The sequence below is a fragment of the Rattus norvegicus genome, chromosome 5 (assembly GCF_021556685.1).
Source record: "Rattus norvegicus strain SHRSP/BbbUtx chromosome 5, alternate assembly SHRSP_T2T, whole genome shotgun sequence".
NCBI classification, from domain to species: domain Eukaryota; kingdom Metazoa; phylum Chordata; class Mammalia; order Rodentia; family Muridae; genus Rattus; species Rattus norvegicus.
The window spans coordinates 128,425,773-128,547,668 of NC_141538.1; the positions used below are offsets into that span (position 1 = coordinate 128,425,773).

The window sequence follows — 121,896 nt, forward strand, 5'->3', positions numbered from 1 at the left end:
CAACAAACAACAATAACAAAAATTTCTACAAATGATATCTGAGACCTGATCAGGGATGGAAGCAACTTTTGTGCAGTTAAACATACTTTTTTTTGGAAAGTTTATGCACTAGCTATTCCAAAAATCTAAAAGCATATTTTGAAAAGAAGCTCTTAGTGATGATGGAGCCATTCTGTGTCCTTATTACCATGATAGCAACACAGATGTAATTTTTTATTCGTGTGTGTGTGTGTGTGTGTGTACTTGTATGCATGTGGACACATGGAAGTGAGGATGCATATGTGTACACATGCACATGGAGGTCAGAGGTCCCTGCCACCCTTGCCCAGCATTTGCATGGGTTTCAGAGCAGCCTTAGGACAAGGAGACCAGGGGGGAGGTGGCTGCACAAAGAAAAGGAGGTATCAGAGTGACTGCAGGGATGGAAGGGGGGCTGTGTGGGACACAGGAGGGAGGACCGAGTGAGGCATGGGGGTGTGGGAGGGAGGACTAAACACAGCAGGAGTGGTGACCTAGAACAGCGTGGGGTGTGTGAGGGAGGACCTGGCATGGGTAGGAATACAGGAAGGAGGACAGCAAGGAATGGAGGATGGATGCACTGATTTCTTTGTCAAGGCATGTGGTGACAGTGTACACTGTTGCCTGGCCCTGTCCAGCCACTCTCCTCACAGCCACTGAGGCAGATAGCATCACTGTAAATTTCCAAGAGAAGTTAAAATGACTTGCCCAGGTTGCACTTGGCAGGGTCTTTGAACTATGCCAGACTAGAGCTTGTGTCCTTCTCAGCACAGAAGACTCCTTTCCACTAATAAATTAGGTCCAGGGGAGTCAAGAAGGGCTACAGAGAGAGGGTGACACTTGGCCAAGTGCCTTGGACAGTTTGAATGGGCTTCTGTCCCACACAGCTCCGAGCAGTGTCGTTTATAACATGGGGCCTGTGTCTGCTGCTCCTGCAGTCACTCAGGGCACAGTCTGCACAGACACAGATAGCAATTCTGACTTCTTTGCTGTTGATAGAATCCTTTCCCAGGGGAGATAAGGTCCTGATGACAAACCATGGCACAATTCCACCAAAGGTCACTCTGGGAACCAATGAGTTTAGTAGAGTTCCTCACAGAACGCAGGTGAGGGGTTACTGCTCCCCAACCAGCTACACCTGGAAAGCCATACCCAGAAGGAGTGAGGGCTCCCCTGTGGCCACATAGACAAATCCCCTCTTTATTCTTCTCTGTCTTACATATATTCTAGCCCCTCCAGAATTGCCTCTTTGCAAGAAGAGGTGGGGGAAGGGGTTAGACCATCAGCCAGTACAGTTGGGATAGTCTTTCGTAAAGTGGGGGGCACAGCTGAATGCACCAAGATGGCAGTTTCTTGGCTCAGAGGACAGCCACTAACAGCACTCACAGAGAGATGGGAAGATGTGTGGGTGAAAGTCTTGATATGTAACACCATTCTAAAACACTGAAGTTGGTTTAACATGGCACTTACGGGCCAGCAAGGCAGTTCTGATCCCAGTGGGGTTTCCTCCTGCGCTGGAGTCAGCTGTAGAGAGAGCAGCCATCTTAGCTTACCTGGGACCGCATCAGTTATTGTTGAAAGGCCAGCGTCCCAGAAAAGCCTTCCATCTTCGGCAGGTGCAGAGCTGACTGCCTTGGCTGTCAGGGACAGCTGGGCCCCGCTCTACAGGGCTTTCAGCCTCCAGCAGCCTGGCCCAGGTCATTTCCAGCAGCTACACAGTGCCCCAGACTGCAAGCAGCTGCAAGCAAGGTCTCTGGAGCGGGGCCTTATTCTGCATGGCCAGCCCAGATGAACGGTAGAAACTGCCCCCTCCTGAGGGAAGCTACACTGTGAGGGACAGGCTGGGGTTGGGGCTGAAGTCAGTTTCATAAGTCATCTGTCACAGAAGGGAAGTCTTGACGGCTGCAACAGGCCCAGTGAGATCAGAATGAACGCTGGCTTGTAAATGTTTACTGTCTTAAACCGACTGCCTTTACCACACAGCAAAAGCTAATGGCGACAGTGCCCCCATCCTGTTATAGTACATTCTGGGAGTGACAGGAGGTTTCATGTAGCTGGAGCCTGCTGGGGAAGATCCTCTCTCTCTCTCTCTCTCTCTCTCTCTCTCTCTCTCTCTCTCTCTGTCTGTCTCTCTCTCTCTCTCTCTCTCTCTCTCTCTGTCTCTCTCTGTCTCTCTCTGTCTCTCTCTGTCTCTCTCTCTCTCTCTCTTTAGGCAGGCACTCACGGCCATACAGCTGGCCCACATAAACTACGGCTGGTGCCAGGCATTCCCTCTTGGGCTGAGGAAGCCTTAGGGGGAAGGAGGTACGGAGGTGCTTTTGAAGTCTCTTTATTTAAGAGCAAGTAGTATCAACTATCTGGTTGGGAAGAGGCAAATGGGAGCTGAAATTATAGGACATTGAAATTATTGACCTGCACTCCTTCAGGGCTGTTTATTTCTTGGATTTGAATGGTTGTTTTTTCCCCATCCAATGCTCCCTGAGGACTCCTCCTGTATCTGAGGTAGCAAATAGTTTTGCAGGTGTTTAATTAGGCTAGAAAATTAGACAAACAGAGGCCTTGACCAGGATCCTCCTGCTTCCCAGGAGGCTCCTCAGACCTGGAAAACAGGCTGGTTCCAGAGAAAAGGCCTCCTGCTCCACATCCTGGCCAATTAGGCCCTGTCATACCTGCCACTAACTAGTGTGGCCTTAGACTAGTTGCTCCCTCCCCAGACCTCAGTCTCCTGTCTATGCCTTCTAGCAGAGGTGGGATAGAATGGCATATTTGAATGACCCAGCATACCAGACAGGACACCTGCTTTTAGTAAACAACTTGTGGCAGGACCAAAAGTGACCTGTGCTGGGGACATCACTGCCCTCATGGTGGCTGATCTGGGAACAGTGGAGTGAGGCACCCACCCTTGGGAGTGGCTTTGCCTTCTCTTAGAAAGGGCAGAAGTTACAGTTTGCCCAGAAAGCCAAGGTGCTGGTTAACACTGCTTGCTCTCTTCCCCTTCTCTTGAATGGTGGCAGAGAACGGATGAGGAAACTGAGGGGAAGGAGAAGTAGACACTGTGGGGGGATGGGGTCAGGAAGGCATGTGGTTGTGTATATGTGTGCAGGAGCCAGGTTCTTCCCACCTATCTGCTTAGAATCTACTGCATCAGTTCTCAACCTGTGGGTCAGACTCCTCTGGCAAACCTCCATTTCCAAAAATATTTACGGTATGCTTTGTAACAGTAGCAAGATTATAATTATAAAGTAGCAACAAAAATAGTTTTACAATTGGGGCCACCACGCACGTCAAAGGGTTGCAGCATCAGGGAGGTTGAGGACCGCTGTTCGATGGCTATCACTGCGGGACCAGACATCCTTTCACTTTCTGCATCCTCAGGAGGGATGCAGCCAGTGGGAAGCTCAGAGGCTGGAGGAGGCTGGAAAAGCTGAGGGTGGGTGTGCGGCTGGTGTGTGTGTGGGTTGTTAGGTGAAGGTTGTAGAAGGCTAGTGCTAGTCTAGGGGAGGCTGTGGGGGAGGCTGTGGAGGCTGCGGAGGCTGCGGGGGAGGCTGGAAGAGGCTTCAGAGGTTGGAACAGGCTGCAAAGAACACTCTGTGCCTGTCACCTGTAATTCCTCCTTCCCTCCTGCCTACTGAGTTATCTGTGAACCCCCTGGTCAGGGTTGGGAGGAAACAAACCCAGCAAAGCAGAGTTCCTGCTTATCTGTATCAAGGCCCAGCCTCGGCTAGGTCAGGGATTTGGGAGCTTCACACATGGGTTACAAGGTGGCAGCCTATGTTCTGCTCAAGATGACGCTCTAGACAGCTCTCTGTAGACAGCACTTGGCTCTGTAATCCGCTGGAGACAGCTTTCCAGGCTGATTTCTCTCTGCGTTCTGCTCTGCTCTAGAGAGCTTTTCTTGCTATTCTATAAAGCTTTCTGCTCGAGATAGCTCTCTCAGTTAGTAAAAAAAAATTCTAAAGGTTCTCTGGATAGCTCATGGGTTTTCTGACCAGAGTCAGAAAAGCTGCTATGAAAAAAAATTATTGAACTTTCCAACCAAGTCAGAAATCCTGCTTTTAAAAAAAAAAAAAAATTCTAAAAGTAATTCTTGGGTTTCTCGATCAAAATCAGAAAACCGGAAAAAGTTCTAAAAGAGCTGTGTTGGTCCTCAAAGGTATTCTTGGGATTTCCGACCAAGGTCAGAAATCCTATTAGAAAAAAATTCTAAAAAAAGAACTGCTATCACTTTCTGCGAGCTCTTCTCATGCAGCCGGAACACACAGCTCGTTACATATATAGCAGTTCTTTATTTACTCCAGGTTCCCTCTTGACTTATTGCACAGACAATAAGATAGCTGGGTGGGACCCTGCCCTTAGAATTAGCATTTGACCATGACTGGACCTAAACTCCTCTGCACCAGGCTGATCTTGAACTCAGGAATCTGTCTGTCTTTGTATCTTTCTGACAAGCTGGCTCAGTGCGGCTGCCTCTGTTCCTTTAGATCATATTTTTGCAAGGATGAGAAGTTTATTTTCTTTTTTAAAAAAAGATTTATTTATTTATTTATTTATTTATTTATTTATTTATTTATTTAATGTATGTGAGTACACTGTCACTGTCTCCAGACACACCAGAAGAGGGCATCGGATCCCATTACAGATGGTTGTGAGCCACCATGTGGTTGCTGGGAATTGAACTCAGGACCTCTGGAAGAGCAGCCAGTGCTCTTAACTGCTAAGCCATCTCTCTGAGAAATTATTTATTTTCAAATTCATGCTTTTAGAATTCTTTCCCACAGCCTGAAGGGCTATCCTGAAGGTCCCAGCATTTACCATTTTGACACAGTCACACCTTCACTTCCTGGACTCATCTAGTCTTTAATGTTAACAGGGGGACATTCCTTGAAGGAATGTGAAAATAATGGGCATTATTATGCAAACAAACCTTATGCCCACAGCAGCAATTGCCACTTGTGGAGGCCCACGCCTGCTGGCCCCATTCCAGGGGCAGGAACCATGTCATTCCACCCTACCAAGGCCATGTCAGACTCTGCATTGCCTGCTAATCTCCAGCCCTGACATGAGGCGAATACTGTCCCTTAATCAACTTGCTATTTTGTAAAAGCTCCTTAAAAAACAAGCAAACAGGACTGGTGAGATGGCTCAGTGGTTAAGAGCACTGATTGCTCTTCCAGACGTCCTGAGTTCAAATCCCAGCAACCACATGGTGGCTCACAACCATCTGTAATTGGGTCTGATGCCCTCTTCTGGTGTGTCTGAAGACAGCTACAATGTACTCATATAAATAAAATAAATAAATCTTTTAAAAAAAAACAAGCAAATAAACAAAAAAACCCCAAGACTGCATTTTAAAAATAAACTTTCTTCTTTTAAATAGTTTGAAGTTTAAAGAGATATGACAATTCTTTTTAATATACTATTTTTATTAAGTCTTTGAGGATTTTATAGAATGTATTCCGATCATATTTATCTGCCCAACAGCTTCTCATTTGGACTTGCTTCTTGAATTTTATTCTAAAAGGATGCTTCATTATTTTTGCACAGGAGAACCCAGCGTGAGTCGCCTCGAGTAGACTTTAATCTTAAAAATGAGCACAAAACAAAGTGATGCTATTACATTTTTTACGTTGAAATAAAAAATTAACAGCTCAAAGCCCACAGTGATAAACCTGATCCACCAAAATGTATTCAGCACCACGTAGAGTAGGCCAGAATGTGGGGAGGGGAGCATGTGCATATATGTGTGTGTGTGTGTGTGTGTGTGTGTGTGTGTGTGTGTGTGCGCTCACATAAGTATATATGTATAGGCAAAGGGGAGTGGAAGGGGCTGAGGAGAAAGCTCGGTAGGTAAAATGCTTTCCATGCAAGCATGAAGACCTTGTTTCAGATCTTCAGCACCTATGTTAAAAAGCTGGGCACAGCCGTGCAGTGGGGGTGCATTCCTTGAATCTCAGCACTTAGGAAGCAGAAGCAACTGGATCTCTGTGAGTTCAAGGCCGGCCTGGTCTACAGAACTAGTTCTAAAACACCCAGGGTTACACAAAGAAACCCTGTTTCTAAACAAACAAACAAACAAACAAACAAATGAATGAACAAATGAACAAAGCTGGGCACAGAGCTAGGATTGGTGGCTCACACCTTTAAGCCCAGCCCTGGGAGGCACAGGCAGGCAGATCTCTATGAGTTTGAAGCCAGCCTAGTCTGTAGAGTGAGTCACAGGCCAGTCAAGGTACTCAGTGAAACCCTGTCTCAAACAATAACAAGCTACACGAATCTGCAGTGAGTGAACACCTGATTCAGCAAGACCCTGTCTCAGAAGATAAGGTGGAGGTTGATAGAGGAAGGCATCCTGTTTGCACATCTGGCCTCTATGTGCACATAGGTACATACATGTGAACACACGAACACACATGAACATACACTGATACAGGTACACATACACTATACACGACAGTAATAAACACAGCTACATATGTAAAAGAGAAGGCAGTACATGGACCCCTTCACAATTCAGGGTTTCATGCACTGCCCTGTGAGCTCTCTAAGAACGTGTCAACCCTGGCACAGCTGTAGTTTACTCAGTATCTGAGGACTCCCTGTGATTAGCCCATCACAGCCTCTGGGAGGTAAGATACTGAGTACTGTCCTTGTCTTCTGGTCAGAGGCAGAATTTAAGGCCGGTTGAAGAAGTGGTTCAAGGCCACAGGCAGAAGCCTTACCAAAGCAGAGGGCCCCAAAGTCTACGATTCTAACTGCTATGTCCTGCCACCGAGAAGAGAACAAAGGACGGACTGTTTTTAAAGAGAGTTAGGACTGTGGTGTGGCTTAGCACAGGGTGCTTGCCCAACATGCAAGAGGCTGGCCCTGGCTCCCTTCCCCCACACCAGACAATTTTATCTCCCCCAACCATGCTATGCTCTAAGTATTTGGATTATATGGAGACGCTAAAAACAAGAAAGACGAACCCCTTATGGACAGCCTCCTCCAATTACTGACATCGCCTGGGTGCGAGCACATTCAATTTCGAATTGAGGTAAACAAAGCCTTTCCCCCAAGAGTCCTTGGCAGTAATACATGGGTTGGTGTGCTAATAAATTCATTTTAAAATGAATATATCACCATGAGGGTAAGAGGCTCATCTGCAAACTTCCCCAATCTCCGGACGCCCCTGGTAGTTACCGGCACCACCCAGTGTGAAAGTCAGGCTGTAAGTGGTTCCTGACCTTCCTAATGCTGCGACCCCTTCATACAGTTCCTCATGTTGTTGTGACCCCCAGCCATAAAACTGTGTCGTTGCTACTTCATAACTGTAATTTTGCTACTTCTCCGAATGTAATCTAAGTATTTGATATGCAGAACATCTGAGGGGTCCTGACCCACAGGTTGAGAATGCCGCGTTGAAGTCAGTGTAGGGTTGCAGCTGCTTTCAACAAGGCTTCGAGCCACCCAAACCTACCTCACTGACAGGGCTGGGGCCTCCTGGGTGGGGCCGGAAACTGTGGGGGCTGCTGCAGATACAAGCCCTTGCATCGGACAGTCCCTGAGCCTGGGCATCTTTCCTAGGAGTTCGAAGCCCTACCTCACCCCACTTTTCCTTCTCACCCCTCTGGCCTCTGTTGATGTCCCCTCTCAGAGGATCATTAGCGTCCCCAGAGGATCAGATGCTGCTTCATCTTTATCCGAAGTTCTACAGTCTACATCAGTCAGTGTCTCTTGACGTCATCCATAGAGGGCCCAGAACCTGAAACCAGGGTGAACTACGTAAATGGTCGTGAAACAAGCAGGCAGCTGGCTCTGCATCCAGGCCGAGGGCCTGGCACTACCACAGGAGTTCTTCTAGCCTTTGCTTAGAGGCCCCTGCCATAGGGAACTCCATCTCCTGAGAGGTGACCATGTAGGATTTTTTTCTTTTAATGCACATACATGATTTTTTAAAAAGAAGTCTCTGTCCAAAACTAGATGAGCATTTATTTCACAGAAACTGAGAGGTTTGTGTCCCACCAGAGACCCGAAGCTGACAAAGACCCTCTCTTCCAGTACACACATTCCTTAGCAGTGGGTTGCTTTGACATCATATTCTGGGGTGCGGTGTCCCCATGTAGGAGCCAGGGAATATGAGGTCTGCTGGTGGTCCTTGGAGGGGTGATGCAGAGGGCTGCAGAAAAGCCCCTAGCAGCTGTGTGACTGTGAGCCTCACCTTTAATACCTGCAAAAGAGGGACAATGGGTTTTCATGGACTCCCAAAGCCAGGGAGCTCTCTGGATCAGATTCCCATCCTGGTGATCGCCTGAGAACCAGCTGAACTGTCCTGTTCTCAGGCCCCTCTGGCAGACCAGCAGCAGAGAAGCCACCTCATTTACCTAGCATGGGTAGAAACATGGTGGGCCAGGTCAGGGGCCCCCGGTGGTCTGACTACAAGCTGTCAGTGTGACAGATGGGACAAATTAAATACAGAAATGAAGTCACCTGGGGAACCGGGTTCCAGACCACAGTCCTTGGCTACTGTAGGGACCACAGGAATGAGCAATAGCTCTCATGGCTCTTGGAAGCCCAGGCCAGGATCCTCACATTTTCCTTCTGCCCCCTAAGTTCTACCCATCAGTCTTTGCTTGGTCACCTGAAATGATCTCTCAAACTGGCTCTAGACTCAGCAGCCTGTAGCCTGTTGCCTCAGAGAGACAATAGTTCCTGCTGGTGCTAGGAGTGATCTTAGCACTTGGGAGACTGAAGCAGAAAAATCAGGAGTTTAAGGTTATCCTCGGCTACATAGCAAATTTGAGGCGAGCCTAGGCTATCAGCAGTTCACCTCTCCCCCATCAAGAGTTCTTGGCAGTGAGGTATGTAGGCCAGGAGTCTGGGTTCAAGGCTCAGCCTGGGTAGGCTGCCTCCTACCCACTGCCACTCTCTGGTATCTAATAGGTCAGAAATGGATGACTTTCCTTGGGGACCCTATTAATGATCTCACACTTTAAACAGTAACCATCCATCAAACTCAGCACTGGATTCAGCCCCCTGACTCCCAGGCACACAAGTTTCCCAGTTTTCCAAAATCCCAGAGCTAGGCAAGGTGTCTGACATTCAGAACTTGAAATACAGAGGCAGGAGAATCCCTTTAAGTTCAAAGCTAATCATGAACTACAACCTTGAACTAGGTAGTAGAAACTATATAATCAGAGGGAAAAAATCCCCTTACAGGGTCCTGAACCTAGGGACTAGTACATTCAAAACAGACATTCTACACTGACCTAGATCCTCAGACTTACAAAGCTTCTTGTCTCCGATCCCTGCTGTGTGTGATGTCCTCCATGCCATCTGACCCACTTTTAACTTACTCACTTGTTTGTTATCTGGTTTCCCCTCTGGAAGCATTGCCCCATGAGGGGAATGTGTGTGTTATGGCTCCTTTCTTATCTTTGCCGGTGGCGCTCTGCCATGTGCAAGTGGCCTCAAGCATTAAACACAGAAAGAATACAAGGAAGACCCCACAGCAGCTGCAAAGGCCTGGGGAGGGAAAGATCATGCAAAGATCAGCTGGAGGCTGGGGGCCCAGTGTGGTTCTCAGGAGATGAGGGGTGGGGGGCGGAACAGAGCAAGGTCCAGGCTGAGAAATGTCTAGAATGCCAGACCAAGGTTTGGAGGACAATGGAGCCATGGCATGCTTTAAAAAGGAGCAGGAAGTGCTTTCTGGGCTTAGGAGACTCTCCTGAGTGGGAAGAACGATTTCAGGGGCCAGAGTATAACCAGAGTATATGGGCAAGCCAGGAGTCAGGGAGGCAGGGATGCAGGCATTCAGCTGCTGTAGGCATGACCCTGGGGCAGCATCAAGGTCGACTCAGCTTCTTCCTGAGAGACCCCAGACTGCTGGCAAAGCTTCACCTGAAAGGATTGCTCTGGGCACATTGAGACTGGACATCTAAGCCTGGCCCTGTCTTACCAAGACCCTGGGGGACAGGGACTTTCTAGTTTATAGCAGGCAATTGGAACCAGTGTGTGCTTGTCACTGTTAGCCACACAAGTGTCAAAATGCATTAATCTTTTTTTTTTTTTTTGGTTCTTTTTTTCGGAGCTGGGGACCGAACCCAGGGCCTTGCGCTTCCTAGGCAAGCGCTCTACCACTGAGCTAAATCTCCAACCCCAAAATGCATTAATCTTATGGAGAAGTTCCCAACACAAAAGCTGGGCCTGGGAGGTTCAGTCCCATGGAAGAGGCAGCTGGCACTACATAGACAATGAACATCTCTCTCTCTACTCTCTCTCTCTCTCTCTCTCTCTCTCTCTCTCTCTCTCTCTGTGTGTGTGTGTGTGTGTGTGTGTGTGTGTGTGTGTGTGTGTAGGCAAGAGGTCAATGTCCAGTGTCATTTTGGTAACTCTCTATCTTGATTTGAAACAATATCTCTCACTAAACCTGGAGCTCACCAGTTTGACCAGAATTACTACCCAGCAGGTTTCAGGGATCCTTCTGACTCCACTTCCCTGGTTCTAAGATTACAGCATGGCTGGTCACGTCTGTCTTTCAGGTGCACATTGGGAATTGAACTAAGGCTTTCATGATAAGGACTTTACTAACCAAGCCATTTTCTCAGCCTCAGAAATAGTTATGTTTTATAGGCAAGTAACAAGGTGATATTTTTATCCCCAATTTACAGGCCAAGCACAAGGAACCAGGCAGCAGAGCCATGGGAACCCAGGGTCAACACAAAGGAAGAAGCAGGTTGTCCTGCTGTCCTTCAGAGACCTGACAATTCCTATGTCATTTTGTAGTAAGGTCCTAACTGAGGGGCCAACTTGGCCCAGGCCCTTAATCACCTTCAGAAGCTGAACCTCCTCTTGGACAGAACCATGGGCTGCCACTTTACTCCTGAAGGTTAGGTAGCAGTGGGGTGACCATCAGCCCTGAAACACAGATGGAAAAGCCAACTAGCTTTGGTTCTCTGTGCAATTGAAGGATGGGGTCAAATCTCTTATGCGGTGACGTCCTTGGGCTTTTGTCACTGAGATCCAGCCGTACCCTTGTGGTTGAGATCAGCAGACTGCTGGGCAGATATCTGGATCAGAACTATTCACAGAAGCAAGAATTCCTGCAGTTCCCCAAGGCTGTCCTCAGCCTGCCCTTGAGGACTCTGCAAGCAAGCATCAGCACAGGTGTTCAGGCAGGAAGTGTGGGCGGGGCATCTCGTTTGTGCCGCTGCTGGAGCTTCCTGATTCCCAGCCTCACTGCCTGAGCTTCCATCTGTAAAGCTCTGTCCCTTTGAGCCTGTGTGTCTAAGGAGACATTCCCAGTCCGCAGGTGTTAAGGTGCCAGCTCTGCTCTTCCTGGCTCCCGCGGCTCTCAGGAACTGTAGCTCTGAATCCAGGCTCAGCCGCTCCACAGCTTTGTGGGTCTGAGCTCCGGTTCCCAGAGGCCTCAAACGTTCCGTTCCTCCGCAGGATGCGGCCAGCACAGGAGTCCGCTGGTTTTTTGTTTTTGTTTTTTTAAAAGACTTATTTATTTATTATATATAAGTACACTCTAGCCGTCTTCAGACACACCAGAAGAGGGCATGAGATCCCATTATAGATGGTTGTGAGCCACCATGTGGTTGCTGGGAATTGAACTCAGGACCTCTGGAAGAGCATTTTAACCGCTGAGCCATCTCTCCAGCTCCAGGAGTCTGTTGGCTGCAGACATTCAAGAGAAATGAGGTCAGATTTCATATGAAGGTCCAGATTGTCAACTTTTCTTCAAAAACTAGAAGATCTAATCTCACTGTTTCCCATTCCAGTCAGGCAACTCACCCTGAGGACTGGGCAGCCCCTGGCATATAATGGGCTCTCTACTGCAGTCATGCTAAGAGCCCCGGCCTCCTATTCCAGGGGCTTTGGTCATTGAAAGGGGCTGGGCCGACAGGTGGATGGATGGTTATGGTAACAAAACAATCATAGTATTGCCCACTCACTGTCCCCCTTTTCCCAATGATCATGAAGGGGTCTTGGTGCCTTGTAAACTTTGAGGTACCACAAAGGTTTAGAGAGTATTTAACAGGCGTCTGGCTCTGGTCTTCCTGTTGCCTCTTTTGTCCCATACTATGACTCTAAAAATGTTTTCCATCCTTACCTGGCCAAGGAAGCAGCTAATTCAAGTTCCAAAGAGTCTGACACAGCTCAGTAAGTGCTAGCCATTCACATACACGGTAGGTACTTTCTCCAGGTCATGAGGTAACCAGATGACACCAGCAAAGCTGGGAGAGATTGAGAGATTGGTGTAGGGTCACAATTAATGTGCAGAGATCAAACATGTGTCACCCTGGGGAAGCTTCAATAAGGGACTGGACTCCAGGAAGAGGTCCTGGTCACGGGAACAAGGGAATGTTGCCTGATTTTTTTTTCCCCTTGAGTCAGGGTTTTCTCTGTGTATCCCTGGCTGTCCTGGAACTCACGTTGTAGACCAGGCTGGCCTTGAACTCTGCCTCCCTAGTGCTGGGATTAAAGGTATACACCACTACTGCCCAGCCTTGTGTGTGTGTGTGTGTGTGTGTGTGTGTGTGTGTGTGTGTGTGTTTCTAATCCTGCTCCCTATAGTACACCTGTCACTCTTCAGGCTGCACGCTGTGTACTCTGCCCTGAGGGCCCACCCAGCAACCTTCTCAGTTCTGTGCTTAACAGATGAGGAAGCCAGGGTCTGGAGAGGCAGCCTAGCAGTACTCCTGAGTTTCAAGTCAGACCCGCTAGTTGGCTCTGAGATCCTGGCCAAACCTTCACTGTCGTGACTCACCAGTAGCGTCCACTGGACTGGGTGAGAGCCTTCCCTACACCATTGTACCAGTTCATGACAACAGCATGAACTCATTCTGCAGACCTGGAGACCAGGCTCAGCAAGGGACAGCAACTCTCCCCAGACCACACAGCTGGGGACCGGTTCACACTCAGCCCATGGATCCAAATGCCAGCTCTTGACATGAAAGCATTAAGTGAGCCTCACAGGGTGGTTGTAGGAATATAATTAGGTAATAAATAACAAAACAGCGGCAGATGCTTTCACGGTTACTCTACCAAGTGCTGGTCTAAGCATTTTGAACATATTAGCTCACTAAATCAACACTATCAGCGGGCACCGGTGTTACTGTTTTTGAACCCTGCTATGAACTGGGGAAACGAGGTACAGAGAAGTAAGGGGTCTTACCTGAAGTCTCAACAAGTGTGTGTGTGTGTGTGTGTGTGTGTGTGTGTGTGTGTGTGTGTGTGTGATAAAGTCAGAGCTTAATCCAAACTTTCTAGATCTCAAGTCCTTGCCTAACCTATGGCCACTGGGGCACAGAACAGACATGCTGGACCCTAAGCCCTACAGCTCTCCTCAGTGCCTCAGGAGTATTAGTCTGAGAGTAGATGAGCCATGAAGATACTGAGCATAGGAATTCCTCTCCCAAGTGGCTCCCCACAAAATCCTCCCAGCTTTAACCCAATGTCTGCTTGGGTCTACCTGGGTGCTCAGGCTGTGACCTCTGACCTCTGGAAAGAGCCAGCAGCATGGAAATGTCACAGGAGTTGAGCCATCTGCCTCCCTAGAAACAGGAAGCCGAGCTGGCCCAGGGCATGCTGGGAGTCCTGTCTACCTCCTGGTCTCCATCCCTGACAAAGCTTCCTTCTTAATTCCTGGAGCCTTGCAGGAGTCATAACCACATTGTGGTGATTTCTTCTTCTCCCTTGTGCTTAAGGCCCCCTCAGTTAGCAAGTCCCTGGTCCTGGCTGTGCCCCCATCATCTTTGCCTTAGATAAGAAGCCCTTCTCTTATTAACAGGAGCCCATAGGCTTCCCATACACTGTTCCTGACAGCGTGGACCTGGGGCTCACAGCACAGATCCTGGGCTCACAGCCATCCCTCTTTACAGCCATTGTCTTAAGGTATCTTCTTGGGGTCATTCTGACAAATGGGGATAATTGCACCCATTTAATGGATGAGGAAATAGAGGTTCAGAGAAATGAAGGAAATTGCCTAGTAACTCAGTCTTCCCAGGGTGGTTCTGATCCCTGGGTCCCCTACGATGGTTAACCCTCCCTGTCTTCTCCCCCTACCAGGTGAAAGGACAGGACCAAGCCAACCCAGGAGGGTGGGGTCTTTCTGTGGTGGGGAAGAAGAAGAGCTGTTGCTGAGGACAGATGGCCTTTGGGGACTGGGACACCACCTCTTCTACTTGCTCCAGATCTGAAAGCACCTTGGAAACCAGTGGCTGTTTCATCAGCACCGACATGCCTTAACAGGCTGCGGCTGTTGTCCCACAAAGGCCTCATCCCCAGAAGGGTTTTGCAGGACCTGAAGCTGCCAGACCTCTGACTTGAGAAAATGGAAGTCTTAGGCTATCGTGGACCCTGAGGGGGACACCAAGGGATTAAGAGATTATGAAAAGTTTAAGACTAGAAAATCTCCATGTGAGGGTTGATTAGCCTATGAACCATCAAGACAACCTAAAGCAGGCAAACTGGAGCTGACCTGAACTGACCTGACCCCAGCTGGTCTGGCTTTCCCCTGGGACCCAAAGAAACTCTCCCCCTGGGGTCTGGGTACCTTGACCTAGTCCCACCTTTGGTGTCACTTGATGTTGGACTCAGAGGAAATGTTCCTCTGCCCCGTGTGACCACGGGCTCGCCAGCCTTGTTTCGTCTTCCCAGGCCATCAGGAAAACAGCATTTCCCAGCCTAAACTCCCAAGGAGCTGAAGTGCTGTGGTTGGCTCCCACCAAAACTCACATCGAAGTCTGGTTGCCGAGGTAATTGTGTTGGTAAGCAAAACCTTTAAGGGGGATAATATTTCCCTGTAAGACTGGATTAGTTCCTACAGAGATGGATTAGTTCTCACAAAAGCTGGCTGTTATAAATTGGGTCAACTCTTTTGTCCCCTTCTTTCCCAGGCACCCACTACCTCTCTCACTTGCCCATCCATCGCTCGTAGTGATGCCATCCAGCACGCCATGACAACTTTACCGAGTCTTGAACTTCTCAGCTTCCAGGACTGTATGATAAATTAACCTACTTTCCTAGTAACTTACCTTGTATGAGTTGGTCTGCTATAGAAGCAGTTATCAACCTGTGGATCATGAACCATTTGGGGGTCAACTGACCCCTCCACGGGGGTCACCTAAGACCATCAGGAAATGCAGAGATATTTACATTATGATTTATAACAGTAGCAAAATTGCAGTTATGAAGTAGCAAAAATAGTTGTAGTGTTGGGGGTCTCCATGACATAAGGAACTGTATTAAAGGGTCACAGCATTAGGAAGGTTGAGAACTGCTGGGTTATAGAATCATAAAATGGACTAACACACCATGCAACTGGGTTCTTACAGAAGATGTGTATATAGAAGTGATGGTTGGTATTCCTAGGCCCAGCCTCCCCCACTACCCCTAGAATGACACTTCTTGCTCTTCTCCCTGCCTCCCACCATGCCCATGAATTGAAGATAAGGGTCTCATAAAACAGAAGGAATTTGCACTGAGCATCTTGGGAAGCTGAGGTAAGAGGATCAGAAGTTCAGCAGCATTCTCTGCTATACCGCTGGTTCAATGCCAGCTTAGACTACACAAGACCCTGAGCCTGTCCCCTGCACCACCACCAACCCCCCACCTCAGGAAAGGAAGGAGATTGGATATGTGAGTGCTGTGCTCAGGAGATTCATTGACCTGTACTGTATTGGTGCAAGCAAGAAATAAACCTTTATTACCACTGCATTGGGATTTCAGAGTCTGTTACCTTAGCAAATTTTCAAGCAACTAATAAACTGCGCTCTCTCTCTCTCTCTCTCTCTCTCTCTCTCTCTCTCTCTCTCTCTCTCTCAGATCTTGCAGTTAGGAATGAAATTACAGTCTTCCAAAGGAGTTGCAGCACCTAGCACTGAATTAGGGATAAACGAGAATGTTTGGAGCTGGAGAGATGGCTCGTCAGTCGACAGCACTTGCTACTCTCTGAGAGGACCCAAGTTTAGTTCCTAGCACCCATGTTGGGTGACTGAAAACCACCTATAACTCCAGCTTCCAAAGAATCTGACATCTTCTGGTCTGCACGGGCACCTGAACGCACACTGCATCCACTTAGATACATTTAAAAGAGGAAGAGGAGGAGGAAGAAAAGGAAGCTTGCTGGCTAGATATAACGTGTACGCCTGCGATTCCCACCTAACTTAGGAGGATGGTAAATTTGAGTCAAGTATGAAGTAGGTAGTAAGATCCTGCCTTAAAAAGAAAAAGGAGGGTTGGGGATTTAGCTCAGTGGTAGAGCGCTTGCCTAGCAAGCGCAAGGCCCTGGGTTCAGTCCCCAGCTCCGGAAAAAAAATAAATAAATAAAAAGAAAAAGGAAACAGCTGCTGTTTAACATACGGACTATACTTCCCACCATTGGGCTCCTTTTTTTGTGGAAAAACCCTGACTCTTTTTTTTTAATTCATTTTTAAGACAGCATCTGTCTATTTACCCTAGCTGCCATGGACCGTGATCTGTAGACCAGGCTGGCCTTGGACTCGGAGATCCTCCTGTGTCTGGGACCACAGGCATTGTGCCCCCGTGCCTGGCTCTCTCTGGCTCTTCATTCGCACTTCCCTGATTTTTATTACGTGTAAGCTGCTTTTGCTCAGATTTACCTTCCGTTTCTATTTCATCGGAGGTGGCGATTGTTCGTCGTCTTTTGCTCTTTTTAAATCGAGTTGTTCTCTTGGTGACTTGTGAGACATCCTTACATGTTCTGGGTGGCGATGCTTTGTTCATTATTTATGCTGTGACACACTCTCCCAGTCTGTGGGTAGCACTGTCAGTAACTGGGGGAGGAGGGCTGTGTTGGAGGAAGCAGAGTCTAGGCATGGTGAGGAACACCTCAGCAGAAGCATCACCAGTGCGTTCCTTCAAAGGAACAGGAGAAAGTATTGCACCCATGAAGGAAGAAGAAGGTTGTGTAAGAAGGGAGCAGTTGGACAGCCACGTGCTCTTGGAAGTTTGATATAAGTGAAAAATTAATTCTGTAGAGGGCTGAAAGTTTTCCAGAATGGAAAACGAAAAGGGATGAAAAGTAGACAAACAAGAGCTAGCAGCACTGGGGTGGGGGTGGGAGTGAGTGGGGGATGGGGTAGAGGAGGGGTGGACAGGGGGTGGGAGGCAGGGCTTGGGGTGGGGAGCAAGGGTGGGGGTGGGAGAAGAGTGGTGGGGGGTGGGGGACAGGGAGTAGTGGTGGGGTGTGGTTGTGGAGTGAGGGATGGGAGTGGGGGGGCAGGAGGAGGTTTAGTAATTATCCCCAGGAAGAACAAAGTCTCTATAGAATTTGTTCTAGAAAAATACCTTCAAAGCAAAGCTGATATGTCTCCAGAACAAGAGGACCTACTATGTGCCCAACACTATGACTAGAAACAAACATGTTCCTAGACACACTGAGTGAGAAAGAACAGGGCTCTTTTGATAGATTGGGAAACAGAATGTTGTTGGTCTTTCTGACAAAAATTGAAGACGAAGGAGCAAGTCTTCATAATTCAGAGAGAAATTTCCAGTTTAAAATTCTGTACCCGGCAAATTGTCAATCAAATATGAAACACTTTTAGAAATGTGAAGCCCTTAAGATTTCACCTTAAGGACCCCAGTTCTAGCCTCTTTGCGGTTGCTAACAACACAGCACTGGGTACATTTTACTGCAGGGAGGTTCATTTTGACTCATGATTCTCATCCAAGGTCAAGGGCTGCTTCTGACGATGGCTTTCCCACGAGCAAAGTCCTCAGGCAAAATAGGGCATCGTGTGGCAAGTGTGTCCCTCTGGTCTTTCTCCTTCTCATAAAGGTTCCGGGATTCAAGCATGTGGGACCTCATCCTAGTTCTCTTCTGAACTGTGTCACTAGCTCCACTCGGATCAAGATGTAGACTCCTTGGTTCCTCCAGCGCCATGTCTGTCTGCACTCTGCCATGCTTCCTGACATGATGATAATGGACTGAACCTCTGAAACTCTAAGCCAGTCTCAATGAAATGGTTTCCTTTAGAAGAGTTACCTTGGCCATGGTGTCTCCTCACAGCAATGAAACCCTAAGACACATGGGAACTAGGAAATGAGGATCCCACCCAGGAGGGAAGTCAGAAAAGCTCCAGGTGACCTCAAAGCCTCATGGGACCTGAGAGCTCATCCCCGAAGACCAACCCAAGAAGAAATAGCTGGAGACTACAGGACTCATGCAGGACAGAGAGCTTCTAGGATACTCCCTGCATGTGGTTGTACTGAGATTTATACAAATGAGGGAGACTGGAGAGGGATAAGACATGAACACACAGAAACTGAGCAATAAATAAATACTAAATGCAGTGGCCATTCCTGGCTGTCAGCCTGACTACATCTGGAATGGACTACAATCCAGATTTGGAGGGCTAACCAGTGATCCAGATCTTGAGGTTGGAAGACACAAGTTTCTGACCTGGAGCTTGGCATGGAGATCTTGAGGCATAGTGGCCATGAAAGGCTTAGGCCCAGACAAGGTAGTGCACACCTTTAATCACAGGAGACTGAGGCAAGGGGATCTCTGAGTTCAAGGTCATCCTGGGACAAAGCAAGTTCCAGATCCAGGGGTGGTGGTACTCACCTTTAATCCCGGTCACACCTTCTGCTGGAGACCTACATAAGGACATTGGAAGAAGAAGACTCGCTCTTCTTCATCTGCTTGCATTTACTCGCCAGCACATCTGTTGGAACCCACTTCTGCAGAAGACCAGCTGGAACAACCAGCCTCACAGGACTGAGCAACTAACTACTGGATTCTTGGACTTCCCATCCACAGCTGCCCATTGTTGGGGTAGTTGGACTGCAGATTGTAAGTCATCACAATAAATTCCCTCAATACGGAGAGACATTCCATACGTTCTGTGACTCTAGAGAACACTGACACACACTAAAGGAAAAAAAATATCAATTATTAATTCCAAGTTAAACACAAAGCCGTGTTAGAAAAATATTCATCACACCACGCTGTGCATGTTTTTTTATTTTTTGTTATCATATAAAAAGCCTCCCGAAAAGCAACAACAAAAGCATCGGCTACAAACAAGGAATAGAAAGATGGGGTCGCAAGGAAACTTAAAAAGAAACGTTTAGCAAAGGAACATCAACAGAGGGAAGAGGTCATCTACAGAATCATGCACAGAATGGGAAATGTGCGTCTGATGAGGGGCTGACAGGGGAAACATAGGGATTGGGGCTGGAGAGGTGTCTCGGGGGGTGACAACATGTACTGACCACACTAGCAAAGAACCTGTGTTAGGCAGCTCCGAACTGCCTGCAACTCCAGTTCCAGGGGACCCAATGCCCTCTTCTGCCTTCCACGGGCATCTGCACTCTCATGCGCGCGCGCACACACACACACACACACACACAGACACACACACGCATGCACACACACACAGATACAATAACTCTTTATAGGAAATCCAGAAAGTCCTATAACTCGATAACAGCAACCACAAAACTGCTCCATCTTGATTTAAAATTGGGCAAAGGACTTGAATAGACATTTATCCAACACGACAAACAAATGGGCAATAAAGCATATGAAAATATGCTCATCATCCCTGATCATTAGCAACGCAAAATCAAACCGCAATTTAAAAGTAACCTCACATTCATTAGGATAGCTATTATAGTCTCCAAGCTCCACAAATCAAATAACAGACTCCGTAAACCAGCAACTTTTGGCTGGTATAGGGAGAATTGGGAAACCTTGTGCATCCTGGATGGAAATGTGAAATGGAGGTGTGGAAATGGCCCAGCGGCTCCTCAAAAGTTAAACCGACAGTCACAACACAGCCCAGCAAGTTCACGTCTGGACATATTCCAAACAACTGAAAGCAGGCATGTGTGCACGTGTGTGCATGTGTGTGCACGCAGCAGCACTGGCGATGGGTACAATAGAAACAGTGCAATTTTCACATGGTTAGAATACATATGGAATGTTATTATCCTTATAATGGATGGAATCCTGGAGCATGCCCTGGTCCAGAAGAACCTCGGAGACATAAGTGAAACACTCAGTGCCCAGAGGAACAATACTCTACTTCCTCGAGCAGTTGAGTTGACTGAGACAGGAAACATGGTGATGGTTGCCAGGGGTTGGGGTGGGAACGCAAGCTACTGTTTGATGGGTGTGGATGACGGTGATGGGTTTCACAACCATGCAGACACAGTCAATGCTATGGCTCTGGTTTCGTTTCTCTTGCTATGGTAAGACACTTTAAGCCAAAGCGACTCAGAGGAGAGGAGGGAGCTTACATTTCACATTACACTCGTCATGGTGGGAAGTCAAGGTGGGAACTCGAAGCCTTGGAACATAATCAAAAACAGAGAGAAATGAACTCAGCCAGGCTGCCTATTTCTTTGCCAGTGATGACTTCGGTAAAGGTTCCCGCTGCTAAGCCTGACAACCTGAGTTAGATTCCTGGGACCCACGTGGTGGAAAGAGAGAACCAACTCCTTGAGTTATCCTGTGACCTCCACATGCATGCCTTGGTACACATGGGCACACACGCTAAATAAATAAAACAACTGGAAGTATAAGCAACAGAATGAGTTGTGCTATTTAGTGATGTAGATATCCCACAAAGAATTCAGTCCCAAGTTAATAGCAGCTGCCTATGGGAGAGGGAAAAGGAAGTGGGGACCCAATGTCTTAAGATTTTCATTAACTGTGTGCCAACACGACTTTGACTAAGGGCTGGAGAGATGGCTCAACAGTTTTGAGTTCTGGCTTCTCTTTCCTGCAACCCCAGTTCCAGGGAATCCAACACTCTCCTCTGGCCTCCACAGGCACACATGCAGGTGAAACACCTGTGCACATTAAAATAAACTAAATTCACTGGACATGGGTATGGACATGGTGGTGCAAGCCTTTAATCCTAACACTCTGGAAACAGAGGCAGGCCAATCTCTGTGAATTTGAGGCTAGCCTGGTCTATAGAGCAAGTACCAGGATGGCCAGAGAGCTACACAGAGAAAACCTGTCTCGAAAATAATAATAAAAAAATCTAAAATTTAAAAATCTTTGTTGAAAAGGTAATGAATTAAACAGTAATCTGAATCAAAAGCAAACAAAAAATTGTGAGTGTGTCCCTCTAGAAGGTTCTGTGTCATAGGTCCTGGGTGTCAAGGACTTGGGACACTTCCAAAACACCTTGAAGAACACCTTCTATTATGGGCTCTGGTATTCTACTCCTTTTCCCAGAACAAATGGGGTGCCTCAAACATCCCTCAGAGAAGCACGCCGAGATGGAGGCTCTGTCTTTACTGTCACACACTCATTTCAATGTGTTCGGAGATGCAACCTGCATGGCAAACCTGTGATTTCATAGAGATTTTTGCTTAGGAGGAAGCCAGGTTTATTAAGTGGGAGGATTTGAGGAAAGCATAGTGGGTGCTTCATATATATGAGTTCCACATCCTCAGATTCAACCGACCTCAAACAGCAGAATACCATACAAAAACAGTGTATCTGCGGAACGTGTGCACACATCCCCCCTTGTTCCTAAACAACACAACAGAACAGCCATCGAGCATTCACCTGTGTTAGGCCTCTTAACGCTGCTGGCGACCTATCCGAGTGTCCAAGATGTTCTTGGGTTACATGCAAATATGCACCCATTTTATAGAAGGGATCTTAGCAGCTAGAAACTTGTCTTTTCTCCTTTTGAGGCAGAGTCTTTGTGTGTATCCTGGGCTGGCCCAGAACTCTGCTCTCTTGCTCAACTTCCCAAGGGCTGGGGCTGTACCACTTTGCCTGGCTATCTATTGGCTTTGGCTTTGGTACCCTAGGGAGAGTGTTCCTGGACCAACCCTCCCCAGATCCTGAGAGATGCCTGTAGGAGAAGGATAGTTGAAGAGACTCATAGAAATGGGAAATGTCATTTAAACGGGACCGATATGGTAGAAGACACAGGAAATGCTGACTTAATCCAGCCCCCAGAAAGAGAGGGAACTAGCTAGCCAGTATTGATAGGAGGCAAGGAAGAGGAGCGGTTTTCCCAGGTCTCTCCTGACAGCACTTGGCTGAGGAACAAGAGAAGGAGGCGGGGGTTTGTCCTCCGAGGTGCCTCTTGAACCACATTCTTCTCTCAGCTGCTGAGTGCCTTCCTCTCTACAAAAGGTCCTGCAGTCAATGGCAATTGTGTCAACGGTGACTGCTCAGAGTCCTTCTGGAGTGCTTAACTCTCCACGTGACAGAAGCAGTGACCAGCGGTAATGAGAACAACCACAGTGTGCTGTGTGTTGAGCCCCTCTGAGGAGCGCCAGCTATGCTAACCTGAGCTCGCACACCCTAGGAGATGATGGCGCAGCCAGCCTGCGAGGCATTCCCCAGAGTCTTCACATCCTAGGGGTCACACACCTGAGTTTCATCCCATATGACCTGTGCAGTCATCAGAGCATTGCAGGAATGACAGTGTGACCTCCACTATTAGGTCAGAAAAGACGCCGGGTATTTCCACGGAGTATCTGTTATCCGCTCACCTGCTGGTGGACGTTTAGGCTGATTCCCCCGTTTTCATTACAAAGCAGCAATAAACGTGGATGTGTGGGTATCTTTGCCATCGGCATAGAGTCCTTGTGCACCAGCATTATAAAGCGAGGCTGCAATATTTCAGTTGTTCACTCTTCAGTGAACCTCTGCACTGATTACCGATTTCCACTCCCACAGGAGTAAGAGTTCCCCTTTGCCGTATCTTCAGCAGCTTTGTTGGAATGTTTTTTCTTTTTTAAGTTTATTTTTATTTTATGTACATGAGTGTTCTGTCTGCATACACATCTGGGTGAGGGTGTCAGATCTTGGAGTTACAAATAGTTATGAGCTGCCATGTGGGTGCTGGGAATTGAACCCAGATCCTTTGAAAGAGCAGTCAGTGCTCTCAACCGCTGAGCCATCTCTCCAGCCCCCAGGATTTGCTTTCTTGATGATAGCCATTCTGACTACAGTGAGTGAGGGAGTCTCAAAGTCTTTTTAGTTTACATTTCCCTGATGGCTAAAAATGTTGAATACACCTTAAAATACTAATTGAATCTTTATACTTCTTCCTTTGAAAAGTACGTGTTCAGTTCAGTGGCCTGTTTGTTGATTGACAGTTTGAAAATATGATTGATGATACACACATGGAATTTTACTCAGCTGCACCGGAAAGTGATATTATGGGTTTGGGGAAACAGTTCAGCTGGTAAAGTGCTTGCCTTACAAACATGAGGCCCGAGTTTGATCTCCAGAACCCATAGATAAACAGCCAGGTCTAGTATTGTGTGCCTGTAATCCCATATGCCTGAATGAGCCGAAATGGGGCATTCCCTAGGGCACACTGGCCTGCCAGTCTAATTAGCAAGTCACTAGCCAGTAAAAGACCCGAGTCAAAGAAACAAAATGGATGGTGTCTGAGATATGTCTGTAAGAGTTCTAGACACACGTGTGCATAGAAATGTGCACACACACACACACACACACACACACACACAAGAAAAATGAAACATGATATCTACAGGAAAATGGATGAGGCTGGAGAGGCATTCAGGTGAACCAGAAAGACAAACACCTCCCACTCTCTCAGATGTGGATCTTAGTACAGAAGGAACCACCAAGACTCCCCAGTTCCCACCTTCCCCGAGGCCTGATAATGGGACTGAGTTTCCCAGGAGAGCAGAGCAGAAGCCATGTGCAGCTGCTTGGGAGAATCTGGGTTGTAGGAGGGGTTCCATCCTAACCTTTGAGGGTGTCACAGTGGGTATCATTGTGCTTGGGACAAAATCCAAACTCCTTGCTGTGGTCTACAAAACCATCCTGTGATTGGGCCTTGCGGACTCCCCAAAGCCTCCCCTGATGCGATAACTTCTCCCACCACTAGTTTGCCACGATGTGATGCATCCCCATCACTCTTCCCTCTGCCAAGAATAGCCTTGCTATTGACCATCATGTGGTCAGGTTCCTCGCTGTCAGTGAAATGTCACCTTCTCTGAAGTGATCGCCTCTCTAAATTACTTCCACGACCTCATATTGTTTATTTTTTCATCACAATTATGATCTGATAGAACTCTTTTTGCTTCTGAATTTCTCTCTTTTAATTAATATGCAAACGTTGGGAGATTAGGGAAGTACCTTAATTACGATGCCTTCAACCAACACACACAGCACATGCTGTATACGTTTTTGTTAAATTTTCTTCTGTTGATGGTCTGTCTTCCCCTCTGCTAGGGACCTCACTGTGGCCAGGACTTCCAGACCCAGCATGGGGCCTTAACGTGACCAAAGGATGAAGCACTTGTGATCTTCCAAGGTCTGCGGTGGCCATAGCCATTGTCATGGGCTACCCTTTGAGGGGAAGAGATTAGGCTGAGGAGGCTGCTGACCCAGCGGGGCATAGGAATCACAGTTCCCACTCTTTTTTCTTCTTTATTTCTTTTTCTTTTTTTCTTTTTGTTTTCTCAAGGGAGAGGGCCGATTTAACACTGTGCCATGGCACTCTCGGCGGGTCTGGTTTACAACCAGTGCCCAGGAATCTCATTTTGTGAAGAAGGTTGTGCTGCTGGGCCAGGCTCACCGGCAGGTGGCTGGAATCTAGTCTAAGGGGTTGCACTATCAAGGAGGGGCTTTCTTTGTGCAGAGGCTAGTGGGGCCCAGAGACACTAGATGTGCGGCCTCTGGCGGCAAGGATGACACATCTGGGCCTCCACAGTCCCAGCCCTTCTCCGCAGCAAGGATTACCTTGTCATGCCTTCAGGCCCTTGATCTGCTCCTCTGCTTGGCCAACAGAGAAGGATGAATATGGATAACAGTCTGTGCGTCAGGCCCCCACCTCTCTCAGGATCACACAGTGTATAATAATCACAGGTGCACATGGTCACAGAAAGCGACTAGTCTAATCTGAAGCTATGTCAGGTCTTGCCCGGCACCCCTAGCTTCTCCCTGGCAATGCTTGCAGCCTTCCCGCGCTCCGCGCGTTCACTGCACCGGCCTGAGCGTCTAGAACATCTTTCTCCGAGCCTGGGCTCTCCTCCATAGCCTGCTTCTCTCATCCGCTTGCTATCTCCGCGGGGAAACCGCGGGGGCGGGAGGGGAGGCAGAGCCTAGCCGGGCTCGTCCTTGTGTATTCGCTCCCAGCACCTGCGCGCACACAGAGCAGGGTCGTGGGGCTCGGACCGAGAGAGGAGGGGACAAGGACAGGCGGGGGAGGAGAAGAGGCGGCGGCGGGAGGAGCGTGGGGCGGAGGCGGCGGCGGGAGGGAGCGCGCGCGCCGGCGGCGGCCGCCCAGGGCCGGGGCCGCGCGCCCAGCCTGAGCCCGCCCCGCCGCCGAGCGTCACCGAACCTGCTTGAAATGCAGCCGGGGAGCCGGGGCGGGCGGCAGCGGTGGTGGTGGCGGCGGCGGCAGCGGCAGCCCCGGCGCCGCGGCAAGGACTTGGCGGGCTGAGGCGCGGCGGCGGCGCGGGGGTCTCGGGGCGCGGCGGCCGGAGCCCCGGGCCCGCCATGGGCCGCCCAGAGCGGGGCGCGCTCCGGCCGCTGGCGTTGTTGCTGTTGCTGCTGCTGCTGCTGCTACAGCTTCAGCATCTTTCCACAGCGGATCCGCTGCCTGGCGGCCAAGGTGCGTACGGCGCTTCCCCGGCCGGCTCGGAGCCGCCAACAAAGCGCGGCCGGGGGGAGGGGGTGCTGTACCGGGAGGCCCCAGGAGAGAGGCTTCGGGGGTTCCAGCTCCCTGGATTCGCCTTGGATCCCCGCTCACGGTTCTGGTTACCGAAGCTATGCCCCGACTCCAGGCACCCTTTTGGGGGATGGGCGCCGGGTCCCCCGGGCCCGTGAACTTTGCAGGGGATAGTCGTTCAGGGTCTGGGGTTTGGTTTAATTTGAGACGCGCGCTCCATCGCGGTGACGAGCGAAGCGGTTCAGCCTTTCCTGACAATGCGTTTCCGAGGACCCCTACGGGCCGAGGAGAGTGACAGGTTGCGAAGAGACTGAGCCCCTGTGCCCGGTGCGTTTGTCGCCAGTGTGCGGGGCTCCCCTCAGGCTAGGTCTCCGTGGACCTGACTTTCCTTGTGTGTGAGGGTGAGTGTGTCTGAAGGCGGGGTATAGCCACGGGCCGTTAAGCGGGTGTCGGGTCTCACTGTACCATCAGTCGGTCCTGCAGTGGAGGAACCCGTGGCATCCTGTCCTCTCCCAGAATTAAGGTGCCTGGAGCTCCGGAGCTCACCGGTATCTCCCCTTTTCCTATACCCGCTGGACTTCTCGGCCGCCAGGGCTGCACGGTGGGGGGCTCCTGTGCAGTCACCCAGCTCACAACCCGTCCCCCATCCCCCGCAGGGCCGGTCAAGGAATGTGAAGAGGACCAGTTTCGGTGTCGGAACGAGCGTTGTATCCCCTCGGTGTGGAGATGCGATGAAGACAACGACTGCTCGGACAACAGCGACGAGGACGACTGCCGTGAGTCGCCGCGGCGACCAGGGGAGGGGGAACCTTGGGGGGCGCCATGCTCCTCTGCGCACGTGGCTGCATCCGTCATGGGGCCACCTGCCCCGGACTGGCCGCCTTGTTCCGGGCTGGGTGGCTCTTAGCTGTCGGCCGGAGCCGGGTGGCAGGCGTGTCCTGTTTAGGGTGGAGCCCAGCCCGGCTTGCTGAGGCTACTAGCCCGAGACTATAGGCGGGGATGCGGCAGCCCCTGCACACCTCTAAGCTCTATGGATCCGGTCCCCACTCTGGACCCCACTGGGCGCGCGCACTTCAAAGTTCCACGCAGCTCGGGCCGCGAGGGGCTCTTTCCTTGCTCGGTTTTATGAATGAATGGGCTCCCCGGGGCCACTGATTGGCTACGTAAGGACCACCCCATAGGCCTGTGGCCGGAGCGGCCAATCGTGGGGCTGGCAGTGTGCTGTAAAGGGCTCTAGGCCCTGCCCTGGCCCGCCCCGGCCGCACCCCCGCGCGCATCCTCCGCGTGGTAGACTCAGGTTCTGGTCACAGCCGCTGCCTTTCTGTCGAGTCACCCTTCAGTGAGCGTTTTCCTCCTGCCAGCCCAGCCTGGGTGTGAGTCATGGGGCCAACAGCAAGGAGGGGCTCAGGAGGAAGAGTGTGTTTCCTGGAAGCCTCCGGAGTAACGGCAGAAAAGGCAAGCCAAATAGGAGCCCCAATGGCTTTGCTGTGCGTGGCCTTTATACACCCTGAGCAACTGATGGAAGTTCCCCCTTGCACAGGCGGGGTTATTCAGGTGGCTTTGGGGCCCTGCTGCAACAGACTTAGCAGGCTTTCTCTGCTGTGAAAGGAATGCATTTCCTGGTACCAAGAACCCACACTCTTCTAGCCACATCTACCTAGGAGACCTTTCAGTTGTCATTATGGAGGCCTGCTGTCTGCCTGCCGGATGTTGGGTGTACAGACCAGGCCAGTCCTGCAGTGTGGGAGCATGGTGTCAGAATGGGGGGAGGGTGTCAACACAGGCTCAGCTTTCAGGAACGGTAGTCTGAACAACACTCTGAAGCAGTCTGTTAAGTCCTTAAGGTTTCCTGGTTTAGCATTATTTGGGGTGGAGAACATGTGTAAAGCATGTATGGGAAGATAAGAGTAAAACTTGTGGGAGTCAACTCTCTCCTACTTTGTTGGTTCTCTGCCTCAAACTCAGCTTGAACTTAGGCATCTTCTACCAGAATTCGTAACCTACTTCTTATTCTATGTGGCTGTGGTTGGGTAAAATATTAGAGGGTATCTCATGCCTGGGAGTTGTAGAGTTGTTCTGGTTTTCTTAGAGGGGCGCACACAGGACAAGATGCAGAAATAGAAACATTGTATCTTATCTCCTTGGCTCTTTGAACACCAGTAAGTGTGGTTGTGATGTTTTCCTTGTTATTTTATAGGTAGAGAGAGGCTGAGAGATAGGGTGTTTTTACACACAGTATAGGCAGGATGGATGGCAGAACTTGGTCAAGATCTCTGCCTGCCTCTTAGCTCAGGCATGAGTTGATGTGGTAGGAGTGTGTTGTGGACAGGAGGGCCTGACGGGCAAGGGTGGTCGGCAATCTGAGGTGGGATTAGGAGAGCTCTGAGGCAGTCTGGCAGCTGCTTTGGTTTGAGATGGGTGAGGCTGGGTTCTAGGCAGTTAGTGGGCAGATGTCCGTGGTGTCAATGGTGTGGAGTAGAAAGTATAGTGGCTGTAGTAGCAGCACACATTAGTCACATGTGGCTTGACTCTACGAGCTTGCTTCTTCTGGTGCCCATCGGGATGCCTGTCTCTCCTTTCTCTATTAGCTCATAGGAAGTCTTCATGGGGCTGGCAAGAAGGGGCGGGAGGCATTTTGAAATTCTTCCCCACAGAGCTGGAGAAATAGCTCTGTACTTTAAATACTTAGTGTTCTTGCAGAGGACCAGAGTTCAGTTTCAAGCATCTACACTCACGGCCGGCATCTCGAAACTTCTTGTAACTCCAGCTCCAGATCTGATCTGACACCCTCCTGTGGCCTCTGTGGGCACACAGATACATACACTGAGGGTACACCATTCCAGGCCACTTGCCCAGACTCACTCCACCCCTGATACTTTACTCTGTTCTGTTCACAAGGGGTCTGGTTGTCAGCTTCTCTTTGTAAAACTGTTCAGTGTAGGTGGGCACAATGAATCCAAGCTTCTGATGCAGCCCAAGTATGAAGGGAAAGAGGGAGCTTTCCCATTGAGGAGGCTGAGACAGGCTTCCTATAGAAGGCTACTGCGGAGCTCGTCCCTGGAAGAGCCACTCGAGACGTGACATCTTAAAATAAGAGACACAGGTGGGCAGTGGTGATGTGTGCCTCTAATCCCATCATTTGGGAGGCAGAGGCAAGAGGATTTTTATGAGTTTGAGGCCATCCTGGTCTACATAGTGAGTTCTAGACTAGCTAATGCTAGGTAGTGTGACCCTGTCTCAACAAACCCAAATGAAAGGTGGCACGGACCCCATGCTGCAGAGGTCACCACCAGTGTTCAGAGAGGTACCCCGACTCTCAAGTCAGACAGTTTGTCCTTGGCTCTGAAACTCATACTGAGGTCTTCTAAGTCTTGATCTTTATCTTCAGGGGCTAGGGAAGGAACGTTTATGGGAGCTTCAGTTCCCAATGTGCCTTCAAAGCAGAGGAAGGGTCTGACGTCCTAGGTCTCCAGCCAGGGGAAGTTGGGTGGGACTTCTGTGGGCTCACGTAGGCCTGGGTTTCCTGTTGCTTCCTGGTGTCTGGAAGCAGAGGTGGGGATTCTGGTCTCTGGCCAGCCCTTTGCTCCTGGACCATTAAACACAGCATCTATTCACACTTGCCAAGCGTTCGGGACCTCCAGGCGGCCAGCCAGGCCACGTGTCTCTGCCGATGCTCCTCAGTCTATAAGATGGTGGAGCCTGAGAGGCTTGAGCTGTTTCCACCTTGTAGAGGCTCAGAGGGGTAAGGAACAGTGTGTTTAAGTAAAATTGCTTCAATGTGCATTCAGGCATGCTACCATGGAGCCTGCATGGGTTCTCTCCATTTCTCATCCTGAGACGTGTGAGGGTCCCCTCCCCTCCCCCAGACTGCCCTAGCTCCTGGAATGCTGGACTGCTTTGTGGGAGATTGGGTCAGGAAGCCCCCTTCCTATACTCACCTGCTTTTCCCTTGCCTTAGCTATCTGCCACCATCCATCTACCCTACTCAGTGACAGCCCAGCCTTCCAGGCTTCAGGCCCACTAGTTGGTCCTGGCTACAGGGATGCCAGAGCTTGCCTGGTGGTGGCCTTACGAATGATGACAGTTTGGCTACAGGTCCTGGCTTGTGATGTAGTGCACGATTGGCTGCAGTTAACCAAGACACCAGGCCCCACTTCATTGTCCCTTTGGATAGATGACATCATTGACAGAGAGCTGTTCTTCTCTGAACCTTGGTTTTCCTGGGTGACCAAGCTGTTCCACCACCCCAGCACCCTGAGGATGGAGCCAGGACTGTGACCTCTTTGTTGGCCTTCCATGTTTGGGCCCTGTGCCCACTGCCCTGCAGACTTTTCCTGCGTCTTCCTCTAAGCCTGGTCACCGCTGCAGCTCTGTCACCTGCCTCCTTCTTCTCACCTCCAGGCCTTTGTGTGTGCCGTTTGCTTTCCCAAGCACTGTTCTCTCCTATGCTCCCTGCTTTCCCAGTCTTTCTCAACCTGTGTGTGGGGGGTCACAGATAAGATATTCTGCATATCAGTTATTTACATTATGATTCATAACAGTAGCAAAATTACAGTTATGAAGCAGCAACAATGTAATTTTAAAATATCATTAATATATAATAAATAATAATATGAGGCACTCTGTTAAGGGTTGCAGCATTGAGAACCACCCTCTGAAACTTAGACAAGGAGGTCCTCCCTGAAGAAGGTTCCACTCTTTCCTCAGGCTGAGATAAGGGACTGGGAATACTGAAATCCTAACTCTGTGCAGCTCTGGATCAGATAACCCCAGCTGTCCCCCCCTGACTGAGTGGGCCTGGTGACAATAGTCCCTCCTTCCCAGAGATGTGGGGTTAACTGAGAGAATATGCTTGGTGAGTAGGAGATGGTTGATGGGTAGCAGTGGGTAGCGTGGTGGGTGAAACTCAGCTGAACATCTCTAAGACTGTTACTACAGCAGCCACCCAAACCCTACTCCAGGACAAGAGTTTCTGAAGGCTCCAGCAGGGGGTGTGGCTTCAGGCAGGGGGTGTGGCTCCAGCGGGGGTGTGGCTTCAGGCAGGGGTTGTGTGGGTATGTGTGTTGGGGGGCTTTAGGCAGGGGATGATGGTACAGCCACAGTGGAGGTGGCTCTAAGATGACCTAGAGGTGCAGAATGTATCAAGGGAGAGACTGGGGAAGAAATGAATCTAACAGATGTGGCGGGTCTCTGAAAGTAATCTGGGGCTGGGAAGGGCAGGTCCTAGTGGGCAGCCTCCTGCTTCTCTCCTACCTGTATCTGCTGTAGGTGGCACTGCAACAGGCCTCAAGCTTGCCTTGCCATCTGTGCCACTGGATTGTTCCAGCAGGCCTTGCGAGTGCTGAAGGCTCTCCCTTGGGCGTTCCAGGGCCCCTCCGGGGTCAGAGTCCCCTCAGTTTCTGAGGCTGCAGCTGGCCAGTGGCTGTGTGGCTTCTTCCTCCCTTGCTGTTGCTATTGCTGCTGCTGCTGCTGCTGACTGACTGACTGACTGACTGGCTGAAAGACAGCTTTCCTCCTTGGGGAATGAGGTAGCAGGTGAATCCGAGGGACCTCAGGGACAGAGGAAGAGCGGGACCTGGAGGGCTAGCGGAACAAGCACACCTTCAGGGTATAGTCAGGTGGCATTCTCTTGGCCCAGGGTGAATGGTCTGTCCCCAGGGACCTCTTGTTCCAGGAAGGTGGCTGGGTCTCTGAAGGTGTAGGTGCCACCTTTCCCAGGGTACCTTTCCTTACCCTGCTATCTATAGTCTCAGGTGCCTTCTCACCTAGGTCTGGGTTAGGCCCCAGGGACTCCAGAATAGTCCCCTTCCTCTGCAGATCTCCACTGACAGGCGCTGCCTACTGGCCTGTGGCTGTGTTGGGTTGCTTATTTTCTTCAGCTTTCTTACCTCTGTTTTCTTCTTATTCCCATTTTAAAGAGGAAACAGAGGCTTAGAGAGACATGGCATGGCTGGTGTGCTGCAGATGGCCTGGCTTCTGGACTGGAGCTCTGCCATAGAAAACCGACTGCCTTAGCTCCTCCTTCTTCTCCCTCTCCCCACTCCCCTCCCGCCCTCCCTCCCTCCCTCCTGCTCGCCCCTACTAGTCCCCCTTTTCATATTTATTCCTTTTGAGACATGGTCTCACTCTGTAGACCAGGCTGATCTTGAATTCACAGTAATCCTCCTGCCTCAGCCAACTGAGTGCTATGAGTACAAACACAAATCAGCTTCTCTCTCAGCTCTGTCCGCTCTCTTGGGGTCAAAGGACACAGTGCCCAGTCCTGTCTCCCTATGGCACACGTTTCCAGCCTGGGGAGTGGGACTGGAAGGGACCTTCCCTGGAGACCCCGTGGAGTCCTAACACAGGCCCCTCTCCTGGCCTCATGGGCTTTTGTTAGCTGTGCTACTGAGAAAGGAGGACGGGACAGTGGCCCCGGAAAGCAGTGTCAACTCGTTCTCCCAGCTTCACCTGCACTCTGCCTCCTGCCTTCCAGACCTCCGGGGCCATCAAGGCCCATTCTGAGAAGTAAGGTGTTCAGCTCCTGAGTGGGACTGGGGAAGAAGATCAGGCATCCCCACTCCCACTCTTGCACATGTGCCTGCCACACCCCAGAGCTTTGGACTCTGGTATTGGTGGGGACTGCATGCATATGCTGTCCTGGCTGGACATTGTCTGGCTTCTTAGGATGTCTGGCAAGCTTGGTAAAGTGACTTGTTCTGTGCCCATGGCTTCCTGAATGTGCTCTCTGCTGGGTCTTACTTATATAAAACCTCTAGGCAAGGCCTGTCGGTATGTGATTGCATGTCATAGAAGAAAAACACTGAGAACCACCTGACTGGTCAGGAGTAGGGCTTGCTTCTGTCTATGGGGTCTGCTGCAGCCGAAAGGAAGAGATCAGTTCACATACACCAGTCAGGACCTCATGTCAGACCCAGAGGCGTGCCACAGCCTCCCTTTCTCTGCCAGCCCTTGTCATAGAGTGTGCTGGCTCCCTCCTGAGCTAGCTCTGGGGTGTGCCCTTGGCCATCAGTCAAAAAGGACCCTTGGTTGCAGATGTTTTCATTACCAGGCCCTAAGCTTTTCCTCCTGCTACAAGCTGCTATGTCACCCAAGCTGGGGCTGGAAAGGCCCAGGAAGAGCTTAGAGGAGAAGAGAAAGGCTCCCATAGGGGAACTCTGCTCAGTACCAACTCTATGCTTCTCCCACCATTCTGGTCTGGCCTCTGTTCACTAGGGGCCAGTCCAGCACCTATAACTAGGAGAGTTGGGCACCTTGGGAGTATAGACTCTGGGATCCTGTCAGGCTTCTTGAATGTCCTGATGACTGAGTCGCCCAGCACCAGCACCCAGCTCCCATGATCCCTCACTGCCTTTACCTACAACCTTCTGGATTTATTAATTTATGTGTATGGCTCTTTTGCCTGTATATATGTATATACCACATGAGTGCCTAGGGCCTGCGGGGTAAGAAGAAGGTGTTACATCTCGGAATTGGAGTTATAAATGGTTGTGAGCCACCATGTGGGTGCTGGGAATCAAACCTGGGCCCTTTGCAAGAGTAATACATGCTCTTAACTGCTGAGCCATCTCTCTAGCCCCAAATGCTGTCTTCTAGAACATGTCAGGACAAGCAGGTGAAAGCCTTTCTGGGAAACTGCACCCACCAAAGCCATGGGAGTGGTCCTGTGGCCCTCGGTGGTACTCCAGACACTGGCCTGGCCATTGGCTTTACAAGGAACTTCTTCCCTGTTACTCTGTCAGTTCCCTGCCACTGGCTTGTCACACTCAGTGCTGCCCCACAGACATGGATCTGGAAGGTCCACAATGGAGTGAGTAGGCCCCACTGCCCTGAAGAGGCATTGCAGGGTAAGGGGCCTCACAGGACTTGCTTGGTTACTGGGAGTTCTGGAGCCATAACTTCAGTGGATCCTGTTTATTTGTTTTTATTTTTCCTTACAGAAATAACCTCTGATTACATGAAAGTAATTCTCTTAATCAAAAGCGAGGTCCTGTCACTTAGATCATTTTCTCATATCATATAGAGTGTCCCAGGCCAGTAACATAGGTGTACACTGTTTAAATGGACTGGATTATACCGCCCTATGAGGGTGGCCCAGTGTGGTGACGTGTTCTCCTGTGGCTAGAGATGTCTGTAACCCCAGCGGCTGGGAGGCTGAGGCAAGCGGATCTGGAATTTTAGGGCAGCCTAAATTCTTTGGTCTTCAGAGCTAGACTCTAACTAAAAAGAAAAAACAAAGCAAAACACATAAAACTGAGACAAACAACAAAATATGAGCAAACCTTAGGGATACCCCTGTATGCCCTCATGGCCCTGGTGTCCCAAAGGACCCTAAGCACAGGGCCATCTTGTCCTAGCCCCATGACACAAAGTAGCCATATCTGGGTCACACAGAGCAGAGATAAAGGACAACTGTGTTCTGGCCCAAGGACACTCATCCACCAAAAACCCACAATGCAAACTATTGCTTGCTTCATCTGTCTCATTGCATTAGTAGAACCCTCTTTCTCTGTGGTGATTACTCTGTTTCTGACCCAAACTGCCCGTATGATTTGGACAAGTGGCTTCCCCACCTGAACTTTATTTTTCCTTTCATTCATTGGTCCTGGTTTTATCTGTACTGCTGGGCCCTCTGAACATCAAACTCCTGCCTGGGTCTGAGCTCGGGGCCGGAGAGAGCCTGGGGGACGGGAGGTTGACTACCCTGAGCTAGATATTGGTCTGGACCTGAGAAGAGAGCAGTTGAGCATTTGGGGATCCAGAGCTCAGCCGCAAGGTGCAGTCTTCTTTGGCTGCCTTCCCTTCTGTGCGCTTAAGCTCCTCTTTGGGTTGGACCAGTACCATCATGGAGGGAAGAGAACAAACAAGCAAGGCTGGGCTGCCCCTCAAGCCATCCTGAAGCAGCCACAGCACGGAGGTGTGAAGACCAGTGGACGATACATTCCCAGCCCCTCCCTGAGCATGCGATTCCTGCATATGTCAGCCGCTGTCCTCCACCAAGGGCGCAGCAAGAGGGCAGCTGCTGAGAGAACAGCGGGAGCGATAGATGTAGGTCAGCGCCCGGAGGGAAGGAGGTGACCAGGCTGCAATAGTGCCTCAGCAGTCACTCCCATCCTGACTGCTGTGGGACCCAGGGCAGCTTCTAGATGGCCCCAGAGCTGGCTCACCCTCGGTTCACAGTGGGCCCAGGAGGACATCAGGGACAAGGAGGCTGAAGAAGCAGGAAGGTCCTACCAGGCCCAGGTTAAGCTGCTTAGCTGAATAGCTGGAGGCAGCATGGGCTTTCCTGATGGCCCGAATTCAAGGACATTCAAGCCAGCCCTCCTCCATGCCCACTTCCTAGACCTCGATCTACCATCTGCTGCCCATCAGCCTTAAAGTCCAGGTCTTGTATTGTCTGTTTTAGAGAGAGAAGGAACATGATGTTGGGTAAGGAGGGAGATAGGGAGGATCTGGGGTTGGGGGGCGGGGGAGAATATGATCAAAATATAGTGTATAAAAATTTTCAATTAAAAAAAGTCCCTTCTTTTGGCTGTGGCATACAGTGTATGTTGGGAAGCAGGTATAACCGGGAGGGAAATGACCATTCTGGACAAACCAAGGTGACACTCTTCCTCCTACCTATGCCAAGGTGGCCCAAATCAAGCAACCCCCCCCCACCTCTGCCTTCCAGGCTGTTGTGGCCAGTATTTATTTGTAACTAGAGAGTCACCAGCAATCTGTTTCCAGTCTGTCCCGTGCCTCTGCAGCCTGGGCCACAGCCTGCGATGTGCTGTCCGGCCCCTCCCTGAGGACTGAGGTAGTTACCCACAGCTGGGGCCAGGCTGCAGGTCCATCTCACCAGGTGGCCATTTGGCATGTCCATGAACCCCTGAGGGGGGTCTACTCTTGGAAGTTGGGTACCTCTAGGCCATACTCAGCACAAATTCTCTAGTATTCTGTTGTTTTCCCCTGAAATTCAGGGTGTTCATAGAAGCTGGAGTTTACCACAGTCAGGGCCTGAGTATGGAAGCGCCAAGGAGCTTCAGAAGGCTCACATCCAGAGACAGACTGGGGAGCTAGGAGAGCCAACCCTATGAACCCCAGGGGCTCTGCCCTAACCTGAGGGGACATGGTCTAAACTATACACAAAAAGTGGAAACCATGTAAACAGGTGTGTGTGTGTGTGTGTGTGTGTGTGTGTGTGTGCGCGTGCGCGTGCGTGCGTGCGTGCGTGCTAAGTGTACATGTGTGTGGTGTGGATATGGTGTGTGTATATATATGTGGGTTTTGGGGGCGGTGGTAAGTGTATATGTGTGTGGTGTGGATATGGTGTGTGTTTACGTGTGTGATATGGTGGTGTGGTACGTGTGTGTGTGTGTGTGTGTGTGTGTGTGTGTGTGTGTGTTCGTTCATGCAAAGGCCAGACATTAATATTGGTTTTGTCTTCCTCTGTTGCTCTTTGTCCCGTGAGACTGAAACTCACTTTGCAGGTAGGCTGGCTGACTAGCAAGCCTCTGGTCTGTCTGTGTGCGCCCCCAATGCTGGGCTTACAGGCTGCTCGCTGTGCTTCCATGGCCAGCTTTCCATGGGTTTTGGGCTTCATCCGGTCAAGTGCTCTTGCCTCCTGAGCCATCTCCTCCATCTCTCCTTGGATCTTTTTATGCCTGTTTACTTTTGCTTAGCTGCCTGGGGTGACTTGTGAGCTAGCCAGAGCAGACTTGGTATTGGCTGCCTGTGAAAAGCTGTTTGTCTCCTCTTGCTGCCAGCCTCACCTGTATACATCCCTGGTTGGGGCTGAACCAACTGGTATTAGTGCCATCGTGGTTTGCACTGTTAAGGAGCTCCAGCCTTGGCCCTGGGTAAGTCCCTTGAACACAAACCCCAGTCTGTCCCGTGTAGGGACTAAGTAATGCCTATCTCATGGAAAGCACCAGAAAGTACCAGAAACACTGTGGTCCCATGAGTATACACCATGGGTTGGAGGTCACACAGTGTGGTCTACAGTCATGAGTTTATGCTCAGCACTTTCTGCCTTTCCTTCTCTCTCGCTGGCCTGGGTCTTTCCTGCCCCTACAGTTCCGTGCTGAGTTCTCTCTCCAGAAACCCTGGCTTGAACCCTTGTTCCTGATAGAGAACTGAACTGTGTTGCAAGCTCCTCAACCCCAGGGTTCTCAGCCCTACCCTCAGACCCAGCAAGCTGCCCTTTGTTGTGACTTAACTGCAGGACTTTGGTAAAGCTATGGCCCTCCCTGGGGAGGGCTTCATAGACCAGTATTTGAGCCACTGGGGGCAGCAATTGAACTGCAGCCCCAGCTCCTTTCTAGGCCTGACTAGCAATCTCAACTTAGCTCATGGCCAGTTGGGAGCACAGATGTGAAAATCCTTCTCAGGGCTTCAACTCACCTTCAACACTGCAGCTGAGCAACTCTGGGCAAGTTGCCTGACCTCTGGGGCGTCCAGCCATCGAGAGTGGAGCCTGTTGCGAACTACCTCTGGGTGACAGTGGGATCCATTACAGAAGCAGAAGCAGCAGGAGCAAGCTTTGACATCCTTTAAACCTGTTTTCAACCTGTCGTGAGAGACTGCCTCCTGTACCACTGTTGAATGGGCTGGGAGGGGCCAGGGAGCCCCCAGAAAGATTCCTTAGTACCCCACATTCCCATGGCCCAGGCTGGAACTTACTGGCCCAGTTTAGAGTGAGTCCTTCCGGGAACCTTGTTAAAGAATGAGCGCAGAGCCTTGGGGACCTGCAGAGGGTGATGTGCAGAGGAGGTTATGTGTCTGGCTCTGCCTCTGGATGTGCCCAGGAAGGGAAGGACACTAGGCCCTTCAGAGAGGACACTGCCTGTGATGCAGACTGTGACAGGCAGGGCTGAAGGGCTGCCTCAGCTCCATCTTCTGTCCCCTGCCCGACTCCAGCATTTCATCTTTGGGAATGGGGAGGGCTTCAAGACAGCGGCCCAAATTGTTCTGTTCTGTGCACTGCTAAAGGCTGTATGCCTGGCCTCAGAGAGATGTCCTTATGAAAGTCTTAAGGCACCGCTTGAGCAAGCTTTGGCCCTTAGAGTGAAGCAGGCTCTGGCTAGCACACACAGGAATCTCTCAGCAGCCAGGGGTAGGGTCTAGCAGCTCGAGACAAGAAACTTGCTGACTGCCCACTACTCTCTGCCAAGGCAGTGTTTTCAGTCAGTCCTCCCTGCCTGCCTTCTGGGTCCAGCTGATTTAGGAGCCTCTGCTTACAGAGGCTGCTCCTACCTCTCTCAAGCCCACTCTGAACCCCCTCCTCTCTACCCTGCCATTGCCCCAGTGCAAGGAAGCACATCCCGCTTGAAGGTCTCCAGCTCTCTGACCTCTGTGGGGCTCACAGACTGCATATCCTCAGACGTCATTGGCAAGCCTGCCTCCTGTAACGTCACTGACTCCCCGAGAACATGTATGCTGTCCCGGGACAAAGGTGACATCCTACAGAAAGTTTAGCTTCCTTGGCAGCAGCGTCGAGGTCTGTGACAGCCATGATACAGTGCATGAGTGTGGGGCTCTGCTGGAAATCTCCACTCCCTGCATCCTTACCCAAAATTCTTCCCCTGCCTGCCACCCACCTGTCAGTCTGTGCCCCACCCCCTACCCACAACACACTCACCCTCCCAGACTCCATGGCAGTACACCCTTGAGTTGGGTCTTCTGCCTCCTGTCTAACCTCTGCTTTTCAGGGGCACTCTGAAAGGGGCAAGGGTGTCTTCCTTGTCTGCCTCAGAGATGGCAGTCTCCTCAGATGATGTTCAGAGCCAGTCGCAGCTTACCTTGCACCTGCCTCCTCCGAGGCCGGCCTCAGGTCTCCACTGTGCCCCAAACCCCTGGACTGTACTCTAGCCATTTCCAAGTGGAAAGCTTTTCCCTCTCCCCCATGCAGGCCAACCCCTCTTAACTGTAGACCCACCATTTCCAGGATGCTTCTCTGACACACTTCTCATCTTGCAGGTTTCTCTCCATTTCTGTCCCGGTCCCTCTGTGATGATCTAATAATAATCTGTGGTTCACAATGTATATGTGACACATGGGAGCAGGGGCTGGGGAATGCCTGTGGTGGAGGGGGGAATCAGGATAAGTGGAGGGTGTCCCTTGCATATGCCCAGTGCACTCTACCTCTTGCAGTATGTCTGTCCCCTTGGCACTTGTGGGGAAGCGTGAAGGAAACTCGAGCCCCGTGTTTTTCCCTCCAATGTTCCCTGAGTTTGGTTATGTGCGATGGGCCCTACCCCAGGGTCGCCGGCTCCAGTTTCTATGTGTTATCTCCTCGGAGCCTCAGCCTCTGCCACTATAAAGGGGTGGCAGACCCACGACCTTTCATGTCTATGTTGTGGAGGACCCATGACCTCCCTATATGTTGTGGTGGAGGACCCATGACCTTCCCCTATATGTTATGGCTGGGGTCAGACCAGAGCTTCCCCTCCTCCTGGACTCTCACAGGTGGGACCAGCAGGCAGCTTGCTTTTCCAATGAAAATTATGTTTGCCTATTTCTTGTCACTTGCCAAGTGCTACCCCACACAAGCGTGACTCATTCATTTTGGTCTGCTTAGAACTGTCTCAGGGTTAAAAATAAAAGTCACAGCTCAGAAAGCCCTCAGTCCCCTGAACACTGGGCCAGCCTTCCTGCACCCCCCACAAGTCCTGATGGCTGCTCCCTACTCCTGGAGCCCTACAGCAGGGGTTACCCTGGTACTTGAAGAGCCAGCTGGGCATGGTTCACTTGAAAACAAAAATGCTGGTCTCTACTCCATGTTTTGGAGAGTGCAGAGAGACTTAGAGCCTGGTGGAAAGTTAGACATGGCTGAGCGTCCTGGGTGCTGTGTAGAGGACCGGGACTCCTGGGCACTGATCCACCGTCTGCCTCTGGCACAGCATAGGATGGCTATTTGGTTTCCTCATCCTCACCCTGCTCACCTCTCAGAATTATGGGGAGATTGTAGCCCCGAAGGGTCCTCTTGTGATCTTCCCTACTGTGAAGGACACTTATCCATTGAGTTCTGCTGTGGCCTCGTGACTCCCAGGGGAAGGCAGCACTGAAACCCTAGACAATGTCAGAGACACTGGCCATCTGTTTCCTGTGAAGCTTCACAGTGGACAAAGCCTTTTCCATGTGTGGTCTTGAAGCTCATGGGTGGCGTGGTAAGAGATTACTATACCCATTATACAGGTGGGAACACTGAGCTCTCAATCTCAGCATCTCTTGATGGCTAGGGAGAAGGGAAGACTTGAGGGTGGCTATGGTCACGGCGGCGTCAGGGTGTTGCTGGGTAGCCTGTCCTCGTCCTTTCTAAGTGCCCACTCTGTCAATGTCCTCATCTGTAGGGACCATGGAGACAGATGGAAGAGGAGGGATGGAGAGGGGAAGGGAGCTCTGGAAGGCAGGGAGAGGGGAGGGGTCCACGCAGCACTGCTACTTCCTCTTTGGTTCTCACAGTTTGTCTGCACCGATTCCTGACAGATGGAGGAGGGGAGAGCTGGTGCCAAGAGGCTGTCACCACAGGCTTGCAGAGCTGGGGGAGGGTGCTTTGTGTCCATGGTTTGTGTAGGGAGGGGAAGCAGCTGGTGGTCTGGCTGCCTGGCCTCCTTAGAGCCCGTTCCCCAGGAACTTGGGGGTGGATTACGTGTAGGTGTTGTGGGGCTGGAGAGTGGGCAAGGGGTGAGCCTGACACCTGCCTCGACTGGCTGTGCTCTTGCCCTACCCACTAAGGACAGATGTGCTCTCCTCACTGGATGTTGGGGGTGGGCAGGGGCTCTGGGGACTGACACTGAGCTGTGGCCAAAGAAGGGCCTGGGACAGGAGGCCTCTGGATCGCAGAGTGCACAGGGTAGGGCTCAAGCAGGATGCCTCCTGGGCCAGCACTCATACCTAACTTTACCAAGCTGCCTTCATGCCCCTTGCTCACTCAAGAGTGGACAGTCCTGGCCTGGTGTTGATCTGGTTCCTTTGGTGTGTCTTGTTTCTTTAGGGTGGTTTCAACAAGCAGGGATGGCTCCCCCTCCAGTGGGCACAGAGAGTCCAGTGGACGCTTGCTGGACGGGTGGATGGGTGGGTGGGTAGGTGGATGGATTCTTTGCATGCATAGCTTCTGAGGCAGAGCCTCGCTCTTTCATAACGCAGTCCTCAGCTCTCAGAATGTTCTGTCTGTCTGCCCTGAGGCCTCAGGCGTCTCAGTCTTCCACAGGGCCACCAGGGCCTCTGGCTGGTCTTTCTGACTCACAGCATCTCTGTGAACACTGAGACTCCCTTGAGTCTGCCTAGTTTCTTAGTGACCCCTCACAGGGTTGGGTCCCCAGGGTGTTGGCTGAGGTCTCCACTAAGCCCTCGGCTTGTGTTGGGTCACGCTGTTCAGTTCATGTGCCTTGTCAGCACAACCTGCCTTTACCCCTTCACAGAGGAGGTAAGTGAGGTAGAGAGTGATGCATCAAGAGGGTGAGAGGCTGGACCTCCTGGAGCAGGGGTTGGGTGTACTTGGGGTGGTTGGGTGCCGCGTCCCAATGCTTTTCTGGAGGTGAACTCTGTGCTCTAGCTCACTACCAGCCAGGTCTCTAGAACCAAGTTCTAGCTGTGTAATTTCACATGAGGGACTGAGGACCTAGGGCCCAGGGCCCCTCCTGTCTCTGAAGCCAATGTGTGATCCCAACGCCCTTAAACTGACAGGCGATTTGCCTAGAGTAACCCAAGATGTATGTAGGGCTAAGGCCCTGGCCTCTTCCTTGAGACAGGCATCTCCTCATTAATATATTTTTAAAGATTTATTTATTTTATGTATGTGAGTACACTGTTGTTATCGTCAGACACACCAGAAGAGGGCATCAGATCCTACTACAGATGGTTGTGAGCCACCATGTGGTTGCTGGGATTTGAACTCAGGCCCTCTGGAAGAGCAGTCAATGCTCTTAACCGCTGAACCATCTCTCCAGCCCCCTCATTATTAATAATAACGAGTCATTAATGATAGATTATGTTGCGTCTGCCTCGCACCAGGCCTCTGCTGGGCAGCTGAGGGGAATGGATGAGGCTTCGGAGGCTTCGGGGCTGTGCTTGTTCCTGGGCTGTGGCCACTGCTCTCTCTTCTCCAGAGCCTGACTGACACTGGCTGAGTTCCCTGAATGTAGAGGCAGCTTAGTTAAGCCTCAGTGGCTGAAAAAACAGGCTCTGGGGCCATTCTGGTGGAGTGCCCACTAACTCTTCTTCCTTCCATGTCATTTACAAGTCATTCCACAGTCTAGCTAGGCCCAACCCGAGACAGCCCCAGGGCCTAACCTTTCCCCCACAAACTTTGGCTCTGTGGATTCTTCAAGGTGCTCTTTTCAGTGAATGCAATGGATGGCACCGGCGCCTCACTCCGCTGTACTGTGACCCACTCTACCACAGTCACACAGCATGAGAGTCGGGTAGGTGAGCTTTCCTCTTAGGGTCAGGGTATCCTGTCTGCACAGGGCCATAGTGGTCCCACCTCAGAGGACTGAGAACTGATGGTCACAGTGGACAGTGGCTACTTAATGGCCTTACTCTGCGAGACACCAAAAGGCAGGGAACCTCACCTACGATCACATGGCATAGGAAGGGATAGAGGATTTGGGGCTAGGGTCTGGCTCTCAAGGGCAGTGTGACAGCCCTATTGGAAATAGGTATTGGAGGCTTCTGGTATCCTGGACTGATCTCTCCCTCCATCCCTCCCCCTCCGTCTCTCCCTCCCCTTCCCTCTCTCCCCCCTCCCTCTCTCACTCCCCCTCCCTCTCTCACTCCCCCTCCCTCTCTCACTCCCCCTCCCTCTCTTACTCCCCCTCCCACTCTCCATCCCTCCCTCTCTCTTTGGCTTCAAGACCCCATTCCCCGCCCTAATCCTGTGTTAGAGACAGTCTTCATTTTGTCTATCAGTATCTCTGAGTCTGAGACCCCTGCCGAGCCTCTCACCTCCCACATGAGCAGGAGAGAGCAGGCAGAGGCTTGGGTATAGGATATGGGGAGTTTCCCCACTCAGGTTGAGATCTGTCACAACATTAACATTAATTAAGCCTTGTTATTCAGCCCTGCTCTTAGGCAGAGCTCCTGACAGCAGATTACTCATAAGTGAGGCGGTAAATTTACTACGTGTTTCCCAAATGCTCAGAAGCAAAGGCCACATTGGGAAAGGCTTGGAGGGCGAATGATGTTCAGTTCTCCCTCTCCTGTACCCTCCTCCATCTGTGTGTGTGTGTGTGTGTGTGTGTGTTTGCATGCGTGTGTGTGCACGTGCAAGTGTGTGTGTGGGTGGATGGGGGCAAGGGGTTGGCTCCCTGGAAGACTTAGGTCAGCTGACTGCTTCCAGCTGACTGCCGCACTAGAGTACAGAAGCGCGGGGCAGGGAGCTTGGCAGCCCCTCTGCCTGGTCCCTCAGCTCTGCCTCACTCCTGTCTTACAGCAGACTCCTCCTGTGGAAGCATGCAGGCTCTGTGCACAGTAGGACTTAGCAAAGACAGCTTTGGATCTTCCTGTAAGTCTGCAGTCCACCTCAGTGTTGGCAAACACATTCACCTTGCCCTGCAGTCTAAGGGACCTATCTTCCATTTCCCACCTCGAGCAGAAACAGAGCTCCCCAGGTGAAAATCCAAGAATGCTACAGTGTAATCTTTTCCCAGCTTGAGTTGTAGGGGCAGATGGCCCTTGCCCACTTCTTAGCAAGGTGAGGGGTAGGACCTTTGTTAGGTGCAGTGTACCCCCTCCTCCTAATCCTGTTGTCTTTCTTGGCCTATGACTAGGGCATGCCGGAGACATTTGGAACAAATCCAGGCCTTGGGTGCCTAGGATTTTTTTTTAATTAATTAGAGCATTAAATGGTAGCCCAGTGGGAGAATCCCACCATCTGGCTGTCACAGGAGAGGCAGGCAAATCTCTGCATATTTTCCTGCAGTGTGTGAGCATCATAGGAAGCCACCTGTGCGTGTGTGTGGGTATGCAGGCCGTGTGCTGCAGTGTGTACACAGTGTGGTTGGTGTGGTTCGGTGGGGGTGGGGCTGAGTGTTTCTCTGTGCATGCGTGCTCGTCTGCATGTGTGCTGTGCCTGAGGGCCTACATGTCCATTTCAACACACTCCCCTGTGTGTGGTCTAGGCCCAGGCCTGGCTCCAGGGCAACATGAGACAGGCTGGGCTAGGTGCCCAGCGGCCTCTTGAGCCTTCCTGGCAGAGGTGGTGATCACAGACTGTCTGTCAGAAGGCAAGATGGAGCTAGGTTTGGCAGGTATACACTGGCATTGGGACGGAGGCAGGAGTCCTTGTGCTGTGTTTGACAGATGGGGAAACCCAGGCCGATCTAAGCACAGAGCCAGGATGGAGGGACAGGACTGGAGCCCGGTCTCTGGACTCCCTGTGGTGGTTTTTTCTGTTCCACTAGGCTATTGCCCTGTCCAGCAATTTGTGCCTTGCGCATCTTTTATGCATGGTGGCTCGGAGAGGTTCCTGAAAGAGTAACCCTCTCTTATTTCACAGGACTGACCGGGATCAGGCTCTGAATTTCCTCTGCAGTTCCTATGTTCTCATTCCTTAGAGGGGGTACCCGGAGCCGCTACAGAGCACTGGACCCAGTAGGCCTACTGGCTCGTGTGTGATGCAGGCCCATTCTGTCCCTCTCTGAACCTCAGGAGAGTTTAAGAACTAAGTAATGACTGGACAGGTTGCTTGTTAGAAGAGTGCTTGCCTAGCATGCACGAGGCCCATGGTTCAGTCCCTAGCACTGCATATCAGGCATGGCAGTGGAGGCAGGAGGATCAGAAGTTCATGATTATCCTTGACTACACAGTGAGTTTAAGGTCAGCCTGAGGAACAAAGTTATCTGCTACCCTGTCTCCAAAATAAATAGACGATGATGATGATGATGATGATGATGATAGATACATAGATAGATGGATGATAGATAGATAATAGATAGATGGTTATATAGATGATAGCTAGATAAGTGTAGATAGATGGATGGATGATAGATGGTTGATAGATGGCAGATAGATAGTTGATAGATAGATAGATAGATAGATAGATAGTTGATAGATAATGTAGTTCAGTGGTAGAGCATGCATGAGGCTCTAGGTTCATTTCTCAGCACCAGATTAAGCGAGGAACTATATGTAATAGGCTCTGTATACCTTAAGGAGTAATGAGGTATCCATCGCTCCATGGTCAGGGCCAAGCCTCTCATTCCTCATCTAAGAGTAAATTATATATACCAGGCCAAGTAACCTGCATGAGGTCACATAGCTGTCAAGGGGCAGAGCCAGGATTTAAGTTCTGGGACCTGTGTAACCTGTTCCTGGCAGGAGGAAGACCACAGCAGGCAGTAGACTAGACTCTCCCAAACAGCTATGCCCACAGGAACTGGCTACTTGAAGGGGAGACCAAGGGGAATGAATTTGTTCTGTAGTGCAGGTAATGCTTGTGTGTTAGGTGGCTTCACCTCCGTGCAAGCCACAGAGGGTTACTGAGGAACAGGCTGGCTCCAGGCAGTTGGTATCTTTCCCTTGCATAAGGAGCGCCAAGGAAAAGTGGAGTAGTGAGGTGTGGGCCAGAGGCCTGTGAGCAGGGAAGCTGCCGGGCTTCTGGCCCTCCTCATTGCCTCTGCTCCCTTCCTCAGCCCATGTCTTGCTCAGCTCTATCTGTGCACCATGGTCGCCAACTCTGCGGGTGCTGCTTGCCCTCTGGCTGGCTTCAGATGAGTGAGTGGGTCGTCTCCCAGGGCCAGTGCTCCGAGATAAGGTCCCTCTGAAGTCTTCCCTTAACTTCACAGTTCACCAGTACCTGACCGGTGCCTGGCACACAGTGAGCACCTCCCCGGCTCCTGATTCTACGGCTTACAGCAGTAGGGACCCGAGACTCCCGTTAAGTAGGATGAAGCTGGTCCTCGTATAGGTTAAACCTAGTTCTTCCTCCCAGCCCCATGCTGTCAGAAATGTAACTGATTCAGATTCAGACTCAAAATGTAAACTGGCCATACAGCTAGGCTCTTCTCTGACTAGATCATAACCTGAAATAATCCGTTTATTGTAACCTACATTCTTCCCAAGTGAATCCCCCGCACCTGGCTCTGTCCCAGAATTCTTTCTGCCTCCCGGATGTCCCACCTTCTACTCTACTCTTTCCTATAGGCCATGGGTTTTTAATTGACAGGTGATGCGTCCATGCAGTACACAAGGTATTCTCCCTGCAGGTCCACCCAGACGCTACACACCCTAGCACCGAAGGTACCCAAGAAGGAAGGACGAGGGGAGGCCTAGCAGCCTCTGCACCCAGCCCTCCCTGAGCGAACCTGGGGATCCCCTACCCTAAGCACTTGCCAAGCAGACCAGTGGCTGCACGTGGGCTTGCCTCCCCCACCCCCATTTTGGCACAGCCGTCTCCCAGGTAACGGGGAATTCTCCCTCACTCCCATCATTAGGGTGCCAGGGCAAACAAACGGCCTAATCCAGATGAGCCTTGGGCCACAATCACGCTCTTCTGGGGTTTTCTTTTTATTTCTAGTAATTTTGAGAAGCTTGAAGTAATTGGTATTCCACACAGGTTAACCGCGGCACTGCCTCCTCGGTATTATGCCTTAATTTTCTTTATCGCATAGCAAGTTGGAATGAATCGCCTGCTCCTGCCTTTTTCCCACCGAAACCTATTACCAGCCTGTCTGCCGGTTAAAGTCATTTCGTGGCAGCTCTTGGCTCCTTGCCACTTCCCTGAGAATCTTTCTGACCAGAGCCAAAGAACAAGGAGGGTGAAGAATCCATTTGTACAAAGTGGGGGTCTCCCGTTGAGAACTTATTTCCCTCCCTGTTCAGGAGGGACAGCTTTCAGCCTCTTGCCTCACAGACTGGCCATATGTCAGTGGTGGGAACGGGATTCCTATGCCTGCGGTGGGGGGAGGGGCGGCCATGCCTGCTGCTTCTGGCACCTGTGTCAGATCCCATGACAAGAGTTTCTGGGGTTCTGCAGCTTGCCTGTTGGGAGTCCCTGATGGCCAAGTTGGAAAGCTTCTGTGACTAGTGCCCACGTTCTGGCCCAGTGGACCTGAGTGGTCTAACTTTGTGTTTCGAGACTCTACAATTTTTATCTTGGAATATGAAGAGCTGGATCTGTGGTTCTATGGCTCCTTTGTGATTCTGAGAGCGATAGAGAGAGATGGGGAGGGATAGAGATAGATAGATGGACAGATGGACGGACGGATGGATAGATGGTAGATAGCTGACTGATAGGTAGATAGATAGATAGATAGATACATACATACATACATACATACATATATACATACATACGTACTGTGCTCACACAGGGCCTCTCACTGAATGTCACTAAATAAAGAGCTCACTGTTTGGCTAGACTGACTGGCCTGTAAGCTCTAGGGTTCTACTTGTCCTCCATTCCTCTCCTAGAGTTATGCGTGGCTTTTTCTTTTTGAAATATGTGTGCCAGGGGCGCAGAATCAGGTCCCCTTGCTTACACAGCAGGCGCGTTACCAGCTGAGCTGCCTCTCCCCCATCTCTTCAGCTCTGTCCTGCTGGGTCTCATGAGAGGGGAGCTGCTTTACTAAGTTTACCTGAGAAATGTCGCCTCAGGTTAGCCACAGCTTCTCTGGCATCATGAAGTTGAGGATTGGGCCAGGCGGCCTCCAAGGCCCAAGCTCCAGGTTTGTCCTGCCTGCCTTTCATGCCCTACACGGCCTGGTCCCCATCTAGCACCTGTCCATCTGAGCCTTCAACCATTCCAGAAGGAAGGCAGCCCAGCTCTCCCTGAAGTCCCAGACGGAAAGCTTTGATGTTGAAGAGCCTTGGTGGAGTGATCCAGTTCACTACACGATTTCAGTATTTATATCTTCTCAAAGTTGCACTGCCCCAAAATGTCAGCCCTGTGTCCTAGGCAAGGAAACCGATGGCCTGAGACATGAACTCGTCTATCATTGTACAGCTTCCTGTGTCACCGTGGGCTGCACAGCTGTGACCAGAGTCTCACTAAACACAAGAGGTCTGGGTTAGCCAATGCATAGGACCTCAGTGAGAGAGAGGAGAGAGACACAGACACAGACACAGACACAGACACACACACACACACACACACACACACACACACACACGAGAGAGAGAGAGAGAGAGAGAGAGAGAGAGAGAGAGAGAGAGAGAGAGACTGGAGAGAGAGAGAGAGAGAGAGAGAGAGAGAGAGAGAGAGAGACTGACTGACTTCAGACTTCAGGCAGCCTTCCCTCCCCTGGCTTGGTATCCATGTCCTAAAGCTGGTCCAGAGAGGGGAAGTGAGTGATCTCTGCTACCTTTGCTCTTTTGGGGATGAGGGGACGGGGCAGAGTTTTACTATGTGTCCCTGGCTGGCCTTGAGACCCACCCACCTCTGACTCCTAAGCACTGTGATTAAAGATGTATGCCATCAGGCCCAGCCAACCACCCTTGCCTCTAACCAAGACCCTTCTGGATTATGGCCATTGCTTTGGGGTCCTTGTAACCTCAGGTTGGCCTGGACTGTATAGGAACGTCTGCCTTGATGTAGTCCTTTGAGCTCAGCTGACTTTCCCCCCCATCTCTGTGTCCCCCAAAACCTCCCCTTTGGCCCCCCCACCTCTGAGCTAAGCTTCTTGGTTGTTCCTGCCTTCAGGGCCCATTGCTCCGTCCCTTGGGCGTCTACCTGGACCCTGGGCTCAGCTGACCTTGCCACCCCAACAAACACCTGCCCTTCCTTCCGGAAGCTGGCGCTGACATGCTGGCCTACAGCTAGAGAGCTCCCCATCTGTCCCCTTCACGTTCACCTATTGGCACCTGCAGCAAGCCCTTCAATTGGGCTCATGGACAAACCGTGCCTTTTCTCTTCTGATGACTGGAGGAGGAGGAGACTGAACTACAGGAGGTAAAGGACTTGTCCAGTGAACCTCCCAGAAGCCAGAGGCAACCTAGAGTAGTGCCCAAGATTGCCTCAGCCCAGGCCTGGCTTTGTGGACTGGAGAGGTTTTCCATTGCACTGGACTGATGCATCTCCCTGGTCCCAGCTGGGGAAGGTGGGTGAGCCTGGATCACCGTGTGCTGAGCCTCTAGGATGATTTACTCAGCATGGTCCTGTCTGGTAGAGGCCTCCTCACAGCTTATCTCCTCCTGGTGCTGATAGTGGATAGTTGTGTGGTACTGCATGACCCGGCCTCCACTGCTCTCCTTGGAGCTGCCCTGTGCACACTGCTGGGGCTGGGGGTGGGGGTGGGAAAATCACCTCCTGAGGGGTAGCACTCTAGGTCAGGGATCCACTGGCTTTTGCTTTGTCAGAGGGGGCACAGTGGTACCCAAGCTTGTCTGGACTTAGGTAGGAAGGTTTCTGGTCAGTAGACACTGAGACAACTCAGGTATCCTCTGCCCCAGTGGCATTTGTGAAGCTGGAGCCAGGTAGAACCCTGGGCTAGAGCCCCTGATCTAAAAGGATTTCCCAGTCTTGCCTCCTGCTGTCTGAAAGCTTTGACTTTGGGGATGCCCTGAGTTTTCTTCTAGCTGTTTCCCTGGGACCTGCAATTCTAGTGCCAGGTGGGCAGCCCACATTCCAGGATGGGGCCGATCTGATCTGTAAAAGATGGTGCTCGTGGGGTGTGCACCTGTGCCTCCAAGCAACGCTGGGTTTGGCAGGCACCAGCCCAGGACCCTTTCGGATCCCATCCTAACCATGTCTCCCTGTGTACCCTCCCCCACCCCCAGCTGTCACTGGCTCAATACTGCCTGCTTCCACAAATCACTTGGACAGGAGGATGCCTTTGTTGTCTCCCTCAGAGCTGCTCATCTTTCCTGTGGCGACTGGGAGTCCCACATACCCCAGTGAGAGCTTGCACTTCCCTTGGTGACAGCCAGACCAGGGTCAGAAGAGTGTCCAACACCAATTGGGACGTGCTGGATCTGAAAGGAGGGGCTTGTGGTGGGAAGCCCTGAGTGACCCTTTTGGTGGGCCTTGGAGCATACCAAAGGTCACAGCCTATGTGTGTCTTAGAGCCACTGGTCTAGAACATCAGCTGGAGGGAATCCTTAGAGGTTGGTTCAGATGAGGAAACTAAGTCCAGAGTGGAAGAGGCCGCTTTGATCCTTAGGGACGTGGGGCTAGAGATGTTCTCTGAGGGAGATCCTAGGTTGAGGACACTGGGGAAGGAGCTGGGCCAGGGAGGTATGGGCTCATGACTTAGCTTAGACACTGTTGGCTGTGATGGTCTGCACACATCTCTCTGGGACTCTCTCCTGTCATCTGGTAATGGTACCTTTCTCTAAGGTCCCCAGCTGAGGATGGCAGGAAATCCCATCTCTTCATGGGGAGAAGTAGTACTGGACGCTCATGGTGTCATGCTGATGACATCTGCCACAGCCAGAGGTCACCAGATGATCCGATGCCCCAGGCCCAGCTCCACCATCCCCACTCGTGATCCTGCAGGTGCCTCCCACATGGCCTCTGGCTGGCCTCCTGGCCCCTCCCTATCAGTGTTTGGGGACCTTTTCTTTGACTCCCGATGTGCCCGAGATAGAATATGTATAACCTGTGGTGCACAGGGCAGGAAACAACAGTGAAAACTCAAGGGAAATTTTTACCAACTTAATAACAAAGAGGACTTTGCTTAAGTGATCTGACCATGAGAGGGCTCCCTTAGCAACCACCAAGAGCCTGGCGTTGTGGAGTGTCAGAGTGTGGCTGCCTGAACCTATGGAAACATCCCCTTGTGGGGCTGCAACTATGTCGTCCACTTCTCACATCTCTGACTGGCAGTGTCTGTCAGAGAGACCTGGACAATACAGGGTGTGAGGCACTGCAACTAGGAGTCCTTAGAGACTTAGTGCCTGAGACGGGGAAGCTGCTTTAAATGTCAGACCCACAGGATCTTTAAACTCAGGGCTTATATAGGAACATCACTGCCTGGAGATGGGTAAGGATTTGAACCCAGAGCTGCTGGACCACAAAGTAGCTCCTGGGGTGGGTGGGTGGGGTGGTTCCAGTTCCTAGAGTGTCATGAAGTTTCCTGCAGGGCTGTTGAAGGGAAACAGCTGATGGGATTCCCTACTTCTTGCCCTGTTTCCACAGCACAGACCCATTTTTATCTGTTTTCTGCATTGTGGAGTTTCACTTGGGAAAAGGTTCCTCTTAAGTGTGAAAAATAACCTTTGTCAGGCCTTGCATCAAGCTGCAGCTCCATGCCAGGACCCGCCACAGCCTGGGAGGTGGGGGTGCCACTGGCAGTGGGTGGACAGGCTTGCAGGCCAGGGCCTCCTGGAAGGGGGTGCAGGCTGCTCCAGGCCACCGTCTCCTCCCTCTCTCACTCCTGCTGTGTTGTTGCTGCAGTCGGAGAACACTCTTAGTCTGTCGTCCTGTTGACTGGGGTGACAGTTTAATAGTAGCTTCCTGGGCTGTCATTTAAATCTGCCTGCCAGGTTAGTAGGCCAGGGGCGGGCTGGCACGCCCCCTGCCCCCACCCCGGATCTTCATTCTGCTGGCAGCAGTTGTCTTGGCAACCTCAGGGCCTGGCGAGCTCTGCAGAAGGGTAGCTGTGTGGGGAGCAGCCCTTTCATCTCCCCGAACAGGGTACAAGTGCCCAGCTGCCTTAGGGCTGGCTGCAGGCAGAGCCAGGCCTCCCGGTGCTGGCCTGGGCCTGAGAGAGGAAGTGGAAGCAGTTGAGTGAGCCCCTCTGGGTAGGTTCTGGGGTGAAGTTTTATGTCTTTGGTTTCCCCTTCCCTCCAAGGGCAGGGACTCACCCCAGGTCACTCGGGTGCAATATTCAGTTGGACTCCACCTTTCTTATTGGTCTCTTGCTCTGCTTCTCTCTGGAGCTCAGGAGACCAGAGGGTAGACAGTTCGCATCCCTGACTTCTCCTACCTCCCTGGCCCAGATGACTGGCCTCAGTCCCCCCTCCTTGTCCTGAACCCTCCCTCAAACAGTCCCTGATGGATGTGAGGACTTGTGCTTCCTCATTGCTGAGTGCTCTTTGAACCCCTGTTACTCATGATCTAGCAGGAGAGGCCCACAGTGAGATGGCTGGGTACCATTCTCTGCTAGGTGCCTGTGGCCAGGCTTTCCTTCCAAGGACCTCGTCTTCCCATAGCATCAAGAGCTTGCATCACATAGCGCTTCCCAGATGTGGCCCACTGGACTTCCTTTCCTTGGAAAATTAATAAACATGGCATCCAAAAGTGGGAATCTCCATTAAACAAGATTGGATGTGCTGGGAGAAACAGCCAGTCAGGTATCTGCTGCAGGCTTTTTGAGGGGGTTTGGGGGTAGAGTGCCTTTGGTTAAGTTGGTGGCATCACGATTCTCTGAGGGCAAAAGTATATCCCAAAGATCTAAGCAGATGGCTGCCCAGACTCTCTGCCTATATGCTGACTGTGTTCCTCTGCTAGGAGCCATTGGTCCTTATTGCATAGCCTTAGCAAATCCCAAAGCAGACAGAGCCGTGGGTCTCACTGCCTGCTGAAGAAGTTGTCCTGGGTTAGCCACACTCTCGGTGGGTCTCTGGGTGAGCTCAAGGACAGCAAGGTCAAACCAGCCTCCAAGAGGCAGTTTGATGCCAGGCAGAGCAAGGTGACTGCTAGCCCAGTAGAGTTCTCAGGCCCCATGATACTCTCCAGTCCCATACAGACTGCTGGTTCCTCCAGTGCAGGGCTGTGCCTTTCCGAGAACACCCTTCATCCCAGGCCCACATCCTCGCCTAGGCACCTCCATTGGGCACGGTGTTCCTCTAGTGGTCTTTATCAGGCTTCCCCGCCACACAGTGGACCCAGATACTTGAGCTCAAGCGCAGCCTCCCCAGGCAGCTGGCAGCTGACTTATTTGAAGCCACATCTCTTCCCAGGAGTGTAGGTGGGATCCTTGGCTGGAGGGTGTGTATTGTTTTGGGAAGGATGCCTCTGGGGGTGGGGGTGGGAGTGATGAGTGAGCACCGTAATTTGCAGGGGCACAGGGGCTGAGAGCTACTGAAGAACCCAGCCAGTCAGCACCACACCTCCGTAGCTGAGGAGCACCACCACCACCCAGATGTGAGGACTGACAACTGTGCACCACACACAACCCTTCAGCTGGGGCCAGGGCTGTGACTTTATACTCAGCCACGTCCCCTTTTGTCTCTCAGCTCACGAATCCCTAGCACAGTCCTTAGCCCATTGGCTCCTCATAGCAGCCCTGTGTGTTTTGTGAGGCTCAGAGAAGTAGTGCATCTTAAATAAGGTCACACAGCCACAGGTGGCAGAGGAGCCCCTTTGACCACGAATTATCTGACTGACGCTCTCCTTGGCTTGAGTTCTTATTATACATAGCAGTGGCTCCCATTCCCTTTGTCCTGGATTTCCCACTGTCCTCTGCTCGTCCCTGGGGTAGGCCCCTCCTCACCACCCTGTGGAATCCCAGGGCCTTTGTGGCAGTCCATCTGTTGCCATGGCACCAGATTATGATGTCGCAGACCCTGGATGACTATGTATCACTCCTGCGGCGTGGAGTACAGGGACTCACAGAGGTGGGCATTGTCCAAGGGCAGACTGGCACAGAGGGACATAAATCCCTGGAAACAGGGAACTACAGCCTGGAGTCCATCTGGGGAATTACTCTGGGAACCAAGGCCAAGGCCAGGAGAGTAGGGTCTGGCTGGGCCTGCAATGACAGCTTGACCGACTGCTTGGCCTCTTCCCGTGGCAGGGCTGAGCTAGCCTGGTTACCCTGGAGGGACCCGGCGACACTGAGCTTAGTCACTGAGCTTTTCTGCCTTTTGTCCTGTGGCAGTGCTACACAGGGAAGCCACATACCTACTGGCTCAGAGACAGAGGGGGCTTGCCCTCGGTCACCTAGTGAAGAGGTGGCCATGCCAGAATTCATCTCAAGCTCCAGTGCCAGATCCTTCCATGTGATCCCAGAGGTCCCACAGAGGGACTTCAGTGGTCATACCCCCTCATTTCCCCAGGGTGGTACAACGCCCAAGCATGGGTTGTCACAGGACAGGTTTCTGCGACACACTCCTGGGCACATGGCAAGGGTATACCTTTGTGCAGGAGCCTCTGTGCTTGATTTTGTGACGAGGTCCCTGAGATTTGAGGGGCCTCTGTCTCAGGAGCCTGTGCTCTTCCCCTGCTAATCAATACCATCAGGGCTGCAGGTCTGTAGACCTCTTGCAGCTGTCACACAGACCCCCGAAGTCCTCCTACCACCTATCTACTCACCTCTTTGGGCCTCAGTTTCCTCTGTAAAACAGCTTGAGAGCAGCGACCAGGATGGCTGTGAGGGTATTGCAGGATTTGGGGTGAGAGGACCGAGTCTAGATCTGGGTGAATATGACCAAACCTGTTCAGACACTGGAGCAGTCAGTCCTGCAGTCTGCTGTGGGTCAGCTAAGTCTGCTAAGTCTGAGCTGCCATTTCTGGCATTTGGCTGCTAAGGCTTCCATGCCCAGTATCTGCCATGGCTTGGCATATCAGAGAGCAAGCTCTCCCCTGCATTCCCAGAATGCCCAGGAACTAAGGATCCTGGGATGTGATCTGGCTGTCTTGTGCTCGGTGATAGCAGTCCTGCATCACCTTAAACGATTCGTCTTGCTCCTTGTTGGAGATCCTTGGACTAGCTGCCCTACTCTCTGCATTCCCAGGGGGCAGAGGCCTATTGGATACTGGGGCTCTCTCAGGCTCCTCCAGGTACTGCTGTCACTTACATGGGACCTTAGGCATATAACTTAAGATCTCTGCCCAGGACTTTGCCTTTGTCAAATGATGATGTATCAGGCTGCTTTTCTGGGGGGTGTCCTGAGTAAAACACCCAGCAACATCAAGAGAGCTAGAAAAATAAGAAATGAAGGCATCTGTCTTAGGAAAACTCAGAATAGCGATGCCCGAAGGACACCATGGAAAATCAAAGCAGACATGGACCGGAGTCAGAGAAAACAGTCAGTGTTCCCAAAACCCCACTAGGAAGCTGGAGGACCGCAAAAAGGGAAAGGTACAGACAAAAACCAACAAACCCTCAGGCCATGGGCTGTGTTTACCAAGGAGGGGGAGCCTTACCCTGGATGTGTAAGAGCAGAGATGCCAGTCAGGGAGTGGTGTCCTCCTGCAGTCTGCCCTGAGTTGGGTTCTGTGAGGAATCTGACGTGGTTCCTTGTGGAAAGACGGGAGAAAAGCAAGCCACACCAGACCACAGGATCAGTGATGACGGGAAGCAAAGGACATCAGATTTAAGGACACAGGCCAAAACTAGCCTATCATTGGTCTTTGCAAACAAGTTTCTGAAACACAGCCCTGTGCTCCCACCACTTTCCTGTCAGGGCTCTGAGTAGAACTGAGGAGCTGGACAGAGCCTATGCAGCTGAAAGCCCCACATATCTACCATCTGTACCAAGTTTGCCAAGCTGTAGAGAGGATCATGGCAACTCAGGGGAGGTCCTCGACAGAGACAGGAGGCGATGGGGACGTACATCCAAGCTTATAGTGGGAAAGCAGTGTAAGGATTTTCTGATGGTAGCCTTGGCTGAGAGGGACGCATTAATACTATGTAGGGACCAGCAGCAGTCGGGTTCCCATTTGGGAAGTTGGAAAGGGGAGGGAAAGGAGGAAGACCTTCAATCTGATAGAGAGGGGCAGTGTCCAGGTGGCCCCAATATCACATTGAGTTCTACTGTCATTCAGGGATAGGACTCCAGGGCCTCTGCCAGTTCTGGGGCCTCTTGGCCTGTGACTATCTACTATGCCCAAAAAATTGTGTCTTACCAAATCCCCTTCCCTTTCCCTACGAAGGCCAAAGGCTTGGAAGGGAAAGTGTCTCACTTGAGAATATGAAGCAAAGCAAAACAGCCAAAAATGCAAATCCAGGCCTGCCCTCTCCCTGTGCAGGGCTCCTCCCTTCCTGCCACCACCCCTGAACCCCCAGTCTAGGTAAGGCTCAGGGGAGCTGAATGCAGGTGATGTTGAGAAGTCCCTGACTCTTGGAGGCCCTGGAGAACATGAAGGGCACAAGGAATCCTCCAACCTCTACTCCACACTTTCCAGGATGGGCAGGCCGCCATGCTCACCCGCAGGTTTCCTGTTGGAACAGCTGCCTTGCTGCACCCTTGCCTGAAGAGAAGATATATGATCAGTGCCAGGCACCAGAACAATACAGAGAAATAATAAGAGGGCAACCTTGGGACAGGACCATCTTCTCCACTCTTTCAGAACTGGACACATAAGGCAGCAAATAGGGTCTGGACATGGTGTTCATGTCCTTACCTCTGCTTTGCTATGGGCCATGAGATCTCAGCTTGCATGGGCACACGGCACCCCATCTTGTTCCCTTCTAACTACTATCCAGACAAACAGCCATAGCTGTACTGACGGCAAGCACCTGCCATGTGCCAGGGTCGATGGCACGTCCTCACACAGTAACTTCCTGCCATCCCTCAGCCTTCCTGTTCTCCCAGTGTATAGTCAACAAGAGGGAATTCACAGGTTAGGAATGGCCTCAAGGGCTGGAGAGATGGCTCAGTGGTTAAGAGCACCGATTGTTCTTCCAGAGGTCCTGAGTTCAAAATTCCTTATTCATCTCGCCACAGAATCGTCACCATCTCCTTTTAGGGTTCATGGTCGTGAGCTCCCTGGGGCTTCCCCACAGGCCCTGGTTGTGCGGTGGGATATAAGCGGGCGGATGCTATGGTGCAGAGCCACGTGCCAGCCTTGCTGGGGTCGAGCTGCTTACAGACCCTTGGGGAGCTTTGCTGGTACACTTCTTAGGCTGAGCATGCCCATTTGCCTCCTGCCTGTCGTAGAAAAGCATTCAGTGCTCACCCTTATGCTCTGTCTTATCTTTGTCCCACAGCCAAGAGGACCTGCACAGACAGCGACTTTACCTGTGATAATGGCCACTGCATCCCGGAGCGGTGGAAGTGTGACGGCGAGGAGGAGTGTCCTGATGGATCTGATGAATCGAAGGCCACGTGTTGTGAGTTTGCCCCGGCCTTTTTCCTCCTCAGCACGTTCAGGCTGGCAGGTTGTTAGGCTCACAGGACGGGGTCAGAGGATGCTCTGTGCCAGACCCTCTGGGGAGTGGCTGGTTCCTGGTAAACGGGCAGTGTCTACTGAGCTGCACTGCCTGCCTGTTCCCGGCTTCCTTCTCAGCCCCCTCGTAGGTTGGACTCTGTCCCTGCAGCTTCAGGAGTTATAATATCACTCAGAAGCAGCCCTGCCTCATCTCTCGGGCTCCGAATTGTAATTCCAGCAGCACTAACGGCAGCTGGTGCGCGTTAATCATTTACCGTGGGCCACACCTCGCTCAGCTCTTTGTATTCCTTTTATCTTCCTAGCAGCCTCTAGAGGCAGGTACCGCCACTTTCTGAATTTTCAAAGAGGGCCGTACAGAAACTCAGAGAGTTGGAGTGATTTGTCCATGGCCACCCAGCCGAGACTTCAAGGCCCCCTTCTTTTCTCCGGCTCAGGCGCAGTGAGTGCAGGAGGCCTGTTCTTTGCGGCTACATAGCGACATAAGGAGCCGGGGTGAGGTGGTGTAGCTGGTGCTCCGGGACTGCCTTCCACACTCAGGGCTTTGTCTCTCCATGATTTCTTTTCTAGGCTCTAATCCTCAAAGCAAACTTAGACCTGGCAGGTCATTCCATGACATTTGATAAATTAAAAAGGAGATGAGAAGGGGGCGGGGGAGGGCCCAGTGGTCCAGAGGCAGAGCTCTAGCAGCGCAGGCCTGAGACAAAAGGCTGTGAGGAGCACGTGGAGGACATGGGACTGAACGGGAGATCCAGAAGCCCCTTTCTGAGGCTAACATTTGCCCCAGAGGTAGAGGCAGGGACAATGGAGGCCAGAGTCCCATTTAAGGCTGCCACTGATGATAACTGGGTTTTCTTGTCTCCTAGCAACAGAGCTACCAGTTTCCAAGAGAGAGAGAGAGAGAGAAAGGGAGAGCAAGAGAGACCCCCGCCCCAGACAAAGGGTCTGATTTCCTAGGCAGCTGCCAAGCCGTGCCCGGTTTTACTGCAGGCCCATCCTTTGCTTACCACACCAAATGCCACTCCATGCCGTCCTGGGAGGCCTGGAGGCAGGAAGGAAGCCCTGCACTCTTTCCTGCCCTTCCAAAAGAAGGGAGCCCCGCCACACTTGCCTGTCACCCCCATCTTCATGCCAGCCTGGGGCACGCAAGGGTGCTGCATATCCTCCAGAGAAAGAAACAGACTGGACCCAGTGTAGCCTCTTGGCTGTGACTTCTGAGCCCAGAAGGGACAGAGTCCTGTGCCTCCTAGAGAGTTTCTGGGGTTGGGTTGGGGCTTCCCGCCCTAGTAGTCAGCCAGTTCTGCACTGGTGTAGGTAGGAGGCTTTGGGTAGACCACTGGGGGAGGGGCAGTCTTGCTGCCTGAGGGCTGTGCTCCCTTCTCCCTACTCTGTTTAGGGGTATTGTTTCCTCCCAGCCCTGTTGGCCCCCTCACTTATCCTCCTCTCCTGGGCTCTCTCCCTTCCACCTCGTGCTCCCTGACCCTCTTACCGCCCCTCTCTCCTATCCTGCCCGTTTCCTTGTGTTTCTCCCTCAGAATGCTCACTGTCTTCTGACCTATGATGGGCCCACATACCCCACTCTGGACTCCAAGGTCCCTTAGAGTTAGCAGCTCGAGGCCTTAAGAACTTGATAGACTTGCCTCGCAGACGCACAGCCTGTTTGTGGCAAGTGTCTCTCCCCGTGACAAAAGACAGGCTTCTCAAGCTCTCTGAGATTCATGGGAGCAGCAACCAGGGCAGCACCCAGGAGTGAAGAGGCCCAACTCCCCATGGATTATCCCAGACAATTCCAGTGAGGTCCTATGTCCACTGCTCCCCCGCCCACTAGAATCCTAAAGATTTCCCCATTTTAAGATTCCTAAATTCTTAGCGGTCCATGACCCTCCTTTTGCCCTTGTCCAGTGGGGTGCAAAGTCTGGCATCCTACTTTGTGAACCATGGCAATGGTCATGGTGTCTTTGACGAGGGAGGGCTACCTGGAAGAAGCATCCAGAGAGGGCCTTGAAGGCCAGGCAGAATTTGGGGCAGCTGGACTGAGTCGCAAGCTTGATCACAGCTTCCCAACTGAATGAAAACCCAGCAGCCAACCCGCTGTCCATTTAATTGGTGTTGCCATAGCAACTTCCATAGCCTACCAGGTTTCTGGGACTGTGCCAGCTCCCCGGATAGCGCCTTACTCCTCACCCCTAACCGAAAGATTATAGGTAGAAGAGGACAGTAGGCTTGGGATCTGGTTCAGTTGGATCAGGTCGTTTGCCTTGAAACCTCATATAAGTTGCCTAGTCTTTCTGGGCCTCAGTTTCTCCATTTGCAGTGAGAAATTACAAGTATCGGAGTGAGTACCGGCGCTGTCTGTGTTTGTATTTGGGCCACAAACTCTCTGCCCCACACTTAACAGTTTATTAGACTATCAGGGTACGAGATCCATACTATTGAAATATTGTAAGGGGGTTGTGAGAAGCAGAGGGGACTGACACTCCTCAAATACAGCCAGAGTCACGATGGAAAAGCCCAGAACATTTGCCTAATGAAAGTGTCATTTGGGCTCTAATTATAGCTCTCTTGATTGGGGACGCCTCTGACCCATCTTCAGGCATCTGCTGGGAGGGGCGCAGGCAGGGAGCCGAGAGACTGGTTCAAGGGAAATGAGTTAGAGATCTGGGTGCTCCTTACAGCAAGTGTGGATTTTTTTTTTTCTTCCTCCGCAGCTAGATGGGGCCCTCCCTCCTTACCTCTGCTCACCGTCCTATAGATCAGGAAGTTCAGGCCTGGAGAGCTGACATCACCCACTTTGCCTGATGCTGTGTGGAGGACCCCGGTGTAACTCTGCTCCTTCAGGGAGACAGGCTGCGAAGGTGGCCCTCCTAAGACCCGCCCTTAGGTTTCCCAGCCACGTGACACTAGTGGTTCCCTATGGCCCAAGTCTCCAGTCTCCTTAGAGCAGGAAATCCCCATTTGGAAGTTGTCTGTCCATGAAACTCAAGTCTCTAAGACTGTAGGCCGGTGAGTAGCCATCAGTTGTACTGGCAACAAACATTTTTCTTTTTTCTTAATTTATTGACTTATGAGTTGGCAAAGGGTTTCTGGAGCAGGGTTCTTGGGAAAGTCATACATACCCTCAGTCACTTCAGGGTTCACAGCGTTATCCAGCAATAGGGACTTTTGCTTCAGCCTCTTAGAAACACTTGACACTGAAACACTTGGACAGGAAGCCAAGGGTGTCCCTTGGGAGCATCTTTTCCTGAGGGAAAGGCTGTGCTGGGATAGGGACCATATCCCGATGAGACATGTGAGTGCCTGTGCATCTCCCAGGGGTGGACTCAGCTCCCCCAGCCACAGTCATTACATTTTCAGTGCGTGGGACGGACAAGAGTAACTGTTTCCTGGGCTGCAAGCGTGTTCCAGGCTTTTGAGGAGAGGGATTTCCATATTGCCTCATGTAAACCACTTTCCAACCCTAGGTAATCATTCAACCCCCTCTTCAGCAGAGGAGACCTAGAGAGCCAGAAGTCAAGTGTCTTGTTTAAGGACCTTAGTAAATGAGATTTGATCCTAGGTCTATCGACTTTAAAATCTGGGCTCCTTGGCCTATACCAACTTACCTATAAGTCTTGACTTCAAGGATCTTTGCTCGACCTACCTGAGCAAAGACTGGGTGGGCACCTCATTAACCTTTCTAGCCATGCCAGGGAAAGCAGCAGTCTCCTCATGTGCACTGGCTAAGCAGGATAGATCCGGAACAAAGTCCAGCTCTGCTCCCTCCATAACTCAGCAAGCGTCTTACCACCCTCCGGGTTTTGCTCTGTGGTCTGGGCAGTACCCACCAGCACTTCTCACAGCTTGGCAGTGGGCAGTGGCGAGGCCTGACCTGGAGCCTGGGGAACCACATCACAAGAGAGGCAGGCATTTGATGTACCTGCCCCTCTCAGGACCCTAGAATACCACTCCTAGAGATGCTTGTCAACTTGTTCTTTTTGGCCTCCTTTCGTCCTGGCCTTCCAAGGCTCTGTAGGGGTGAAGGGACCCGTAGCAAGCACTGCTGGGTCCTTGAGAGCCTGTAATTAGAACTGTCTATTTAGGGACACAGCAAATGCCTTATTAATTATAAAGAAAGGAAGCAGACAGATTGTTTAATCATTGTCCTTGTTGAAAGGTTACGCCGTTAACTGTATAAATATTCATTAAAAGTTCAGTCGGCTGCCTGCTGCACTGCGGGCTGCAGAGCCGGGCCTCCAAGGTGGTGCATCTGGCCAGAGGCTATTTCAGTCACCTCAGCTTTGGGTAAGAGAGTTTGGGACTGACTCTCAGTCCTGTATGGTTTGATGGAAGGACAGGGCTTTGGTCAGACTACAAACTTTTGGTTCAGAGGAACCCAGACTCTGTCTTTCATGTGCTGTGTATATTTGGGGGTTACTAGATGCCTCTGAAGTGGACTGGGTATGTTGTAGATAACAGAAATCTATTGCATACAGTTCTGGTACACACACAGGGCATCACAGATTGGTGTCTGGTGATGGTTCATTCCTCACAGAGGTTGCTTTCTCACCCAGATCTTCATAGCAGAGGGCCACAGAGTCTGCCTCGAACATCTGTATATTGTATGATTGTATCATATTATAATTTCACATCGTACTGTGGTCCACAAGAACATTTTCACACAAATATACATTGTGTTAAGCACGTTCCTTTTCTTCTACCCTCCCCTCTCCTGTTAGCCCCTTTGTTCCTCTAGATAATTTTGCTTCTATTTTAATGTCATATATACACACTTAATTTTATATATCTATATAAAATTAGAACCACAAATGAGAGAAGACATGCAATATTTGTCCTTCGGAGTCTAGTTTAATTGCTTAATATGATTATCTCTGATTGAATTCATTTTCCTGCAAACGACATAACTTTGTTCTTTATGGCTCAAAAAAAAAAAAAAAAAAAAAAAGGCGTTAGCCCCATCGGTGAGGGCGTTGCTCTCAATGGCTTAATTGCCTTCAAGTGAGGTGGACGTGGGAAAGCAAGCATTGAACGGGAGAGGCTGACCCACTTACATGCGTGTTACTATGGCCATGGCCCTTTCTACTGTGAGGCTTCGCTTTACGAGTGGGTAGTACCTCGTGCTCACCTTCTCCACCTACCTGTTGCTTTCTTGGGGGGCTGCAAATATTTGAACCCCTGTTTCCCTAGGGTGCTAACTCAGGGGTTCCCCCATAGAGGTATCCAGGAGCTGCTATGGTTGATACCAAAATGCAGGTTCCAGGGCCTGGAGCAGTGCCTCAGTGGTTAAAAGTGTGTTCTGCTTTTCCAGAGGGCCTGAGTTCGGGTTCCACCACCCAGGGATCTAATATCCTCTTTCCCTCCCACTACCAGCACCCGCACACACATAGCAGACACAAATTCACTGGAAGAAAAATATAAAGCTTTTTTAAAATGCAAATTCCTTGGCCCTCAACATCTCCATTCAGTCACCATGACCTGGAGCCCAGGAACCCCAGGAACTTGAACCTCTAACAGCCCCTCAGCTCCTGCCCCTTGGTTAGTACCTCTTGGTCAGCTGGTCAGCTCCAGCTGCTTCATGTTCTGAAGCATCAAGATGTGCTCGTGGTTCTCCAACACTGACGACAGACGTGCTCTCCCCAAATGCCCATCCCCCTTCATCACCCCACAAGACAGCCCAAAGCGGCTTTTGGGTTTCTCTGTGTAGCCCTGGCTGTCCTGGAACTCATTCTGTTTGGCACTGAACTCAGAGATTCGCCTGTCTCTGCCTCCTGAGTGCTGGGACTAAAGGTATGTGCCACCATCTTCCAGCAAATGTGGCCATTTTAGAAGCTCACTGAGTATCAGTGCTTTCCAGAGCTCTGCCTGACAGTTAATTCTGTAGTGTGAACTCTGTGAACACTACGTTCCCAGCCTGCCCTGTACTCAAGGTATTCCATGGGATAGCTTTGGGATCCGCTCTCCTCACACCGCCATAGTATGTGATCACTGGGGACCTTGACTTAGACACCTGCCACTGCCACTGCCACTGCCCCTGCCCCTGCCCCTCCCCCTGCCCACTGCCCCTCCCCCTGCCCACTGCCCCTGCCCCTCCCCCTGCCCACTGCCCCTCCCCCTGCCCCCTGCCCCTCCCCCTGCCCACTGCCCACTTCTCTGTGCCTTTTCTTGCATCTGCCCACTTTTATTCATCTCTTGCACCTTTCATTCCAGCCATAGACATAAAATGAGAGGAAACAGATCATAGATCAGAGTGAGACATAAATCACCCTTCTTCTAGGGGTATGAAACTGTGGCCAGTCTCTGCTGTCAGACAAAGCTGCCAAATGCTCATGCCATTCTTGTGTGTGCGTGTGCGTCTGGAACTCAGGACGTCATATCTGGTATCCAGCAGTGTTCAGTGTTATTCATTTAATGGATAAACAAGACTCGGAGTCTTATTGGTTATGTGTGGATAATAATACCCGGGTACACGTATTAAGCCTAGGCTGAATGTTCTTCTAAACGTTTTACAGACTTTAATCTGGTCATCAAAGCGATCCTATGCAGCAGGTCATTGTGTCATCTACACTTGGTTGACACAAAGAGAAGTATGTTAGGCCAAGGTCACGTGGCCAGCGAATGACTGAGCTGTGATTCAAGCCCAGGCAGCCTTCAGAGCCCACAACCTTACTTTCCATGCTGGAGGCCGAGACATAATCCTCACCCTGCTGGGTTATTATAAAGATTAAATGGAGGCGTCTAGCACTGTGCCTGGCGTCATCTAGACCTGAGGCCGGGACTCCTGAACACGGTGGAGGGCAGCAGGGAGCCAACCAGAGGTCATAGCTGCATCTGCCTCGGCTGTCATGTGAAGCTTCCCCCAGTCCTGAACGGGGTACTCATTCTTCCAAATTGAGAATCAGCCCAGGGGCTCTAGGCCCCTGATTGAGTCAGCCTCTGATTGCAGCTGCAGTAATTATAGCTGTGCAGTCCCGCTGGGCCCTGCACGTGGAGGCTGCTCGCCACGGTAGAGGCTGCTCACTGCGGTAGGCTCGGCACCATCTTTGGAGAGACTCGGATTGTTACCACTAAGGTTTTGATGAGCCCTCTAAGCCCACAGGTTCAGATCACAGTTGCTGATCTGGAAGGTAAACTGAGGTCCAGTTAGTCATATCTTACCCGGAGGCACACGGTTGGAGCGTATCAAGGGTGGGATTGCTAGATCTTTAAAGGAAGACATCTGGGGGGCCCTCAGGTCAAGAACAACGTGCGTGCCTTGGACTGGGAGACCCTGAGAAGGTGTTAGGCAGGGCTGTGTGGGGCGAGGTCGGATTTGGAAGACAGAGCCTTTAGTACAGACTGGCTTCCGATGAAGACATGGAGCCGGAGGGCCCTATCGGACTGCCGGGCTTTAGGCCAAGTAGCAGGACTGATTGGTGCTATGGCCCGGCCCGTGTCACCCTTAGCTAAGCCGTGCGCGGATGTCTGTCTCCACAGCCAGTGAAGAATGTCCTGCCGAGAAGCTAAGCTGCGGACCCACCAGCCACAAGTGTGTGCCTGCCTCATGGCGCTGTGACGGGGAGAAGGACTGTGAGGGTGGAGCAGACGAGGCCGGCTGTCCTACCTGTGAGTCCAGCGCCACTGGTCAGGCAGCCTCAGGAGCGCTGACCCCTTCTTGGGAGGGCTTCAGGGAGGGAAGAGTAATGATAAGAACATTAGAAACACACGGCTGGGCACTTAGGAGACATGTTCTTCCTTCATGACCACCTCATGACTAGCCATTACCATCCCCATTTAATGGACAAGGAAACTGAGGCTCAGACGAGGGAGGAAATATGCCCAAGGCTGAGGGGGTGGAACTGAGATTCAAATTCAGGTCTACACGCAGCTTTTTACCATGTCTGACATCTGCTCATCCATTCTACAATTCTGCCGTTTCTCCTGATCTCCAAGCAAGAACAGGGGGACCCAAAACTGGGCTGTCTGAAATGTGGTGTCTTGTGCCAGGGCACTGGCAGCACTGGGGATAGGGCTCGTGCTCACAGACTCTCGGGGTGTGAAGGACGACTATGGCCGAAATCTCAGACTGGGGCGCATGTTGCATGCGGCGAAGCAGCCTCAGCAGGGACAGATGGAAGTGGTCACTGGGAAGGTTCCACATGGCTGAACTTCAAACACAGGATTATCTCTTTCTCAGAGAGCAGTCCAGCAGGGTTTGGGCTGAGGGGTGGGGGTAGGGGTGGAGGGACTCTGTGTGGCCCAACTCATTTCACTTTTCTGGGTACCTATGATGTGCCAGGTCTGGAGTGAGGTTCTGAAAGGACAATGAGGTAATCCCACAGTCTTCCCCTGGGGACTACAGACTGGCTGTGCTGCTAGCCTGGGCTGAGATGTACGTGGTCATTTAGTAGGGTATATGCCAGGCACTTGCCGGTCGCTGGCTCTCCCAGGCGCTTGCCCGTCACGTCACCGCCTCTCCAAGCATCTCCCCACTCCCCACTCTCTCCCTATCCACCAATCCTGATCCAGGAGCCAGGCCATCTCCTCTTGAGGCTTCTGAGATTCCAAGTGCAGAGGTTTGATGGCTCTGAAGCAGAGGTGGGGGCATGGGTCCTGGCTAGGCTCTACACTCTAAAGCTTCAGTTGGGATAGTTCTGTGAGAACTCATCCACCCATGACAGCCCCCACCCCAGCCCCAGCCTCGTAGTCACATGATCCTTCCAGTATAAGGCTACTAGCTACATTGCAGGTGGACAGGGCGTTTTTGGGACCGGAGCATTTCCTGTTAATTAAAGAAACCAAAGCTGAGAGAAGGTCCTCTCAGGCTCACTGTGGCCTGGGCAGGGAAGGACACTGTCGTGCTCTAGTTCTCTGAGAGTTCTCCAGCTCTGTTCTGCCTGTGAATGTGGGAGTGGGATCTGCCAGTCACTGTCAGCTTCAGAACCTTGCTGGGAATCCATTGCTATGAAGCACTCCTCTCAGAACTCTCAGAAGACGGAATCTTCTCTTCCTAGGCTTGTTTAAACTGTCTAGACAGGCAGGCGGGTATCAGCAGCAGCAGCAGCACCATCTTGGGGGCTGGGTTACCAGAGAGCAGGTGCTTTCCCCTCTGGTGCCACCACATCCCAAAAGCCCAGAGGGGGAGAAATGCAGCCATCAGGGGCTCTGTAGAACTGTCAGAAGAACATGACATGATCTGCTGACACTGTAACACCGAAGACATTTTATTTTATGTTCAGTAACTGAAAATTGACATCTTGTCACCAGAAAATAGAAACGTGGGCTCCGGGCGCCCCCATGTGGAGAGTTGGGGAACTGCTACCGCCCTGTTGGTGGTGACCATAGCTACAGCATTCCTGACCCCCTGGAGCCTTCAGCGAGGGAGCTCTAAAGTGGGGGAGGAGGCAAGGGATGCCTTGAAAACACCCAAAACCAACCAACCAAACAAACAAACAAAAACAAAAACAAGGAAACAGAGTAGACAGTAATGCGCTGGAACCTGAGTTCCGGTTCTCTTATCACACGTGACGGTGAGTAAGGCGCTCCCCTCTGAGCCTCAGGTTTCCGGCTGGCTGGCCTCTAAGGTCTTTCCTGTGGACTCCAGACTAGCCTATCAGAGAGAGGAAGCCCAGGCTGCAGACAGGACCAGAACCTGTTCTTTAATTCCTTCATTTACACCCTGCAAGGGGCCTCCGTACCTGTCCTTAGAATAAGGGAGTGTGAAGGACCCAGACATGTGGGTGGCTGTGAAAGGCACACAGAAGGCAGGCTGGGGCAGAGGGAGATTTCCCAAGCTGGGAAACAGAAGCACGTGAGGGATGCAGGTGGATTTGGCCCCATGCAGTGGAAGAACTCTAATTTAGAAGCAATGGTAGGCTGCAGTGGGTTCCGGAAGATGAAGCAACTTGAACAAAACCTTAGAGAAGAACTGTGTGCCCCGGGTCTAGCAAATCATCAAGGTGGTCGTAGCTGGGGAATGTTCAGGAGTGAGTGAGGTGTGGGGACCAGGGTAGTAGATGCCAGGCTGGAGAAATAAAATAGCTCTTCAAGCTGTACACACAACTATGCCGCAAACGGACAAACCCCTGCCCTGTCATCTGGTGCCAGTCACGTTACAGATGATTTCCTATCCTTCAAGACAATAGCGCTGTGCAACCTTAGAGCCCCACTCTGCCCCACCATGTTTGCTAGCTGCAGGGCAGAGACTCAGAATGGGCAATTGTGGCCCAAGGTCAGCTCCCCTTTCGAGTCTCCAGCAGGACCTATTCCAGCCTGTAGGTGAGGGTCAGAACTCCCTGTACCCTTGTAGCAGCAGAAACAACGGGCTGGGTCACGAGGGATGGGATCTGGCCGGCCGACCGGCTCTCTGTCCTGCGCAGTGTGCGCCCCGCACGAGTTCCAGTGCAGCAACCGCTCCTGCCTGGCCTCTGTGTTCGTGTGCGATGGTGACGATGACTGCGGCGACGGCAGCGACGAGCGAGGCTGCTCGGACCCGGCCTGCCCGCCCCGCGAGTTCCGCTGTGGAGGAGGCGGCACCTGCATCCCTGAGCGCTGGGTCTGCGACGGCCAGTTCGACTGCGAGGACCGCTCGGATGAGGCCGCTGAGCTCTGCGGGCGAGCGGGCCAGGGGACCACGGCCACGCCAGCAGCCTGCGCCCCTACCACCCAGTTCACCTGCCGCAGCGGCGAGTGCATACACCTGGGCTGGCGCTGCGATGGCGACCGCGACTGCAAGGACAAGTCTGACGAGGCCGACTGCTGTAAGCCCCCTCCGTGTCACTCAGTCCCACCCAGAGCCTGCTGATATGATCTTCCTACTGGGAGTACAAACCCTGCTTTAACAGAGACTGGGAGAATGAAGTGACTTGCGGGAGGTCACATGGCTGCTAAGGAGTGGAGCTCAGTCAGGTCTGACCCCAGAAGCCAGGCTTCTTCACTGGTACCTTTGTCTCTGCTGTGTGGCCATTCCATCACACCCGTTGCTACCCCTTTTCTATTCCAAGGAGTCTGGCACTGGTTCCTACCCTCCCCACCCCCAACCTCCCCTCACCTCTGTCCTAGGAGTGCCTTCATACCGACATTGTCAGATTCTGTTCACCGTCCCAGCTATGTTGGGTCCCTTCCAGGCCTTCCAGATCCCCGCTGCTCTCTTACAGGCACGACTCACACTGTGCTTTCTTCATTTGTGCGTTTCCCATCTCTCTGCACCTGAGCTTCTGGAAATGGGCTCTTAGTCTCCGGGCTCCCCACCAACACCCAGCACAGTGCCAGGTTCAGAAAAGGTTGGCTGAGTGGACTAAATCACTAAGTCATGAGCACCGGGACTCAGTGGAAAACCTCATGTCTGTGCTGAGGTGGTGGACAGGGAAACAGGAAACTGGAGTGCTGTGTGACCTTTGGCAAGGCCTTCCCCCTCTCTGAGCTTCAGTCTCCCCATGTGTACACTAGAGATGTTTTGGGTAGGTGTCCTTTGAGGCCTCCTAAGCTCAGACACTGGTTCACTCTTTCCAGGGGTGGATAGGACATGAGGTGGCGGGGAAAGATGTCCTGGCGCCACGTGGGTCCTGACCTCCTCTTGCCCCTGTCTCAGCAGCACCAGGACCCTGCCGTGAGAATGACTTCCAGTGTGGGGATGGGACTTGCATTCTTGCAATCAAACGGTGCAACCAGGAGCGGGACTGCCTGGACGGGAGTGATGAAGCCGGCTGCCTGCAGGGTGCGTGTGGTTGTGGCAAGGGTCCTCTGTGAGGAAAGGCTCGTGTCCCTCCCAAGCTCAGAGAGAACAGAGCTGGGGGAGCTCTTCCCTTGATCTCTGACCCTTTCAATGTCCCCTGCCCCTCATCCCTGGGGATCTGGGATCCAAGAACTGGACTTTTGATTAAGGATTTTGTAAAAGCTGAAGAGGGGTAAGGGGGCAAGGCTGGGCACTGCAATCTAACTTCCCCGTGTCGTGTCTGTCTACACTCAAGCTTCCTTGTGGCCTTTCTTACTTGTTCCCAGACCAAAGCCTGCCCCCAGTGACAGTCCCTCTCAGTCTCTGGTGGCTCTGTTGGTCACCATCTGCCTGGCAGGGATAAAGACCCTACCACCCTTCTTCTGGGAGAGTTCATTTCAGAGTAGTGAAGGCAACGAGGCAGTGAGGTTGCCTTATCCCAGGTTTGTGGGGCAGACATTCCCCCGCGGGACTCCCAGGGCTCTTAAGTGCCTCCAGGACCGACAAAGGCCCCTGTGTGGACATATGAGTGTCTGTCCTAAGGTCCCTTAAGAGACTGAGACCTGTTGGGGTTAACCTTTGAACTCTGTGCATTTTCTGTGGGCCTTAGTTGGCCCTGCCCAGCCTTGTGCTTCCCACCCAACTGTCTCACCGGCACTGTCCCCTCTCTTGTCTGGCCCGACAGAGTCAACTTGTGAGGGTCCCCGCAGATTTCAGTGTAAGAGTGGCGAGTGCGTGGACGGCGGGAAAGTGTGTGATGATCAGAGGGACTGCCGGGACTGGTCGGATGAGCCTCAGAAAGTGTGTGGTATGCTATCTGTCTACACCTAACGGCTGAACTAATGCTCTCACCTTGCTCCCTCCTGGCATCCAGGCTGGAGCCCTCTTACCCTCTCGACCATGTGCTCTCCCATAGCCTCATAACGGGCCATTTGTCAATGGAATAGCTCGGTCTATATGGCTGCAAAGCCCCGGGGCCCTCTTTTGCAGTCGACATGCTCAGATTAGGCTGCTTCTCACAAAATCAGCCTCCTCATTTCAGCCTCATGCAAACTGAGTGTGTGCCCTCTGCAAGTTTCTCCCTTCCTCTGTGTTCCTGCTCTGCTGATCTAGCCATGGCCTTGGCCCCTGAGCTCTTCCAGTCCATGGCAGGACACCGTACAAAGTCAAAGGCTGGAACAAGCAGCCAGGGAGCCTGCTAGGAGCCTATCCCAGCAGCACAGCACAGGCCAGGCCTGGATGGGAGCAGGCAGTGTCCCCTTTCTAAGAGCTCGGAGTTGCAGTCTAACTAGAGAGAAGTAGGGTGAGTCAGCTCTCCCAGGACTAGTGAGGAGAGCAGAGGCTCTGAGCTGGAGGCGAAGCAGGAGCCCTTGTGTGTGCAGAAGAGTTCGTGAGTCAACTCTGCTCGTCTCAGGCCAGGATTTAGAGAATTGGACAAAGGAATCCCCAGAGAACAGACAGATTGGCCCCTCCTTGTCCTCTCTCCTGGAAGACCACCCGCATCTCCTGGGTACTCAGAGGAACACCCCAGGACCAGCTTTGCTCCCCTACTGAAGATGTAAATGAAGTCAGACTGACTGAAAGGAAAGTAGTTAAGCAAAGCCCACTGAGCCTCTGCCTGGGCTTGCAGGGACGGATACCCGGATACCCCGCTGCCCACAGAAGGGACCCGTGGAGAGGGGGACAGGGAAGCAAGAGCAGCTGAACCTGCTTCCCCACAACACTCAGATCTGCAGTTACCTAGGGACTACTAACCTACCAAGCTCGCTATCCTCATGTTCTGCATGACATGTCAAAGAGAAACATGTGCTTGTCTGTGTCCACCTGTGTTCTTTTTGTCTGTGCTGGCGAGAGACAAGTATCCATACCCACCTCTCTGAATTACTGCATCCATGCATCTCTGCCTGCAATTCTATGTCTGTGAAGCCTGCAGACCTATGCCTCTGCGCATAAGCGTGTGTGTGTACGTGTGTAGGTGTGTGCATGCAGGTGCGTACCGTGCTGGGGACGGTGACACCAGATGCTACTCAGGCCTCCAGCCTCTTCCTTCCTCTCCCGGCTACACAGAATTAGAGAAGCACACAGATTCCCTTCAGGCCTTCCAAAGAAGACGATCATGGATAAACTAACCGGGGGTCTCCTAGCTTTTCTCTCTCAATCCATGTTGGCCTTGAGACACCCCACGCCTTCTTTCATCAGAAGCCGCAGTCATTCTGAGCTCTTCCTGGGCAGCGCCACCCTACACATACCCCGTGGCTGAGTCCAGCAAATAGAACTGCGGGTTGCTGCGACCTGCAAAGAGAGGAAGGAAGTGGGTGGGTGCGGGACTGAGGCAGCGAGTGGACGGGAAAACAAATGGATGGATGGTGCTTGTGGGATAAGAAAACCCAAGACAGGTGACAGAGGGTGTGAGTGACCAAATGGTTCCTTGTGGGAGCTCTCCCAGAAACTCGTCCGAAGCTACCATGACTCACACCATCTCCAGAAGTCTGGGGCTTCCCAGGGATGGACCTGACTGAGCTACTCCCAGTCCCCCAAAGTCATGGGCTCGATGTGCTCTTGTTCTTTCAGTTGCACCAATATTCCAGGGAAACAGGAGGAGGCCCAGGGGTAAAGGGGACATTCCCTAAGCATGGCTCCGGCTGGAGGTGGGATGCCCACAGCTCTGCATGGCCTGGGATGGGCAGCTCCGACCAGCTGGGTGCATGGCCATGGCTGGCCCCGCTCAGCTTTGCTTTGCTTGGCTGGAGTAACAGTGCATGAGCCTGGTGGGAAAGGGCTGGTCGCTGTGGTACTTCCGCTGGCTTGTGGGATTAACTGTCTGTGATTCTAAGCTCAGAAGGTGCTGTGAGAAGTTGGTAAGCCTTGGTCCTGGCCTCCCCTAGGACCCTCCAGAAGGTGGTGAGGGAGCAGAGAATGAGGGACCAGACCCAGATGAGCTCTTGGCATCCCTTCACTCTTTGCAGCACTTGGTAATCCTGGTCTAGGCTTGTGGCATGGTGGTTCAGTGAGACAGGTCAGAGAGGAGTTGAAAAGGCTCCATCGTGTAAATCCCGGTAGGAGAGAATTTTGACTTGGCCACAGGCATATTTAAAAAGTGTAGCCTAGAGACTCAGCTGTAGCAAGTAAGGGCATTCTGCACTGTCTGACGTCTGACAACTGGCAAACCAACTCTGGGCCCTGCCTTAAGGGCGCACACAAATAGTTGGGAACCAGAAGTCAGCAGTTTACAGAGATCCGAGGGAGCCCCTGCACCTTGGCTGGCCCCACAGAGCAGAGCTGGGAAGAGGAGCAAAGCTACAGGAGGCAGTACGTGGAGGAAGAGATGTGTAAGGGCAGCAGCATTCCAAAGTGGTGTCCCCTGCCTCCAGAGCCCCTCGGACCTGGAGAGGGATACATAGAGGCATTTAGAAGGCATCTGGGGGGTGTCCCAGGGGTAAACATTATACTTGCAAGCTTAGGCGTAAGGGTTAGAAGGAAGAAGGAACTGTAAAAACCGTGTTTGTGAAAGACCTCAGAGGTCCTGGTAAGACCTAGTTGCTTCCAGTCTAGTAGCAGATGGAGCCCTGGCCTAGGAGGACCAGGACCTGTGTTTTCTTTGTTCCACTGGTGGTGTCTAATTGGGGAGCCTGCCCTTGGAGGAGCCTCCTTCCCAGTCACCTGGCTATTGGTTCTATGCAGCTTCCTGGTTTCCTGGTGGTGGGTGTCTGCTGCCCTTAGGCTTGGCTTTGCTCTGGGCCACTTCCCTGCCTCTCACGGGGAGGTCAGCAGCCTTTATCCCTCCCCAGGGCTGAACGAGTGTCTGCACAACAATGGTGGCTGCTCCCACATCTGCACTGACCTCAAGATTGGCTTTGAGTGTACATGCCCAGCAGGCTTCCAGCTCTTGGACCAAAAGACCTGTGGTGGTGAGCCCTCCCCCGTCTACCCAAGCACATGCAGAGCCTCCTGCTAGTTCTGACTTCTGGTCTTTTCGACAGACATTGACGAATGCCAGGACCCAGATGCCTGCAGCCAAATCTGTGTGAATTACAAGGGCTACTTTAAGTGTGAATGCCACCCCGGCTATGAGATGGATACGCTGACCAAGAACTGTAAAGCTGTAGGTACGGACTTCCTAAAGGATAGGGAACAGCTCTGGGGCGGGAGGTTGTCTAGAAAACACCAAATCTCCACATATGTGAGGAGTGGCTAAACACACATGTACACACAGAAAGCAAATGGGTCACACGCAGTGCTCAAAGTACAAGTGAACATCCATGCACGATGTGCTGCATGCTGACACCCACGGGCATGGTTAGGCCATCTGTGATACCTGCAGCCCACATTAGCACAGCACAGTGTATAGGCACAAGCTTGCTTAGACCACAGAGCCAGTAGAGCCAGAGAGCCACAAAGAGCAAGACGTGGGCAGTTCTCCGTATTGATCCACTCATCCAGCTGACGTAATTATTTAGTTCTTCATATTAAATGCAGTAGCACTGCTGTAGGTGCTGAGATTCAGTCAGCAAATGGCATGCTGTGCTTGCTGGTGACCGAGGCAGACAAAAGGAATAAGATAGCTAGATAAAATATAGCTCATGGCAGGTGGCAAGTCAGGCAAAATAAAGTAGGGAATGGAGTCTGAGAGAATGGTGGGTTATGGTTTTAAACAGAATAGTCAGGGACGCTCTCCATAAGGTGACATTTGAATGAGAAACTGGTGGAAGTGAAGGGGCGAGCAGGGACAGCATTCCAGGCAGAAGGAACAGAAAGCGGAAAAGCCCCAGGCAGGGAGCATGCTCGGACTTTGAAGGAGTTATGAGGAAGCTGGTGTGGTTGGAACGAGGACACTATGGAGAGGTGAAGTCAGAGGTGTCTGGGGCACTCCCCAAGAGCCTTCTAGACTGCTGTACAGACGGGCTTGGTTTCTCCTGCATCTGAGAGAAGCCCTCAGAGGGTTCCGAGTGGAAGGGAAATGCACTGTCAGGTTTAGGCTCTGCCCGGCTTCACTGCTGAGAACAGACTGCAGAGGGCCAGAGGGAACCATGTGTTGCCATGGTACCCCAGGAGAAAGGTTTGGAGAAGGCTGGTTGCTGTGAGAGTGTTGAGAAGCGAACAGATGTGTGTGTGTGTGTGTGTGTGTGTGTGTGTGTGTGTGTGTGTGTGTGTTTTGAAGGCCAAGCAACAGGATTTGCTTGTACATTTAATGTGGGGTTCTAGAGAAAAATGAATCAGAGTATTCCAAGGACAAATAACTTGGGGTGGGGGTGGGGTGAAAGAGGCCAGTGTAAGAGGAGCGCAGGCTGTGTGTGCCACAGGTTGAGTGTATGGAAACCGTAGCGCTCCACATGGAGGTGCTGAACAAACAGTTTAGTCAAAGTGTGGATTTTCCCACACACACTTGAGAGAACACACAGATACGGTAACACAGTAGGTACAATACTTGATATGAAACCCAGAAATCCTAAAATATCCCGTCTACACTGCACTCTAGCACCTTCACCCACTAACCTGTCTTTACTTCCACCCGGGACAGGAGTGCCATGGCCCGTATGTAGGTGACAACATTCTGAAAAAAGTCATGTGACTATCTAAGGGGCAGTCATACAAAAACTCAAATCATGAACACACAGGTCCCTGTTGTTGACCCAGCCCTCAATAAAATTTATAAGGTGCTCCCTGTCCCAGCTTACCACCTCGGAGAGGCAAAGTCATGGCTGTAATTTGGGGTAAGCAAAGTTCTGGTTTGTAGGTGACCTAGCAGACCTAGAACCCAGCTTTGCATCTGGCGCTTCCTGTACTTTGAGCCCCATTTTCTGGCTGTTTGTATTACCGCTCCCTCTTTCCCCTTACCCCAAAAGTTTCCATCACTACACACACCCTGATTGGTACATGGCTCTGGACTGTGCCCATCCTGTCCCTATTAGCCTGGCACAGATGCACAGAAATGGGGCCAGGTCGCTGACCGAAGTGTGTTCTAGAAAACATGGGAACTGTGCCTAAGAATTGCCTGATATGTCTCAAAACCACCTGTGGGCGGGGCAGTGCAGTGTCCTTAAAGACCTCTGTCTGGGACACTAATCTTCCAGATGGAAGTCAAGAATATCCAGGCCCCCATGTGACCTTCTGAATCTAACTCTGGAGTCTAAAAATGGGTTTTGAATATACATGGTCAGTTGTATGTTCTGTCCAGTGCATGTATGGGATTTGTCAGATGCCACATGTCCTAACCCACTGGGCTATCTTTCTAGGACCTTTATGCGCCTTAGGTAGGCCGTTTTTGCAGGATGGCGAGCGGAGCCCCGAGCAGAACGGATAGTGTTCTCTGGAAAGAAACACACTCTGGGGCAAGGGAAAGACTTAAAAAGCACCAGAGTCAGTGAAGCTGGGCCGGGAAGGGCAGGTAGCTTAGCTGGAATCCCTGAGGACTCAAGATGACTAAGATCTGGCCTCTGCCTGATCCCACACATCACTACTGGTCACCTTTTTGCACTCATGAGTTCTAAGGAGACCTCTGACCCCACTGGGCAGTTGGGAAGACTTCCTGGATGGCAGTACCCTAGTCATCACTGGGTGCTCCAGTGGAATCCAGGATGCTGCCGACGGCCTCAGTGCAGGCACGAGGACGCACTTGGGAGTTTGTACCTGATAGAGAGTACAGTTGTGGTGGTACTCATTCGTCTGCCCTCCAGCCTGTGAAGTAGGGGCCGTCATTCCCTCTTCCTACAAATGAACCTCTCGCCCAGCAAACGAGGGGCAGAGACTTGGTCCCCTGGGCTCCCTGCCTCCTCCATTGACACTGCTTCCCTGCATGGCAGCTGGCAGGAGCCCATCCCTAATCTTCACGAACCGACACGAAGTACGGCGAATAGACCTGGTGAAGCGGGACTACTCACGCCTCATCCCCATGCTCAAGAATGTCGTGGCGCTGGACGTGGAAGTGGATACCAATCGAATATATTGGTGTGACCTTTCCTACCGCAAGATCTACAGGTGAGTGTTTTGCACGCTGCAGCCAAGCATGGGAGGCTTGAGGGAGGGGCAGCTGGCAGGAGGATGGCTGGCCTCTGCCTCTCAGGGCAGAGTTGGGCTTGACAAGGGATATAGAATCAGAGCAGGAGTGGAAGGACCAGGACTCACCAACCTGTGGGAAAACAGCCTTGAGTCCACATCCTAGACTGTGTCTGACCCCTGGTGGCCAAGCCGTGAAGTGCAGGACAGAGGAAATGAGGGAAAGGAGAAACCTCCTTGGGTTCTCCATGGAGAACCTGCGTTCTGGACCCTGGGAACTCAAGATGACTAAGATCTGGCCTCTGTCTGGAGGAGCCCACATATCACTACTGGTCACCTTTTTATAGTCATGAGAGAAAGTTCTAAGGAGACTTCTGACCCAATTTGGTGGTTGGGAAGACTTCCTGGATGGTAGTACCTTGGTCATCACTGGGTGCCCCAGTCATTGGCTGTGAGTTTAGCACTTGGGACCCTCCTCAAACATGTGAGAAAGTCTCTCTCCTGTCTGTCTCAGATGCCATAATATCCGGCTCCCTGCATATCTGGGCCTCCTTGGAGAGTTAATGCTCTTTTTTGCCCTTGAGATCCTCTTGGCAGGACTGCTGATAACCGGGCATTGGGTAGACATTGAGTCACTGTAGAAAGAAAGATGGGATGGGATGGGTGGTTAGACAAGACAAGCAACTGCCAAGTGAGATCGGGTATGGGGGTGTGGGGGCTGGGCAGCCTGTGGTTGAGCGACAGGAACGGGAACTCACGGTTTGCAATGCATTGAGTAAAGCTGCCCGTGTGAAATCTCAGAGTGCTTTGCAGTCTGGACCTTAAGAGAATTCCCGGGATCCGCAGAGTGAGAATTACGGATGGCGGCAGGCAGTATGGAAGTAATAACAGAGACAGAGTGCAGTAGGCGCGGGGACAGCAACCTGATGCCTCCTGTGTGTTTGTGTGGTCCCTCTCTCTGCTGTGCAGCCTCCTGCAGACTGCATTCCTCTCACCTCTGCGTGTTATAACCTCCCCCTCAGCACTTTCCCTTCCTTCCCTTCTTTTTGTGACCATCCTTTCTGCAGCTGCCACGGTGATCTAACATTCCCAGCTATGATCTCGGAACCACTGGGTTCCCACCCTTGTCCCAAGATGATCCAGTTCCTTAGCAGTGCGCTCAGTGCTGTCAGGATGCAGCTCTCGCCTGAACTCATCCCCAGTTTTGCATCCCATAAACCAGTTCTGCCACACCAAACCCCGCATCCTTTCTGAACCTCTGTGTGTCTACACTTGTGTATACTGGTCTCTTTGTGTGTTTGGTTTCATTGTTTGTGCCCCTGGTGATCTAGTCCTTCAAGACTCAACCACAGAGGCTTCTCCCACTCTGCAGGATGGTGCAGTCTCCATTTCCCTGCTGCCGTAGGCTTCCACACTGCATTGTACCTGCCTGCAAGCTTCTTCCCCCACTAATTGAGCTCCTCTAGGCCAGAAACTAGCTGATTCAGCCCGGGTCCCTTACCCTGGTGGCTCAAGGAATGTGTTGAGTGGAGATTAGTCAAGTTCCTCTAAAACCCACTGCCATGGCTCAGAGAGAAGACAAAGTGGGGAGGGTTACAGAGGCAGCCCCACATGGGCCCGTGGGTGGAGCTTCTGCCCATGGCCAGCCCTGCTTTCTCCTAAGCGCCCACATGGACAAGGCCAGTATCCCGGACGAGCAGGTGGTCCTCATTGGTGAGCAGCTGCACTCTCCAGAGGGCCTGGCGGTGGACTGGGTCCATAAGCACATCTACTGGACAGACTCAGGCAATAAGACCGTCTCAGTCGCCACAACCGATGGACGCCGCCGCTGTACTCTCTTCAACCGTGATCTCAGCGAGCCCCGAGCCATTGCTGTCGACCCCCTGCGAGGGTGAGAATCCCCACATAAACTTTCCATTCCACCAGCAAAGGCGTGTCTGTTACAAGAGCTGTCAAAGGTTCTAGAAACCCGTGGGCCAGTCAGATACAGGGAAGGAAGTCCAAACGGCCCACATCCTATTTGTCCTCAGCCAAAGTACTGGGCATTAGTCACCAGAGATCACTCTGGACTCTTGGCTCCTTCATTGTATCGCTAAAATGGTGTGTCTTGGAGTGCTACAGGACTAAAGATCCCAGGTAGCTTCAGAGGTAGAGGCCTTTCTTCAGGCTTTTGTCCATAGATATTTGACAGCCGCTTAACCAGTTTTGGGGACAGAGAACCTATTTCATTGTGGAATACAGATCCATTATACAGTGGAGTTTCCCCTTAATCCCAAATCTGTCTCCCTGTATCTTTTCCCAGTGGGTGTTACATAAGTCATGCACTCAGTACAACCAGTAAGATTCGAGGACTCAGGGTCCCTGGGGCTGCTCTGCCCCTGACCATTGTTGCCCAGTATGTGGGTCCCTTTAACAGAGGCTGCTTTGCTCTGGCCACACCTAGGTGGGGGCTCCCTTAGTGGAAATGTTCCTCATGAAAGTGTGAATTAGTAGCAGTGAACTGCTGTGATCTCTAGAAATGAGGGTCTAGGAGCAGGAACCTGAGCTAAGATGGTCATCTACTCTCTTCTAAGTAGATCGGGAGAGATGTGTAAGGGCCCTGCCCACACAGATGCTCTAGGGTTCTGGTTAGAGCTGTCACAGTAAGAGCAGAGCTCATGGGCCATTCAGCTGAGACTAAGTAGATTATTGGCAAGTTGAGCTTCCCGAGGCTCTCATGAGATGAAGGTTAAAGTGCCTGTTCTAAGATTTGATAGTTCGAAGGATGTCAGAGGTTTCCCCATTAAACATAATCCCCAACTATTCAGTGGATCGCTGAGCCTTGGTGGCTTGGGCCATTCCAACTGTCCCACCCAGAGAAAACTAATGTGGGCTCTTCTGCGTTTCAGGTTCATGTACTGGTCTGACTGGGGTTTCCAGGCAAAGATTGAGAAGGCTGGGCTCAATGGTGCAGACCGGCAAACACTGGTTTCAGACAACATCGAGTGGCCCAACGGAATCACCCTGGGTGAGCCCTGCCTGTCTACGAGAGTTGGGAGCTTGCACTAGAACTGATCCTGACAACTGTTAGGAGTCCCATGGGTCTTGTGTGAGAGTCCCCTCATGGTGGCCAGTGTCTTTGTTCCCTTGAGCTAAGTTCAGTCTGAGGCCTGGCAGTGTGGGCAGGGAGGAGTGCCGTGGAGTAGAGATGTAGCTGCAGTAACTGGTGTCTGACCTGACCCCTCCTCCCCAAGACTTGCTGAGCCAGCGTTTGTACTGGGTGGACTCCAAGCTGCACCAGCTATCCAGCATCGACTTCAATGGAGGCAACAGAAAGATGCTGATTTTCTCCACTGACTTCCTGAGTCACCCTTTTGGGGTAGCTGTATTTGAGGTGAGCCCCATAGGGGTAGGCATAACTCAGTCGGGAAGCTTAAACCCAGAAGAGGCTTGTTCAAATAGGATACTTCTAGACTTGTCCAGAGGGAAACAAAAGAACAGGGATGCCAGCTGACAGGTTGATACGCTCCAAGAACAGCATTCAGGGAGGCTCACAGCTCAGTCTGCCTGGCAGTCTTTCCTGTGCTCTCCCCAAGAGTCTCATTCAGAGAATGTCACCTAGGTAAATCTCTCGGCACAGACACTGCCTCTCCACATCCTCGGCACCTACCGCTGTATCTCACATACAGAAGGAGGCAGGGAAATGTGTGTCCTTAGAATCATTTAGAGTAGGGCGCATCCTGAGAGGTGCTATGCAGACCTGTGCCAAATCCCGGGGTCACAGAAGTAAATTAGACACTACCCAAGCCCTCAGGAAGCTCCCAAGAAGGAAAAGAATCAAGAAGCCCTTGCTCTGACCTTAACAGCCTTTCTTTTGGGGAAATAAGGAAGCCAGAACCAAAGTTTCTTACACACAGCTCCTCCCCCAAACTAACCCTGCCATCCAGGGAAGGCAGAGGAAGGGGGTAGTGTTCTGTGGTGGACAATGGCAGTATTTTCTTAGAGCAGCTTCATTCAGTACTGCTTGAACTTGTGTGCAGACACTCCTCTAACTCTATCCCCTGCTTCAACTTAAGTGTGTGTGTGTGTATGTATGTATGTATGTATGTATGTATGTATACTTGAGCATCTCCCTGGCATGTGTAAAGTGTGGGTATATGCATGAGTTTGCATAAATGCACCAGAGTAAACATGTCTGTTTGTGTGTGTGTGTGTGTGTGTGTGTGTGTGTGTGTGTGTGTACTTTTATGTGAACTAAAAGGTATTACTCAGCACGAGTATGTCTTCATGACCTGTGAGGGTGTGTCTGGGTCCGTGGACAAGATGCATGGTTGCCCCTGTAATTGTAAATTTGCCTACAGATGTGTGTCTACTCTTCTACGGATTAACCATGTAGAACACTAACCATGTAGACTTGTGTGTTCCTCCTAGGAGGCCCAACAGCAACTAGCCCTCGGGAACTCACCATTCCTTCTATCTTAGTCCCAGGTGTAGTCATGCAACCTTGGTTTTCTTTTGGCTCCAGGAAGTGAGCCTAGCTCGGCAGCACAGAATCACCAAGTAGTCATCTAAGACAGAAGGAAGCTAGGAGGCTTTGCTTCACCGGCAGAGGCAGAGTCCTCTGAACCCCTGTGGGCAGGGTAGACAGCGCTGACTCCGGTTTGTCCTGTCCCTGACTTGGGGCGAGGCCCTCAGACTGGGATGGAGTTTGGATGCTGGGCTTCCTACCCTTCACATCTGTACTCCGCAGGACAAGGTATTCTGGACGGATCTGGAGAATGAGGCCATTTTCAGCGCGAATCGGCTCAATGGCCTGGAGATCTCCATCCTGGCTGAGAACCTTAATAACCCACATGACATTGTAATCTTCCATGAGCTGAAGCAGCCAAAGGGTAAGTAAGCCTTCCCTGGTCCCCGCCTGCCTGTGCCCTCTCCTGACACCTGACAGGCTATGTCTTCCCATTTGTGTCTTGACCCAGCATCCCCAAGAATACAATAATCCCTCTTGTTGTAGAGTGTGTTGTCATATCTGGTTTCACTCTGCTTCAGCCTCTGTGTGACGCAAGGCTAGGAACAAACACATAGGCGTCCTAGTTTTGCCGATAACAGGTGCTTTTTGTATGTCTCATTCAACAATTGAGGAAACTGAAGTTGGAGAGAAAAAACAATGTTAGCAGGTAGAACAAAAATCTAAACCGGAGGCCACCTGATTGCCAAGTTCCTTCTGTCGCGACACATCAGTGTGCACTTACTTCTAGCACCCATTTTGCAGTACTGCAAACTCCTGTGTCTCCAGGCCTTACAGTTAGCCAGGTGGCTTACTGGGAACGGTCTAATAGTCGTACCACAGGGCTGTGTCATCCGCTGCCATGACCAGCTGTAACCAGTAATGGCTGCCAGGGTAAGGGAGACAGCAAAGAGAGGGGCAAGACGATGAGGTCTGCACCTGATTCTAGTTCTAGAGACTTAAAGCAGAAAGAGACGGCAGGTGCCCAGAGGAGGAGCAAACGAGACAGACACAGTCGGGGAGAGGTAGACTTAAAATTCCTAGAGTTGTAACGTGTCCGTGTGTTCTCTGAGGGTAGGCTTCTCTGTCACCTGGAACCGTAACCCACCTCTCAGAACTGTAAGAATGAATGAGGGTAACGATAAAGTCCCAGCTACTATGCTGGTGGGGAAAGATTTCTGTGCAAGTCCAGTTGGTGGGAACTCACTATTGGTAGACAAGAGGACCTGGCATGGCCTGTCAATCTCCCAACATGCTCTCTGTCTGCTCCTCCCCCTGCCATTAGCTGCAGATGCCTGTGAGCTGAGTGCCCAGCCCAATGGCGGCTGTGAATACCTGTGCCTTCCTGCTCCTCAGATCTCCAGCCACTCTCCCAAGTACACCTGTGCCTGTCCTGACACAATGTGGCTGGGCCCAGACATGAAGAGATGCTACCGAGGTTAGTGACAAACATTGCCCTGGACTCGTAGGGACTCAGTATGCTCCAGCTTTTCCTCCAACTTCCCCGGTTGCCTCTCACATCTGCACCTTCGTCTTATCTAAACGTCCTTGACAGAGTGAGTTCATGGCACCCTCCAAGACTTTCCCATCTCCAAGAAAAGTGCAATGCGCATAAAATGCTTTAAATTCGACTTTCAGGAAGTTTCTAGAATCCCTTGAAAACCAAGTTAATGGGGCCTGGAGTAGGCTCCGTGGCTGAGAGCACTTGCTGCTCTTGCAGAGGACTCTGGCTCAGTTCCTAGCACCTATATGATGGCTTTCAACCATTCCTAACTCCAACTCCAGAAGTTCCAACCCTGATTCCTTCTACTGACTTCTGAGGATACCAGGCGAGCTCGTGGTGCCCAGGCAAAGCACCCGTAGATACAAAATAAAAACAGATCAAAAAGTAAAAATTAAAATGAAGAAAACTTCGAGTAAAGAGCCCTTGGTCCTTGCTGACCATTTGTAGCAGATGCCTGTTCTTAGCTAGACCTGGCACACTGCGTAGATGCCCTTGAGTGCAGTTGTGACTAATGGTGGACTAGCACTTCATCCTCACAACTGGGCTTTGTTTCCCAGTCCCCATGTGTAGCCAAACCTTGGGTTTGAGCATCAGGCCTGTTACATCATTTACAATGTCCAGATTCAACTGTTTAACGTGAAGAATTTAAACCTGACGATGTAACTACAGACGAGGATGAAATGCTTCTCAATTTGTATTTCTGCTCCCTCTGGTCTTTTACAGAGGCCTCCTCCACACTTGTCTCCACAGCTCTGTCCCACGGACCCGTCTTTATCAGATCAAAGTGAAGTGCTAGGACTCAGCTTCAGAGAAGATCACGGCCCATTCGGGGATGGGGGAAAGTTTCACAATAGTGGCATCTGAGCTAAGCCCAGAGGCTGAGCCCCTACTGGAACTCAGCAACCATAACTGGGCACCAAAGCAACAAACTGCTGTCTTTCCCCTCTAGCACCTCCGTCTACCTCAACTACAACCTTAGCCTCTGCTATGACAAGGACAGTACCTGCTACTACGGGAGCCCCTGGGACAACCATCCACGACTCTACCTACCAGAACCACAGCACAGAGATGCCAAGCCAGACAGCTGCCGTCCCTCACTCAGTGAACATCCCTAAGGCTCACAGCACCAGCCCGTCCACCCTGAGCCCTGCAACCAGCAACCACTCCCAGCACTGTAAGGAAGTCAGCTCTGCATTTCGTATAACTTGGGGGAAGCCAAGATGAGGGTCGGGAGTGGCTAGGAAGGAAGATCTTGTAATGTCCACCTCTTAGGAGGAAGCAAGGGAGAGAAGGTCCTGTCCTGGGATTGAGGAAGCTTGGGTGTCCATAAGTTTAAAAGGACCTGGAGGCAAACCATTCGTTCATCTCTAAACGTCAGTCTCCCCCTAAAAGGAACCAATAATAAGCTACACTCGACTTGCTTCTCAAGATGGTCAGGAGAGGCAAAGGCTCCTGGCAGTGGTGGTCAGCAAACAGGAGACAGGACAGGCAGATCTCTAAGTTTTAGGCCAGCCTGATCTACATAGAGAGTTCCAGGCCTGCCAAGGCAATATGGTAAGACCCTGCCTCAAAGAGGGAACTAGGCAAAAGAGGCATTGTGAATGGAAGTGCCCAGCTGCCTGGATATGTGTCAGTGTTCCATGTGTTCCTGAGGTGGGTGTTGTCGAGTTTGGAAAGCTCTATCCGAGCTCCCGGCAGCCTTGGTAAGCTGCCCAGGCAGTAATGTCTGTAAAGTATGATCTGCTTGTGCCTGTTTCCAAATCTTGGATAGAATAACTAAGCTTAGTACTTCTTTAATCCTTGGGAGCAGTAATTGTCCTGTTGGAACAGCTGTATCTCATTAACCAGAAAATACCTTTATAATTGCCGGGGGGCTTCATTTTAAATGATAAACCATCTCTCATTTTTTCCCCATACATGGCTGGCCCAGAAACCAAGCAACCTGGTGACATTGTTCAGATCAGGGCTGTTTAGCCAGCAGAGGCTAGGTTCTAAGAATAGACGTTTGAGGCAGCCTGGTGTTTGCAGAGGTGGAATTCCATTTCCTCTCATGGGGGCAGAGGTCTGAGTGTTCTCTCAGGTCTTGGGACGTTTCCTAGCACATCAGAGCAAGGGGACAGCAGTGCTTCCAATTAGCTTGTTTTCTTCCTTCTTTGTATGCGTGCATGCCTGTGCGTGTGTGCGTGCGGGCGTGTGTGTGTGTATATGTGTGTGTGTGTGTGTTTGTGTGTGTGTGTACATGTTCATCTTTGTGCACGTGTGTGTACTGAAGGTGTATAATATGTATGTGTGCTTGTTGAAGCTGGAGATCAACCTTGGGAGTGTTCTCAATAGTTCTGCAATATAATTCTTGAGACAGTCTCTCACAGAACCTGGAGCTCACTGGTTCAGCTAAAGTGGCTGGCCAGCAAGCTTCAGGTCTCCTCCTGTCTCCTTCCTCAGCCAGGGCTATGGGCACATGCTGCCATGCTTGGCTTTACATGAATTGGGAGCAGAACTCAGATCCCCATCCCTAAATGGCAAGCACTTAACAAGTGAGCCATCTCTCCAGCGCCCTCCAATTAGCTAACTTGGTGAACAGGGCAGCTCCCTGATTAGCCAGAGTTTCTTGAAGTAACATGGAGAAATAGATTGGGGGGCATTGCCAGTGGCTAGCCATTCCTCTCACACCTCAGAGGGCTCTCATGGGATCCCAGGGCATAGAGCTGTACAGGTGTCTCGGGTGTCTTAGAGCTAGGGAAGGATATTTATTTAAAACAATACATTTATAATTACTCTTCATTTAAGAATGGGCTTTTATGTGCCTTTAACAGCAACAAGGATCCTTTAGAGATGGGGTCTCGCTATGTAGCCCAGGCTAGTCTTAACTTGAGGTCTTCTATCCTTACCATCCCGAGTGGGGTGTGATATGCATTCACCATCATGCCTGGCTAACAAACCTTTTTAAATTTAACCCTCATCATAACTACTACCACCTCACTACCATCTTGAATTAGGCAATGCCAGCCAGATATTGTGCTAAGTATCTGATATGATCCCATTTAATCCTTAAATGGACCCCTAAGAGGTAGAAAATATTTTAAGATAAATATAATATACATATAATATACATTATACGTTTAATATTACATTAACTTCCACAGGGTCACACGGGTAATGTGTAATAGAGATAGAATTTGAACCGAGGAAGCCTGACCCAGAAGCCTATGCTCCCAATTACACTCTACTACATTCCAGTATATCAGGTTTTAATCTCTTAGGAAAACAAGCTGGTAGTGCATAGAACAGGCAGACCACCAAAACAGTGGAGACAGTGCATTGGATTTTAGTGGAAAAAGACAGCCAGCCCCATCGGCAGCAAGGAGACCTAAGCTCTCACCTGCCGCGTAGCCCCCAGCTTCCTATTGGACTTGGGTCATGAGTCCTGTGTTCAAATCCCAAGTCTGCATTTATCAAAGTTTAGTTTCCCGGATGTGAAATAACCTCAGTCCTATTTGCCCCTGGAGTTTTGGGGATGTTTAGTGAGACTGAATTATTACACAGTAACTGGGAGCATCACCTTAGAGCAAGGACAAGAAGAGGTTGGGCGGGTGGTCCTTACAGCTCGAGGGCAGGCCGCGCTTGGATTCGCAGTGATGGGGCATCATTCTGTACATGGTGTTTTACAGATGGGAATGAAGGCAGCCAGATGGGTTCAACAGTCACCGCTGCTGTCATTGGGATCATCGTGCCCATAGGTGAGTGCCCGAGGTTTGGGAAAGGCACTAGAGGGACAAAGAACTGTACATGCTACCTGGTTCAGTGTGGGTTCTTGCCCGGCACACATTGTTCTTCAACTTCTGCCCCTGTGTGAACACCCAGGCACATCTACAAGCCCCAGCCACCTCCACAACCCACACTTGCACCATGTGAAGACAAATGACTGCTCCTTGGGGACCCAGCTAGTGTCTCTTGCTCACCACTCTCTCACGTGCCACATTATAGGAGATTATGTATTTGTTAATGGATGAGCTGGGCTGCTTGTCATTTACTGAGTAAATCATCCTGTCTTGTTACTTCCTCTTTGGTTTTCAATAAACATTTATTGAGCAGCTACCACGTGCCAAACTCTAATAAGGAAAGGGAAGGAAGTTAAAGGATAAGTAAGGCAGGGTCCTATCCTATAGATGTCTAGTCTTGGTCTGACAAGATAACTCAGTGACCAAAGCCCTTCCACCAAGACTGACTGCTTGAGTTCTGTCCCTGCAGCACATGGTAGATGCAGGGTTGGTTCCTGCAGTGTGTCCTCTGGGTTCCACACACTCCTCCTTGTAGCAGGCATGCCCCACCCCGCAAAATAAATAAGTAAATGTAATTTTAAAAAAACCCCAGCAGGACAAAGGATACATATAATATGGGTAAGTTGATTATGGCATGACAAATCCTAAGAGTAAGCTGCTACGTTACTGCCGAGGAGTCGCTTTGGTCTAAAAGGGAAGAGAACAGGCGAGGTTTCCCAATGGAAATAATCCTTGAGCTTGAGTTGGCCAAGTCAAGAAGAATCAAGAACAACCCAAGCAGTGCAGACAGCATGTGCAAAGACAGGAGTGGGAGAGACGTGGAGAGAGTTAGGGAGGTTGAACTAGCAGTTCAGTATGGCAGCAATCCTGGATAAGATTCAGAACCCGGGGCTGACTCATTCCCTCCCACTGTGACATTCACTTGTGTCCTGTAACACGTCCATTTTCTCATGCCTGACTCACGTCTTAGCAGTATTTTTTATTGGATTCCCATTTTTAACTCCTGGGCTAGTCGGTATTACTATTGCTGTGATGAACACCATAACCAAAGCAACTTTGGGAAGACAGGACTCATTTGGCTTAGACTTCCCCATCACTGTTCATCATGGAAGGAAGTCAGGACAGGAGCACAAACAGGGCAGGAAGCTGGAGGCAGGAGCTGATGCAGAAGCCATGGAGGAGTGCTGCTTACTGGCTTGCTCCTCGTGGCTTGCTTAGCCTGCTTTCTTAACAAACTCAGGACCACCAGTCCATGGTTGGAACCACCCACGATGGGCTGTGGGCCCTTCCCCCATCAATCATTGGTTAAGAAAATGCCCTATAGGCTTGTCTATAGCGCGATCTTATGGAGGCATTTTCCTAATTGAGGCTCCTCTCAGATGGCTCTAGCCTGTGTCAAGTCGACGTAAGACTAGCCAGCACATCTCCCTTAGGGACTTTGTTCTTTTAGAAGTCACACACAGTAGTGCTAACGCATAATTTATGTGATGCCTGTAGTACAGGCATGGCAGACACATTGGTGTGATAACAGCATCTTGTATTCCTGGGGAGGAAACAGAAAAGTTGTCCCAGAGTGGAGGTGAAGGGTTCTAGAGAAGGTAGCATTTGAATTGGTCTTGAAAGGGCTCACCACAGAAGATGGTCGAGAGACAACTAGTCTAGTCATGAGTGATTCTGTTCCTGCCATCCGTGTGTCCTCTCGGGTTGCTGTGACCCTCACTGAAAGAATCAGTACTTAAATTGAATTAAAGCATTAAATCTAAATGTCTTCTGATCTGAAGGGGAGAAGATGAGTATTATTCACACAAGAAGTAGAGTTAGGCTTTCAAAGACTCCTGGACAGTTATTTACATTTTATTTTCTACGAATTGCCTGCTTGCAGTCTCTTTTTTTTTTTCTTGTGGTTATCTCATTTGTAGAAATCCATAATAAATATAAAAACCTTAATAATACATAAAATAAATACTTTCTCCCAGTCTGCCACTTGATTTTAAATTTGCAATGGTATCTTTTATCATTCATAAATTTATACTAAAGTCTTAGATCTGTTCATCTTTTCTTCTGTTAGTTCTGTGTTTACTGTCTTGCTTAGAAAGGCCCGCTTCATTCTGATTTATTAAAATGTCTCCTAATATTTTCTTCTCCTAACTTAAACTTTCTTCAGTGCTTCATATTATTATTTTAGAGGACGGCCTGAGCCAGAGATTTAACTGTTTAATTTTGTAATTGTACCCGTTCTGATCTGTGAATATAATTCTTTATATATGTGTATAGATTTTCCAAGGCCATATTTAGGGAACCATCATGTCTCTCGGACTTGAGTAATCATCTGTACTGTAGCCGATACATGTCAGCCTATGCAGTCCCCTCACCTAGTACCTGTCTGTTCCCAGGCACTAGCAGTATTTTATGAAATGTTCTTCTTGTAAACATTTTCTTAAATGTTGTTAATGGCTTCTCTTCTAGATGAACTTGAGGGTAATTGTGCCATTTTGTAAAATTTATGATAGGATTCTCATTGAACTTGCTTTGGATATACACACTCATGTGAGAGGAATTTACATTTTTACAGGATCAAACTTTCCCACTTAAGACATGGCATCTTTATTTCCGGCTTCACTTATGTCCTTTAGCAGACCTTGATAGATCATGTGGCATTTGCCTACTTCTTATTAGGTTAGTCTAGTCATTTTGTAACTTTTACTAGGCCATCATGAATGTGCCTGTTCCGTGACATTTTCCAATTGGTTATCTATTTGGGGGAATTATGTTTGTTTGGATGGTGTTTTTTTGGGCAAGGTTGCAGAAATTCTATAAGTCAGACTGGCCTGCACTAATCAGTGCAGGCTGTCCTTAACCTTTTGATAATTTTCCCGTCTCTGTCTCCTGAGCTCTACAATTACGGGCACGAGCCCCACATCTGGCATTCTGATGTGTTACTGCCTACTAAAAGGAAGGCTATTGATTTTTTATATTGATTCTTGAGTAAGTAGATTACTTCTAATATTCTTTTACCTGCTCCTGTAATGTTCTTTTTCTTGTTGCCATCTTTAATTATGGTACTCTCACTCAAACAGAAACCCCTCTACAGCACCCTAAATCATCTCCACCAATGTGCACAGAACCACTATGCGCTCTGGTGGGCACGGTCTGGGAAACTCGGTTCCTGCAGACCCTGGGTTACCTCTGCGATTCTCCATGCCCAGCTGAGTTCTTGTCCATTCCCATCCTCCTAATCTAACTCTTTGTTTGCACTTGCACCAGTTCTAAAAGATCTGTCCATCAGGTTGGAATCAAGCATAGATTCCTTCCTAGGCCTTGGCCCTGGACCTGTAAGACACCCCTTCCTCTGTTCTGACAAAGGGACAGAGAGTGTGCTAGGTCTTGACTTTCCCATCTGTCCAACAAGAACCAAACTGCTTAGTATTTTTAACCAGCTCTGAAGTCTTTGACTGTGTTGCCCTTCTGTATCCTCTTCTAGAGACTCTCCTTGTCTGATGGAGCCTTAGAGTTGGAAAGACATGCAATTTGGAGGGAGGGTGACCTTCTGAAGAGTTCCAGATTAGCAGCAGTATTAGGGTACAGATTTGGGAAAACACTTCTCAGTTATTTAGCAAGTGTCACTGAGCACATACTAGGTATGAGCACAAAGAAAGAAAGAAACACACCCAGGACTGGAGAGATGGCTCAGTGGTTAGGGACTCTGGCTGTTCTTCTAAAAGACCAGAGTTTACTTCTCATCATCCATGTCAAGTGGCTCACAACCAACTGTCTCACCAGTTCCAAGATAGCAGATGCCTTTTCCTGGTCCCCACCCATACCTGTGTATGCTTGTACATATGTATACACTCACAGACACACATACCATACACATAAATAAAAATGATAAAAATCACGTTTTTCTAAGTTAGCACAGCCCTCAAAAGCTCAGTTCGGTTGAGAGAACAGATATTTGAAAGTAAGTGTGGCCTGGGAACACACCTAAGGGAGCAGCGGGGTCTTCCCAGAGCGGTTGAGAAAGATGTTACAACAGATGAAGGATTAATGAAGGAACGAAATGGTGAGAGGACTCAAGCAGGAGAAAATGAGTGCTCAGACGGAGCTGGGAAGCCGAGGGGTAATGAGGTTGGGGGGGTGGCAGATGGGTGCTGATGCTGGGCCAGAGCTCCTGGTTGCTCAGTGTGTTGTGGCCTTTCCCCCCAGTGGTAATAGCCCTGCTGTGTATGAGTGGGTACCTCATCTGGAGAAACTGGAAGCGGAAGAATACCAAGAGCATGAATTTCGACAACCCAGTGTACAGGAAGACAACAGAAGAGGAAGAGGAAGATGAACTTCACATAGGGAGGACGGCTCAGATTGGCCATGTCTACCCCGCAGTAAGTACTCCTCGCTAGGAGAGCTCCTTCCCTTCCTCCTTTCCATTCACCACCCCCCTCCCTCCTTCCCTCCCTCCCTTCCTTCCTTCCTTCCTTCCTTCCTTCCTTCCTTCCTTCCTTCCTTCCTCCCTTCCACCTTATCAAGAACCTCCCACATATCAGGCACAGTTTTGGCTCTGGGAGAGCACAGCCATACTGAAGCAGGCGATGGGGGGAGCAGAGTATCAGGATATCTTTTACCTGCAGGGTCTTCCTGGCAGTTAAGAAGCCAATGACTTTCTGCAGAAGGGTAACTGGCTGAATTCTGACACGCTCTGAATGCCAGTCAAATGCCAGACACCACACGAGACATCAAGTATTCAGAGTTAATAAAAGAGCACATTGCTGGAGTATTAGAGATGCTTGGTGTCATGGGGTGGAGGCTGAAGAACCTGTCTTTCTAGGAAGCCTTCCTAGGCTTGCTTCTTCTCCCACAGTTCCCTGGGCCTCTCCATCCACAATCCTCTTACCTTTTGCTTAGCAGTTAAGCCACTAGACTGTGAGGTCCCTGAGGGCAGATCCGATGTGGTTAGTCTGTTTCCCTGGGCTTGGCATAGCACAACTGGCTTTAACGAGTGCTGAATGGATGGATGGTGTAGGAGCACAGCAAGGGGGCTGCTGGTTCATCTGGGGATCCAGTGCATAGAATGACTCCCAGTAACACATGAGCTGTGTCTTTAAAAAAAAAATAGTAATTTTCAGGTAGGGAAGGATAGAAATGGCATTCCAAAGAGAATCGTGTGGAAAGGTTTAGAGGCATGGAAGAGTATGGCCCGTTGGGGAGTGAGGATTAGGAAGTGGTTAGAGCAGGTGTCATTGATGCACAGCAGAGTCAGGGGGCTGAGTATGACCTCAGAGGTCATCCAGTCCATCCCCCTGTCAGGCAATCAGCAGCTATGATCGCCCACTGTGGGCAGAGCCCTGTCTTGGGGAGACCAGAGACCTGGAAGACCCAGCCCCTGCCCACAAGGAGCTTTTTGTCTTGCCGGGAGAACCAAGGTCACAGCTGCACCAACTCCCGAAGAACCCTCTTTCCGAGCTGCCTGTCGTCAAGTGCAAGGTAGGGCAGTGCCACTCTGAGCCGGAGGGGCTGGTGAGTGAGGGCCTTAAACCTAGGCAGCTACAGCCAATCCTAGCGGACTTTCTGATTTTAGAAAGCGACACTGTAAGCTTGATATCGGGACAGAGGAAGAAAGGGCTTGTTCTAGACAGAAGAAACAGCATGAAAAATAATGTCACTCAAGGTGTGGCAGACAAACTGCTGTTGAAGCAAACTAAAGGAGAGATGTGTGAAACAGTCGGATGGCGTTGTGAGGGTTAGCAGATGCTCTCGAGGCTCCGTAAGTCTATAACTGTGGCCAGTGCTGCCAAACAGATTTTTAGAGCTCCGAGAAGGCATGGTACAGGAAGCCTAGAGCTTGGAGAGAGAAAATGACTCTGTCCCATTGTTCCATGGCCCTGCCATCATGTCTACTAGTGAGATGAAAGTAAAAACCCCAGTCTCTGCTTCCTGAGGTTATAGAGTGTAAGGGCAGTCTGTAAATTACAAGTCAGTCTACACTAAAGAATCGTCATTTCCAGAGAAGGAGATAATGCAGTGAAGTTACTCTGATTAATAAGGTGGGATCTCTGAGTTCGAGGCCGGCTGCACTACAGAGGGAGTTGCAGGACAGCCAGGGCACACAGAGAAACCCTGTCCTGTGTGATAAGCTCCTGCTAGTCACATGCTAGAGACATGGAGGAAGCAGAGGGGTACTTGGCAAGCACCGACGGTGTCAGACACTGCTTTTCTTGTGTGGGGTGGTAGTATCAGTTTCATTTACAGTTGAGAAAACTGAGACCCACAGGATTTTAACAACTTCCCCAGGATCATAGCCAGAAAGTGGCAGAACCAAGATTAACTCCAGGTAGTGCGCAGAGGCCCGAGTTCCTTCCACTCTGTCATGGGGTGCATGTCCTCCAAGCTCTGGAAATCAGAATTCTCACCCTCCTGTCTGTTTCTGTCCTCTTCTCCTCTAGTTTTGCCATCACTACTGGGGCCTGTCTTTGGCCTAGATGGGTGTGGCAAGAATAAGGGTGGCTTGACAATATCACTGAGAGTAAAGCATGCATGGAGAAATTAAAGATAACTCAAAATTACCTTGAAAGGCAAGCAATGGGTTTCTTTTTTTTTTTTCTTTCTTTCCTTTTGGTCACATGTAGCATGTCCAGAGTTGGAAAATGCTTATTCTATGCTGGTTAGGTTAGACTAGACTACTTTGGACATCATACTTGCTAGATAGCATGTAAGAACTCCAGACTCAGTTTTCCATCGAGTTTCTCACGCATCCCATGAAGTAGGTGCAAGCCTCACTGACAGCTGATGAAACCAAGGCTTAGAACAGTGCAGTGAGGCTGGTGCAAATCATGTAGCTCTGAGAGAGGCAATGCAGCTCGGGTCCATCCAAAGATGGTGGCCGGAAATGAGGAGAGTGGCAGTTAGGGTTCACTCACAATGAGCCAAGGAACGTCGGATTCGTATCCTTGTTCAAAAATAAGTTTTGGAGCTTTCTGGTCCAGAACTCTGAGACTAATGCAGAGCAGGGAGATATAAATCACACAAGTGTAGCAAAGAATTTAACCCTTCAGGGAGCAGAGCCATTGGTTAGCCATTTGAGGCAGAAGAGAGTTGAGCATCCAGTAACTGGAAGTGAGGGACAGGAGAGGGAGGAACTGAATTACTTGTATCGTTTTCCAGTACTCTTTCATCATTTAAGAGGGGCACCAGCATGGTACCTGCCTAATTGTGATTTGTGTTCTGGGGATAGGTGGCTAATAGCCCAAGGTTTAACATTCAACAGTTGACCCTCTTTAAGTTCACCCAACTTGAACTACTATAAGGAGCCAAGGTTAGGTCTTTGCTACCTTTCTTTCTGAAAGGACAGAACAGAATGGTGGGGAAAAGCTACACTTGTAGATCTGCACAGACATGGGCTCAAACTTGAGTTCAGCCATTTGCTGTGTGATCCAGAGTTGACTGAGCCTCGGTTTTCTCACCTCTAAAATAAGTCAGGTAAATCTCATCATTGGCAGTGAAGATTATATGAACTAGTGTCTGTACAGGAATAGTGCGTCTGATTTTTTTGTTGCCATTCGGTAAGGATTGCCTCTTATAGCTCTAACGATGATTTCTTTGGTCTGTTTCCCCAGCGAGTGGCATTAAGTCTTGAAGATGACGGACTGCCCTGAGGATGGGCCCGCCCACTTCGTGCCTCATGGAGTTCAGTCCTATGCACTACTCTCTCTGGATGGTGTGTGATTGGATGAATGCCATTTCTATATATGGGTCTGTGTGAGCGTGTGTGAGTGCGTGTAACTTTTTTTAAATTTATGTTGCGGAAAGGTAACCACAAAGTTATGATGAACTGCAGACATCCAAAGGATGTGAACGTTTTTATATGTATAATGTTTTATACACTTTTTAACTGGTTGCACTACCCGTGAAGAATTCATGGGACAGCCACTGCTGAGTGACTAACATGATGCACATAACCAAACGGGGCCAATGGTACAAACTTTACTCATCATTTGAATACAGTATTTACAGAGGATGTTTGATTTGAGAGCTTTTTTAGGTTTGAGGAGCTTGGTTTTTTTTTTTTTTTTTTTTTGTAAATAAAATTATGCTTTGTGGCTATCCATCAACATAAGTATAAAAAGAAAGAACACTTCAACTCCTTTTCCCATCTAGATTATTTATTAACATATTTCAAAAGTAAGGTTAGCTCTATAAATAATTTAGAGAAGCGAGAGTATTTATTTTTGGTATGATTGGCCCACTGCACAGACTCTGTGTTTATGTGTGTGTGTTTGTGTGAGAGAAAAAAACCTGTAGGGAAGAGGCGCGCTATGACTATTGCTCACATACATACAAACAGTTATTTTAAAATGGTCCACAAGAGGGGTGTCTAGTTTTCAGAGACACCTTCAGAAACTTTGCTCAGAGAACACAGATGCCATGGTTTGTGCAGAGATGTGGTGGGAAAGGTAGATCTTTTCACCTATGGCTACTCCTGAGGTCCTGACAAGCCAGCACAAAGCTTTTCAGTTCCTCTGAGGCTGTCATGATGCCCACCTAGGCTTTCTGGTCAGTGTGCAGATACTGCACGGGGGTTACAAGCCCTCATGAGCTCAAGACAGCAGAGTCCTTCCTTCAAAATTCAGCTTAGTGAGGGCTCGGGTCAGCTTCAGTAAGCTTCCTCTGAAGCACCTGAAGGTCGGGCCTTTAGAGCAGCTGTTCTCAACCTTTGTAGGTCAAAAAGACCCTTTCACAAGGGTCACTTAAGGCATCGGAAAACACAGATACTTACATTATGGTCCATAACAGTAGCAAAATTACAGTTATGAAGTAGAAATGAAGTGATGTTATGGTTGGGTCAGTACAACATGGACTGTATTAAAGCTTCTGAGGCGTTAGGAAGGCTGAGAACCCCTACTCTAGAGCTAAGTGAAGGCATTTCTAGGATTTCCAAGTTTACTGTAAGAACAGGCTCAGGCACTGAAGCTCTGAGTCGCGTGAATGAGGACGACAATTTTGGAATAGGTTTGGTTACACCTATTTCTCATCCCCTTACTTTCTACCATTTTTCTTACGTAGGGGAAACATTTTAAGAAAATACACATTTCTTACGACCGTATGTTCACATGGATAAGACTAAGTCCAAAAGTGTGAATACGTCCAAATTTATATTTTGGGGAAATACCATGAGATATTATAGCATATCGGGCATGTTTCATTGCTTTATAAATAAAAGGAGAAACTCTAGGTGTTTGTATAGAATTTTCTTCATATGTAACACCTTTACATTTTCTGAGCCTTGGGGATGGGGTGGGAGAAATGCCATTTTTCTGTCTGTGGAATCCTCTATTGGAAATGTAATCCCATAGTCCCAGAAGGAATTCAGTCCCCACTAGCTCTCTCTGTTCTATAATCCACTCCAGCTGAATGACCAGGACAACTATGACACTTCTGTGTTTGGCTTAAGTGGTGGCAGACTAATGTCTAAATTTGGCACAACTGGAATTTGACATTTGAGACATATGTTTCCGTGTTCCCACACGACAGCTTCCCCCAAACCGGTGAAGCTCGAATGGCTCACCTGCTTGACGCCCTTTCGACTTCCAGGCAGGCCATCTGGAGGCCTGTCCTCCTCTTCCCAGGAGCTTGCTCTGTGTCACTCATGTTGTCCTAACCTTTAAAAAATGGCTGTGTTCCAAGCTTGGCCATTATGTCTGGCGACTTCTTTTTGGATGCGTGTGTTGATGGTCTTGAGATATTAATTGAATAAATGCGGCTGGCCCCTGACTCCATTCCAGTCTCAAGAACAGGTAGCCCAACTCCTCTGGAGCTCACCCATCTCTGTTCATCCAGGGATGAAAAGGAAAATCAGTTCTTACTGAAAATAAGGTGGAAGTGAAAGCATCAAAATTTATACAAGGCAGGCATTGTCTTTTTCTTTTTTTCTTTAATCTGCCTTCAAGGAAACCGAGACCGTGATAGTTAGTGCATAGTTTCTGAACTTTTAGTCAGATCCTAGCCTTCACAACAGGGTTGAAACATACCATCTAGGGTTTCCAAAAGGTGATTAATAAGATTAAATTATTATCAAAATACCATGTTTCCTGAATGCGCGACAGCTGCAGTCTGAAAGTAACCTACAGTAAACAGACGGACAAATCCAGGGGCGGCTGGAGAGCGGAAGCACTCTGAGGAGGCAGACCCACTTCCTCCTATCCTCGGAGACTTTTCGAGCCGCAGTCTGGGTTTAATTCAGATCTTCTGTTGCCCTTCTCCTCTGCATGTGTATCCACAGCTGGTAACATCCAGAAGAAAGCTTAGTGATAAACCAAGAGGGCAGAAAGTTCAGCTAACTACTTATGAAAACGAAGCGAACCCTCTCTTCTCTGGAAGAGAACTTTGGGCGGCCTGAGCAAGGTCTCAAGCCTGCTTCCTCTCCCACAGCTCTCTGCCCTGTGGGTTGATGAAGGCACTAACAGAGATGACCTTCCCGAAACATCAGACTATAACTTTGTTTACTCTTCAGCATGTGTGTACACGGAGAGGGACAGACTGAGATGGCTTCTGACTCAAGGAGTAACAAGAATGAGAGGGGATTTAAATGGATGGCAGTGAATCCTGTTGAGCCCTTCAGTTATTCTCATGTCTTTGCAACATACTCTCTAAAACGATTCACTAGCTGCTGTGTGCCCGGCATTGCAAACATCACAGGTGCATTCAACGTTTTTCACCCTTTCAGAACTCACAGCAGTACATGTGGATACAAGAAAAGAAAGAGTAAATTTCCCATAGATTTCACTTAGACTACTCCCAGAGCAGAGAGAGAGAGAGAGAGAGAGAGAGAGAGAGAGGAGAGAGAGAGAGAGACCATTTTACCTGAAGAGGTGAAAAAATTCGGTCTACATAGAAGTGCCCCAAAGCCAAGTCTTAAACATTAAAAAGTGGTGTTCAGGCTGCTTCTGTGAGAAGAGAGATTGGGCTAAGACTGAGGAGTGAATCGGCAACAGGACTTTTAAGGAAAACATGGATTCATTACACCTGGAATAAAGAACTTTAAGAGGTTTGGCAAGATGTGAAACTGGATGGAAGAAAATTTCAACATAGGCACTTTATAAAATAATGTCTGATCTAAGTAAGTGGACATTTCTTTGGTCAGTTCCTGTGTGCAAGGCATCATGGGAAACTCACTGCCAGCACTTTGCAGGCATCCACCTCAAGCTGTCCGGTGGCCACGGGGAGATGACGTTATTTACTTATTCGAGTCAGAGATTTTGATGTGGTTAGTGAGAACAGACAGGCAGTGGGATTTTGAACTGAAGCATGCCATGTTGCCGAGCAGCACCTTTGAGATGTTCTCGCCTGTGAGGAAGAGAAGATGATAAAGAGACAGAATCTGGAGAGGGCACCCCAATCACACTACAGTCGGGTGCTACCGGGTGGAGGAGAAACCATTCTAACCCCACAGCACTACAAGACTCCTATCCCACCACGCATTCACCATTTCACGAAACGGCAGTAAGTCAGCAGTTTCAAATTATGTGATTTCCTTCCCCATAAATGCATGCAGATAGGGAGTCGGTCTCCGTACACTATATTTTTAGGGTGTTTGGGAGTTTCCAGGATGTGAAGAATTTAGAAGGCGGAGGATTCAGGGCCTCAGATTCTCAGCTAACTAGATAAAGCTTCAGTCAGGCTGGGCACCATGTGCACAGTCTTAAGAATCAGCAGGAAATGCATTTGCAAAACACATGCTGTAAAAAATTAATTTTAAAAAAGCTACCTGTATAAATATATATATTTAAAAGCAAGGTTTTGATACTTTTTTTTACAAAAACTACAAGAGAAGACTGTACAACCCACAGGCTTTTAAAATAGCATTTTGTTCTCTATAAGCTGTTAATATGAGGGGTAAGGTACTGGTTTGCAAACTCACACAATCCAATGGATTTTCTTGTTTGTCACCCCGCTCTCCAAATTACCATAATTGGTGTAATAGTAGGGCATGTAAAGTTATTGGGTCACATAAACCATTTCTGCTCTTGTCATCCTGGGTTCCGTTAGCTCCTGTACTCAGGAATCTAGCTTCTTCCAGAGGCAGAGGGACCGAAGCAAGTGTGCTCCATTTCACTCGCTGTACTGACATCATCCAAATGTGGACATTTGTAAAATCAGCACACTATTTCTATAGAGACATTAAATTCATTTTTTAAAATCTGTTTTGTTTCCTTGTAGTGATTGGGGGGGGGGGTGAGCTCTCACCAGCTAACCCTGGAATGTATACCAAAGGTTTTGCACAAACATCTGAATCTTAGCAATAAGTATTCAGTATTATCCACTCCCGTTTTATAAAGAAATGTAAAGTAACAGCCCAAAGCCACATTGTTCTTTATAGTAGTCCTAAAGAATAGAATGTGTAGCACTCTGTCTTAGGGATTTACTGCTGTGAACAGACACCATGGCCAACGCAAGTTTTTTTTGTTTTTTGGGTTTTTTGTGTTACATTTTTTTTCCTTTTTTTTTTAAATTGGGTATTTCTTATTTACATTTCAAATGTTATTCCCTTTTTCAGTTTCCTGTCCATAAGCCCCCGCCCCTTCTAAAAGGGTGTTCTCTTCCCTATCCACTCCCCCTTACTGCCCCCCTCCACAATTCCCTACACTGGGGGTCCAACCTTGGCAGGACCAAGGGCTTCTCCTTCCATTGGTGCCCAGCAAGGCCATTCTTTGCAGTTGGAGCCACGGGTCAGTCCATGTATAGTCTTTGGGTAGTGTAGTGGTTTAGTCCCTGGAAGCTTTGGTTGGTTGGCATTGGTTCAGTGCAAGTCTACCTTCACCAGTAGCCTTCTATGGCTTCTCACAGTGCTAAGCCTCAGCTGCTCTTCCTGACCCCTTCATGCCTTCAAAACCAGTATCACCTAGGTGGCTCTTACAACATTACTAAGTCCAGCTGCAGCACAAGATACAACCTTGGCTATCTCTGGAACACAGCTTCTTTGTGCTCTCAGAAAACACTTCCCAGAATATTTCACCTCAGTGATGTTGGTCTCTTCTTAATCAGCTGATTTTTAGCTCCAGCTGACCAGCACCAATTGTCCCAGTAGTCCCTTCTATTCTGGTCTCTAAAGCCAGAGCTACATGGCCAAAACTGCTGAGTTCTGCTGCTTGCTGGTGCTGGAACATTGTTCTATTACATTATCACCAGCTTTCTGTTTTCCAACTCTTTCAAAAGCTGCCTAAAGTTGGCTGTCCTGGAACTTGCTCTGTAGACTGACTTTGAACTCATGCCTGTCCCCTAAATGATGGGATTAAAGGTGTGTACCACCACATCTGGATCTAAAATGTCCTGTGTCCCAGGCTGACCTTGAACTCAGAGGTCTGTTTGCCTCAGTCTCCAGGAATTACAGGCATATACTACCATGCCTGGTCCTAAAATTAGCCAGGTAGGATCTTGCCCCAAGGTCACCACCCCCTTAATACAATTTAATATCTGTGAACACAGGATTCAGCTCCATTCCACTTTCTGGTGCCCTTTTAATACTTAAACCATAAAAAATATTTTTCCTTTCGAAGCTTTCTATGCTTGTTCAAAATGCTCTTCATAAGACTTTACCAGAGAATAACATTTCTGCTGGGCTTTTTTGAGACTTCCTTTGTCAATGCAATTAATCTGAGTCTCTTCACCTTAGTGCCAGGCAGACTCTTCAGACAAGGGCAAAACGTAGCCGCATTCTTCACCAAAATACCACAAAAATAGTCTCTAGGCTATATATTGAAATTCTCTACTGAAACCTCTTGGGCCAGGTCTGCACAATTCAAATCACTCTCAGTAACAAAGTCTTCCATATTCCTACTAGGATAGCCCATTAAGCCCCATTTAAAGCATTCCATGGCTTTCCAAATCCAAAGTCCCAAAATCCACATACTTTCAAACAAAAGCATGGGCAGTTCTATCACAGCAACACCCCACTCCTGGATGGCCTGAAACACTATATCGGCCAGACTGGGCTTGAGTGCAGAAATCCACCCGCCTTTGGCTCTGGAGTGCCACCACCATCCCTGGCTGCTACTGCATTTTAGAAAGATCACTTTGGTTCCCTTGTAAGCTAGAGTGGAAAATGGAAAGACCAGAAGCGTAGTACTCGGAGGTAGGTAGTTGTTAAAGTAATCCATGTTAGCACTGCGATGTGACCCATGTGCATGTGATGTCTATGCAAATTGGAAAATGAGGGGATCTGAAATGAAATATCTTAACGTAAACTCACAGAGTTCTGCTCCACTAGGCCTCTGAAGTGCTGGAATTAAAGGCATTGGCCACCATGCCCAGTCCTGACTGGGTATTTGTTAAGAGGCTTCCATGAAACTGGATTCCTAAATAAGATGACTAGGAGTAGGCATCCAGCATCCATTTAGCTGACCTACAATCCCTGTCCTGGACATCAGTTATCTTGGAAGACAGGGAAGAATGAAAGGCAACTTGTTCATGAGTGGTGACCCTCTGGAGGGGATTACTAGTTACAGGTCAGTCTGGATCATGTAAAATAAAGAAATAGCAGGGAGGGGATGTTGGCTAAGTGAAGGCAAGTTTCAGGCAACATTATGGAATGGGGAAGGAGTCTTTGAAAATAGCTTTCTTAAAAAACAGTTAAGTAAACCCAACTTTGTTTTATGTCGCAGACCACCCAGGGGAGTGTGTCAGCAGAGGGACCAAGGCTTGGATTTTAGGTAGAGAACAGATTTGGCGTGACAGACAGACACAAACTCGAGGTGTGTGCTGTTGTAAGAAGCTTTACTTCTTGGCACATATTTAAGCAGTTAGAACAGGTACATCATAATTGGCAATCATCTAGCTCTTATTTATTACCCCACCAAATGTCCCTTGTAGAGAGGAAAGCTAAACATACAGTCTAGGAAACAGTTCTCAACTGTAAACAATAGTTTAAAAAAAAACTGCAGTTATACCGCCAGATTTGTGGGCACCAGGTATGCAGTCATCATTTATCTTTATCATAATAAAGTTTAAACTCTATTATTTATGGCCCCTCAGAATAGGAAGGAAACTTTTGTAACCATAGTTAACTCTTGATAAGTTTGTTCAACTTGTTGGAACTTGTCTATGATCTTTCTAAAAGAATCATTACTATTTTGAATCATGCTAAACAAAACTTTTTCAAAGGTGGGGAAAGACTTTTCTGGAACAGTCATATTGTTAGTAACTGCAATTAATTTCTCTCCTATTTACTGGGAGCTAATGGGTACAGCAGTAGAATTCATCACAGCCGTTGAGTTCATCAGGATCATGATGGTGTGAGACGTTTCCATCTCTGAACTTTCAGTTCTTGAGACATCTAAAGGAACATGACCATCTTCCCACACTGCTATATTCTTAAAATCAGATATTGTTGACAGGCTTAAAGCTGCCAAGATCACCAAGGCTAGAACACAGAAGGCACCTCCACCGCAAGCATAGACCCCAGTCATCATATTTTTGTAGGGAGGCTGTCAGGGACCTCCAGGAGGCCGAGCCATTCTAGGCACAGGCCTCTGTTCTGGATAGAAACGAAGCACAAGAGCTTCCTGTCACACAGACTCTACTAGAGTGGGTGTGACAGTTTTACTGGTCTCAAACTCGTGACCCCTCTGCATTACACTCTTTAGCGCTAAACCATAGACATTCACTGCTCTCCGGCCTCAAAGCCAACTCCTGATCAGCACACTGGGGAGTGGAAGAAGGGGGGCAGCGTGCTCATAGATGGGCGAATCATCTTGCCCCATTTTACTGTGGAAACTCATCCAGGTTCAAAGTGTGAATAGCCTCGTTCGACTCACTTGTCTCTTTAAATTGAGGTTGAGCCTGACTGGACTCCAGCACTCTGTGTTGGGGCTGAAACCCAGGTGAAGCTCTCTCCGGATGCAGTTCTCAGATGCCAAGACCTTCCAGAATTCTTGACGTCCCGCGAAGGGGGCGTGGTCTTTATCTTGCTTCAAGGCTAGGGGGCGTGGCAAATTCGTTCCCGCCTCCGGAGAGTGAAATAAAACTCCTAGTGTCGCGGTGGCGGACGTCATTTCCGCGCGCCACCATTACGCCGGTGTGGGACTCAGACCGCAGACAGTGCTAGTGTCATCTGTTCCTAAAGTTCGGTCTTGCTTGTCCCTTGCGAAGCATGGAGAGTGACTTTTACCTACGTTACTACGTGGGTCACAAAGGCAAGTTTGGTCATGAGTTCCTGGAGTTTGAATTCCGACCTGACGGTAAGAGCGGCCTCCTGCCTGCGGGGAATGGGACCGGACCCGGGGAGGGCGGAGGAGAAGGCGGGCTCCGGAATGTAGCGAAGCAAGGGACTCAGACCCGTGGTGCTGTTGGGTTGTGAAAGGCGCATTCCTTTGTCGGCTTCATTGATTCTTTCTGTTCATCCGCTGGAGCGTCTTAGTAGATTTTTAAAAAGCCAGATTGCTTACATTTCAACAAAGATCGAGTGCCCATCTTAGATTGGGCTGTTTTCCAGTCTGGGGACAGAGCAACGAAAATAAATGTTCCCCTCTCGTGAAGAAACCACAAACAGTGATCTCTTGTAGTGAGGAGTGATCAGAAAATAAGGTCGCTTTTAGAGAGAACTCTGAAGAGCCGGTATTTGAATTAAGCCGTAATTGAAAATGGATCAATTTTTGAAGTTCAGGAAGAAAAAAAGCATCTATAGGAGTAGCAAGTGTCAAGATTATAGGACCGCAAAGAACCAGACATATTTCAGGTGGTCATTGGGGTGACTGGAGGACAGTATTAGATGTTAGGCGGGAGCCTCACTGTACAGGTGTTTGTAAGGCATGAATAGGGGCAACAGGAAACAGTTGAAAACTTTAAGAGACTGGTTCGTTCTTTAAAAAGTATCCTGGACAAGAAAATGTAGCAGCAGGCCTAAGTAATTACATTACTCTAGTTCTCTGATTCTTTCAATAGCTGTCCTCTGTCTTCCTGACAAAATTCAAACCCCTACCTTGGCATACAGCCAAGATTGAGTTCCTGCCTGCCCTTCCAGCCCCAGCCCTACAATAATCTTTCCACGCTCAGAATCCAATCTTTGTTTATGCCTGCAGCATCCCAAGCACTTTTTATTTAGTTTGTAGTCTCTTCACTGTGACTTCTGTCCAAAACACTGTCTTGTCTTTTCTTGGTCCCTTAACCTGTCCCTACATTTTACTGTACATCCCATAGCCCGCCCACTCACTCAAAGTAACTTTATGTATGAACTTCAGCCTACATTAGGTGGTTCTTTCCAAAGCTTACTCTTGTTTCTTTCTACCACAACACCTAATACACTGGGCTGTTTTATTGTTTTGATTTTGAGAAAGATTCTTACTGGGTAGCCCTGTCTGTTCCAAAATTGCAGTGCAGACCAGACTAGCCTCAAACTCAAAGAGATTCACTTACCTCTGCCTGCTGGAATTAAAGGTGTGTGTCACCATGCCCCTCCCTCCTTTTCTTTTCCCTTTCTTCTCCCCCTCCCGCGCCCCCTCCTTCTCTCTCTCTTTCTTTTAAATCTTCATCTTCAAGGTATGCCCAAGGTAGTCTTTTGGCTGTACACATAGGCAAAGGGCCTTATGAACTGAATGTGCTCAATTTAAAAATGCAGAGATAGGGGCTGGAGAGATGGCTCAGTGGTTAAGAACACCGACTGCTCTTCCAGAGGTCCTGAGTTCAATTCCTAGCAACCACATGGTGGCTCACAACCATCAGTAATGGGATCCGATGCCCTCTTCTGGTGTGTCTGAAGACAGCTACAGTGTACTCATATACAAAAAAATAAATAGATTTAAAAAAAATGCAGAGATAGATCAGTGACCATGTGCATGTCTGCATGTCTGCCTGCTTGCTTGCTTGCATGCATATGCAGTTTCTGTAGTTTTCAAAGTACTTTCACAACCCAATTGAATGAACATCAGCATGATTCTCTGTAGGTAAGATAGCAATTAAAATTCCCGTTTACAGCTGGGTATGCTAACCTGCAGAAGCTGTTTGCCAGAGTTGAGAATGTGTTCGTTTGCTACATCACCGTACCTCTGCCAGGACTCTAGTTCATGCACAGGTCGGTCTTCTGGTGCTCAGTGGTTGAACATGAAATACCAGAAAGACTGATATCAGAGCTGGGAAATGGGTTGGATATAATTTAGGCAAAGCTGATATTCTTAGGAGGGTAATGCTGCTATGTTCATGTTTTCTAATACATTGCATTCATTTTTTTTTTCTCCCAAAGGTAAATTGCGATATGCCAACAACAGCAATTACAAAAATGATGTCATGATCAGGAAAGAGGTACAGACCTTCCCTTCCCTTCGAGTCAGCCTTCTGTTTCACATGGTTTGTGCTCTCTCTAGTGATGGTAATGGAAGATGTAGTGTGGGGAGTGTAAACAGGTAGATTATTTCTCAGGTCTCTAATTCGCTCTTTTCCCTCCTCGCTGAATCAATAGCTGAGAATAGCTAGTAACTGTTTGAAATCTGTGTATCTTGATTTGTACCCTTGTTATGCCCCTTCCTGACCATGTGATCTCAGACAAGTTCTCTGGCTGAACTTGGTCTCTGTAAAACAAAGGATAAGAAAACCTTCCTCTCCCAAGGGCTGTCATAGAATTAAATATATTTACATTGTTTGATATAGTTCCTAGTACATAGACTATGACGAGAGCATTGGATTTGCTTCTGAAGAGGAAAGAGATCGGGAAAGTCTTTTAAGTGCAGGCTGATGCCTTGTGTGACACTAGGAAGTTTACATATATGTATATTCTTTAATCGTGATTATAAAAGCCCATGTGACTAAGTATTGTGCTGTATTCTCATATAGGAAGATGATAACCTAGATATTAAATCTGAGGCTTGTTCATAGTTACTCTTATCTGTCTTGTAAGAGATAATGATAGGAATTTGGGCATATCCATATCTCAGTAAAGTTCGTTTGTGCTCCATTCTGCTGGGATTTCTACCATATCACTAAGGCTTCATCAGAACCGTTTTCTTTTAGCCACTCTTACACTTGAAAATGACAGTCAGTATGTCTTCATACTATTTAGCAGTTAATTTTGTGCCATGTCAGCATCATATCTTTTTCTGTGTTTTGCATGACCTAGTGCTCCTCCAAAGCGTACTATCTAAGAATGACTAGGATGGGGCTGAGCTGATAGAGTGCTTGTCTTCATGAGGCCCTGGGTTTCATCCTTAGCTTCACAGAAACAGGTTGTGGTTGTCATGTCTGTAATATCAGCACTGTGGAGGTGAAAGCAAGATGGTCATCAAGAGTTCAAGGCCAGTCTCAGCTGCATAAAACCATACCTTTAAAGGGTGATTTAGTTGTCTGTTACCACTGTAACAATATATCTGACAGAGGCTATTGCAGAATTATTGACAAGAATTATTGACAATCCCAGGACTTTGTAGTAATTCAATTAGACACGGTGGTGGTGGTGGTGGTGGTGGTGGTGGTGGTGGTGGTGGTGGTGGTGGTGGTGGTGGTGGAGGTGGAGGTGGAGGTGGAGGTGGAGGTGGAGGTGGAGGTGGAGGTGGAGGTGGAGGTGGAGGTGGAGGTGGAGGTGGTGGTGGTGGTGGTGGTGGTGGTGGTGGTGGTGGTGGTGGTACGCCACTTTAATCCCAGCACTTGGAGGCAGAAAGAGGCGAATCTGAGTTCAAGGCCAGCCTGATCTACAGAGCAAGTTTCAGGTCTACACAGAGAAACTGTATGGAAAAAAAACTTTAAAAATTAATTAATCAGTTAATCAATTAAAGTTCATAGCAAATTGGAAGCCAGCGGGACTAAATGAGACTCTCAAACAAAGAAGAGATTTTTTTAGGCCATCATTCTGGAGGTTCAAGAATCCAAACATCACAGCAGTAGTGGGAATGTGTGTGGCCATGAGGTGACCTCTCAAACCAGGAGAGAGATAGACACAGACACTAGTGACACTACAGTGTCAGGTCTGGTGTGCGGTGAGGGACATAGGCTCATACATTTTAACTCAATTGCAGGCTTATGTACATAAGAGTGTGATGGAAGAATTAAAGAGGATTATTGACGACAGTGAGATCACCAAAGAAGATGACGCTCTGTGGCCCCCTCCTGATCGAGTGGGCCGGCAGGTGAGTGCTTTATTGACTGCACTTTGTACTTCTTACAAAGAAGAGGAGTTCTACTGCTCTATGGGATATAGGGAGGAGGGAGCCCTACCTGACTAGGAATACCCTGTTCTAGGGGAATCATTAATTCCATGTTGGTGCTGGGGATGGAACTCAGGTCCTCTGGAAGGGTAATCAATGTTCTTAACCACTGAGCCAGCTTTCCAGTCCAATATTACCATTTTGATAACTAAAAAATAAAATGTAATTCTGCCTTGAGTGCTACTTAACCCTTCTGCTTCATACTTCTGTTTTCTGTGTTTCTCCTGTCTTGTATAGCCCATGTTTCTATCCTAAAGCCCAGGTGCATGGGTCACTTTCAAAATCTAAAATTGTTCTGGGCATGGTGCCATATGCATCTAATCTCAGCACTTGGGAACCAGAGGCAGGGGGATCTCTGGATTCTAGGCCACCCTGGATCTACATAGCAAGTTCTAGGCCAACCAAAGTTATATAGTAAGACCCATCCAAAAAAAAAAAAAGAAAAAGAAAAAGAAAAGCAAACCAAAACAACTTTTTTTTTCCAAAGGAAAAGATTTATAAATCTGGTTTCATTAAAGTTAAAACTTAGCTAGGCTGTGGTGGCGCATGTCTTTAATCCCAGCACTCAGGAGGAAGGGGCAGGCAGATCGTATCAGTTTAAGGCCAGCCAGGTGTGTAGAGCAAGTTCCAGGTACCCAGGGCTATACAGAGAAATCATGTCTCAACAAATAAAAAACCTTAAAGGTTGTTTGATAAAAGGCATCAAAATAAAGTTGAAGCAAGCCACAGACTGGATGAGGATACTTAGAATGAATATATATATTCATTCATACACACACACACACACACACACACACACACACACACACACACATATATATCAAAGTCAGACAGTATTCATTTATCAAGCACACAGGACAAGGGCTCATCTAAACTCTGGTCTTTGTTTTTATTTTTAGGAACTCGAAATTGTCATTGGAGATGAGCACATTTCTTTTACAACATCAAAAATTGGTTCCCTTATTGATGTCAACCAGTCCAAGTAAGCATATATGATGTTTATAATCAGTTGTGTCTGTTGTTGGAGATTGAAAAGTATCAACCACACGGGGTCATCATACAAAGATGTGGTGCAGACAACACCGAGGTGGGCGGTGCGATCTTCATTCATAGGGAGCTCCGGGTTACAATGGCTCAGTGTCATGGAGGGGTTGGTTTCAGGAATCTTGGTACTAGAATCTTTAATTTCCTTATATAAAATAGCGTCCTGTTTGCACAGAGTCTGTGTACTTCCCATGTGCTTTAAGTCATCGTTGTAAGGCCAAATTCTGTGTAAATAGCTGTTACAGTGTATGGCTTAGGAAATGATGACAGGACAAGACATCTGAACATGCATGTGACAGTGGAAACCTCATGAGCTTACCTGCATCCACTTATGGCTGAGCCACAAATGCATCGCTTACAGATTCAGGTCATTGTGTTCTCAGGAGTTCCTTCTTTTACTGTGGAGGTTCTTGCAGTTACTGCTTCTTGGTGACGTGGAGGAATGGGCAGTGACAACCAGAAGAGGACATGAAATGAGGCCATGCACTGCTGCTCACTGTGGGAACAGCTTTCTCAGGGTTGACTGTTCAGACTAGCCCATCCTAGTCTTGGTGAAATTTGAATTCTAACACCAGGATGTGACTCTGTTTGCTAGAAAGAACCCTTAGAATTTTGCAGTTCTCTGCTTCCTGGACATACTTGTCAGCCCTGCTTACTACTTTAATTTTTTTTCTTCTATTCTGAGAGCAGTAGATGGTCATTGTCAGAAATACAGGAAATACAGAAAAGAGAAAGGGAACGATCTTTCATGCCCTTAATAGACAACCAGTGATAACATGGTTTTGTTTCAGAAAGGATCTTATTATCTAGTATGACTGCCCAAGAACTCAGCCATATGGGTCAGGCTGGCCTTGAACTTTGAACAGCATGTGTGCCGTCCCTGCCCAGCTCCACCTAACATCTTCACATGTAATTTCTTAGTTTTAGAAAACATCAAGGGCTGGAGAGATGGCTCAGAGGTTAAGAGCACTGTCTGCTCTTCCAGAGGTCCTGAGTTCAATTCCCAGCAACCACATGGTGGCTCACAACCACCTATAATCAGGTCTGGTGCCCTCTTCTGGCCTGTAGTTGCATACATGCAGGCAGAAAGCTGTATGATGTATACATAATAAATAAATAAAAATGTTTAAAAAAAGAAAAGAAAACATCAAAAGCTGAGGCATAGTGATGCATGCTTGAAATCTCAAGTACTTGGGAAGTATGGCACAGGAATATCTGGTCACCCTGTGAACCCCGAGATTGTGTTATTTACTTTGAAAAACCCTGCCTTTAATTGTGGTGTGGCTCAATTTTAGCATACACCTTTAATCCAAGAGCTTTCTGCTTGGATATTGTAAACAGGATTAAATTAAGTCAACCATAGGCCAAAAGGGGGAGTGAATATTGACAGAGAATGAACATAGGAAAAAGCCATAGAGAGTAATGGAGTCAGGAGGGCAGATAGACACAGGAAGTAAAAGCAAGAGGCATTCAGTTTGAAAGAATGTTTTAGGAAATGGCTTCTGGGACATTGGCTGATGAGGAAGGTCAGCTGGGTGCTTTCTCTGCCCCTCTGAGCTAAGAGGCTTTCACCCCAGCATCTGGCTCTGGAGTCTTAATAAGACCCAACCTCAAAAAGAACAGATTTTAAGCCCCTCACGCTGTGCTGGGGTGGAGGTGTGACTTTTTGTTTTGGTTTGTGTTGCTGGGAATTGAACATGGTTAGAGCCTTGCATTTCTCCATCACTGACTGACCTGAATTTCCACTTCTATATACAGTTTTAGAAATCACAGGTTTCCCCCTTATGTATTTTCACAATAAAAGCATTGCTTAAATGGCTTCATAATACTCCATTTTAATAAGTTATCGTCTTAGTGGACATGTGCTGCCTCGTCAGCGTTTTTATAGTAATAGGGTTATTCATTTTTTGCATTTGCCAATTTTTCTCTGCTCTTAAACAGTTTCCTTTTCTTTGTATCCCAGGGATCCAGAAGGCTTGCGAGTGTTTTATTATCTTGTCCAGGACCTGAAGTGTTTAGTCTTCAGCCTTATTGGATTACACTTCAAGATCAAGCCAATCTAGATTGGATATTGTGGACACAAGGCGGGTGGGAGTTTTTAGTTACCGGAATTAGGAATTTTCTGTATATTGGGGCAATTTTTATAAACAATAAATGATGGTCTTTAATAAATGTGGTAACATCTTTTTTTGTCATTTTTCTAAACACCTGAATGTGTGAATTCTCAATATATAAATACAAACATTCTGAGGGAGACTTGACAAAGGAAAGAAAAAACCCTAAGCAACTGTCTAAAAACTACCATTTTACAGGAAATAATGGGGAAGGGTTTAAAAATACAGTGAGGGCCAAGGAGATGGTTCTGGTAGTAAAAAGCTCTATCTGCATAAACCTGACCACCATCCACATCCCTGGGACCTATGTGGGCCAGCCTGGACCACCCTGCCTTAACAAGGTGGAAGGCAAGAGCTCAGAACTTCCATACCTGTGCTGTGCCATCGGCGTGTGCCAATACACACATAAATAATTTTTTCAACACAGTGAGAATTAAGAATCTCATTAGCAGTATCTCAGGACAAGGTACCTGGATTTTGTTTCAACAAAGTCTCCCCTCCCTTTGCTGCCCAGGATGACTTTGAACTTGGGATCAGTCTCCCAAGTGTTGGTATTATAGGTAGGTGCCACCACACCCAGTTCAAGGGCAATGGGAACCCTGAAGATTCACAAGATAATTCATTGCTGGAGTTATAGTTCAGTAGTAAAACACCAGGCTAGCATTAGTGTTAGCTTTTGGGCAGAAAATTGTATTGTGGTTGGGCTTCTTTACATATATCCTTTATCTAGTGTGGAGAACTCTTCAGATAGACTGGCAGGAACTGTCTCTTGCCATTACTTAAATTTCATGGCTTTCCGAAAATAGCTGATTAGATTGCACTAGAAGGAATGGGATTTGGTAGGTTTCATTTGACTGAAGGGACATAAGGAGCCTAAATACATAGCTTTTGAGACATTCTAGTCTGAGACAAGGTCCCAAGCGTCCTCAGACGTTTCATACTCAAGTTAGGGCTATCATTTGTATCTGGCATGCCAGGATGCCAAACTTCTGAGATACGTAAAGGACAGTCGGGTGGTATCGAGCAAGGGGCCGAGGGGCAGGGAGGGGGGCTGTCAGGTTAAGAAAACTTGCTGCTCTAGTAAAGGACCCCGTTTCATTCGTAACATTCATGGAGTAGCTCACAGCACTCTGTTAAAGAGTTATGATGCCCTCTTCTAGCCTCAGTGGGAGCTTCATGCATGCTTCTGGAACACAGAAATACTACCTGTCAAAATAAACCTACAATTTAAAAAGACTAGGCCATAAAAGTGGGGGCCAAGCACTTGAGAGGCAGAGGCAGATGGATCTCTGAGTTCGAAGCCAGCCAGGTCTACAAAGCGAGTCCAGGACACCCACAGGGCTATTACACAGAGAAACCGTCTTGAGAAAAATGGGACATGTTATCGAATGTTGGTGCCCCCAGCTCCTGCAGTGTCAGTAAGTATATGACTCTAAGGTGGGGGAAAACTGTTCAGACATAGGTACCACGAGAAGGACTTAGACACAGGGCAGCCCTGTGGGAAAGGTCGAGTTATCAGATCGTGTCGATTCAGTGGGCAGTTTAGAGGGCGACTACCCCAAACCTGGGAGGCTGCAATGTAATCTGAGAAGCCTCAGGACCATAGGGTAGTGAGAAGTCTGATAGAGAACCGAGGGCTTAGAGAGGTTTGGCAGACGTTTCGAGCCTGACTATCTTGCCTGCTTAATGATGGCACAGATTGAGAATCAGTAACCATCTCTAGCATAAACGACTCCAACGGTTCCAGCGAACCTACAGAGGAGCAGCCCCGATTGGCAAGTTAAGGAGGGACCAGCCAGAAAAAGCCAGCCTACACCGCTCACCAACGCCCCGCTCCCCGCCCACCCGTACTGAGGCTGCGCGGCGGCACCAGCTTTTACGACGGGCCGGAAAGCAGCTGTCGCAGTAGTATAACGTGGACGAGCAGCTATGGGGGTAAGAGGAGGCGATTTGCCATGGGGGCATCCCCGCCCCGGTAGCTGAATGAGATATGGGGCGAAGGTGGCGAGGAGCTCAGAGTCGCGAGCTCACACCAGGAGGGAGTGGAAGGAGTGAGGCCTGGGAGGCCGGGCTTGAACCGGGAGGGGCGGAGTGGGGCGTGGCACGCAGCGAGGTCATGCATTCAGCTTGTCCCGCCCTCTTCTCAGAAAATCGCACTTCAGCTCAAAGCCACACTGGAGAACGTCACGAACCTTCGGCCAGTGGGCGAAGACTTCCGGTGGTACCTCAAGGTACGACGGAAGACGGATTTCTCCTGGGAAGGGGAGGAGCATCGGGAGGCGGTGGGCATTTTAGAGCTCAGGGCCAATCCATGATCTCTGTGTTGAATTGGGAGCCTTTCTGTTCTTTAGGGTCTGAGGTACTTAACCAGGCATCTAACTGAGCTTTTCAGAATGGAATTCAAATTATTTTTTATCAATTAAACATTAGCCTTATTTAATCTAGGCTGGCCTTAAGGATGACTTTGAACTGATCTTGCTAGGATTACAGATGTTTGGCCTCCTCGAATGGTGGAGTTTTCTGTTTTTAATCCCTCTTTGGTTCTGGAGTTATATCTGAATTTGGGGCCGCATGCTAGCACTCTCCTGATGTGAAATCCTTCCAGCTCTTGGTTTGTAATCATACACTGAACAAAATGTTATTTGAAAGGACCTTGTGATTACTTAATATGGTGAATAAACTCACCTTGTTTTATTTGCTCGTTTTACTTCTTGTGAACGTTAGCTGCCCTTCGTTTTCACACAGTTCTAGTAAACTGGGTAGGTTCTTTGTGCGTATGGTCTGTAGAGGTCCAAACAGTGTGAGGCTCTTTATTGTCGCAGATTCTGCTTTATTCTAGTCTGTCTCAGTGACTCACATACCCAACCAAAGCCTTGTCTTTCAGGAAGCCGTAACTGATGACTTTTATTTACACACACACACACACACACACACACACACACACACACACACACACACCAGGCCACACTAGACAAGTGCTCTACCACTGCACCCACAGCCTCCTGTTTCCAAGTGTTTAGAGAGGGAGTTCCAGTGCTCATTGGAAGAATGGACTTCTTTCACTTGAAGAAACACAGAATGATGAAGGAGAAATAAACAGTACAGAATGAGGAACTGTGAACCCCAGCACTCAGGACTCTAAGCACAGAGCTCCTAACCAGCAGAGTTGCTTAGGGCCTGTGACAACCTGGTGTCCCCAGCCAAATGGCACAGATTCTAGAGGAAGGCGGGGGTGACAGCATCAGAAACAACTTGTTCTTACCTGGAGATAAATCTGCTCATGTCCTCTTTGGCACTGACCTTAGGATGATGTAAGAATTACCTAGAAGATAGGATATATTAGGCACAGTGGCATTTATTTGTAATCCCAATACTTGGAAAGCAGAGGCAAGAAGATCTAAGGTTCAAAATCAGTTTGGGCTATGTAGTGAGATCTCATCTAAAATAAATTAAGAGGAGATATTAGGGTATGAACTTGTTTTACAATATGCTTATCCTTCCCATGGTATCTTTCAAGTCACCTGCTCACCTAATACTCTTTTTCTTCCCCAAGATGAAATGTGGCAACTGTGGTGAGATTTCAGAGAAGTGGCAATATATCCGGCTGATGGTAATGGTCCCTACCACATACACACATACGCTTCTGGGCAGAAATTTGTGGAAACTGGCCTTCATCTCTCTTTCCTTTGACCATTTTGGGGGTCGGGGGGATGATTTTGAAAGAGCACCAATGTGACCCGAATGGGGAACAACAGGCATCTTTGGGATATGAGGCAGAGTTCAAAATCAAGAAGGACCTTTTTTCTCAACCATGAGAAGACTCCTTAGGGTTCTGCCCCAACCAGGGATTGAATCTAGGCTTTGCACATCCTGAGCATGCTCTACTGCCGAGCTCTCCTTCACCCTCTTGTCGCTTGTCAGCAAGTAAACTCACTTCTGTGGTCTTAGTCTGTTCTACTGGATGAGGTGGTGAGATGAGAGCTCTCTGGGACCCTTTCGTCTAACTGTTACATGACTAGAGATTCTGTTTGCTTCTCGTCAGGACAGTGTGGCGCTGAAAGGAGGCCGAGGCAGTGCCTCCATGGTCCAGAAGTGCAAGCTGTGTGCACGGGAGAACTCTATTGGTAGGTCAGGCAGTGCCTAGCAGGCTCTTCCAGGCTGACCGGAAGCAGGCTTGTGTTGTCCGGGGGTGGACTTAGGTGTGAAGTACTAAAACCTGTGCAGCTCTCCCTTTTTCCCAGGCCACGTCTGGGCACCCGAGTGGATCTTGGTATAGATTCAAGTCAGCTTTTCCTTTTGTATTTCAGAAATTCTGAGCAGCACCATCAAGTCTTACAATGTAAGTTTCCTGCTGTAGTGTCAGGAGTGGTGGGATTAAATCTGACCCGATGGCTGGGAGGTGTGGGTTCAAGGGTAGCTGCATCAGAGTGGCCCGCCACTGGATATGGCCCCATGTACTTAACTCTTTGTTTTGCCTGAGACTAGGCCTCAGTGGTAGCCCAGGCTTGTCTTAAAACCATCATGCTCCTGTTTCAGCACCCTGAATGCTGAGAGTCCAGGTACTTGACACCATGCTCCCCTCTTTATTACTCTCTCATGCACTTAACACAGTTGTTATTTGCTCAGTACCTTTTGTCCCCCATATATACATCATCCACTGAGTGACACTGCAGTGTTTTCCTGAAACACTGTACATGGGATGAAAATCGGGGCATGGTAGTCTGAGCCATGGATGAAGTAGGCATAGATTTCCTGGCTACCCACCTCCCAGAGATACCCTCTCCATGCACCCAGCCTTTCTCACGGTATGGTAGACGGTGGATTTTTCCCCTCACTTTTAAAAGATGTATTTGTTATGTATACAGCATTCTGCCTGCATGTATGCTTGCAATCCAGAAGGGGGAACCAGATGAGCCACCATCTATAGCAACTGCTAGGGATTGAACTCAGGACCTCTGGAAGAGGAGACAGTGCTCTCAACCCCTGAACCAGCCTGACATGGTGGATGGTTAGCAAAAGGCCATGGTGTACTTACTGGGACCATATGAATTGTCTAGAGCCCTTGTAGCTTAACATTCTTGTCTTGGTCATTTACCATTCATTGAACATAGTGTTAGGGCCAATGCTTGGCTCTCAGTACAATAAATATGTAGGGTTTCCTCTGCTCTATTGACATGCAGGAAGGCTAGCCCAAGGATCCTTACTCTTCTGCAGAATCTGTGTCTACAGAAGGTCCTACTGGGAGCAGTACCCTACATAGGCTTTTTGTCTTTTTTAAGGGCTAACTTGTTCTGTTATTCTAGGCTCACGGGTGAAGTAAGGGCCCACATGGTAAAAAAGACAGAGGGCATGGGGGTCTCCTGAGGGCCCATTAGGCCCTGCCTCCTCAGTACACTTCCTCTCTAGGCAGAAGACAACGAGAAGTTCAAGACAATAGTAGAGTTTGAGTGCCGGGGCCTTGAACCAGTTGACTTCCAGCCCCAGGTATGTATTTTTAAGACTCTCTGGGGTGGGAATGAAGTGAGTGAACTTTGCTTCTCACAGAGACTAAAATAGGAATACTCCATCTTGCTTTTCCCTTCCGCGTTCTAGCACTGAGCTACACCACAAAGCAGGAAGTCTGTGGATAGTAACTGTCACTTATTAAATGCCTACTGTGTGCTGTGTTCCATGCCCATCACCTTTCTGTTATCCTTACTATAACCCTGTGGAGTGATTCATCCTAGTTTTTAGACAAGGGAATTCAGAGGCTGCAGCATACCAGAGTCCTACTAGAGGACTGTAATTTGAACCCAGGTCTGTGTCTGAGTCTCACAGTCAGTGCTCGTCCCTTGTTTGTACATTTTTACCTTACAGTAAGTCTGTGGGGGTAAGATAGAAAATATGGTATTGGCATCCCCATGCCATGAACAAAAACACAAATAAAAATCTTCAGCCACACGGAAAGTTCAAGGCCAACCTGGGACCCTGTTTCAAACAAACAAATCCTAGGTTCAGAGCCAGGCGTAGTGTGTCCCTCCTATAATCCCAGCACTGGAGGTTGAGGCAGGTGGATTTCTGTGAGTTCAAAGACAGCCCAGTCTACATAGCAAGTTCCAGGATAGCCAGGGATATGTAGAGAGACCCTAACTCACCAAACAAACACCCCACAAACTAAGGTTCAGAGAGGAAAGTTGGGTGCATACCCAGATCCTTCAACACACGGCCTGATGGGAGAGTTTACCACTCCTGCTTCTATACTTGGTTAGTTTTTGTTAACACAAACTAGAATCACCTGAGTAGGTGGCCTCAAATGAAGAACTGCTAATTGCTAATTGAGGCGGGCCTGAGATATCTAAGAAAAATAGCTGAGGCTGGACATGGTTACACGCTTTTAATCCCAGTACTTGAGGGACAGAGGCAGGCGGATCTCTGAGCTCAAAACCAGCCTGGTTTCCATAGTAAGTTTCAGGTCAACCAGAGCTACATAGTGAGACTGTCTCAAAAAAGAGAAAAGGATGGGAAAGAAAAGTAGCTGAGAGGCCAGGAAGCTCCCCCAGATGGTCTCTGCCTGTCTGTAGGCTCCTGCCTGGGGTCCCTGGATGATAGCTGTACGAAAGTAAACCCTTACTCTCCCACATTGCTTTTGGGTCTGATGCTTATCACAGCAACAGAAAGGAAACCAAGACAGTCTTCTGGGCCAGAGCTGTAATTTAGAGACACCATGGCGGGGCCATGTAACTTGGAGACTCGAGTTTTCCAGGAGCAGTTGTGTATCCTAAAGTTGCCTTTCATCTTGAAGGCTTTGCTAGGAAGAGCAGCCCCTGGGCAAGTACTCACAGGCACCTTCTTTCCCCCTCCTGCTGTCCTGTCCCTGCAGGCTGGGTTTGCTGCTGAAGGTGTGGAGTCAGGGACAGTCTTCAGTGACATCAATCTGCAAGAAAAGGTGAGACGGGATCCTGCAAGACGTTATGTGGTACCTGGTGGGAATTCTCTTTTTGGCAAACAGGGCTTTCAAGCTAGCTCCAGATTTGTGTGCTTTTGGCTGGTGATTCTGCTGGTGAAATGGCCATAGGTATAACGTTTAAGGGCAGCTGCCAGATTCCAGCTCCAGTAGGTCAGGGCTCTGAGGAGGAACTGTGAAGTTGGCAATAAGAAGACACACAGATACGTTATAGTTGAAGCAAGCTCATATTTCCTCTTATTCTCTCTAATGTTATTTTTTTCTCTTATCCCTTATTTACTACTCAGAACAAAAGTCTTTACGCAGAAATAATCCTAAATCACATATTTCAAAAACAAATTTCCTCAGAAGCCCACACGCAGTTAAACATTCTTCCTACTACTTTTCCTCCCAGAATTACATCTTTACCCCAAAGCAGTATTTTTTATTATTGATTAATAAAGTTTAACTCAAACCAAAGTCTATTTCAGCCAGTTTTCTTGCACTGGTGGGCAGACGTGTGCCGCTACAGTATGGCCGCCGCCTGTTGTTCTAGTTTACAGAGCCTTGCAGAGCTAGCCTAGCTAACCATCTACTCACCTTCTCTCACTTCCTAGGGTCATTTATCTTCCTCTTACAACTGTGTTCTCAGGTGCATTCCAAAAACTGATAATCTCCTCTGTAAGCCATATGGCCAGGAGACTCCGACTAACCATAGTTACAGGAACATAATTGCTTTCTTCAATCATTGGCCTATCTCTCACAGGCAAGCCTTGTGGGCTAGCAGTACCTGAAGTTTCCCTGTTCTTATTTCCTATCTCCATGCAGCTGAAGAAAGGTATTTGCTAGTTTTATTGCTATCTTTCTATATATCTCATAAGAAGCCCTGGCCTCTCGTATCTTTAAACTATTCTCAGAAAGTTCAACTGAATCATTAATCCATGTTCACAGCACTGTCCTGGGAAGATCGTCACTCTTTCGCACTACAGGTAAACTACCCAGAGAGGGGTGGAATCTCCCACACAGTAATCACACCCTCATAAACACAAGAAGAGCACCATAGCATCAAGCACAATAAGGCCCAGCAGCAGCAAAGGGCACTCTGAGCAAAATCCCCCTGTGGCTTTGCCTCTCCAAGGTACAGCCATGGCTGCTTTGCTAACCGGTGACCATAGCTTCATTGCTGACTACAGCTCCTCCAGCATGGCCCCCGCCAGGCGGCCCCATGGTTATGCATGCAGGAAGGCTAGATGCACCTGACACAGAAAGTGCACAGTAGATAAGCTTCATTCAGGCCCAAGTTACAGTGCTGGTGGCTGAGCTGCACAGTAAATACGCTGCTCTTAAACAAGTAGAATGGAGGTAGTTACTGGTTGATGGAAATCGTGTGACCAGATGCTCATGAGAAGCTATCCCTGTTCACAGGAGCAGTAGCTGGAGTGTTTGCGTGATCACTGTAGTATTGACTCAACCCTGCAGATAGACAGGCCTGTCACTCTAGCCCTGAGGGAAGAACCCCAGCTTTCTGTTTTTCTGGCTCCTTTGAACAGCAGCAGGTGGCATTCTGTGCCCACCTTGTGCCAGCTGTGGTGCAAAGTGTGTTTCCATGTGAATAGAAAATGAATGTTTCATTTCATTCTTTCAATAGTCACTCTCGAGTCCCCTATTTTTCTTTTGTAATAAAGGACAGAGCTCAGGTTTGGGGAAAGACATGACTTGCCTGGTTATAAGACCAAGAGATGGAGTTTAGGCCTGGGTTGTCTGCTCTGTTAAGGGTCTCCTGCGTTCATGACTAGCTGAGTCAGAGCCTAGATTGGGCTTTGGAACTGGTTCTCCACTGTCCACATTGTCCTGTTCTGCCTTGAAAGGCTAACACGCTGCCTTCTTATTTCACAGGACTGGACAGACTATGATGAGAAGACTCAGGAGTCTGTGGGGATCTTTGAAGTCACCCATCAGTTTGTGAAGTGCTGAACTCTCTGCCTGCACACCTGCCTATAAGAACAGAGACAGAGCTCCCTGAGCAGCAGTTCCCATGGAGGCTTCTAGCTCTGCTTTCCCAGCACCTGTACCAAGCCCTCACAGTCTGCATGCCAGGGCTAGCCACAGTTCTGAGTCCCACCAATAAAGCCCCTGTTGGTGCCGCAGTGGTATGTGAAGGTGGTCTGAGCAGTACTTCTCCACAGATAAGAATGAATTCCGGAGGCCTTTGCTTTCTAATCCTACTCTGTACCGGATCCAGTTTGCACACAGCTTAAATAAAGTCTCTCCAGCTCTTAAGAAATAGGCAGGCCAGCCTACAGGATCAAAGGCGTGAGAGCCAGTGGCACAAAGGCAGAGAAGCCAATGGAGTGCTGCTGTGAACCCAGTAGCTCCAAACTAAAACACTCCCTGAGCACCATGGTTCTCCAGTGAACCCAGGTATCTGTCAGCTGCTCATTTCACACCCAGAGTCCACTCCAGAGACCAGCAGCCCACCGCTGGCCCATTCTGTCCACGTCACAAAATCCCTGGCTAATGGCTCTGTTCACTTGCTGTGATAGAGTACTTCCTGTCAGAGTCAACATCAAAGTCTTCCCTGTGATCAGCCTCTGCGTCCCCTGAAGCACCTCTTCCTGGTCCCAACTTATCTCCTGTTCTGCTTCCAGCCAGCTCTCGGAGTGAAGACCGCAATCATGGTCCACTGAGTCTCGTGGAACCGAAGATCCCCACACAGCAGACAGAGCTGTGAGTGCAGGCAATGAGTATGCTGTGCCTTCATACTTGGGGAACCACCATTTGGAAAAACTGTTTCCACACACATTTCTCCAGTACTCTACTGGAGAAAAGAAAGATTGTATTTTTAATTGTGCATACTTGTGTGTATTTATGTGTAGCGTAAGTACTGGTACCCTTGGGGACCAAAAGAGGATGTCATGTCCCTTAGAGCTGGAGTTACAGGCTATTGTGACCCACCCATTGTGGATCCTAGGAACCAACTCGGGTCTTCTGCAAGAGCATTGTGTGCTCTTAACTGCTGAGCCATCTCCTCTGTAGCCCATGGTTTCCCACTTCTGAGAGTAGAAAAGGGCCTGCCGTCCTCAGGCTGGTTGAGAGGGTCTAACGGAGTTGGCAAACTGGCCACATCTAAGAAAGGTAGGAAGGTGCCTGCTTTTCCTCCCTTCTAGTCTGGCAAGCATGTTGTGTATACTAAGCCCCCTGGAGAAGTTTGGTCTGGGTCTTCTAGTCCCATGGGGGTGTCTAAAGAGAGACCCAGGGAGAGGAAGGAGGAGGGGCGTGCCACGGGAAGGTGGTTCGTGAGCGCACAGCCAGGAGGCCCACCTGCTGGAGTAGGAGTGACCCAGGCAGAACATGCAAGTGAGACCTTGGGGTGGCTGAGCAGCATAGAGGGGTTGACATCTGCCCAGCTCTCATGATTTAAAGCTTATTAGCATGTAAAGGCTTTTGTGTCTTTTATTTGGGAACTAAATGATCCAAGATGAAGTAGAAACCCCTAATATTTACTGCAACAGCCCTGTTTCTTGCTTCTGTGACTGAGCCTTCCTCAAGGCTGTCTCTCACCCACTAGGCCCAAGCCAGTCTACCCCAGCAGCAAGCCGGTGGCTCTGGACTTGGGAAGTAGCTTTTCTTGTTTCTAGACTCTTCAGCCAGTGTGTATTAAGTTCATGAAATCACTCCTGGTTGAAGAAGTAGTCATCAAGAAGTCAAATAGATTATGCAGACAGGAAATACTCAATACCTATTTAACCAAAACAGCAACAAAGAAGCCCTTGACAGACCAAGATTTAGGAGAAAGCCAAGAGCAGTGCTGTGTTTATGAGTGAGGAAAGGTTGGGGTGCTGAGGACTCCCCATCACTGCTTCTGTTGTTTTGCTGGGTCCCATCAGTGTGATAAGAGAAAAAAAGATGAAAAGAGGAAAGAACGAAGAAAGTTCAGCAGAGTTCAGAGGTGCTGTTAGATTTAAGGTCTGTGAGGAATCAAGGGCATTTCAATTAATTGACAAGCAAAATTTCAAGAAAAGATGCCTTTTATAGTAGCAGCCTAGGGTGGGGTGTCTCTCAGGGACAGAGCACTTACAGAACATGGGAGATTCAAGGACCACAAAGAAATATAACAGCGAGAAAACATACCTGCTTCCCCAAACTAACAAGGGTTTAATCTCAAAGAAATCTATAACTGGAGAATACTAGTAAGTTTCACTAAAAGTCATGAAAAACCTATGTTATTATAGATAGACAATGTTCAACCAGACACCCATTTTCAAAAACTTTATAAATTTAATTGAAATCGCAACTTCTGTTCGAATAGAACTTGAGTCAGTTCTGAAGTTCCTGTGACTCACAGATACCACAGCGTACAGAGAAGTGGCAGTTCAGCTAGTGTGGTATTAGCCTTGTGACAGATGGTGTTGCAAGTGAACATGTTAATTATTAAGTCTTCGTGTGTAGAGACAAGTGTTAAATTGCAACAAGGCAAGGTTGGAGCACTGCCTGTGCACTGAATACGTGTTCCAGCCGAGGCTTGTCAGCTTGGGTGTTCGGTGCTGATGTTACAGGAGGAACTACTGGGCTCGGCATCTGCCTCACTGCAAACCCTGGGCACGTGTCTCCCATCTTGGGGCCTTATTTGATTCATGTAAATGTGAGGACGGTTTCAGCTCTTTAGTGTGTCACTCAGTAAGATCAGCCCCGATTGTGTGACTGAGGACATCATTGCACACATGCGCCTCCCATACACAAATGTTAAAAAGTGGACTAGTAAGACGGTGGCTTGCTCAGTGAGTAATGGCACTTGTTGGCAAGCCTAATAGCCTGCCCCTTCTTACCAGGCTTATACACTGTACAAGCTGTAAATAAAGGTAGTTTCAGGAGTCTGGGGAGATGACAAGATGGGCAGAATATCTGGAGGTCAGAGGAGACTACAGGAGCTGGTTCTCCCTTCTACTATGGATTCCAAGGATCTAATTGGGATCTGCCAACAAGTGCCATCACCCACCGAGCAAGCCACCGTCTCACTAGTCCACGTTATAAAATATGTGTAAGGGAGATGTAGGCTGTGCTGCACGCACACAGGTCAAAGGATAACCTGTCAGTCTGTTCTCTCCTGCTGGGAAGTGAATCAGGCTGGTGACAAGCACTTTTACCCACTGAGCCATCTCACTGCTCCCAAACACTGGCTTCTGTCTGGAATTTAAGCAAAAGTGCTCAGTCTGCCCTTGAATTGTCCCTAAGCAGCTTTTTTTCAAAAGTACCATCTTTATCCAAAATGGGTATTTTCTTAGCTAGACTGTGTAAGCTTGGCTTTTGTTAATAACGATGTTGTGGTTGTGGTATGCTGGGCTTTTGTGGTATACGACAGCCTTTTCTGCTACTTCTCAGAGCAGAAACGTCCAGGGTCTCTGCTTAGCTGACTATGGCAATCATACACAACACGGTCCTAAGCCATGTGCCAGTGGGGGTGGGGGAGGGGAGCTTTCAAGTCAGGCCTCTAGAAAGCTGCAGTGCTCTCAGCACTGGGAGGCATTGCTCTTCTGTGCATCTGCACATTCTCTGGCATTGTTTCCCAAGGACTTCTCTAAACCAAATGCTTTAAAAGGGTTACACTGGAGCTCGTGTGTTTAGGAGCCAGCAGGAAGTGGGGCATAAGCCATTAGCTGCAATACCTCCCCAGCCATTCTTCTCACTGGGAAAACTGTTGAAAACAAATTTCCTGGCGCCACTGAATGCCTGTCAGATGTGCCTCTCCCGGGGGAAGCAGCCTGTGACTATCTGGCAGGAGCATTCCCAGCAGAATGGGCTGCACTTCACAGTAGGAGGTGCTGCAGGGCTGCAGGAGGGAGAGGGGTGATGCAGACTGCACGCTCAGCATGCGGCCAGGGCTCCTGCACTGAAGCAACAGACCAATGGTCTGATCAGAAGGGCGGCCAGGCGGTACTGCTCTCTAGTGACCCAGTACCCACTTGGAACCAGCCCAGAGCTCAGTTGTCAGTGCCCTACAGCCTCAGATGGGGCCAGCCTGACTCAGACTGCCAGCCCTCCATGCCACCCTGCTGCTTTTGACAAGCTAGAAGAACATGACTGTCTTCTTGTCAGATGCAAAGATAAAACCTTTGCCTAACAGCTGCCTCTTGCTGCTCCCGAGGGTGAAAAAGCAGAAAAGTAGCTTGCCTGTGTTTCTTAGAGAGGGGCTATGAGCAGATTCTGTGCCCACACCTTCCAGTCAGAGATAAATGGTTCTGAACAGAAAGAAAATCTAACACAAGGAGAAAGCCATAGGTGTGGGTTACATTTAAAGCCAGTTAGAACCGCCTCACAATAGTTCACTTAGGAAAGATTTGTGGCCTCTGGTGAACGTAATAACTGTCACCTCAACCAGCAACAAAGTGCCTGGGAATCAGAAGTGATCTCAGGCCACCATCAAAGATAACAATGGCAAGATCAGGGAGCTCTGCTAGTCAACTTTTCTGTTCCTATGACCAAACACCAGAACTTACAGAATAGTTTATGTTGCTTCCGGTTCCATCGGGGCAGGGATGCAGGGTTGGATACGGAGAACTGTG

General features: G+C 49.5%; 3 protein-coding genes and 1 pseudogene across 32 annotated transcripts; 3 read left to right on the plus strand and 1 right to left on the minus strand.

Annotated features, from left to right (window-relative positions):
* Positions 1-4,177: 4,177 nt before the first annotated feature.
* On the minus strand, positions 4,178-4,245 carry LOC120103250 (U7 small nuclear RNA; annotated as a pseudogene).
* A 21,092-nt stretch (positions 4,246-25,337) lies between these two features.
* Positions 25,338-97,274, plus strand: Lrp8 (LDL receptor related protein 8). Of its 28 annotated transcripts, none has more exons than XM_087549832.1 (21): positions 25,338-25,604; positions 26,318-26,437; positions 56,462-56,584; positions 64,111-64,239; positions 66,993-67,373; positions 68,204-68,329; positions 69,012-69,134; positions 70,898-70,936; positions 72,115-72,234; positions 72,307-72,432; positions 75,127-75,301; positions 76,983-77,210; positions 78,208-78,326; positions 78,553-78,692; positions 80,049-80,190; positions 81,091-81,243; positions 82,259-82,483; positions 84,978-85,046; positions 89,292-89,464; positions 90,387-90,563; positions 92,693-97,274. In XM_087549832.1, exons 1-21 carry the CDS (start codon positions 25,490-25,492, stop codon positions 92,729-92,731), a joined length of 3,042 nt encoding a protein of 1,013 aa, XP_087405958.1. In that variant the 5' UTR covers positions 25,338-25,489; the 3' UTR covers positions 92,732-97,274.
* A 3,843-nt stretch (positions 97,275-101,117) lies between these two features.
* Positions 101,118-108,505, plus strand: Magoh (mago homolog, exon junction complex subunit). 2 transcript variants are annotated; one of them, XM_087548221.1, is made up of 5 exons: positions 101,118-101,308; positions 103,306-103,409; positions 105,068-105,178; positions 106,156-106,238; positions 108,264-108,472. In XM_087548221.1, exons 1-5 carry the CDS (start codon positions 101,221-101,223, stop codon positions 108,361-108,363), a joined length of 486 nt encoding a protein of 161 aa, XP_087404347.1. In that variant the 5' UTR covers positions 101,118-101,220; the 3' UTR covers positions 108,364-108,472. The 2 variants fall into 2 exon arrangements, with proteins under 2 accessions (XP_087404347.1, NP_001094006.1); NM_001100536.1 differs by having other exon boundaries at positions 101,150-101,308; positions 103,306-103,364; positions 108,264-108,505.
* Positions 108,506-110,308: 1,803 nt separating this feature from the next.
* Positions 110,309-118,189, plus strand: Czib (CXXC motif containing zinc binding protein). Of its 2 annotated transcripts, NM_001034132.1 has the most exon segments (8): positions 110,309-110,349; positions 110,562-110,645; positions 111,968-112,024; positions 112,457-112,538; positions 112,722-112,753; positions 113,821-113,898; positions 115,274-115,339; positions 117,233-118,189. In NM_001034132.1, coding segments are annotated over 8 exon segments (483 nt in total). In that variant the 5' UTR covers positions 110,309-110,343; the 3' UTR covers positions 117,311-118,189.
* Positions 118,190-121,896: the final 3,707 nt, after the last annotated feature.

Bases quoted from the DNA above. Each gene is read 5' to 3' on its own strand.
- Lrp8 (XM_087549832.1), top strand. From the start codon at position 25,490: ATGGGCCGCCCAGAGCGGGGCGCGCTCCGGCCGCTGGCGTTGTTGCTG. The intron at 67,374-68,203 runs GTAAGCCCCCTC...CCCCTGTCTCAG, and splicing joins GTCTGACGAGGCCGACTGCT to CAGCACCAGGACCCTGCCGT. The intron at 70,937-72,114 runs GTAAAGGGGACA...ATCCCTCCCCAG, and splicing joins AAACAGGAGGAGGCCCAGGG to GGCTGAACGAGTGTCTGCAC.
- Magoh (XM_087548221.1), top strand. From the start codon at position 101,221: ATGGAGAGTGACTTTTACCTACGTTACTACGTGGGTCACAAAGGCAAG. The intron at 103,410-105,067 runs GTTTGTGCTCTC...ACTCAATTGCAG, and splicing joins TCAGCCTTCTGTTTCACATG to GCTTATGTACATAAGAGTGT. The intron at 106,239-108,263 runs GTAAGCATATAT...TTTGTATCCCAG, and splicing joins ATTGATGTCAACCAGTCCAA to GGATCCAGAAGGCTTGCGAG.
- Czib (XM_087548219.1), top strand. From the start codon at position 110,726: ATGATCTCTGTGTTGAATTGGGAGCCTTTCTGTTCTTTAGGGTCTGAG. The intron at 110,774-111,967 runs GTACTTAACCAG...TTCTTCCCCAAG, and splicing joins TCTGTTCTTTAGGGTCTGAG to ATGAAATGTGGCAACTGTGG. The intron at 112,754-113,820 runs GTAAGTTTCCTG...CTTCCTCTCTAG, and splicing joins GCACCATCAAGTCTTACAAT to GCAGAAGACAACGAGAAGTT.